Here is a 144,179-nt window from a genome sequence, read left to right on the forward strand (position 1 = left end):
AATGGCCCGCTCCCTCTTACATCATGCGACGCTACCTTCCTCCTTTTGGGGTGAGGCTATAGCTACTTCAGTTTACCTTCTCAAATCGCTCTCTTACGAAAGCAGTAGATGGCATGACTCTAGAGGAGGCTTTCACAGGCCACAAGCCTACTGTTTCTCATTTTCATGTCTTTGGTTGTGTTGCTCATGTGCTTGTGCCTCTTGATGCTAAGTCCAAACCTATGATATTCATAGGATACGGTTCTCGCTCCAAAGGGTTCCATTTTTGGGATCCTTCTCGTGAGGATATTGTTCTTTCACGTGATGCCATCTTTGATGAGCATGTTTTTGGTCTTGATGAGTTACCACCTTCTACATCTCTCTCAGATCCATTTCCATCTCTTGAGCTTGAGCCTCTCTCATTTCCTACAGTCTCATCCTCATCTACACCATCAGTTCCTACTTTATCCCCTCCATCCATTTCGATTGCGACACCTACTACTTCATTGGATTCTACACAGACTTCTGGTTCTCCAAAATGGGTTCGCTCTCTACTTCAGGATTCAGGTATATCACTTTCAGATGCTCAACAATCTACTACACGTGTCTTACGTACACGTCCTTCAGTAAATATTGCCTTGATGTCTCATATTGGTGATGTGTTTGAGCCTGAAACGGTGGTTAGGGAGGCTCAACAATCTACTACACGTGTCTTACGTACACGTCCTTCAGTAAATATTGCCTTGATGTCTCATATTGGTGATGTGTTTGAGCCTGAAACGGTGGTTAGGGAGGCTCTTTCCTTACCACATTGGTGTGAAGCAATGCAAGCAGAGATTTCTTCTATTGAATCTAATAACACATGGCAGTTGGTTCTATGACCTTCACATAAAAAGGTCATTGGTGTTAAGTGGATTTTCAAAGTCAAGTTTCATTTTGATGGTACTCTTGATTCTTGATAAGTACAAGGCACGACTTGTTGCTAAAGGTTATGCTCAAAAAGAAGGTGAAGACTTTGATGAAACTTTTGCTCCTACTGCCAGATATTCTACTATTCGTGTTGTTTTTGCTCTTGCTTCACACTATGCCCGGCCTATATATATCAAATGGATGTTAAATCTGCCTTCTTGAATGGAGATTTAGAGAAGGAAGTTTATGTGGCACAACCTGAAGGTTTTATTGCACAGGGTCATGAACATGATGTGTATTTATTACAAAAAGCTCTTTATGGTCTTAAGCAAGCTCCTCGAGCTTGGTATCAGAAGATTGACAGTTTTCTCCTTTCTCTACATTTTGAGAGGACTCATGCAGATCCTAATCTTGTGCTTATTGTGGATGATGATATATGCATTCTTGTGCTTTATATGGATGATTTGACACTCACTGGCTCTAATTTGGACCTACTCAAATGGGTTCAAACTCAACTCACAACATCATTTGCCATGACTGATCTTGGACTACTCCACTATTTTCTTGGTTTAGAAGTGTGGCAATTTGCTTCAGGCATCTTTCTTTATAAAAAAAAGTATACTTTAAGGTTGCTTGAGAAATATGGCATGCATGATTGTGCATCACTCACTTGTCCCATGGATCCTAATTCAAAATTATCCAAAGATGATGATTCCCCTAAGGTTGATTCTACAGAGTATCGCCAGGCTATTGTTTTATTCTTGTAAAGGACTTGTTTCTTGGAAATGTCAAAAACAGCGAATTACTTCTTCTTCATTGACAGAAGCAGAGTACAAGTCATATCTTGATGCCACTTCTGAAGCACTTTGGCTTCAGCAAATTCTGAAACACCTTGGATGTTCATCTACTCCGACACTCATCTACTTAGATTCACAGAGTGCTATTGCTTTAGCCAAAAATCCAGTTATTTGAGGACGATCCAAACACATTGATGTTCATTTTCATTTTGTTCGTGATTGGATTTCTGAAGGTCGCATTCAGCTTGAGTATTGTCCTACCAAAGATAATGTTGTTGATTTGTTTACTAAGCCTCTTCCTCGACCTACCTTGGATTATCTTCTTCAGCGCGTTGGCGTTGGCGTTGGTCTCCCATTTGGACGTGAAGAGGAGGTGTTGGATAGGTGTCATCTCCAGATGGTGTCACGCTAGTGGCACACTCTTTAGCCTCTAGGCATTTTTGGGATTTATAGCATTCATTTCCATTTTTTCCTATTTACACATTTTTGGGTGAGGAAAGGGTGGAGGAACTTTTCTAGAGATCCGTTCATCTTGTGCCTATATATATGAGGCATTGTAGTTCATTTCTAATCAAGTTGGCTAGTGGTTCATTGATGAGTTCTTGAGTACATTGTCTCTTCTCTCATCTCTTCTTTCTCACATTTTTGGGTGGACGAAAGGGTGGAGGAACTTTTCTAGAGATCCGTTCATCTTGTGCCTATATATATGAGGCATTGTAGTTCATTTCTAATCAAGTTGGCTAGTGGTTTATTGATGAGTTCTTGAGTACATTGTCTCTTCTCTCATCTCTTCTTTCTCACAGTTGCATATTTGTAAGATTGAAGTCCCTTGAGGCATACCTCCATATATTCCCTACTAAATCCTCGCAGACAAAGTACCTAGGCTATTTCACGGTTGAAGAATTAGAAGACCTCTCCAATGATAAAATGCGATGCAATGAAATGAAGAACCTCACATCAACGTACCCATCTTTCTCAGCTTTCGAGGACATAAGCAAGTCTAGGTAGGGGGTTAACTCTTTTCTGTACACACAAAATCCTCGCCTCTAGCCTTAGTTATATTCACATTATGTATAGGCTATGGGCCATTGATGTATTAAAGCCAGCCACCACAGCCAAAACCTTGTAGCTTGCTTGGTTACTTAAGTGAGAGTGATTGAGCATGATTGTAGAAGAGGGTGGTTCAAGCTTCCTAGCTTAACCATTACCTTTGGAAGAATTGTTTAGTTGATTAGAGAGTAGAGCAAAGGCTTACACAAGAAGGATTGACACACCTCTTGGCTTCTTTAGATCGTTAGAAAGTTACGATTCTTGCCCATAGAAAGGGAATCTGTGCTGACATGTTTGTAAATAAGCGTGGTTGCCTTTGCAGTGGTGGCAATGGAAGATCTGAAGGTCCTCGATCGAGAAAGTACATTTGTGGGTCACGTCAACGGACGGCTACTATAGAGTCCTCCATGAGGAATGGGCCAGGCACACGAGACCAGTGAAGCGACTCGCGAGAGAGTTGCACGGGGGTCGTGACGCGAAGTGAAAGGGAAGGGGAGCCATATCTACATAAACATTATTATATGTAAGTAAATATATATACATGCTTACATATAATTTAATTATATTAAATATATTTATATATACCCTATATAAACCCATCTATACACAAACATTATTATATGTACATGATTACACATCATTTAATAAATATTATATTATCTATATACACCCATATGTATATAAAAATTATATATGTAAGTAAATATATATAGATGCACACATATAATATTATATATACTATCTATAAAATTACATATATATTATATAGTTATATATATATATATATGTATATATATACATGCATACATATAATATTAATATATATGAAGTTTAAAAATGATAATATATTCCTTTTAATTAGTTTTCGTAAAGGCTTATATATTATTTTATTTGCTATACTCAAAGATTTTTATATTATTTGATTTTTCTTTACTCAAAGGCTTTTATATGAATGAACATAAATATTAAAAATGCCAATAAATGTGTAAAGGCTTACCACTAAGACATATTGACTGTATGTGTGTGTGTGTGTGAAAGCTATATTTTTAAATTTTCAATATATGTGAAAGCTAAAAATTCATTATTAATCAGTGACTATATATTAGCCGATTCTCAAGATTTTGAATCCTTGAGACTGATTTGCCATTCCATATTGATTCTGTAGAGCCATCCATGTCTCTATTATGGCATGTTGAATCAGAGCCATAAACGGTGATGTTTGGTGATGATGGTACACATAGTATTTCCATTCCCCCTCCTTCATGCTAAAACAAGTTGGATTTGGCAAAATTACTCGTGGGATTTATTGGATCTAGAGCTGCACTTTACCTCACATCAAACCCAGTGTGACAACAACTCATAAGAGTCTAAAATAAACCTTAACTTAAACTTTTAGAGTGTATTCTTGGTTCCATCTAGCTTACCATTGCCAAATAGTGGTGGTCAAGCCCGTGCGGCTATAGGTTAAGCTATTTCTCCAAATCTACTACCAAAGAGTCACTTGCCAAAACGCTTTATCTAGAGCCCGCGTTCTAATTCCATGTACGAAAATAGAACTTGTGCGAAATATTCACAAGACATACAAGAGAGATGAAGAATAACACTAAATTACTGTCTGTAAATCAAATTATAAATTGATGGCTTTCATATAATCTAGCAACAACAAGGAGATTTGATGATGATCTAGGTAGACTCTGGAAGGGTGCACAATATAATAAAGATAGATCTAATTATAATGATCTTAGTATGACTAAGGAGGCTACCGAACCTGTCTATATATAGTACTCAAGGTTGGTTTTACTAATAGGTCACCCCATGTTGGCCACCTACAAGTGGTCCAGATGGACCAAACTAACCACATCACTTGATTAGGATCTTATTAGACTAAACTCGAGACCTACAGTCTTGGAGTAGCTTTCTAGACCCATTTGAGGTCGTTTGGGCACCCGTTCTCAAGCCCCACAACCCAAGGACTAGGTACCTTGGGAAGATCTGCTTCTATCCAAGAGTACGGTCAATTGACATGCACTTACATGCATCCTACTTGGCATAGTGCTAAGTCTACATAAACCGATCTCCAAACAATCTGGTCACATATAGCCCGTCTAAACTAAGAATTATGGAGCGCCTAGGTGCTCCACACAACAACTACTCCTCATATAGGGGGCCTTACAAAATGAAGCAGCTTGTCACACCTACACAATGACAATAACGAGGTGGAGCATTTATTTCCAACCTCTTCATAGTAACACTAAGAATGGATCGTCAACCCTATGAATATGGGTTGATTAACAAAAACTTGTGTGAGTTTTAAAGATAATATAAGTAATTTTATTGATAATGCAAGATAGGTCATGTGATTTCATCTCGCTAATCAAGGAAAATACTCTCTCTCTCTCTCTCTCACACACACACACACACACACCCCCCCCCACACACACAATTTCTTTCTATAGCACAATGTAAAAATGTGAACATGCTACGTAAGCATAAAACGCAACCCTAAGAATAAATGAGGACATTTAAGGTGTGAAGAAGACATCGGGGAGAATGAGCAGCGTCGGACTTTTCATGTGAGGTCACTTGGAGTTCGTCTTCCCCAAATCTTACCATGCAGACGCTCTTCAAACCAGCCGGGTCCCACTATGCCGTGTCATCGCCATCGCTATGCGGGCTTCGCAACAAGGGAGGTTCATCTTCCTTCCAGCCTTCTTGCGCATTACCTTCTTGCCTTCCCCCGTCCTCTCTCCACACTCTCAATCCACAGCTTGGCCTTTTCAGGCTGAAGTTTGGGGTCGCCCATGAAGGGATCAGGCGCCCGGACAAGACCGTCGCTGCTGCCTACAACGGTTCAGAAGACCCTGCGGAGTTCGCCAAGCGCGAAAAGGTAGCTTTACAACATCGCTGATAATGGTTACCACTCTCTGTTTTTTGTGACACATAGCACGTCCAAAATGTGGCGAAAAGTATCACTGAGGGGGCATTTTGGGAGAGGAATCCTCGTGGAAACTCAGGATTCCTCGGAAGTAGGATTCCGGGGAGCTATCTTGCTCAGTGCGAGGCAACACGTGTCGGTTTCGCATGCATATGTGATTTAAAAATCTCAATTCTCTGCTGTGTCGATTTGTTAAATCTCTGTAGGTAGATAGGTCACAGCCTTTGACTGGGACATCTTTGTCCATGACTTGAAGACCAGATTTCTCCCGCCCCAGTACATGATCGGTTTGAAAGATGAGTTCTATGGACTCAGACAGAACGGATCTCCAGTGCTTCAGTTTTCCGGTAAGGTTATTACTTTAGCACATCAGTAGGGTTATCTGAGCAGGGCTAAGATGGAGCAATTCATTCGTGGATTGGACTCTAACATTCGGTTCACAGCTCGTAACTTTGAACCAAGTACATATGATTGGGCTCTGACTCTCGCTCAGAATGAAGAAATGAAGATGAACGGAGGCAAGCCCAAGCAGTCATCTCAGTCCAGTACCAAACCCCAACAGGGGAAGGGTAATTCGTCTTCTAAAGACACTAAGACAGACAACAGTCCTAGCTCTAGTTCAGGAGGTAAGGAATCCAAGCCTAAGAAGACCCCTGAGGAAAAGGCTCAAGCAGGCATCACTGGAGGCTATCTTTCTCTAGAGGAGCAAAGACAGTATCAGTCAGAAAACAGATGTTTTTTCTGTCATACTATTGGGCATGGTAAGAAGGATTGTCCAAAAAGACACGCGGAGCAAGCCTCCAAAGAGCCTTCTGCCACAGTTGCCGTCGTATCCCCCGCTCCTCCAGACTTGCCTGCTAGCACCAATGTGTCATGTGCATCACAGATGCCATGGACATTTCCAGGGCTAGATCCAGAAGAGGCAAGCAGAAAAAGACTATGAACCAGTAGAGCCAGAAAATAGGAGCTTCAGGTGTAGCATCTGAGGTGAGCATGGAGCAGGACAAGTGGGGTCATGGAGGGAAGCAGTCGGCTGAAGCACATGAACCCAGACTAGGGCTGTCGGCTGCAAGGAAAGGAGGATGTTGGCTGTCGGCTGACGTCAGCAGGAATGGTGGGCAGCATGCGCATCAAAGACAAGGACCAGCAGCAGTCGGACAGGGCAAAAAGGGATTATTTGGACATGGAACTGGCCGACCAGCACAGTCGGCCAGCATAAAAATGTCAAAAATCCCATATAAAAAGGGCTCCTTGCTCCATGTTTGAGTCATTCCACCCACTAGGGGTGAGAGTCATTAGGATCCTAGTCTAGGGCAAGTTTTGGGTGTGTTATCACCTTTTTAAGAGGGCAGCCAAGGGCTGCAAAGACATGTACCCTTTTTGTACAATAGATATATTGAAATTCCAGCACTTCTCACTCTCTCTCTCTACTCTCTCTCTACTTGCGTTTTTGCATCAGATGGTGCGTTTTTGCATCAGAAGGTTTCCAAGAGTGTTTAGGGCTGAAAGAAGGCTACTCAGAGCTTCCGCGCGTTACATTGGTATCAGAGCATCAGGCTCAGCAAAGCTAAACACTGATTCAGTCCCAGATGATGGTATACAGGTCCAAGGTACAGGAAAGTACACGGATTCGAAGCCCAAGGCGGGAACACAGATCGGGAAGAACTCCCAGGAGGTTTGTTGGTGGTGTTCCACAGTGCCAGTTGGGGATGGCAGTTCCGTGAGCCAGATGGGTTCTAAGGGAACGGTCCCAAGGGAGATTGATCCTCCAAGGGTGATGTGAGAATGCCAGACTCAGTTCCAGGAACGAAGACCAAGACGGTGTTCAGAGTCAGGGCAGGAAAGGATTGTGGACTAGAGGAAGACCAGATGCATAGATCTTCATCAAAGACAGAGTGGTTTGGAGAACAGATCGGATTTTCAGAGAAAAAAAGGGTTTGCCAGGGATGGATGATGACAGAGGGACTTCGGAACAGGATTGGGATGATGACAGTCATCCAAGAGCAGGTTGGATTCCCGTCATCAAGTTTAGCAGAGGGGGATGTCATGTGCATCACAGATGCCGTGGACATTTCCAGGGCTAGATCCAGAAGAGGCAAGCAGAAAAAGACTATGAACCAGTAGAGCCAGAAAATAGGAGCTTCAGGTGTAGCATCTGCGGTGAGCATGGAGCAGGACAAGTGGGGTCATGGAGGGAAGCAGTCGGCTGAAGCACATGAACCCAGACTAGGGCTGTCGGCTGCAAGGAAAGGAGGATGTTGGCTGTTGACTGACGTCAGCAGGAATGGTGGGCAGCATGCGTATCAAAGACAAGGACCAGCAGCAGTCGGACAGGGCAAAAAGGGATTATTTGGACATGGAACTGGCCGACCAGCAGTCGGCCAGCATAAAAATGTCAAAAATCCCATATAAAAAGGGCTCCTTGCTCCATGTTTGAGTCATTCCACCCACTAGGGGTGAGAGTCATTAGGATCCTAGTCTAGGGCAAGTTTTGGGTGTGTTATCACCTTTTTAAGAGGGCAGCCAAGGGCTGCAAAGACATGTACCCTTTTTGTACAACAGATATACTGAAATTCCAGCACTTCTCACTCTCTCTCTCTACTCTCTCTCTACTCTCTCTCTACCTGCGTTTTTGCATCAGATGGTGCGTTTTTGCATCAGAAGGTTTCCAAGAGTGTTTAGGGCTGAAAGAAGGCTACCCAGAGCTTCCGCGCGTTACACAATGTGGTTCATATCTTACCTTCTATGCATTCCATGCCATCCGTGGTACTTGATGCTAAGCAAGAGGGTGAGGCAACAACCACACAGAAAAGCTTGATCCGAGCTTATGGCTCTGCCAAGGACCGACAATTCATAATCCTTTTTGACATGGGCAGTTCTGAGGACGCCATCTCTCCCCAGTTGGCTACCAACATGAGCTGTACCTTAGTGCCCTATCATTTGGAGGTAGACGGGTTTACACCTGGTCTCCGCACCCACATCTCTCAGAAGGCACAACAGTTTTCTTTTCAAGTTCAAAAGGCCTCATTCCAGCGAGATTTCATTATCTCTCCTCTTTTGGGATGTGACATGATCTTAGGAATCCAGTGGTTTTGTCAGAATGAACCTATTCCCAATTGGGGGCAGGACACCTTTATCATCTCTAAAGGTTTTCGTGAGCCTGTCATGATTCGGGGGGATAGCAGCATTCTTGGCGTTCCTATGATTTCTTATCTCCAGGCTCGACGAGCTATGTGAAAGGGAGCAGAAGGAGCATTAATTTATGCTCAGACAGCTTCTATCTCATCAATAACCGCTGTCTTATCATCTTCTGTCCCTTAGTTAGCAGATCTCCTTTCTCATTCAGACATTTTTAAGGATGATCTTCAGCATAACCTCCTAGCAAGTTTCCCTCTTGTCTTTCCAAGACTTTCAAGGGCAAGCTAGAACAGCAGTCGGTTCTCAAACATTTGAAGCATGTTCCTTATGGACACATTTTCAGTCACCACAGACCACCAAGCACTTAAGTGGCTCTCGACGATGCCAAGTGCCGAGTGGAGTGCTCAGCACACTAGACAGGGTCAGCTCTTTCAACATTTTGGAGGAATGATTAAGTACATCCCTGGTCAGCATAACCTAGTAGCAGATGTTCTTAGTAGAAAGACCAGCATCCCGACCAGTTAGGAGTCTACCATTCTCAACATCTCTGGAAAAGACTTAGAAGATCAGTATGTCGATTCCGCAGAGTTTGGTACTCAACCCAGTTTGGCCCTCAATTTTGAGCTTGGCCATCATTCAGTTCACAGACAGGCATGTAAGTTTAGACGAGATATCCACTTCAAGGAAGGGGATTGGGTCTCTCAGTGCATCATGAAACAAAGATTGAAACAAGTGGGCAAACATTGTCCCAAGCTTTCATTCCGTAGTTTTGGCCCTTTTCCAATAGTTAAGAAGTTAAGTGATGTCTCCATGAAGTTAAAATTGCCTACCAGTTGAACAATGCATGATGTTTTCCAAGTTTCTTGGCTAAAACCATATGTTGGTCCAGAAGTGTTTGATGTTTCAGATGAAGAGCAGCTAGACGTGGTAGACGAAGCAAAAGTTATTGAGCCTGAGCAGATCCTTCTTCATCGATGTAAGCATGGTTCCGGTCGACGGATACGTCAGTTCTATACAAAATTCCGAGATCCAGGCACCCATGAAGCCGTATGGCTAGACGAGGAGTTCTTCCAGGAGTACCCCCAGTTGTTGGCGGACTACTTGGAAGCCATGAACCTGCCGCCGCCAAGCTAAGGAGGAGGGAATGTCACATGCACTCTGCACTCAGTGCATGGTGACAAGATGGCTCATCATCAGCAGTGCAACAGTTGTACAGTATTAGAACCCAGTAGGATGATATTTGTCATACGCCGTGAACCCATTGTACATCCTCAGTCCAGGATAAGTCAGGCACGAGCTACGTAGGTCATTCCTCAGCCTTAGTGGGTCAGTCAGTCAGTCAAGTCCCTTAACCCACTTGGAGAGAATCATTCATGCATGTAGAGTCAGTAGAAGCCTTAGGGTTTACATCAGAAAGCACTCTGCATTCTGCATAATATGCATTCATATGCCTACGCATCATTTAGAACATCCCAGAAGCCTTAGGGAATTTACTAGGATTTATTTGGTATTTTTTTCATATTTTATTGTATTTATTTAGCATTTATTGTCATTTATAAATATAAACTTTATTAAATGACCAGCCAACTTGACCAACCTCCAGTTAGTATAAATAGCCTTGCATAGGGCTTAGTTTATCATTCAGTCTTCAGTGTGCTAAGAGCTTTTCTTCTCAGTCCTAGGAGTTCCTTTGTCTTCATCACTAGACTAGTCTCATCTAGCCCTTGGAGTGCTTGAGGTTGCTTCAGCCAGTCCTGGTCCTCCAACGCCTGCAGTTCAGTAGTCCCTACAGCCATAGGCGCCTGCATTCCGCATCAGATCAACCCTTGATTCAGCATACAGTCCTGCGTTTTCTGCATGTGAACCAGCCGCCTACAGTCAGCCTGCGTTTACGGATCTGCAGCACCTCCAGTTCTGCGTTTTCTGTCCAGCATCAGAATTCAGCAAGCGTTTCAGTCCAGCCTCAGTTCCACGCCAGAAATCAGCTATTCAGTCCTGCGTTTGCAGATTTCCAGCAGCCCCTTTCATGCGTTTTCAATCCTACAGCAGTTCTACAGCAGTTCCTCCACCTATATGCATCATCCATACATGCTACAGTCATCTGGTGAAGGTAACACATCATTCATAAGCATTTGCAGCATTCTAACATAGCTTAGAGTTGCCAATGCCCAAGAGAACTCCTGAGGAGAGACAGGCTTTGATGGATACTGGGAAATGTTTTTACTGTACAGAGGAGGGACATATGTCTTTTAATTGTTCCAAGAGAAAGTCTCAAAAGGACTCTGACAATAAAGGAGAGCCCAAGTCAAAGAAACCAAAACCTTCTGCAGGGTTAGTTCTTGATCTTGTTGGGGAACAGCCAGGTGGTGAAGAGACTGAGTTGTGCAGGACATAGGGCAAAGTGAGAGATCAAAATGCCTTGATATTCTTTGACACAAGTGCTAGAGCCAATTTTATTTCACTGGATTTGGCTGGCCGATTGGGGATTCGTGCAGAGGAGATGGGGCCTTTATATGAGGCTAACATGGCTTGTCCTGGGTATGCAGAACCCGTCACTCCTATTATTGGGAAGCTTAGGCTTCATTTGCAGGGTTATGTGGACAGCGAAGAGTTTTTCATCATGCCACTTGATGGATGTGATGTTTTGTTGGGAATGCCATGGTGCCACAGAGTACATGTGGTGGTGGATACATACAATAGGAAGATCACTTTGACTCATAGAGGGAAAGAACATGTTTTGGATGTAAAACTTAAAGGGGAATCTGTTCCTATTGTATCAGCTTCGGCAATTTCATCAGTAATGAAAAAGCATCTTTCCGCGTACTTGATTTATGTAAAGGATGCAAAAGATGATGAGTCTAAGTCTAATTTGTCTATGTTAGATAAGGACAGAACTGATTTCTTATGTGGGTTCCAAGATTGTTTTTCCGAGTCATTGCCAGGGGAACTTCCTCCGGAGAGGCCAGAAGATCATGCTATTGATCTAATTCCTGGTAGTACTCCACCAAATAGACCGCCGTACCGTGTTAGTGCAGCCCAACAAGAAGAAATTATGAGTCAGGTACAGGAGCTATTGAATAAAGGGTTGATACAGCCTAGCTCATCACCCTTTTGCTCACCTGTACTCTTAGTGCAAAAGAAGGATGGTTCTTGGCGCATGTGTATTGATTACAGGGCGCTGAACAAGAATACCATCAAGAATTGATTCCCTAATCCGAGGATCGATGACATTTTGGACCGCTTACAGGGCTCCACAGTCTTTAGTCGGATTGACTTGAAAAGCGGGTATCATCAGATACGTATTAGACTCGAGGATGTGCATAAGACAGCATTTCGAACCACGTTTGGGTTATATGAGTTCTTGGTTATGCCCTTTGGTTTGACAAATGCACCTGCCACATTTAACAGAATGATGGACAGGATTTTCCGGCCTCAGAGAGCGTTTGTGGGCACATTCTTTGATGATATGATTGTGCATTCACAAACTGAGGAGGAGCATTGTGATATGCAGCGGAAGTCTTTGTATTGGTTGATCCTGTCACACAATATGCTCACACCGTCTTCTGTATCCTGAGTTTCGTGAGTTTAGCAATCCATTTCATTTACTTCAAACTTTAAAGAGATGAGAGAGAGATAGATGAGAGCTGTACACCAGATTGGGTCCCGAATTACCCACTAAAGGGCCCCCTATCCCGATAACAAGATAGTATTTGCTTTATTACTTTAGAGAGAATGACTTTGGACTGTAGATAAGCCAAACGCAAGATCTCGGAGGATCGGAGAGCGGCTGATCTGTACACTGCTGTAGAAACACCTCAATGACTTGATCTCGAGCCTATGCACTCCTCCCAAGGGCATGAGGAAGGGCTGCACACGTGAGGCTCAAAGAAGAAGAAGGTGGACTGTTCTACACACTGTTAGAATGCTGAAAACACATATGAATGCTGTGTTACCTTCACCAGATGACTGCTGAATGTGTTGATGATGCATAGAAGGCTGGACACTGATTCAAACAACAGTTTCAGGGCTGGAAACTGCTGTAGACTGCTGATTCAGGGCTGGATACTGCTGTGGACAGAAACGCAGGCCTGTAGGAGTGCTGATGGACTGAAACGCAGCAGTTTTGGGGCTGCTGGACAGAAGCTGCAGGGTACTGAGGCTGCTGGACAGAAAACGCAGAGGTCTTCTGCTGTTGGACAGAAAAACGCAACTGTCTGGAGGCTGCAAACTGGCGTTGATCTATGCTGATCTGTGGGCTGAACTGTGGGCCTGAACTGATGCTGAATTCAGGGCTGAAAGAGGCTGAAGGCAAGCACCTAGGGCTGGGCTGAAGCTATGGATCTCAAGGGGCTGGAGAAGAAAGCTTATGGGCACTAGGGCTGGATTAGTCTTGGGCTGAAAGCAAGAGAGGAGAGCTCTTAGCACAATGAAGACTGAATGAGCAAAAGACGCTCTAGGCAAGCCTATTTATACTAACTGGAGGTTGGTCATTTAATAAAGTTAATATTTATAAATGCCCAATAATGCAAATAATGATAAATAAATACTAATAAACATGGGAAAAATACCAGATAAATCCCAGTAAATTCCCTAAGGCTTTGGGGATGTTCTAAATGATGCACAGACATATGTATGCATATTATGCAAGATGCACAGTGCTTTCTGATGCAAACCCTAAGGCTTCTACTGACTCTACATGCATGAATGATTCTCTCCAAGTGGGTTAAGGGACTTGACTGGCTGACTGACCCACTAAGGCTGAGGAATGATCTACGTAGCTCGTGCCTGACTTATCCTGGACTGAGGATGTACAATGGAGTCACGGCGTACGACAAATATCATCCTATTGGGTTCTAAAACTGTACAATTGCTGCACTTCTGATGATGAGCCATCTTGTCACCATGCACTGAGTGTAGAGTGCATGTGACATTCCCTCCTGATTAGCTTGGCGGCAGGTTCATGGCTTCCAAGTAGTCCGCCAATAACTGGGGGTACTCCTGGAAGAACTCCTCGTCGAGCCATACGGCTTCGTGGGTGCCTCGATCTCGGAACTTCGTATAGAACTGACGAATCCGTCGACCGGAACCATGCTTCCATCGATGAAGAAGGATCTGCTCAGGCTCAATAACTTCTGCCTCGTCTACCACGTCTGGCTGCTATTCATCTGAAACATCAAACACTTCTGGACCAACATATGGTTTTAGCCAAGAAACATGGAAAACATCATGCATTGTCCAACTGGCAGGCAACTTTAACTTCATTGAGACATCACTTATCTTCTTAACTATTGGAAAAGGGCCAAAACTACGGAATGAAAGCTTGGGACAACGTTTGCCCACTTGTTTCAATCTTTGCTTCATGATACGCAAATAGACCCAATCCCCTTCCTTGAAGTGGACATCTCGTCTAGATTTATTTGCCTGTCTGCTATATGCTTCCTGAGCTTTGGTCAAGCGGTCTTTGACTGACTCAATGATCTCGGAAAATGCTTCCGTGGTTTTATTAGCCTCTAAAGATGGAGACACCATTCTCGTCAAAAGAGAAGAAAAACGGCGACCAAAGGCTGCTTCATATGGAGTCCGTCCGACACTGGATGAATGCGTGTCGTTCAAGATAGCTTGGACCAATGGAAGATAGTGCTCCCATTTGGACTGCTGGTCATGACAGTATGACTTGAGGTCATCAAAGGCCAACTGATTATAAATTTCTGTCTGGCCATCTGTCTGGGGATGGAATGCACTAGACAACTGCAACTTAGTTCCAATATTTTCAAATAATGCCCTCCAGAAATGCGAGGTAAACTTGGAATCTCTGTCTGATGTTATGGTGCTAGGCAAACCACAAATTGGATACCAATGCTTGAGAAACAGACGGGCTACGTCCTCGGCTGTGGCCGTATGCTTGCATGGGATGAGCATGCAGAATTTACTAAAGCGATCCACAATGGTAAAACACTGAGTGTTACGGGATCCAGTGGATGCTGGTAGAGGCCCTACAAAGTCCATAGATATGTCGATAAAAGGTCCGTCGGGGATAGGCAAAGGTTGAAGTAAACCTGCCTTCTTTGTATGGGGAACCTTGACTTTTTGACAAATCTTACAGGCTTGTACATGTGCACAGACATCACGCCTCATCTTTGGCCAATAAAAGGACCGTTCTAATTTCTCGAGGGTACTGTTGATACCCCTATGGCCTCCAACTAAGGAGTCATGGGCATTATGGAGAAGAGCGGAACGCTTTTCCTGAGTAACACAGAGACGGTTCTTGTAGAACAACCAACCGTTCTGTACTGAATAGTGGCCAGGCTCAGAAGTGAGGGCCAAACTATACTGAGTACCAAACTCAGGGGAGTCGACATATTGGTCTTTCATACTATCCAAGTCCTTCCCCGTGATTTCGAGAATGGTAGCTTCTTGGACTGCCTGGATGCTGGACTTTCGACTGAGAGCATCTGCTCTACTGGGTTATGCTTACCAGGGATGTATTCAATCATACCTCCAAACTGTTGGAAGATTTGACTCCACCTGGCCTGTCGATCACTCCACTGGGCACCTGGCATAGTCTGAAGCCACTTAAGTGCTTGGTGGTCTGTTTTCACTGTGAAAGCCTGTCCATAAAGAAAAGGCTTCCAATGTTTGAGCGCTGTGATCACACCCAAAAGCTCTTTGTCATATACCGAATAATTCTTTTCGGCGACATCCAACTTTCTGCTATAGTATGCCACAGGTCTATTGTCCTGCTGGAGGACTGCACCTATGGCTACATTGCTGGCATCGGTGATGACCTCGAAAGGTTCATCCCATGATGCTAACTTTAATACAGGTGCTTCTGAGGCAGCTTTCTGGAGTGCACGGAATGCATCAAGTTTCTTACCTGTAACTGAGACTTTCTGCTTGCGAGCCTTTACCCCCTTGAGCAAGTCGGTAAGAGGTGCTGCAAGGTTGGAAAACTGATGGACATGTGTGCTATAGGCCTGACAAAGACCTACGAATGAACGGATTTCTTGGGCGGTCTTAGGAATATCCCAATCTAAGATCCCCTGAACCTTTGATGGGTCCAGTCTAATCCCATCGGAACCAATGATGTAGCCCAAATACTGAACTTCCTTAACACCAAAGATAGACTTTTTGGCGTTTATGTAGAGCTGATTATCTCGCAAAAGTTGCAAGACTTTCTCCACATCTTTCTCATGTTGCTCCGCAGTGGCTGAGAAGACTAGTATGTCATCAAGGAATATGAAGATACACTTCCCAATGTGGACTGCGAAAATCCTAGACATCATCTTATTGAACGTTGCGGGTGCATTTGTAAGCCCAAAAGGCATGACTACGAACTCGTAGTGACCACGCTCTGTCCTGAAAGCTGTTTTTGGAATGTCAGCTTCAAAAATGCGGACTTGATGGTAACCACTCTTGAGGTCGATCTTAGTGAAAAACTTAGCACCGTCTAAACGTTCCAAAATGTACTCTATCCTGGGCATAGGAAACTTATTCTTGATAGTGAGTTTGTTTAATGCCCTGTAGTCTACACAAAGGCGTGCAGACTTGTCCTTCTTTTGGACAAATAGGATAGGTGCAGCAAATGGGGAGGAAGAAGGCCGAATGAATCCGGCTCGGAGAAGCGCAGATAACTGCTTTTCCAACTCGCCCTCTAAAGTCTTGGAAAGACGATAGGGAAACCTGCTAGGAGGATCTGATCCAGGGACCAAATCAATGTGATGGTCCTCAAGGCGAGAGGGCGGGAGACTGGGCGGGAGATCGTCCCTAAGCATAATGTCCTGGTGTCTGGATAGGAGGTCTGCTAACTGAGGGGCTGAAGATGTAATGGATGCTACTAATGAGGGAGGGGCTGTTTGAGCACGAACATAAAGGAGTGCTCCTTCTGCTCCCTTGCGGATAGCTCGTCTGGCCTGGAGATGTGAAATCAATGGGATGCCAAGAATGCTTCTATCCCCACGAATCATGACAGGCTCAGGAAAACCTTTACAAATAGTAAAAGTGTCCTGCCCCCAATTGGAAATAGGCTCATACTGACGGAACCAGTGAATTCCTAAGATCATGTCACACCCTAACAGAGGGGAGACGATGAAATCTCGTTGGAATGAGGCCTTCTGAACTTCAAAGGCAAACTGCTGTGCCTTCTGGGAAATGTGGGTGCGAAGACCAGGTGTAAACCCGTCCACATCCAGATGATATGGGACTAAAGTGCAGTTCAATTTATTAGCCAACTGGGGAGAGATGGCGTCTTCAGAACTGCCCATATCGAAAAGGACTACAAACTGTCGGCCTTGGGCAGAGCCATAGGCTTGGATGAGGCTCTTCTGAGCAGCATCGCTCTCACCCTCCTGCTTAGCATCAAATACCACGGATGGTATAGGATGCATGGAAGGTAAAAGTTGAACTGCATTTGAGGTAGTAGGTGGGGCTGGAGGAGCTGGGGAGGCTGTGGCAACTGTGGCAGAAGGAGCTTTGGCAGCTTGTGCCGCTTGCCATTTGTGGCAATCCTTCTTACCATGCCCTATAATATGACAGAAAAAACATCTATTTTTTGATTGGTACTTCCTTTCCTCCTCTGGAGGAAGATAACCTCCAGTAATGCCTGCTTTAGCCTTTTCATCAAGGGTTTTCTTAGGTTCTTTATCCTTCTTACCCCCTGAACTGGAGCTATTACTGCTGTCCTTCTTAGCATCTTTAGAAGATGCGTTACCTTTCCCTGTCTGTGCAGCTGATTGCTGCGCTGGGGTTTGGTACTGGACTGAGATGTCTGCTTGGGCTTGCCCCCGTTGAGCTTCATTTCTTCATTCTGAGCGAGAGTCAGAGCCCGGTCATATGTACTTGGTTCAAAGTTACGAACTGTGAACCGAATGTTGGAGTCCAATCCACGAATGAATTGCTCCATCTTGGCTTGCTCAGATAACCCTAACTGCTGTGCTAAAGTAATAACCTTACCGGAAAACTGAAGCACTGGGGAACCGTTCTGTCTGAGTCCATAGAACTCGTCTTTCAGACCGGTCATGTACTGGGGCGGGAGAAATCTGGTCTTCAGGTCATAAACAAAGATGTCCCAATCAAAGGCTGTGACACCTGTGGCCTGGTCAGTATGAATACTAGACCAATGCTGCCACCAAGTGACTGCCTCACCAGTGAGACGGGGAGCCGCTAAGTGGACTTTGTCTTGAGGGTCTGTGATCCTAGCTAATGGAAAATGAGCATTAAATTGATGAACAAATTGATTAACTGAAGAATGATCACACTTACCATCATACTTGCTGAAATTCGGTTGACTGCGAATGATGGTGGTTGAAGCTGCTGCGGGATGCTGGCTGGTGACACCTATGACTGGGGAGACTGAGGAGAGCTGCTGATACCTCAAGTGTATGGCCTCCTTTTCCCGTTGGTGTTCGAGTAACATACGTTCTCGATCAAGCTCACGTTGGTGTTCCCGAGCGGCGAGTTCAGCCTGACGCCGGTCTTCGTCGATCGTGCGTTGGGCTTCCTCATAGTCCCGTCTTTCTTCTTTTTCTCTTCTCCTTCGGGCCTCGTCCTCTCTCCTTTGTTGTTCCATCTGAAAGAAGAGGGAGATGTAGTCGGGTGATGCTGGAGGTGTAGAAGGACGTGCTGCTGCTGCCTCCAAGAGTTGGAGACGCTCCATGAGTAGCTGGTTCTGAGCTCTAAGAAGAGCTATGATGTCTGCTGTAGGCGGAAGGACAAGGTCTCCTTCGGGGGAGACGTCTTCCGGCTGATGAGTACTCTCCTGTAGACATGATGCTGAAGTCGGTGGTCGTGCCGGAACGCAATCTAACCATCCGAGGATGCCCCCACGCTAGGATACGGTGTGTGTGGACTATCTGAATCTGATACCAATGTGATATGCAGTGGAAGTCTTTGTATTGGTTGATCCTGTCACACAATATGCTCACACCGTCTTCTGTATCCTGAGTTTCGTGAGTTTAGCAATCCATTTCATTTACTTCAAACTTTAAAGAGATGAGAGAGAGATAGATGAGAGCTGTACACCAGATTGGGTCCCGAATTACCCACTGAAGGGCCCCCTATCCCGATAACGAGATAGTATTTGCTTTATTACTTTAGAGAGAATGACTTTGGACTGTAGATAAGCCAAACGCAAGATCTCGGAGGATCGGAGAGCGGCTGATCTGTACACTGCTGTAGAAACACCTCAATGACTTGATCTCGAGCCTATGCACTCCTCCCAAGGGCATGAGGAAGGGCTGCACACGTGAGGCTCAAAGAAGAAGGTGGACTGTTCTACACACTGTTAGAATGCTGAAAACACATATGAATGCTGTGTTACCTTCACCAGATGACTGCTGAATGTGTTGATGATGCATAGAAGGCTGGACACTGATTCAAACAACAGTTTCAGGGCTGGAAACTGCTGTAGACTGCTGATTCAGGGCTGGATACTGCTGTGGACAGAAACGCAGGCCTGTAGGAGTGCTGATGGACTGAAACGCAGCAGTTTTGGGGCTGCTGGACAGAAGCTGCAGGGTATTGAGGCTGCTGGACAGAAAATGCAGAGGTCTTCTGCTGGGGACAGAAAAACGCAGGTGTCTGGAGGCTGCAAACTGGCGTTGATCTATGCTGATCTGTGGGCCTGAACTGATGCTGAATTCAGGGCTGAAAGAGGCTGAAGGCACCTAGGGCTGGGCTGAAGCTATGGATCTCAAGGGGCTGGAGAAGAAAGCTTATGGGCACTAGGGCTGGATTAGTCTTGGGCTGAAAGCAAGAGAGAGGAGAGCTCTTAGCACAATGAAGACTGAATGAGCAAAAGAGGCTCTAGGCAAGCCTATTTATACTAACTGGAGGTTGGTCATTTAATAAAGTTAATATTTATAAATGCCCAATAATGCAAATAATGATAAATAAATACTAATAAATATGGGAAAAATACCAGATAAATCCCAGTAAATTCCCTAAGGCTTTGGGGATGTTCTAAATGATGCACAGACATATGTATGCATATTATGCAAGATGCAGAGTGCTTTCTGATGCAAACCCTAAGGCTTCTACTGACTCTACATGCATGAATGATTCTCTCCAAGTGGGTTAAGGGACTTGACTGACTGATTGACCCACTAAGGCTGAGGAATGACCTACGTAGCTCGTGCCTGACTTATCCTGGACTGAGGATGTACAATGGGGTCACGGCGTACGACAAATATCATCCTATTGGGTTCTAAAACTGTACAACTGCTGCACTTCTGATGATGAGCCATCTTGTCACCATGCACCAAGTGCAGAGTGCATGTGACAAGCATAGAAGGCATTTGGCCATTGTGTTTGCAGAACTCCGGAACCATAGGCTGGTTATTAATGGCAAGAAGAGTGAGTTCTTCTTGCAAGAGATACACTTCTTGGGGCATATTGTGTCTCAGCATGGAGTCCGTATGGATCCATTGAAGGTGGAAGCAATTCTTAATTGGCTAGATTTAAGGACCGTGCATGATGTACGCAGCTTTTTGGGTTGTGTTCCTATTACAGGCGGTACATACGGTATTTTGCTGAAATTGCTTCGCCCCTTCATGCCTTAACAAAGAAGGCAACTCTGTTTAGATTGGCTGATTAGGAAATTACAGCCTTTAAAAAGCTAAAAGAAAAGCTTACTTCGGATCCAGTATTGGTATTACCGGACCTCCAAAAGGCTTTTGTTGTCCAATGTGATGCATGTCGAAACAACATTGGGGCAGTTCTCATGCAGGAAGGACATGTGATAGCCTATGAGAGTAGAATATTGCAAGATGCCGAGAAGCATTTACAGGTTTCTGAGAAAGAGATGTTGGCTGTAATTCATGCTCTTTCTACATGGAAACACTATTTGCTTGGGGCTGATTTCACTGTGCAGACAGATCATTAGACCTTGCGTTATTTCCTCACGCAAACTAAGCTTTTAGAGAAGCATATGCGATGGGCAAACTTTTTGTCTATGTTTCACTTCCAGATTGTGCATGTAGAAGGCAAAAAGAATGTTGTGGCAGATGCTTTGTCACGCAAGCCACAGGTCTCAGCAGTTTCACTTGCTTATCATCATGAGCTTGATGAAATGAATGAGCAGTATGCCCATGATGAGGACTTTGAAAGGTTGTACGATCAGATATCTGAGGGTCAGTGGCATGATCACTATACTCTCAGAGATGGGTTTTTGTTGATGCATGGTAGACTATGTGTTACCAGGCAATTGCGCCTCAAGGTTATGATTGAAAGTCATGCTCCACCGTATGCAGGTCATAGAGGTATTGACGCCACGGTAAAAGCAGTTGAGACTTTCTTTTATTGGCCAATCTTGAGAAGAGATGTTGATGCTTTTGTTAGGCAATGCATTGTTTGTCAGAAGGTAAAGTTTGACCGTCAAAAGACACCAGGGTTATTACAGCCTTTACCTATTCCAGATAGACCTTGGGAGAGCATTGCCATGGATTTTATATTTCATCTTCCACGGACACAAACGGGCAATGATGGCATTTGGACTATTATATGCAGGTTCAGTAAGCAGGCTCATTTCATTCCCGTGCGTAAGACGATCAAAGTTGATCATATGGCGAAGTTGTTCATGGCGAACATCTTCAAGTATCATGGCTTGCCTACGTCTATCATTAGTGACCGTGATCCACGGATGACGAGTTTATTCTGGAGAGGGTTATTTGACAACATGGGTACAACTCTCAAGTTTTCATCTTCATTTCATCCGCAAACAGATGGTTAATCAGAAGAGGCTAACTCTACAGTGTTAGATCTTCTTAAGTGTTATGTGTCAGAGCACAAGCAATAATGGGAAAAGTATCTTCCTTTAGTGGAGTTTGCATATAACACTGTCCATACCTCGACGGGCAAGGCGCCTTTTGAGATTGTGGAAGGAGGGAAGAAGGTACCACCCATTTTACACACAAAGGATAAAATCTTTGAGGCTGATCAGTATGTGGAGAATATGGATGAAGCTTATTGGAGAGTTAAGTTGGCACTCCAGAAAACTCAGCAGAAGCAAAAGAAAGCAGCAGACCGTCACAGATGTGCATTAGAGTTTGCATTGGGTGATTGGGTTCTTTTGCGATTTGAAAAGGCTAGGCTCAAGAAGATGAAGGGTAAAGAGCGCTTATTCCCTAAGTTGAGCATGCACTATTATGGGCCTTTTCAGGTATTGGAAAAGATTGGTGAGGTGGCCTATCGCTTGAAGCTACCAGATCACTGGAGGATTCACAATGCATTTCACGTGAGTCTCCTTAGACCTTTCCATGGGGATGTGCCTGAGGATGTATCAGATGAGGCTCAGCCGGATGTTGAGGAACTTGATGAGGTTCTTATTCTAGAGCAGATACTGGCACATAAGGAAAGAAAGGTACGAGGTAAAGTTTCCCGTCGCTATCTTGTGAAGTTCAAGAACTATTCACCGATGGATGCGAAGTGGATGGAGGAAGGTGACTTAACAGATTCACCTCAGGTTTTGCAGCTTTATCTCGATGCCTTTGAGTTGGAGCCGACTCTTGTTACGGCTCATTCAGGCTCAGCAGAGCATGGGTCTGGAGCATTGTCTGATGCTCAAGAGGGGGGGTAGCACCTCCACTCCCTTGATACAGACAGGCTCAGATGACATCTAGAGGTCACTTGGTGCAATTTTTGTCTCGCCCGAAGGTACTGATGGCTGACAGTACATCTGTTTATGGGACTTCTATGATATATGTGTACTAGTCACATTGAATGTTGTGGTTGTGTATGGTTCACAGTGGTATACAACTTGGACTACTACTACGCCATTGGTTTGCAATGAATGTTGTTACATATGCATGGCTTAGAGAGATTGGGACGTTGATCTTGCCATATTGTATATTTCACTTTGGATATTTTGCTGTATCACCAGAATGCAATCGAGGACACTTGTCATTTTTCAAGAGGGGGGTATGTCATGACCCTGTGAAAATGGAACAGCACAAGTGTGGGCATGGTGGTTGAGCAAAATAAATATTAAATGATTTGTATTTGGGGTGCCCGGACAAAGAGAATGATGTGTGGACATCTCCAGGTGTGAAGGGGGACCAAGAACATTAATATTTTTAATGTTCTAACCATGGGTGGCCCCTAGGCCTAAGTGGCCTCTTAGGAAACTTTAATAAACATTAAAGTTTGGGCCCTAGGATATTTTTGGAGAGAGGAAACTCCACTTTTGGGTACACGTTTCTCTCTCATCTCTCTCTCTCTCTTGCTTTTGGGGAAGTGTGCAAGTTTCATGCGTGGAGGAGAAGGGAAGCGTAAGTCGTTTGGCTGCTGTGTGTTTGGCTGCGTACAGAATTTTCCATACAGAACAGGACAGGCCGTACAGTTGCAGGTACAGTCCACGTGGCTGCTGTACGACTACAGGTACAGGTTGCCGCGTACGGATTAGTACAGGTGGCGCTGGTTCAGGCGGCTGCTACTCTATTGCTGGCTGGTGCAGGTGAAGTAGACAGGGTACCGTACAGCAAGTACAGGCGGTTGTACGTCAGCTGACACAGGCGATTGATTGCAGGCGTAGAATTGTACCAGTTGGTACAGTCAAGTACAGCAAGCGAACACCTGTACGGGCAGAGTCAGGCGACTGCAGTACAGTCTTGTACGGACAGGTACAGTCAGGTATTGCTGACTTGTACGGACAAGTACACGCAGGTTCTAACGTGTCAGTTCTGAACAGTAAGGCGGCGCATCTCCAGCTGCATGTGGGATTTTATCGGAGCATAGTTGGTGCATCAGTCAAGGGGTTGCAGGGAGGAAAGTACAGACAGTTTCTTGCAAGTACAAACTGGTACGATCGGCCTCACGAGTGCAGAACCACGCACTGAATTGGTAAGCTCTGAACGTGTCCATCTTTCTTTCTTTCCATTGGCTTATGTCTGCTGCAGAGTTGTGTTATCTGGCCCCTTGTGAGAGGAGCGGTATGGCAGATTGAAAGGGTGGAAACAGAGAATTGGACAGTGGATGTATATGTGAACTGAGTTGTGGAACCATGTACATGAGATATGCCAGACGTGTGCTCAAGGCTGCCCTGCTGAATTGTCTTGGTTGATCAGAGGGAAGCAGAGTGTTGCTTTTGTGGGACACAGATCTGTGTCCCACAAAAGCAACACTCTGCTTCCCTCTGATCAACCAAGAGAGAGGCGGGTGGACTGTCACAATAGCAGGAAAGAGAGAGAGAAGAGTGGTATTTCTCCCCTTGGGGCCCAAAGAGGGCTGCCTTGCTGCCTTGGGGGCCTGAGCAAGGAAGGGTGGGTGGGAAAATGCAAGCGGAGGGAGCCAGCAGCGCACCTGTGAAAATATCCCATAAAGCAAGCTGACAGCTACTACTGAAGTGGCCGACCAGCAGCAATATCCCATATAAATACCATTGCTTGGTATTCATCATCAATCATCAAGCATAAAATCAGAATTCAGTCCATCAAATCAGTATCACCCTTCATCCTCTTGGCAACATTGAAGCCCCTCTTCAGCATTCAGCCAGCATATGTGCAGTCCTACAGCTATCTTGCACTTGCATCAGTAGCCTAGAAGAGTCTTCTATAGTGCCTTTGGATTGGTGGAGTCTCAGTCTGTGACATGCGGAAGCTTTGGGGTAGATCGGTAACTTCAATGCTCAGAAATCAGCAATCGTTCACGACGAGAATAATGCACAAAAACTGAAAATAGATGTGCAGAAAAGAGAGAGAGAGAGAGAGAGAGAGAGAGAGAGAGAGAGAGAGAAAGAAAGTTATATTAATGTCCACGGGAGGCCGAATCCGACCTATGGAACAGATCAGGTGCATCCATTTACATTCCACTCTGGGTATCGATGCCAAAGAGGCATAAAACTGAAAACAAATAACTCAAAATGAACTCTTAAGACTCTTAAGAGTTTAAATTACAATGGGTTCTATTGCATCTAGTTAGCGTGGGGGAAAGTGGGCATCCTTGCTTCACACTAATGGTGCTAGCAATAGTCTCGGACATACCTCTTGGACATCTGACTCGCCCAAAAACGTGCTCATATACTGCATAGATGCCCCATGTCATATCTGCTGGTATGCCAAGAGACTGCAGGCGCTGAAAGAGCCTCTCTCGTGGTACTGTGTCAAATGCCTTGCGGAAATCCACAAAGCAGCAATAGATCTTTCTCTTCCTCACTCTGGCCTGATCAATCATACATCTCAAAGTGAATACATGGTCAGTGGTAGAGAAAGCTCTCCTGAAGCCTGCCTGCCTGCCTACCCTGATGAGCGTAAACCTGCTCGCTCAGCATATAAGCTAAGCTCTTGCTCCAACACTGCACCATAGAGTTTGGCCAGCATGTGGCCAACCATAACCGTCCTGTAGTTGCTCGGATCGAGCATATCCCCTGTTTTGTAAATCGGCACAATGGTGTGCATCGTCCACTCCGCAGGCAAACCCTCTGCTAGTGCCTTGTTAAACAGGTGTGCAAGAAAAGGAGCCAAAGAATCTACTGCATATATGAGATGCTCACCCTGCAGGCCCATATGGTCGGCGGCCCATCCATGCTGTAGGTGGCGGATAGCTTCCTGTACCATCGAGTGGGTAAAGAAGCTAGCTGTGTGGTAGGTCGAGGCTCCTGTGGCTGAGGTATAGGTGGCTGCTGTGGGGCGTGGTATAGGCCCTCTGCATATGTGTGCCGTGTATTTGGGTCTGCAATAGTCGGTGTCCGGGGCTCTTTGAAGTGCCGCCATGAGATAGGGCTCTCTCTACTCATGAAGAAATGAAAGATCTCTAGCTCCTGTATCTCTGCGAAGGCTCGCCTTTTGCGGCGAGCCCCCAAGGCTCTCTGTATGCGGAGCCGTGAGTATAGGGCTCTGCACTCGTCATCATACCATCTGTTCTGGGGCATAGTCCTAGATCTCGCAAGCTCTCCTGAGTGGACACGATGTGGGAAGCTCTGTAATGCAGCCGTGTGTAGGAGTGATGCCAGCTGGGCTGTAATGGTATCCATAGGTGCCAGGGAATCCATGAGTAGGAGCCCATCCTCTACTCTGCCAGTGTATATGTCTGCCATGTCATGTGTGAAGTAGATGGTAGTGTGTGGCGTCGGTATGTGGGGGGCTGGTGATACTGGTGATCCGGCTAGTGAAAATGCCAAGTATGTATGATCTGCCCCAATAGGATGAGGTGGAATGGAGAATGAGGTGACAAGCTGTGATGCCTCCAAAGACCCCATAATGTAGTCTACCACCGTGCCTTCGGTCCGTGTACGACCCCCATGTGGGAAGCATGTCAGCCCTCCTGATCCCGGCCACTGTATCCCGTTATAAATAACGAGACGATGCCTGGCTCCCAACTCTAGTAAGTGGTCCCGATAATGTCCTCTGTCTGGTCCAGTGTCCTCTGATGCCCGACTAGCCCCTATCTCCTCTGGATACACAAGGTGGAGGATCTCCATGTCATCATAGTCATACACCTCACACTGTCTGCTCTGTGTGGGCATTGAAGTCGCTCGTAAGAAATACTTCCCCTAGTGTAGAATAATGCATAATCTCCTCTGACACAAGTGTATGGCGAGGCTCCTGTCTCCTCCTCCTGTGGCATGTCCTTTGTAATGACATAGGAGGATCGTGATGGAGGAAAGTAACATAGAGCTATGTATATAACCCTGTCTTGTGAGAGCTGTAAGCTGATCCACATGTATCTGGCCTCTGGATCCTGTGCTACCACTCTCAGTCTCCCCTGTGGCTCCTGTCTGAATAGAACTGCTACCCCCCCCGACCCTCTCAAGGTACCCTGGCGTGTGGTCCTCCTGTATGTTGACTCCCACTGGAATCCCTCTACTCGAGGTAGCCCTCTCTCTGGGCTCTGATGTGTCTCTGTCAGAAGTATGATGTCTCTATTGAGAGAGAGAAAGAAAGAAAGAAAGAAAGAAAGCTGTATTAACGTCTACTAGAGGCCAAACTCGACCTATGAGACAAATCAATGTACAATTGTCAATGTCATCTGGATGTCCAAAAAAAAAAAGGACAAAATATTTGACACAATAGGAATAGAGAGAGAAGAAAGAAAGTTGTATTAACGTCTACTAGAGGCGGAACTCGACCTATGAGACAAATCAATGTACAACTGTCAATGTCTTCTGGATCTCCAGAAAAAAAAAAGGACAATATGAACATGAAATAAACTATGAAAGTACTGAGCTAGTGGGGGGGTGTGATGGATGGAGCACTACTGCTAGAGGCTTAGTATGCAACCTATATGCGCAGGGTATACAAGAATGCAATGCAGATTTGTCTAGCTCCAACCAGTACCATAATGGGGGTGTAATATGTGATACATAGGCGATGGCGAGGCAAAAATACCTCGGAGCATGATCTCTGGGTGTGAGTGTAAGTGAGCTAGCCGCTCTTGGATATGGTGCTGAGAGAGAGAGAGAGAGAGAGAGAGAGAGAGAGAGAGAGAGAGAATAGGACACAATATTTGGTCCCGAATACCCTCTGTAGGGCCTCCACCATGAATGGTGTATTTGCTTTTATTAGAATGATGCAAAATCTGAAAATAAAAGACTGACTTGACTTGTTTTGGTTGAGATGAATCTCTGCCCTTGACCTTCAACCTTCACCCTTGTGTTAGCTTCTCCCTTGGCTGTCTGGGCCCTTGAGTAGCTGCAGCACTTTGTGAAATATGAGATGACTGAACTGAATTATGGCTGGGCTTTATATACCCCTTCATGTATCCAGTCAGCTGTCTACTAAAGGATTCGGCCAGCAGCAAACTCCACGACTAGATAAAGTAGCCACTTATGCTAATAAAACTCAACGTTCTGACACCTACTATGCTGGCCAATTAATGCGCATGACATGGACAATGCCCAGGCTGCTGGGCAGCCCCTGTGCATGGATGTGGGACTGCCTCCCACACCTGGCCGACCTGCTGGGTAGGGCTTATAGCCCTGTCAGCTGTATGGCCAGGCCCCTGGGGCTGGCCGACAACCTGCCCAGCCCACAGTAGGGCTGGTGGGCAAGGCCTGGGCCAGAAACTGCCCAGCCCACAGTAGGGCTGGTGGGCAAGGCCTGGGGCTTTTTGGCCCCTTGGGGTGGCTCATAGCCTTCCCCATGCCCACACTAAAAGCAAACCTAAGCTCTACACAAAAGTCTGGCATCTGGTCGCAGACCGAACACACAGAGCAACTGACATCATTCCAGAGGGAGACTCACAGTGTGGACTGGCACCGCTTCATGTGCAGGACAATGCACACCTGACATCGGACGCATGGAGTAGACCGAACACACAGAGCAACTGACATCATTCCAGAGGGAGACTCACAAAAGTCTGGCATCTGGTCGCAGACCGAACACACAGAGCAATTGACATCATTCCAGAGGGAGACTCACAGTGTGGACTGGCACCGCTTCATGTGCAGGACAATGCACACCTGACATCGGACGCATGGAGTAGAACCCTGGCTGACTCGTCTCGGGCTGGGCTAACATGGGACCAGCTTTCCACTCCACGTCTTGCACCTTCTTGTTCAGATATGTCCATGTGGCATCCAAGTGCGGGATGCATGTGACATCCCCTTCTGCTGAACTTGAAGGAACCTGCATAGCCTCCAAATAGTCGGTCAATAAAGCCGGATAGTCGTCGAAGAACTCTTTGTCAAGCCATACCACTTCGTGGGTTCCTTAGTCCTGAAACTTTGTGAGGAACTGTCTTTGTCCTCGGCCTGAGCCATGCTTGAAGCGGTGCAAAAGGATCTGTTCTGGAACCATCACTTCAGTAGCCAGCTTCATCAATGATGTCTTGTTCCGCTTTGTCTTTCACTTGTGAAGGGATCGGACCTGAATATGGTTTTAACCAATTGACATGGAACACATCGTGCATAGTCCAGCTCGGAGGTAGCTTCAACTTCATTGAAACCTCGTTAATCTTTCTCTGGATAAGGAAAAGGTCCGAAGCTCCTGAATGACAACTTTGGGCATCGCTTGCCCACGTGATTCAGCCTTTGCTTCATGATCGGAAGATAAACCCAATCACCTTCCGAAAACTTTATATTCCTTTGGTCTTTGTTGGCCTCTCGAGTGTAGGTCTCCTGTGCTTTAGCCACCCTGTCTTTTACTGACTCCAAAATCTCCTGGTAAGACTCCGTCAATCTGTTCGCTTCAGGTACCAAAGACGAGGTTCTGGTCAATAGCGACTGGAATGATCTTCCAACTGCTGCTTCACATATAGTCCTGCCAATAGCTGAAGAAAAGGAATCATCCAAAACAGCTTGAACTAAAGGCAAATATGATTCCCACTTACCTTGTTGATCGTGGACATAACACTTCAGTACATCAAAGGCCAATTGGTTGTAGATTTTTGTTTGGTCATTAGTTTGTGGGTGAAATGCACTGGAAAAATTCAATTTAGTACCAAAGTTATCAAACAATGCCCTCCAAAAACGACTGGTAAACTTGGCATCTCGGTCTGGCACTATGGTCCTAGGGATCCTGCCAATCGGGTACTAATGCCGAATGAACAAATGGGCAACATATTCGACGGTCACATTAGCCCTGCATGGAATAAGTATAACAAATTTGCCAAATCTATCAACTATAGTCAAGCATTGAGTATTACGCTTACCTAGACTGGGAGGCAGATTCATGACAAAATCCATCGATATATCTTGGAAAGGTCCCTCAGGAATTGGTAAGGGCCGTAACAACCCTATCTTCTTTCCACGAGGAGCTTTCACCTTTTGACAAATATCACATTATTGCACATGTGCAAACACATCTCGCCTCATCTTTGGCCAATAATATAGCCGTTCTAACTTCTCCAAAGTCCAATTCATGCCCTGCTGACCACCAGTAATGGCGTCATGGAGGAGAGCTGCCCTGAACGACTTCATAACACACAGTCGGCCTTTGTAGAAAAGCCAACCATCGCGTATCAAAAAGTGGCATGGTCCTGTGGCATCCAATGCCTGTTCCCACTGTGTACCGAATTTCTCGGAATCCGTGTACGTGTGCTTCATGTTGTCTAGTCCCGTACCAACAAGGTCGAGTCTAGTGGTTTAAATCAAAGTCACCTGTCCCTTCCGGCTCAAATCATCGGCCACTGGATTGGCCTTTCTTGGAAGGTACTCAATCATATCACCAAATTGCTGGAATATCTGGCTCCAGCAGTGGTGTCGGTTACTTGGCATTGTTTGAATCCAACGTAATGCCTGATGGTCAGTGCGAACCTCAAAGTCACGGCCATAAAGGAAATGTTTCCAATGTTTCAAGGTCTGAATAACTGTGAGGAGTTCCTGATCGTAGACCGAGTAATTCTTTTCTGCGGGCATTAACTTACGAGACATGTAAGCTACTGGATGGCCATTCTGTTGTTTTACACCTCCAAATTGCGATGTTACTCGCATCAGTGATCACTTGGAACGGCTCGTCCCACGAGGCAAGCGCTAGACAAGGCGCTTATGACAAAGCCACCTTGAGGTTCTTGAATGCCTCCAACGCTCATGGAGTCATTCAAATCCGCTGCCTTTTAGTCTCCACACCCTTTAGCAGATCGGTGAGATTCGCCGAGGGGTCAGAAAACTTGTCTATGTGGGTGGAGTATGCGTGGCATATACCACCGAAGGATCTGATGTCGTAAGCAGTTTGTGGTACTTCCCAATTGACAATCTCGGCCACCTTGGTCGGATCAAGTCGAATGCCTTCTGCACTAATTATATATCCAAGGTAATGAACCTTGAACAAATAAAATTCTGACTTCTTCTCATTGGTGTAGAGCTCGTTGCTTTCCAACAAGTTCAGGACTTTCTCCACAGGCTTGACTGGCCCTTGATTAGCTTGAGCACTTGGTGAAAACTGAGATGCCTTCATTGTTTCTTGGCTGGAGTATTTATACTCCCCTTAGCATCTAGTCGGCCAGCTTTATAAAAGCCTCACGACTAGGTCTTTAGCAATAATATGCTTTCACACTATGCAACCTGCTGGCCACTCTGCGCATGCCTGCTGGGACAGTGCCAGGCTGCTGGGCAGCCCTGTGCATGGGTGTGGGACTGCCCCCCACACCTGGCCGACCTGCTGGGTAGGGCTTTTAGCCCTGTCGGCTGCCTGTCCAGAAGCCCTAGGGCTGGCCGACAGCCCTTCCAGCCCATGCCATGGCTGGTGGGCACAGCCTGGGCCCTCCTGGCCCCTTGGGGGTGGTTCTACATCTCCCCCATGCCCACACTAAGAGTGCAAATCTTCGCACTGGGGTAGCCCTATGGGCTGGCCCCATCTCTACATGGTTAACAACGACTGGAAAGGCCTTCCAAACGCTGCCTCATATGGAGTCCTACCAATAGCTGAAGAAAAAGAGTCATTCAAAACAGCTTGAACTAAAGGCAAAAACGATTCCCACTTACCTTGCTGATCGTGGACATAACACTTCAGCACATCAAAGGCCAACTGGTTGTATATCTCTGTGTGGCCATCTGTCTGTGGGTGGAATGCACTGGAAAAATTCAACTTAGTACCAAAATTATCAAACAATGCCCTCCAAAAATGACTGGTAAACTTGGCATCTCGGTCTGACACTATGGTCCTAGGAATCCCGCCAATCGGGTACCAATGCCGAATGAATAGCTGGGCAACATCCTCGGCGGTCACATTGGCCCTGCAAGGAATAAGCATAACAAATTTGTTGAACCTATCAACAATAGTTAAACACTGCGTATTACGCTTACTCGGACTGAGAGGCAGATTTTTGACAAAGTCCATCGAAATGTCCTGGAAAGGACCCTCAGGAATTGGCAAAGGCTGTAACAACCCTATCTTCTTTCCACGAGGAGCTTTCACCTTTTGACAAATGTCACAGCGTTGTACATATGGAAACACATCACGCCTCATCTTTGGCCAATAGTATTGCCGTTCTAATTTCTCCAGAGTCGAATTCATGCCCCTATGACCACCTGTAATGGCGTCATGGGCATCATGGAGAAGAGCTGCCCGGAATGATTTCATGACACATAGTCGGCCTTTGTAGAAAAGCCAACCATCGCGTATCAGAAAATGGCATGGTCCTGTGGCATCCAATGCCTGTTCCCACTGAGTACCGAATTTCTCGGAATCCGCGTACTTGTGCTTCATGTCTTCTAGTCCTGTACCAACAAGGTCAAGTCTAGTGGTCTGAATTGCAAATACTTGTCCCTGCCTGCTCAAAGCATCGGCCACTGGATTGGCCTTTCCTGGAAGGTACTCAATCATACCACCGAACTGCTGGAATATCTGACTCCAGCGGTGTTGTCGATCACTCCACTGTGCACTTGGCATCGTCTGAATCCAGCGCAATGCCTGATGGTCAGTGCGAACCTCGAAGTCACGACCATACAGGAAATGTTTCCAATGTTTCAAGGCCTGTATAACTGCTAGGAGTTCACGATCATAGACCGAGTAGTTCTTTTCGGCGGGCAGTAACTTACGAGACATGTAAGCTACCGGATGACCATTTTGTTGCAATACACCTCCAATTGCGATGTTACTCGCATCGGTGATCACTTGAAATGGTTCGTCCCACGAGGCAAGGGCTAAACAAGGCGCTTCTGATAAAGCCACCTTGAGGTTCTAGAATGCCTCCAACGCTCGTGGAGTCATTCGAATCTTTTGCCTTCTTGTTTTCACTCCCTTTAGCAGATCGGTGAGGTCTGCCGAGAGATCAGAAAACTTGTCAATGTGGGTGGAATATGCCTGGCATATATCCACAAAGGATCTAATGTCATAAGCGGTCTGAGGTACTTCCCAGTTAACAATCTCGGCCACTTTAGCCGGATCAAGTCGAATGCCTTCAGCACTAATTATATATCCCAAGTAATGTACCTGGAACAGATAAAATTCTGACTTCTTTTCATTGACATAGAGCTCGTTGCTTTCCAGCAACTTAAGGACTTTCTCCACATCAATGTCATGCTGCTCAACTGTAGCTGAAAATATGAGTATGTCGTCCAGAAATATGAACACACACTCTCCAATCAACTCTCGGAAAATACGCATCATCATGCGGGGCGTTCGTCAATCCAAATGGCATAACCACAAATTCATAGTGGGCCCGTTCTGTACGGAAGGCTGTCTTGGGGATGTCCCCCTCTACAATCCATACCTGGTGGTACCCACTCTTTAAATCCAGTTTGGAGAACACCTTAGCTCCATTCAGCCTCTCGAGAATATAGTCAATTCGAGGCATCGGGAATCTGCTCTTGATAGTCAGCTTGTTGAGTGCACGATAATCGACACTCAACCGAGAAGACCCATCTTTCTTCTTGACAAACAAGATCGGTGCTGCAAATGGCGACACGCTGGGGCGGATGAAGCCAGCTTGCAACAATTCTTGGAGTTGGCGGTTCAACTCCGATTCCATTGCCTTAGAAAGGCGATACGGAAACTTGCTCGGGGGTTCCGAGCTTGGGAGGAGGTCAATCTTGTGATCCTCCGGTCTGGACGGGGGGAGCTAGGGAGGGAGACTGTCCCGAAGAAAAATCTTCTGGAACTTTTCATGGAGAACCGAGTACTTCTCGGAAGCACTGGCCACCGTCTGGGCTGTCTGGATGTAAATCATCACACAATGTGCGCCTTTCCTGACTGCTCGCTTAGCCTGCAAGTGGCTTATGAGCGGAAAGTTTGGAATACCTGGCTCACACTTAATGGTCACCGGGGTGTTTGACACATTCCGATCGATCTGGAACGTGTGCTTGTCCCACTTGACATCAGGAAGAAACTTGTGAAACCACTGGATACCCAAAATTATGTCTGCTCCTACAAGAGGGGCAACCATAAAGTCACGCACAAACTCTATGCCCTGAATCACTAACTTAGCACCTAGAGCTTCATACTCGACGCTCGTTGTCATACCTGTGCTAAAACCCTCAACTTGTTTGTCCACCGGAGTCAGCTCGAAACGGGCACGCCTAGCGGCCTGTTCCGTTATCACATCCTCCGTGCTGCCGCTGTCAAACAAGACAATGACTCTCTGGCCACCTATGTAGCCAAAGGACTTGAGCAATTCGTTGCGCTCATACTCCTGGTCATGGGCGCCCTTCTGCTTATCTTCGAGCTCCCGGCTAATAATTGCTCCAACTGAAGCACCGGGGGTTGAAGAACTAGGGGTAGCCGCTGGGGTCTGTGTGGGAGCTGTGCTCACCACGGAAGCTGTGGAGGTGGCGGCGGCCTTTGGAGGCTTCTTCGGACAATCCCGAGAAGTATGTCCTTTTGTGTGACAAAAGAAACATCTACCCTCCTTCTTGTACTGAGAAAGCTCCTCCGCACTCAACTTGCCACCCGTCTTGCCTGCCTCCGCTTTCTGGTCTGGAGTAAGCTTAGACGCATTGTTCGAGTTCTTGGAGCCAGAGGCTCCCGGGCTCTGTCCTGGGGAAGACCCCGTCTGGTTCTGGCTTTTGCTCCCCGAGGCGTTAGCCTTGGGAGAAGCCGGCTGGGAAGTCTTGGGCTTGCCACCATTGTGTTTCATTTCTGCACTCTGCGCAAGCGAGAGTGCATCCTCAAAGGTGGCTGGTCTAAACATACGCACCTCCCATTGGATTTGCGTGTCCAGGCCATACAAAAACTGCCCTTTCTTGTCCCTATCAGATAAGCCTAATTGCAGACACAAGGTCGAAATTTTATTGGCAAACTGAAGGATTGGTTGCACGTTCTGACGCGCTCCCCTGAACTCGTCTTCGAGTCGCTCAAGGTAGTGGGGCGGTAGAAACCGTTGCTTAAGGTCGCGGACGAACTCGTCCCACACATAAGCTGCCATACTTGCTCTGGTGTGGGCATGAGCCCACTGAGTCCACCAAGGAATGGCCTCACCTTCCAAGTACCAACTAGCTAAGATCACTTTGTCAGTATCTGTTTTCCTAACTGCGGCAAAGTAAGCTTCAAATTGATGTAACCATGAATAAAGAGTAGTGGGATCGAGTTTACCATTATACTTACTGAAATTCATTTTCTCGGGAAAATGATTCGAGGGCGCCGCCGGTGTCAATCTGGCGTCCAAAGCTCTGAGGTAACGCTCGTGTTCCACTCATCGCATGGCGTCGTCTTCTCGTTGTCGAATCTCCAATGCACGCATCTGCATCTCAAGCAAGGAGCTTGGCTGCGGCTGTGACCCCGCGAGAGGGTCCCTGTGACGAGTGGGATACGGAAGGAGAGGGAGGAGGAGATGGAAAACGCGACACTGGAGAGCGAGAACGCTCCTCCAGAGCCAAAATCCGCGCCTTCTGCTCATCCAACTTGGTTGTCTGGTCTGCGATTGCTCGCATCATCTGCTGGAACATGTCTGTGACACTCAAGCCGGGTGCCCTAGCTGGGCTGCCTGGTGCACTCTGGTCCCATGGTTCTGGTTCTCTCTCGTCGCCGAAACTCGCCATAGCGGGAAAATGCAATTCCTTTCTGGAACGCAATCTGACCATCCACTATCTATGTGGGAGACTTCCGGAGGCTAAAAACCAACCGTCCTTCGAGGGACAGGAGTCACGCCGAAAGGGGTAGTCCACCGGCGTCTAAAAACCAACCACACGAGCGAAAAAATTTTCTGGTTTTCTTTGCTGAATCTTTGTCCTTGAAGTAGGCTCTGATACCACTGTAATATGCGGAAGCTTCGGAGAAGGATCGGTACTTCAAAACTCAGAAATCAGCACTCTTTTCGCGACGGAATTAACGCACAAACTGAAAGGAGATGTGTAGAAAAATAGAGAGAGAAGGGGGAGATGGAGAGGACATAGTATTGGGTCCCAATTACCCTCTATAGGGCCCCCACCACGGATGGTGTATTTGCTTTATTAGAATGATGTAAATCTGAAAACAAATACAGAAAACTTGACCTTTTCTTGGCTGGAAAATCCTGCCCTTGACCTTCAGAAGTCCACCCCTTTGCTTGGCAATCTCCTTGGCTTGACTGGCCCTTGATTAGCTTGAGCACTTGGTGAAAACTGAGATGCCTTCATTGTTTCTTGGCTGGAGTATTTATACTCCCCTTAGCATCCAGTCGGCCAGCTTTATAAAAGCCTCACGACTAGGTCTTTAGCAATAATATGCTTTCACACTATGCAACCTGCTGACCACTCTGCGCATGCCTGCTGGGACAGTGCCAGGCTGCTAGGCAGCCCTGTGCATGGGTGTGGGACTGCCCCCCACACCTGGCCGACCTGCTGGGTAGGGCTTTTAGCCCTGTCGGCTGCCTGTCCAGAAGCCCTAGGGCTGGCCGACAGCCCTTCCAGCCCATGCCATGGCTGGTGGGCACAGCCTGGGCCCTCCTGGCCCCTTGGGGGTGGTTCTACATCTCCCCCATGCCCACACTAAGAGTGCAAATCTTCGCACTGGGGTAGCCCTATGGGCTAGCCCCATCTCTACATGCAAACCTACATGCCCACAGAGGTCTGGCATCCGGTTGCAAACTAGATACACACAACATCTGACATCATTCCAGAGGGAGACTCACAGCGCGGACTGGCACTGTTTCATGTGCAGGACAATGCACACCTGACCTTGGACTCATGTGCAGGACAATGCACACCTGACCTCGGATGAGTGAGATGGATCCCTGGCTGACTCGTCCCGGACTGGGCTCACATGGGACCAGTTCACCATCCCAGGTCCTGCACCTTCTGTACAGAAATGTCTACGTGGCATCCAAGTGCGGGGTGCACGTGACACTCACACTCATAGTTGTTTCTCGTACCGGTACGAACTGGTTCGTACGGTACGAGTCGTACGGTACGATACCGTACGATATTGTACGGTACGATTAGCTGTTTATAGCCATTGCGTTGCCCGTTTCGTAGCCGTTTTATGACCGTTTTAAGGGCCGTTTTCTGGCCGTTTTTGGCTTGCTTTGTGGCCCATGTGACATGTCACATGTCACATGTGTTTAGGCCTTTGCTTGGCCCATTGCCATGGGTCATGGGCCATGGGCCATTGTCACCAATTGGCCGACCATTTGGTCCATTCCTAGTTTTTGCGTCTCGTTCACTTGAGGCCAGGCCAGTGTCTCGTGTGAAGAGGCCAGTATTTTGCTGACATGGACGGGAGCCAGACTGGTGCCACCCGTGTGTTAGCAGGATGGTGTCGTATGGACGGGAGCCAGATCAGTGCCACCCGTGTATGACCTGGACTGTGTTCGATCCATGGGACTGTCACGCCATGGAAGAGCCAGTATTCGTGCCGTGTTTTACCTATGGGACTGTCACACCTAGGGAAACTCGTGCCTGGAACTGTGTCTTACCTATGGGACTGTCACTCCATAGGAAGACCAGGATTTTATGTTTTTATGTCGTGCCAGTTTTGTGCCGACAGATATTTTGTACATGTTCCATGAACGGGAGATATGTCCATGTTACTATTTGCACATGCACACATATTTTGCATGTTTGAAACTGTTTTCGCATGACATGTATTCGTGTGTTTGCCTGCCTGACGTGTTACTTACTGAGCGGGGACGCCTGCCAGTGAGTCGTGAAGTCTGCCCTGTATTCTGACGAGTTTCAGTGCATGTGAACAGGTGGTAAGTATATGGTACATGTTGTTTTAATGTTTTAAATTCTAACCCTTTGATTTATAAGGTTAGGGGTTCACACTTATTTAAAAGTGGGCACCCCCTTTGGGCACCCACTTTGGGGCCAAGGTGGGGAGCCTCACTTTTAAGTGAGTGTGGGGGTGGGCATGGTCACCTACCCCCACTAATTCCCCACATGCAATCGTGGACAACACTAAGGTTATCTCCACATTAAATTTTATTAAAAAGGTTTTCTCCTTCAAGCGTGGAATCAATCGTTTTTCTCTTTGGCGTTGATTTCCACCAACCGGCAACTCTCCCCGTGGTACTCTGGCGCATGTTTTCCCCAAGGCGGCTGCTGAATTTGCTGTGCTTAGGCGGCTACTGGTTGCAGCCGGCTGCCACCACCTGAAGGTTACCTGCCACTGTGCTCCAACAGGCTGCGCTGTTTCCTCTACGCCATCACCTACAGGCTGCTGGCTGCGCCTCCTCTTCTACAGGCGGCTAGCACTCATTGCAGGCGGCTGGCTGCTATACCATTGCATCCGCCCTACAGGCTGCTGCTCATACAGGCGACTATACCCTGCTGGCGGCTACTCCTCCTTCCCTGCACAGTGGCGGCACTTCCTCCATACAGGTGGCTGCGCCAGTTTTCTGCAGGCTGTACCCACTTGCTGCAGGCTGTGTACTTTCTGTACCCTTTGCTACGACTGTATTCCCTGGTGGCTGCGCCTACACCACCTTCACTCCTACAGGCGGGCTACGCAGTCTACACCCAAGCGTTACTGGCTGCAGCCAAGACCCTCTTACATGCTCTTACAGACGGCAGTAAATTGGCAAATAGGTGCTGCTTGTTTTCTCTTACAAAGGTGGTACATCCTATCTCCATTGGTGTTCTACAAGGAGACTCCGCATCACCTGGAAGACTTCATCACACTACAAGTATTGGTTTCATATCAACCATCTACAAGTAAGTGATTTTCAGATTTGAATAAAGTATTATATGTTTAAATCTGGTAAAAGATTCGTCCTGCTCGGCCTACACCCGTTCGGTGCCGGGTTGTCCAAGCTATATGGGCGAACCTCGGTCCAAAGGTGCTGAGATCGGGAGAGCCAGGCGTTAGTACGAGAGCGCCTGTCTGTGCGTGGTCTCGGAACACCAGTGTGGTGCTCTCCGCGGAGTCCAGTGAAAGCACAGGACCGTAGCGATTGGACCACATCAGTGGTCGATCTGCTTCGAGCTTCTACATCGAAATTCGAGTCTATTTGTTTGGTACTGTTTTCATATGTACATGGACATTATCTGGTTCTCAGAACCCATGGAGCATTGTATTCATTAAATACTCCCAATAAATATATCATATATTGAGGGGGGGGTCGGCCCGTTCCGGCCCCAGTGCTGGTGTCCATTTTCCATTTCATTTCATTTAAATTTCAAGTTGTTTTAAGTTGTCCATTTCATATTTGTGGTTTTAAAGTTGTGCTATTAAGCGTGTGGATGTCCAACGGAGTCTTTCCCACTTGACGGGATCGGTTTCATTGGTATCAGAGCACGGTTGTTTCCCTCTTCCTAGTGGGGAAACAAACCTGTGTACTGGACATCCCGCTTTTAGCAAACTTTGAACACAATGGACAGCCAAGGCAACCCTTTGGAAGTACCAAATTCGAGGGGTCCCTCTAGTGCCTCTCGTGGGTCTGATGCCCTGCGTGGTAGGCACAAGCCCCTTGAAAGGGTTATGGATAGTGAATCCAAGGGTCAACTGTCTCCAGGAAAGACAGTTATGCTTGAACAAGACCCTGATGCTATGAGGGCTGAAATGGAACATATGAGAAAACTTTTGCAGGCTCAAGAGCAAGAATTGAAGTTTTTGCATGAAGATCCTCATCTGCAAAGTGCTATTGAAGCCAGGAAGGCTGATGCTATGGTTGATGTAACCTTTGAGTCAATGGCTCGTGAAGTGGGCAAGAAACCAAGGGAGTTGGCACTTGCCTATCTCCTTCGCAAAGGAGATATCAAAGAGGGGGATGACGGAGAGCTAAAATTCAGAAATCCACCTCGTTTGAAGCATGGAGATCCCGCATCCCAGAGGCTGAAATCTTATATGCAAAAGGAAGAGGTGACTGTCACCTCTCGACATGCATCCTCTCCCCAAGGCACTAAGCCTGACAGATTTATGTATGCCAGTGCTCATGGAGGGCACGAAAGTCGCATGCATGCAAGATATGTATCTCATGGTGACAGGTCTGCTTCCAGAAAAATTTTGCCTTCTGAGTTGTCTCATGGAGAGACCATGCCATATGCAGGTAAGTCACATGCATCTGAGCTTCGAGTTCGTGGAGCACATGCCACCGTGCCCCATGAAGCTTCTTTGACGGCCCATGGAGCCCATGCAGACAGGGCTACCCCGTTGGATAAGGGGAAAAGAAAAAGAGAGGACCATGAGCCTCATGCCAGGAAGCTCAAGGAGTTCAAAGCAGGTGATAAATCTGTCAAATTTGATGTCTTTCATGGTGAACACGATGCTTCTAAGGTGTTAGCGTTTGTGGCACAGTTCGACATTGCTTTTAGCGATGAGGACTTTACAGAAAAGTCAAAGGTGCGCCATGCTAGCATGTTTCTGAAAGGCACTGCTGCCCATTGGTGGATCACCGAAAAGATCACCAAGGATCCCATCTCTACTTGGAAGGAATTCAAAGATAGATTTTATGCTCAGTTCTTGCCACCCAATGCAGAGCAAACTCTCACTCAAAAGTGGGATAGGCTGGAACAAAAAGATAACGAGAGTGTGCAACAGTATGTTAACAAATTTTGGAAAGTGTTGCTGGAAGTGACTCCCTTCATGCTAATCTCTGAGGAGGAAAGAAAGAGGAAGTTTCGTTCTGGATTGCAACCTGCATATAGATCGGGTATTGAATTGCACCCAAAACATACGTTGCAGCAACTCACAGCTTCTGCCCTTGCTACGGAGCAATTGGTGCTCAAGATCAAGCAGGATCAAGGAGGTTCCAAGGCGAAAGACAAGGCTGCCCCAAATCAGCAAAAGGGCGGACAGCCATCTAAAAAGAACTTCCGGGAGCCATACAAGGGTGGTAAAGCTGAAAATAACACATCCAAAGAACAGGGCCCAAGGAAGAACAAATTTGGCTTAACCCCGGAGCAAAGAGAGCAATATGCTAAGGATGGAAAATGCTTTTCTTGTGGTAGCAAAGACCACATGTTTCGGCAATGCCCAGATCGCAAACCAAAGCACGAGGACAAGCACACCAAAGCAAATGTTCATGCAGTTCCTGATGTGCAAGGTAATACAGGTCATGATGCTAAAGAGAGAATGGTTTGCAAGGCTTGGGGGCAAATCAAGGATCAGCCCGCATTATTTATGTTTGATGACTGTGCAACTGACAATTTCATCTCTATGCAAATGGCAGCTGCATTGGGAATTGAGGTTGAAAATATGGGACCTCAGATTGAAGCTGAAGCTGCATTTATTGGCAAAGAGGTGCAGGTTACCCCTTTGATTGGGAAGTTGCGTATTCATATTCAGGGCTATCTTGATAATGAGCATTTCCTAGTTGCTCCTCTGAATGGATGTGATGTATTGTTGGGCAAGCCGTGGCATCATAGGCTTGAGCCCCGCAAAGACTACAAGTCTAATATGATTTCCTTTATGCATAAAGGCCGCATGCATTTTATTGATGCTGGCAAAGAAGGGGATTCCATCCCAGTTGTATCACACATCCAAATTAATAAAGCAATGAAAAAGAGTCTTTCAGCGTACTTGGTTTTTGTGCGTGATAGTCTTGTGCCAAATCATCAAAATGTGGATGCTATGTCTAATGATAGGCTGAATTTTCTTAATGCATTCAAAGACTGTTTTGCTGACTCATTGCCAGGTGAATTACCTCCCCAAAGGCCCGAAGATCACCGCATAGATCTTGTGCCAGGTAGTTCTCCACCTAACAAACCCGCATACCGAGTGAGTGCTGCACAACAAGAAGAAATTATGAAGCAGGTAAACGAGCTTTTAGAGAAAGGTTTGGTTCAGCCCAGTTCCTCACCTTACTGCTCTCCTGTGCTTCTTGTTCAAAAGAAGGACAAATCATTCCGTATGTGTGTAGACTATAGAGCTTTGAACAAGCTTACCATCAAGAACAGATTTCCTATTCCACGTATTGATGATATCTTGGATAAGCTTGATGGTTCAGCTTGCTTTAGCAGACTTGATTTGAAGAGTGGTTATCACCAGATTCGCGTGGTGCCACAAGATGTCCATAAGACTGCATTCAGGACAGCTTTCGGATTATATGAATTCTTGGTAATGCCTTTTGGTCTCACCAATGCTCCTGCTACTTTTAACCGTATGATGGATAGGATATTCCGACCCCATCGCAAGTTTACAGGAGTCTTCTTTGATGATATCTTGGTTTTCTCCAAGAATGAGCAGGAACACAGAACTCATTTGGTCACAGTGTTCGAAGAGTTGCGGAAGCACAAACTTTTCGTCAATGCCAAGAAAAGTGAGTTTTTCCTTTCAGAGATTCATTATCTGGGTCATATTGTATCCAAGGATGGAGTTACAATGGATCCTGCAAAGATAGAGACTATTCGGAATTGGCCCGAATTGCAAAACGTACATCAAGTACGTAGTTTTCTGGGATTATGTTCGTACTACAGGCGTTTCATAAGGCATTTTGCTATGATTGCCACTCCTCTACATGATCTCACGAAGAAGAAAACTGCTTTCAAATGGACTTCAAAGGAACAGGATGCTTTCTTGCAGCTCAAGCATGCGATCATATGTGGTCCAGTATTGATTGTTCCTGACTTGCACAAGTCATTCGTGGTTGAATGTGATGCTTGTGGTGATTGCATAGGAGCTGTCCTAAATCAAGAAGGGCATGCAGTTGCATACGAGAGCCGTCGTTTGCATGATGCTGAGCTTCATATGGATATCTATGAGAAAGAGCTCTTGGCTGTAATTCACGCCTTAAAGATTTGGAAACACTACCTTCTTGGGGCTGAATTTGTGGTCAAGACAGATCATCAAAGCTTGAGATACTTTCTATCTCAAACTAAGCTTTCAGAGAAACAGATGAGAATGGCAAATTTTCTTTCCATGTTTCATTTTCAGATTGTGCATACTCCAGGAAAGAAAAATGTCGTCGCCGATGCACTATCTAGGAGGCCTTATGTTGCTGCAGTCTCAGTGGCCTCTCATGGAGATCTATCTGCTATGAGAGATTTGTATCATTTGGATGCTGATTTTTGCCATATATGGACTGATTTGATGGCTGGTCATTCACATGCCTCTTATGTTATCAATGAGGGTTATCTCATGAAGGATAATTGTCTATGTGTGGTGAAGGATTTGCGTCCAAAGGTTATGGACGAATGTCACGCTCCACCATATGCTGGTCATAGAGGTATTATGCCTACTACTCGCATGATTCAGAGGTATTTCTTTTGGCCAAGCATGCGTAAAGACATTGAGGCTTATGTGCGTGCATGTATTACTTGCCAAAAGGTGAAATTTGACAGGCAAAAGTCTCCAGGTTTGCTTCAGCCATTGCCTATTCCCTCGCAACCTTGGGAAAGTATCACGATGGATTTTATTATGGATTTGCCTAGATCCCAGCATGGGAATGATGCTATTTGGACTATTGTGGACAGGTTTAGCAAGCAAGCTCACTTCTTGCCCGTCAAGGAAACCATCAAAGCTGATCATATGGTAAAGCTTTTTCTTGCTAATATTTTCAAGCATCATGGTATGCCTAAATCCATTGTTGGGGATAGAGATCCCAGGACTACAAGTCTATTTTGGAGGGCTTTGTTTGATAATATGGTACTAAGCTTGAGTTTTCATCAGCTTATCATCCCCAAACGGATGGCCAAAGTGAAGCTGCAAATTCAGCTGTGTTGGATTTATTGAAGTGTTATGTGGCAGATCAAAAGAGTGCATGGGAGAAGTATCTTCCACTTGTTGAGTTTGCCTACAACAATACAATCCATGCTTCTACAGGAAAGGCTCCGTTTGAGATTATTTATGGCAGAGTGGTCTTGCCACCCATCCTTCGTACAAAGGATGAGATTTTTGCAGCTGATGAATATGTTCGTGACTTGGATGTTGCCTTTGGTCAGGTGCGGACAGCCATTGCAAGATCTCAGGATAAGCATAAAAAGGCTGCTGACAAGCATAGAAGGAACATGGAAGTCAAAGAAGGTGATTGGGTATTGCTGAAATTTGAGAAGGCTAGGCTTCGGAGGAGGCCAGGACGAGAAGGATCATATCCTAAGCTTTCTCCTCGCTATTATGGACCCTTCAAGGTGATTCACAAAATCAATGAAGTGTCCTACAGGCTTGCTCTACCTAGTCATTGGAAGATTCACAATGCTTTTCATGTGAGTCTATTTCGGAAATATGTGGGGCCAGATCCTGATGAGCCTGTCATCACAGAAGATCCGCCAGAGATTGAAGAGCTTGAGGAGATCCTCCAGCCAGAACAGATTGTTTTTCACAAGGAGAGAAAGCTACCTGCAGGAAAGCTTTCCAGGAGATACCTTGTGAAGTTTAAAAATTATTTGCCTATTGATGCCAAATGGGTAAATGAGGATTATTTTGCAGATTATCCGCAATTGTTGCAGGCATATCTTGAGGCTTTTAAGTTGAGGTCAACTCTTTAGAAGCCCGGGGGGATGTCACCAATTGGCCGACCATTTGGTCCATTCCTAGTTTTTGCATCTCGTTCACTTGAGGCCAGGCCAGTGTCTCGTGTGAAGAGGCCAGTATTTTGCTGACATGGACGGGAGCCAGACTGGTGCCACCCGTGTGTTAGCAGGATGGTGTCGTATGGACGGGAGCCAGATCAGTGCCACCCGTGTATGACCTGGACTGTGTTCGATCCATGGGACTGTCACGCCATGGAAGAGCCAGTATTCGTGCCGTGTTTTACCTATGGGACTGTCACACCTAGGGAAACTCGTGCCTGGAACTGTGTCTTACCTATGGGACTGTCACTCCATAGGAAGACCAGGATTTTATGTTTTTATGTCGTGCCAGTTTTGTGCCGACAGATATTTTGTACATGTTCCATGAACGGGAGATATGTCCATGTTACTATTTGCACATGCACACATATTTTGCATGTTTGAAACTGTTTTCGCATGACATGTATTCGTGTGTTTGCCTGCCTGACGTGTTACTTACTGAGCGGGGACGCCTGCCAGTGAGTCGTGAAGTCTGCCCTGTATTCTGACGAGTTTCAGTGCATGTGAACAGGTGGTAAGTATATGGTACATGTTGTTTTAATGTTTTAAATTCTAACCCTTTGATTTATAAGGTTAGGGGTTCACACTTATTTAAAAGTGGGCACCCCCTTTGGGCACCCACTTTGGGGCCAAGGTGGGGAGCCTCACTTTTAAGTGAGTGTGGGGGTGGGCATGGTCACCTACCCCCACTAATTCCCCACATGCAATCGTGGACAACACTAAGGTTATCTCCACATTAAATTTTATTAAAAAGGTTTTCTCCTTCAAGCGTGGAATCAATCGTTTTTCTCTTTGGCGTTGATTTCCACCAACCGGCAACTCTCCCCGTGGTACTCTGGCGCATGTTTTCCCCAAGGCGGCTGCTGAATTTGCTGTGCTTAGGCGGCTACTGGTTGCAGCCGGCTGCCACCACCTGAAGGTTACCTGCCACTGTGCTCCAACAGGCTGCGCTGTTTCCTCTACGCCATCACCTACAGGCTGCTGGCTGCGCCTCCTCTTCTACAGGCGGCTAGCACTCATTGCAGGCGGCTGGCTGCTATACCATTGCATCCGCCCTACAGGCTGCTGCTCATACAGGCGACTATACCCTGCTGGCGGCTACTCCTCCTTCCCTGCACAGTGGCGGCACTTCCTCCATACAGGTGGCTGCGCCAGTTTTCTGCAGGCTGTACCCACTTGCTGCAGGCTGTGTACTTTCTGTACCCTTTGCTACGACTGTATTCCCTGGTGGCTGCGCCTACACCACCTTCACTCCTACAGGCGGGCTACGCAGTCTACACCCAAGCGTTACTGGCTGCAGCCAAGACCCTCTTACATGCTCTTACAGACGGCAGTAAATTGGCAAATAGGTGCTGCTTGTTTTCTCTTACAAAGGTGGTACATCCTATCTCCATTGGTGTTCTACAAGGAGACTCCGCATCACCTGGAAGACTTCATCACACTACAAGTATTGGTTTCATATCAACCATCTACAAGTAAGTGATTTTCAGATTTGAATAAAGTATTATATGTTTAAATCTGGTAAAAGATTCGTCCTGCTCGGCCTACACCCGTTCGGTGCCGGGTTGTCCAAGCTATATGGGCGAACCTCGGTCCAAAGGTGCTGAGATCGGGAGAGCCAGGCGTTAGTACGAGAGCGCCTGTCTGTGCGTGGTCTCGGAACACCAGTGTGGTGCTCTCCGCGGAGTCCAGTGAAAGCACAGGACCGTAGCGATTGGACCACATCAGTGGTCGATCTGCTTCGAGCTTCTACATCGAAATTCGAGTCTATTTGTTTGGTACTGTTTTCATATGTACATGGACATTATCTGGTTCTCAGAACCCATGGAGCATTGTATTCATTAAATACTCCCAATAAATATATCATATATTGAGGGGGGGGTCGGCCCGTTCCGGCCCCAGTGCTGGTGTCCATTTTCCATTTCATTTCATTTAAATTTCAAGTTGTTTTAAGTTGTCCATTTCATATTTGTGGTTTTAAAGTTGTGCTATTAAGCGTGTGGATGTCCAACGGAGTCTTTCCCACTTGACGGGATCGGTTTCAGCAATGGCCCATTGAACATTCCTATAAAATGCCCACCCCCTAAGCTTCTCTCAAGGCTCTCATTACTCAAGAGTCAAGACTAAAGTGACCATCAAGCCCCTCCCCTCTCTCTCTCTCTCAACTCTTAACTTTCAAGCCACTCTCTCCCCCATAGGCCATCTCTCAAGCCTCTCTCTCCCTCTCTCAAGAGTTCCTTTGGAGTATGCTCTAAGCTCTCTCTCTCTCTCTCTCTTTCTTTGTGTCACACAGCTTCCAGGATCCAATATGCCGAAGCCATGCAACCCCTACTGGCAGGAGCACACCAATGTTATCCGTGTTATTAATACGCCGACCCAAGCTGGTTCTGGCACGCGTAGATGGCAGTGCAAGTATTGCAACTTCGAGCTCACGAGCACAATTTCTTGTGTCGTGATACACTTGACAGGTATTGGCACCACCGGCAATTGTGGTGGGTGCAAGCAGGTGTTGCAGGATATCAGAGACAAGCTCATTGCTGAGAATTCATCAACAACAAAGGGTTCAAAGAAGGTAAGGGGCAGCCAGCACACTCAAGATGCACTTCATGATGCGCTTGTGGGGGAGATGGGTGATTCTTCCACACAGGATAGCTAGCCTACAGGGGGCAGAAAGAGGGCCCGTGTCATGCAGGAGGGTGATGAGGATGATGATGCACATGTGCTGAGACAGAGTACTTTACCTTCACATGTGTCATCTCTTTCGTGGGTGAAAGAGAGACAAAAAGTGGCTGAGATGGAGATTGCTTGCACACTTGTGGAGTGCAACATCTCCTTCAATGTACTGAGGACTGATCAATGGAAGAGAATGGTGAGGGCCATAGCAGAGGTTGGCCACACAGACTCGTGGTCCGGAGTGGAGTATAACAAAATGCGTACCACGATGCTTGAAGAGCAGAAAGCCTTGATAGACAAGGCATTGGTACCTGTCAAGGCAGGATGGCAATCTTTTGGGTGCACCATCATATCTGATGGCTGGAGTGATATGCGTAGACGACACATTATCAATATTTTGGTGTCCTCATGTCTTGGCACATACTTCTTGCGGGCTGTGGATGCAAGAAAGGCAGGAGAATCCATCAGTGCTGAGTTTATTTATCACCACATCAGATAGGCAATTTTGGATGTTGGGCCAGAGAATGTGGTCCAAGTGGAGACAGACAATGCTTCAAATTGCAAGCGTATGGGTGAATTGGTCGATGCAAAGTTTCCTCGCATTGCTTGGACTCCTTGTGTTGCACATTGCTTGGACCTGCTGATGGAGAGGATATTGGAAAGTTGCCATGGGTGCAACCTGATGTTGCAAATGCCACAAAGATTACTACATTTTTTCGAAAAAAACATCAGGCTTTGGCCATCTTCAGGAGCCATAGTGCACTTGATATGGTGCGACCCTTGAAGACCAGGTTTTCTTATATGTTCCTGGTCTTGCAGAGGCTTTTTAGATTGCGGGACCCACTACTACAGACTGTGGTGGACCCGAAATGGAGGTTTATGCACCATACGCAGACAGAGGCCACTAGATACATTCAGCGGAAAGTGCTTGACGAGGCCTTTTGGACAGAGGTACAGAGCTTGACGGTGGCATTGCAGCCTATCCATGTCCTCCTCCGACTCACAGATATGGAGGGCTCTACTCTTGGACTGGTCTCTCATCTCTTCATGGAGATGAAGCGCCATATTGCCGCCCGTACGACATTCACAGAGTCTCGATGAGTGTACACTTGGATATTGTTCTTGGCTGATTATATTAATATTAAATAATATGCACATTGCAACAATATGTTTAAAGTTATATTATATAATGACTGTTGGAATGTTGGCTTGTCAATTTGTAGCCGGGGTGACATCTTGGCTATTGTAGAGCGGCGATGGACATTTATGAGCCGTCCCATTCATGGGATGGCTGCATTGCTTCATCCCTTCTACAAGAAGCCAGAGCTGTTTAGTGAGAGCACTCTGCTCACGCAGAAAGACCAGTACATCAACATAATGTACAACGAGGATGAGCAACTTGAGATTGATGCAGAGATGGTGAGTTTTATGAACAATCTAGGACCATCCTTTGCTAGAGCGGTGGTTTTGAGAGAGGAGGCGACGAAATTTCCTCTCACGTGGTGGCAGAGCTATGGAAGACAAGGTCTTCCAAAGCTGACTCATCTTGCTCTCCGAATCCTCTCGCAGGTACTCTTGACTCTTTCACAATTGCATCCATCTTTAAAGTTTAATTCATTAAGGGTTTTGACTCCAAAATCGTATCGTGATTCGTGATCGTAGGATTGTTTTACTGGTGCTTGTGAGCGCAATTGGAGCGCCTACTCCTTGGTTCACACGAAGATCCGCAATCGACTTAGTACCGCTTAGCTGGAGCGATTAGTGTATTGCGGAGCTAACATGAAGCTCGTGCGAGATTATCATGCTTTGGGGACACCCAAGCAGGTATATTTAACTGTCGTACGTCTTTTGACACATTTCAATATAATTAAGTCATTTCTTGTGGTTCTGACTTGTCGGATTTTGCTTTTCCACAGGCAGATCCGACCCGTGCGAAGATGGTGCCAACCTCTACTTAGGATGACATGGAGCAGCGTGTCAATGACGAGCAAGCAGATATTATACGACTCCTTCATAGAGAGTTGGAGAGCATCGATCGCCGTGTCACAAGGTCACGCGCACGGGCTTTGGCGATACCTTTGTGTGAGGAGGCTGCAGATTCAGAGAGCGCTAGACGGAGGAGCATTCGTCGGGGGAAGCTGCCTGTTCGTACGCAGCGGACTTGGGCGAATGAGGCTGTCACTCTCATTCATACTCAAAGTGAGCCAGGAGATGATGATGTAGCACATGGATCTCATGATACATCTTTCACATCATCACATGTGCCCGTGATGGCAGAGCCTGACTATGACGACGAGGGCAATGTCCTGACAAATGGGGACTTGCTCTCTTTAGGTGCATCGTCATCATCATCATCTGATGAGGAGTTTTGACTCTTAGATCACGTTTCATTGTGGAGTCTAGACTCTGGACTAGCCCTTATGGGCCTTTTGAGGACATTTCTATGATGTAGTGTTGCAGCTATTGTATTCAGTTTGTTTTGATGCATTTGCAGCCTTTTAACATGGATGAGAGTCGAGACTTTTGTTGTGTAAACACTGATTCATCAGTTTATATAGAGCTAAGAGTGGTGATTGGTGATTGAAGATTGATCTCTGATTGAAAACTGGTTTTGGTATCTGATGTTTGATTTCTGAAGTAACAAGTTTTACAACGTGCGGCAACGGTTTTGTGATTACTAATCAAATGCGTATTAGCAAAGACCTTATTAGATTGTCTTGTAGGTCTCTCTCACAATTTAAAATGTATTTGGATCTTTTTATGTTTATTTTAATATGAAATGCCATATAGATTGATATTTTTTATAATGGTACGTATTTTTACGTTCACAAAAATTTTATATGTACGGAACAACGTACGAATACGTACACATCAACCCAGGCATGTTCTTCAGGGAGCTGTGGACACCCCCTTCATTGATGTATACCATTTTATACCCCCAGTATGGTACAGGATGGAGCTAGCTAGGTTGCATATCATGACTGTATACTCCATGCATATAGCTTTGCATTCTCCTAGTAGTAGAGCTCCATCCCCTCCCCCACTCATTGTACTTATTGCACACCCAGATTCAGCTTTTTAGTTCAGTACTTTTTCATTTTGTTGGGATGACAGAGGATACCCCATATAGGTACACCGATTTGTCTCATAGGCCAAGTTCGGTCTTTTGGAAGATGTTAATAAATCTTTCTTTCTTTCTTTCTTTCTCTCTCTCTCTCTCTCTCCTTGGAAGGCTGGCGGGTTGGGGTGCAGGAAACGCAAGGCTGTCCACGCCTTTGGGGAGGAGGTCGGGCTGCAGCACCTGTACTTTCCCTCCTGACTACTGGCGGGCTGGCTGCAGGAGGTGCAGCACGACAGGTTTTACTCTTTGTGGCTACTGGCGGGCTGGAGTGCAGGCGCATAGAGCTGAAAGCTACGTAGACATAGAGAGGGTCTCTTGAGAGGGAGGGGATCAGAGAGGGAGAGACACCTACAAAGGCAGATTACAAACTTCTTTCGACCAGAGATTGAGTAGTCAAGCCAGCAGGCATTGCAGCTAGCCCCAGAGTATAGCCGCACGAGAGGTACACTGATTGATCGGGCTATAGAGCTGGGGCGGTCCAGGCACCTCAAGATGAGAGGCCCATCTCGACATCGGCGGAGACTACAACAGAGGATCAGGACCATACTAGCACGACATGGGAGACGCCAGTCAGAGCACTCACCATGGAGGACATTGAGGATATCTGCCATCGACCGATGAGAGACATCTTTGGATAGTGATGTATATGATGCTTACCTTTGTTGCTGGAGTTTTCCTTCCCAGATGCTATCCATTAGGAGCTTCTAGTACCTTACTTTTCCTCATAGTTGTTGTTTCAGTTTCAGTTAGTTGTTTAGTTGTTTTAGCTTTTCTTACACAGACATTGTATCAGATCCACCAATTGTTGTAACCTTTTTGGTCTCATAGGTCATTTTGGCCTTTTGAGGACGTTAATATATCATTTCATTTCATTTCTCTCTCTTGTTTGCAAGAGGAGCAAGCAGAATTGCAGGAGGACCAGAGGAGTGCTTTAAGACTGTTTATGGACTCTTTTGGTTGGCTGTAAGTACAGGGTCGTTTGGATGTGCTTCCTGGCATGGAAGTGACACAAGCTCGCATGGGTGCATGTTCATAGCGCAGATTGCTTTCTTCCTGCTTGAAAGGAACAGAGGGACCTATAGTTGTGGGCATATTTATGTTTCCAGATGTTTCATGAGGGAACAGGTAACTTGCCGTTGTTGGCACTGTTTTGGAATGGTGCTGTGAATGGTTCTGTATGGAAATAGGACAAAGGTTTCAAGAGAAAAATAGACCTAAAGGTTTCATGTGGAAACAGGTCGTAGGTTTCTCGAGGAAACATGTTTTTGGTTTGGCCAGGAGATAGGTCACATGCGGGTAGTGGGAACAGGAATGGACACATGGAGATAGGTTACATGCAGGTAGTGGGAACATGAATGGATAAATGTTTGGTGCAGCCTTGCTGCTGATTGGACAGGGGTTCGGGATGATGGGAGAATTAGGGTTTAGAGTTCATTCATGGGAGACATACACAGAGAAGAACAAGGGAGAGAGAGAGAGAGAGAGTTGTGGGGATAAGTCAACTCATGAGGCATGAGTGTGTGACTCCCCTATCACACATGTATATTGCACTAGTACACATAGTGCACTTAGTACATTAAAAGTACTAAGTGTACTATGTACTATAACTTATGGGCTTGTACACACTATAAGGGTGGGCATAGTGCCTTTACCCCAACAACCTCCCACTTAAAGGCAAAGTGCCCTTAAGTAAAGGAAAAGAAAAAATCAGCATGTACATGATAATATACAAGGCCATATCAATGCTGAAAATGGCCTCATCCAATGCCCATCAAGTGTCTGCAATGAGCAAACCGCTCCGGAGGCAAACTCTTTGTCAACAGATCAGCCGGGTTGTCATCCGTGTGAATCTTAACAAGCTGAATTTGCTTGTTCTCTATCACCTCTCTGATGAAGTGATACTTCACATCCACATGCTTCGTCTTTGCATGAAAGACAGGGTTCTTTGCCAACTGGATGGCACTCTGACTGTCACAATGCAACAATGGAATATCCCCTGTATAACCCAAATCAACCACTAACCGAGATAGCCATAATGCCTCCTTGCAAGCCTCTGTGGCTGCAATATACTCGGCCTCTGTAGTAGATAAGGCAATGCACTTCTGCATCCTGGATATCCATGACACAGCACCTCCTGTGAATGTAAACACATAACCGGTAGTAGACTTCCGGTTATCTGGATGACCGGCATAATCCGAATCCGTGTAACCATGCACTAATGCATCCTGTTTGCCAAAGCAAATGCACAAATCCTGTGTGCCCTTCAGGTATCTCATGACACCTTTCACTGCTTCCCAATGCTTCTTGCCAGGGTTGGCCATGTATCTAGAAACCACTCCCACTGCAAATGCAAGTGTGGTGCTGCTTCCCAATAGTGGAGTCAAGATCGAAGAAATCAATGTGTCACATGCAGGTGGCAGTGAGGATGAGGTCCTATTTACTTCTTCACTTGTGATGCAAATCACATCTTGGGTATGCGGATACTTCGGGACAGAAATCAGCATGTGTTGTATTTGTCTCAGAAGGAATACATTGGCAAAGTCTTGCAGAGGTTCAATATGGACGGAGGGAAGAAAGCTAGTACTCCTTTGCCTCCATATGTGAAACTCAATGCAATGTCCGGCCTAGTAGCAACCATGGCATACATGAGACTGCCACAAGCTGAAGCATACGGAATCTTGGCCATATCAGCCCTGTCTCTATCTGACTGTGGGCTGTCCATAGCACTGAGTTTCACATATGGAGGCAAAGGAGTACTAGCTTTCTTCCCTCCGTCCATATTGAACCTCTGCAAGACTTTGCCAATGTATTCCTTCTGAGACAAATACAACACATGCTGATTTCTGTCCCGAAGTATCCGCATACCCAAGATGTGATTTGCATCACCCAAATCCTTCATATCAAAGGTTTCATGCAGCCTCTGCTTCAAAGCATCCATCTCTTTACGAGATTTCCCGGCAATCAACATATCATCAACATACAAGATGAGGATCAATAGACTGCCATCCAAAGCTTTCTTGGTGTACAAGCAGTGATCTATGTCACTTCTCCTGAATTTCTGAGATTTCATGAATGTATCAAATTTATGATACCATTCTCTTGGTGCCTGTTTGAGTCCATAAAGACTCTTTTTCAGCTTACATACAAGCTTTTCCTTTCCACTCACTGCATAACCCTCTGGCTGCTGCATATATATCTCCTCATGGAGATCACCGTGAAGAAAAGCAGTCTTCACATCCATCTGAATCAAGTCCAGATCATCATGCGCAACCAAAGCCAACACAGCTCTAAGTGTGGTCATTTTGACCACTGGAGAGAAGATCTCATCAAAGTCCACACCATATTCCTGCTTAAAGCCCTTAGCCACTAACCTGGCTTTGTATCTTGGCTTTGCATCTGGTGCAACTTTGAGCCTGTATACCCACTTGCATGGCAAAACCTTCTTGCTTGCAGGCAAATGCACCAACTTCCAAGTTCCATTTTTATGCAGAGAATCCATCTCTGACTTCATGGCACGCTCCCATAGAGCTTTGTCTGCCCTCTGTAAAGCCTCTTTATAACATGAGGGCTCCCCACAGTCAGTGAGCATCAAGTAGTCAACCCCTGGAACAAACCTGTCAGGGGCTCTGGAGGGTCTAGTGGACCTCCGTACCCAATGACCATCATTTGCAAGTTGCTGTCCAGCCTGCATATCACCCATTGGTGGCTCCTGTTCCATGCCATAAGGCTGAAATATCATGCCCGGTATCTCCTCCAACTGTGGTATATCCATAGGGATATCTTCTGCCATATCTGGCTGTCCATTTGGACCATTTTCAGCACCATTTAAGGGATGGTTTTCCTGCTTTAATGGCTTATTTACAGCCCTTTGTTGTTGTCCATGATGTCCATCATCATCAAAGATGACTCTGCCAGGCTCCTGTTGCCTTGCAGGCTCCTTATACATGCATGTTTCATCAAAAATGACATCATTGCTGCGTATGATCTTTCTATTCATGGGATCCCAAAGTCTATACCCCATTTCACCTCTGTCACCATATCCTAGGAATATGCATTTGTGAGACTTAGGATCAAGTTTGGTGCGCATTTCCCTGCGTATGTGCACGTACGCAACGCAACCAAACACTCTCAAGTGCTTGTATGACGGAGGCTTCCCTGTCCATACTTCTTCTGGCACTTTCCCACCAAGCCTCGTGTTAGGTGACCTGTTTATAAGGTGAACGGCTGTCATAACAGCTTCAGCCCAAAACCATGAGGTAATGCAGCATGTGACAACATAGAACGGACCTTCTCCTGAATGGTCCTGTTCATCCTCTCTGCTGTCCCGTTTTGTGGAGGATCATAAGGAGTAGAGAGCTCCCTCTTGATGCCTTTAGCATCACAAAAGTCCTAAAACTGTTTGGACATATACTCTCCACCATTGTCGGAACGCAAAGCCTTCAGTGTTTTGCCAGTTTGATTCTCAACAAGAGCAACAAACTTCTCAAACACTGAGAATGTATCACTCTTCAAACGAAGAGGATAAACCTACACCTTGCGTGTGGCATCATCAATAAAAGACACAAAGTATTTTGCCCCTCCCAAAGAAAGCTGAGGCATCTCACATACATCTGTATGCACAAGCTCTAACTGAGCATCTTTCTGTCCAAGAGCTTTCTTGTGGGGGCACTGTAGTTGCCTACCATATATACAATGCTCACAAAACTGAAAACTTGAAAACTTTAGAGAAGGCAAGTAACCCAAACGAGACAATTGCTCCATTCCTTTGACACTCATGTGTCCCAACCGGCTATGCCACATAGAAATTTCCGGCAGCTCGGTTGCATTTACATTAGCATGGTGACAAACACCTGCATGCATGAAGTAAAGAGTGTCCACCTTAGAGCCTCTGGCAACAACCAGTGAGCCCTTACTAATTTTCCACTTTCCACTACCAAATGTGGTAACATAATCAGCATCATCAAGCTGTCCAGTAGAAAGCAAATTCTTCTTGATCTCAGGCACATGCCTGACATCATGGAGCATAAGCTGTGAGCCATCTGAAAATACAAGCCTCACATCACCTCTGCCAAGAATCTTGCATGCATGGTTATCACCCAAATAAACCACTCCTTCATTGCCAGCAGTGTACCTGACAAACAAGTCTCTGCAACCTGTGACATGAAAGGAGGCACCTGAATCAATGATCCATGAGTGCATACCATGACCACCTGTAAGAAGTGAATGGGCATCAAGTGAAGAAGTAAATAGGACCTCATCCTCACTGCCACCTGCATGTGACACATTGATTTCTTCGATCTTGACTCCACTTTTGCCCTTTGGCTTTACATCTTTGGCTTCATCTTTCTCTTTGTCTTTGCCTTTTCCCTTTTCTTTTTGATCATTTTTCCATTTGTAGCATTGCTTTTTAATGTGTCCCTTCTTGCCACAATAATGGCATTCCAAATCCTTTTTGGAGCGAGACTTGCTCCTTCCCCTTTCTTGGCTTTTCCCCCTTTGCTGGGATCTCCCACGTGCATTCATTGCATTGGACTTTCCAACAGAGTTGTTTTTCCTGTTCATCTCTTCTTGAAGAAGAGCACCCTCAACATCTGCATAAGACAGCATAGCATTCGAATTGCTAGTGGTTGTCCTAAATGTGTCCCAACTCTCTGGCAAAGTGCATAACAGAAAAGTGGCTTTGAACTCATCGTCCATTGCCAACTTTTGATTAATGACCTGGCTGACAATACCATTAAACTCATTTAGATGGGCTGTCATAGACGCCCCTTCCTTCATCTGAAGGCCTATGAGTTTCTTCAACCAATACACTTTGCTTGAGGCACTTTGTTGGGCATACAAGTCCTGCAATCTCTGCCACATTCCCCAAGCTATCTTCTCTTCACGAATGCTGAAAAGTAATGAGTCTGACACAGACAACATGACAGTAGATCTTGCCAGCTCATCCATATCTTCCCACTCTTCAGCTGTAAGAGAAGCGGGCATCACACCCCTTTCTTTGATAGGCTTGTGCTGCTTTTTCTGGAGCAACACATTGTAGCACTGGGTTTGCCAAATATCATAATTATGCGAGCCTTCAAGCTTCTTGATGTGAAGCAATGAAGAGCTCTCACCTGTGATTGCCATAGCAATATGCAACCTGTCAATGCCTGACTCCCTGCAAAATGTGCAAACACTGCACCAAAAGATGTGCAAACACTGCACCCAAAGCACACAAAGTGCTCACAAATGTTCTCCCAAGCTTTATCTCCCACTGCGGAAGCACAAATGCAACTTTTCTCCCACTTTATGTGATGAAAACACCAAAATCTGGTTGCTGCAGATTTTGGACAGCACCTTAAATGTGCTCTTTTGCCCTTCCAAAGTACTGTACAGCAGTACCAAGTGCTCACCAATGGTGTACCAAACCTGTCTCGGCAAGTACAGCAGCTGAAATTGAACCTTTTGGTCACTCAAAATAGTGTACAGCCATGCCAAAACATGCACAAAGCTGTGCCAAATCTGTACCAGCAGGTACAATAGCAATAAATGCTCTCCTGGCTGTCCAAATGAGTGAAAATCAGACTTTTACAGTCCCGAACACTGTATACAACAGTCCCGAACAGAAATTGGGCAAAAGCCCCTTGACTGCAAGCTGATTTCTGAGGATTCAAGGCATAAATGTCTTGCCTGCTGCTTTGCCAAGCTCAACAAGCATACAAACTTGAAAAGCCCCTTGATTTAAGATCAATTTCTGATCATACATGGTACATTGACGCACATGAAGGCATCCAGAGTGTTCACGATGCTTCCCCCTGGCCACATATACATCCAATACATGAAAGCCCCTTGATTTACAGGCACATTGAGTGCTTGTAAGGCATCAGCACATTATCCACAGCATCAAATGCGATTGCCTGCATGCAAATCAACCAAATCGGCACAAAAGCCCCTTGATTTGCACTGCAATTTGCTGCAATTTTGCCCAAATGTGCGATTTTTCACATCATACAGCATGTATGAGTGCTTAATTGCACAATTACATCAAAAGCCCCAAATTTCGACATCCAATTTCCTGCAAATTGATCCTGATTTGACCAATTTCCTACAAATTTTTCCTGATTGTGACCAATGTCACCCAATTTTGCCAATTTTGCTCAAAAAATTGAGCAATTGGGCACCTGTACCTGCTCAATTGATTTAATTGATAAGAAATTCGCAAAAATTAGAGGCAAATACCTATGAAATTCTGAATTTCTCTGAGATTTGCAGATTGATTTCTGTTGCAGGAGGGGGGCGTGGTATTTGGACTGCCTGCAATACAGATTCTGCTGCTGCTGCTGTGCTGTACGGCGGCGCCTGGCTGTTGCTGCACGTTGCTTTGCAGGCGCTGGCTGCGCCTAGTGCTGCTGCTGCTACTGCTGTGGGCGCTGCTGCTCTGGCTGTGCTGGCTGCATGGCAGCCCAGTTGGGCAGCAGCCAGGGTAACGCTGGCTGCCTGGGCAGCACTACAGGCTGGTTAGCGCTGCAGTTTGGGCAGCGATCAGCATTGAATGGGCTGCAATCGCAAAACGGGACAGGTTCATGCTCAAGATGACCAGCAATGAGATCAACAGTAGAGGGAGCAGGCGACCAGCAAAAAGGCGACTCACAGAATGAGCAAACGACCAGCAAAAGGGCAAACAATTCTTGATGAGAGGGAGGGGAACCTGGTGACCAAAGCTCTGATACCAGTTGATGGGAGAATTAGGGTTTAGAGTTCATTCATGGGAGACAGACACAGAGAAGAACAAGGGAGAGAGAGAGAGAGAGAGTTGTGGGGATAAGTCAACTCATGAGGCATGAGTGTGTGACTCCCCTATCACACATGTATATTGCACTAGTACACATAGTGCACTTAGTACATTAAAAGTACTAAGTGTACTATGTACTATAACTTATGGGCTTGTACACACTATAAGGGTGGGCATAGTGCCTTTACCCCAACACGGGAATCCATGACTGAGATGGATAGTACCCTTGGAAGGCAGAGAGGGTTGGAATAGGTGTGTCGACTCTATAGTATGTTGTGCTGTGATGCGAGTTCTCTTCTGGGAAACAGTTTGAAGTCTTTGTTGTGAACAGGAGCACTGGATGTGTCAGGGTGTGATGCTGTTCATAGGGTGAGAGGCTATGGATGGTTGTGGCAGCCTTGATCATGGGAGAAAGCTTCTGTATACAGGACTCATGTGAAAGAGTCTTTTGATGTGAACAATGGCTGGACTTGTTTGTGGATGCCGAGTGGACAAGAAGCCATGATGCAGGGTCTTTGCAGGCTTCAGGAGTTCTACTGTGACAGCTTAGTTTCCAGCCTTATTGTAATCAAAGCTCTTATAATCAATTAAAGAAATACCGCAAGGGGCGCCACAACATTTTGGGGCCAATCGGTGTTTGTGTATTGTTTGCAGGAGCATTCTACCTCCCCATGTTTGTTTTCCTTTTCTTGGTCTTCAAAGGTGTTGAAGTGTTTTGTGTGTGCAAGTTTGTTTTCGCACCGCCCTTTGGTTTCATCTGAAGACCAAGGCCGGTTTTCACATGCTTAAGACAGAGGAGAGAAAAGAAGAGAGATTGGTGTCAGGGTTTTGTGTATTTAATATGATACAAAAAGGTTGCTTTAATGCTTATATATGACTGAGCCCTTGGTCAGTCCCAAAAGGGCTTAACCTCTAGCCTTACATATCTTGTACTAATTGATGAGAATGATAATATGATGAATGAATTGGTTGCGATGACGGAATTATGACTTCATGTATTTATATATTCCTGGAGTGCTGGTTGGCCAACAGTAGGTTCTGTCGGCTAGGTTTGGACATGCACTTTTCTGATTGCCCACTTTGGTTGGCCTTCACACTGGGTGTTGCCCTGCGTACAGCTAGGGTTTCTGCTGGCTACCAACAGCCTGTCTGCTGTCAACCAACAGAGGTCCCATGCCTCCATGGTGATGATGATTATGATGTTGATGCTGCTGATAATGATGATGATGATGTTGATGCTATTGATAATGATGATGGTACTGTTGATGATGATGTTGATGCTACTGATGATGATGATGATGATGATGATGATGGTACTGTTGATGTTGATGCTACTGATGCTATTGATGGTAATGATGATGATAATACTGCTACTAATGCTACTGCTGATAATGCCCTAAATGCTGACTAAATCAGGGATTCCATTGTTCATGCCGAGGATTAGCCATGGGACGAGTGTGCACGTGAGAGTGGCAGCATTGGTCTCACCTTCACATAGAGTCCTTAACAGGCCAATATCAATTTGATTGGGCTACTTTTGTGGCTGACCTCAAGGCATGTTTGCTTCCACTGCAGTATATGACCAATCTTGAGAACAAGTTCCCTTGTTTTGACCTATTCCAACAAGGTCATTACCATGGCCCAACAGTTAGGTATGAAGAAGACAAGTTGAAACAGCTCATTAGAGATTTAGACAAAAACATTAGGTACCTAGTCAGAAACTTTGAACCTCAGAGTTATGCACGGGCACTGATCCTCACTCAGAATCAGGAACTGATGCTGAACGGAGGTAAGCCCAAGCAGGTACAGTCTAGTCGTAAGCCCCAATAGCAGTCATCTACCCAGCAGTAATCCAATCAGTGTAAGGGGGCTTAGAACAACAAAGACTAGAAGAACCAAAAGAAAATTCTCAAGGTCAATCGGGCAATAAGAAAGATTCCACGCCCAAGAAAACACCTGAGGAAAAATCTAAGGATGGCATCATTGGAGGTTATTCCTAACCAGATTAACAGATACGAGAAGAAGGGTTGCTCTAAGTGGCAAGCTGAAAAGTTTGGTTCTCCTTCGATATGGGTAGCTTTGAGGATGCCATCTCTTGCAGTTGGCAAACAAAATGAGTTGTACCTTGGTTCCTTATCATTTAGATGTGGACGGGTTTACACCTAGTCTACGTACACATATCACTCAGAAAGCTCCACAGTTTGAGTTCCAAGTTCAAGATCCTTGGCATCCAGTGGTTTAGACAGAATGCACCCATTTGTAATTGGAGGCAAGACACTTTCACTATTGTTGAAAGTTGTCTTGAGCCCATCATGATTCGCGGGGATAGGAGCATTCCTAGAAGACCACTAATTTCCCACATTTAGACCCAACGAGCCATAAGAAAAGGAGAGAGTATGCGTTGATTTATGTCCGCTCTCAGTCTAATGCTGTTCAGACAGCACCCGCATTGGAGCGGAGGAGGCTGGTCTCTTGTCTCAATACAACAACATTAGGTTGCGAGATGACCTGCCACCTAGTAGACTTGAGGACCATCGCATAGAGTTGATTTTTGATTCAGAGCCTCCCAGGCTTCCTCCTCTCCATTTGCTGCTTCCATCATCTTTGTCCAAAAGAAGGATAAGACCGCAAGCTTATGTGTGGATTACACGGTGCTAAACAAGCTAACAATTAAGAATAGATTCCCCATGCCTAGAATAGACTACATCCGAGAGCGCCTCAATGGTGCTAAATTTTTCTTTAATATAGATACCATTAGGTTCGGATCTTTGAGGCCGACATTCCAAAAACTATCAACAGGACCGAGCAAGGCCACTATGAGTTTGTGTTGATGCCTTTTGAACTCACCAATGTACCAACGACGTTCAACAAGATGAGGTCTCAGGTTTTTCGGGATATCATTGGCAAATGCGTCTTCATCTTAGATGATATCCTTATCTTCTTAGGGACTCCAAAGCAGCATGAGCGCGATGTGGCAAAAGTTTTACAACTCTTTCAGGTCAATGAGTTGTTTATCAATGCCAAGAAGAGTGAGTTTGGAGTACTAGAAATACATTACCTAGGATACATCAATAGCTCATCAGGTATTAGCCTCAACCTTGAAAAGGTATATGCCATACTCAGTTGGAATATTCCCAAGACAGCCCAGGAAATCCGCTCATTTGTGGGTCTTTGTTAGGCCTACAGTACACATATGGACAAGTTTTTTGACTTTACAACCTCTCTCCCAAACTTTCTCAAGGGCGTGAAGACTCATTGCCAGAAGGTGTCCGTAGCATGTATGGAACCTATTTAAAGGCACTCTTCTCAATGATAATTATGAAAGCATTTGAATCATTTTGCTACCCTCATTTTGAGTCGTGTTTTATTTCTGTTTGTGTGTGTGCGCGCGCGTGTGCATTCTATGATACACCATAGCCTCCACTTCATTGTTTTCTACAAGCAAGGGCATGATTGATGAGGGAGAGATAATAATGTTGACTAGCGAGATAATCAGCACATTAAACACAGGATCAATTGGGGATTAAAGGGGAGTACACATTAAACAAAGGGATTAATTGGGGATTTAAGAGGAGTGCACAAGAGTTGTTTAAAGTATAGTTGTATTATGATATTTGGTTCTTTTCATAGGAGAGGCCTCCCTTTTTAAGGTGTGCATACGTTCCGACCATGCATGCCACATGTGAAGGCCAGTGCGCACGCGTCACCATCTCCTCCGAAGTACCTTGCCGGGTGAGGGTAAGTCCTATGAAGAGGCACCAAGACCCCTTGGCATTCGCTTGTGGCCGTGTAGCCCGCCGTGGTGCACGCGTCACCTTCTCCTCCGACTTCTCGCCTGGGTGAGGGTAAGTCCGCGCGACGGCGCCAAGAGCCTTGGGCATCCCGCCGAGGTCCAAAGAAGATCCAACGTGCCGAGGGCACACCACGGCCCGAGCTGGAGCAATCCGGGGAGGGCCAAGCTGAAGGAAGAGAAGCCCAGGGCTCTTGGTGCCTCTTCTTAGGACTTACCCTCACCCAAGCAGAACATCGGAGACGAGGAGAAGGAGAAAACCTAGGGCTCTTGGTGCCTCTTCATAGGACTTACCCTCACCCCAGGCTATGAAGAGCCATACACCGAACCTTCGCGTTCCGCCTGGGGTGAGGGTAAGTCCTATGAAGAGGCACCAAGAGCCCTGGGTTTTCTCCTTCTCCTCGTCTCCAACGTTTTGCCTGGGTGAGGGTAAGTCCTAAGAAGAGGCACCAAGAGCCCTGGGCTTCTGATGTCAAGTGTTCATAAGAGGTGTCACTTTTACACATCATGGTTCCAGAACAGATCCTTTTGCATGGCTTCAACCATGGATCTGGTTGCAAAGCATCCCTTTCTCATGAAGTTTTGGGATCGAGGGACACATGAAGCATAGGACACCACATTGGGACCGAAACGGCCGCCCCCCTTCGATGGAATTCTCTATTCTTCAGGAGAAGATGTACAACAAAGGATGCTAGTGCTCTAGCACCGGAATTTTCCGAGTACATAAGATAAATAATTATGTCCATGCACACTACTTTCCACAAAAAGCAACTTTCAGCTTCGTGCCCAAGCTCTGTTGGCACCTCTAGGCTCACTCCATGGACACCCTTGGTCTTCTCATGAACCCTACTAGCTGCCCGCACTATTTATATGCTGAAAACAGTCCTAAAAACAGCAAAAACTGTCTTCCAGATGTGTGAAGAATCTGTCCGTTTGTGTACATGCATTGCATGCAATTAGGGTTTTCTGTCCACACAGCCCAAGGGCTGAAAATCAGTCCCAAAACATAAAATGCAGCCCTCAACAGGCTTCCAAGCACCGTTGTCCTTCCATGTGTTTGGGTATCTGTGTAGCAACCCTACCAGCCTCGGGATGGTCGACCAGCCCTAGAGAACTCAAAACAGCAATCGACCAGCTGCAGAGAGAGAGAAGAACAAGTCACCATAGGCCCTCCCTCATGAGACTAAATTTTAGTTTAGTCAGCTATGTATGGAAACTTTCCCCATCGAACTTGTCAATGAACATGTAGGTAGCCATGATATGCTATGAATCTGGAAAGGTCATAGCGAAGGAGAGTTACCAATGCCAGTGTCTAATCCCTTTAAAAAAAATATCCCTGAAAAATTAGGATTTCTAGAATTAGGGATTTTTGTAATTAGAATTTTCAAAAATTAGGGTTCCCAAAAAAGGGGTTTTGAGAAATGATGCTCTAGCATGCTATAGTCAATTTTGAAAAATGGAGTAATTAGGGTTAAGTGCTTTGATTCAACAAGATTTTGCAAAAAATTAAAAAGCCCCAAATTACTTTCCTGTGTCATAGTAGCTTTTCTGATTTGTTGTTGAAGTAGCTCTTGAAGATGTGCTGTGAACCCGCCTGTTAGGCTTGGAGAGAAGTCTACGCCTGCTTGCGTATGCGAAGGCGATGTTGAATAATCTATGCTTGTGAGAGTTGGTGTGCGAGCTGAGTAGTGCGCACAACAAAGAGGAGGCTCACTGTCGGGGCAGCATGGTTTGGTGAAGTTCTTCTTGGCTTCTACAACTTGGTGTCGACTCTACAGCTTGTGGCGGTGGCTGCAATGTGTGTACAGTGGAGGAAGCAGCAGTAGAATGTGGGCGGAGATAGATGCTCTGATACCAATGCTGCATTATGGCCTAGGGTTAGTTGCGTGCACACAAGCTATGGTAGCTTATACTGAAACATGGCTATGGCATTGGAGCAAAGAGAGAGAGAGAGAGAGAGAGAGAGAGAGAGAGAGAGAATGCACAAATTAAGAGAGATTTGCACGACTTAAATGATGTGACATGTTGTAATATAGGCTTAGAGCCCCTTCTGTATGACGCCACTACTTAGGTCAATACAGGCATAATATCTAGATATTTAGGTGCACCGTTGTAAGAGTGGATTTACACACACATACTTAGGAAGCCTCTCTAGAGGCTGCTCACACACACTTATCATTTGTTACTCGGATAAGGCTCTTTCTCCAACAATATTTATCAAAGTATAATCCTCGTCTGTAAGCTTCCCCATGTTACAGCCAGAGTGCTAGTTTACACCACCACCTAGCACTTGTTTATTCCCACATTAATCATTATTAATATTTAACTGTTTCGTCACATAGAAACCCCCTCCTTCTTGACGATTTGTGCTGCTCGGTTGAGGAGTACCGCCCCTGCAAGTAGGCAACTCGATTTCTGGTGTTGGCCCACATTATTTTCATCAGCAGCACAAGCTGGAAAACACTATGCTCTTGCTGGTTATTCGATGCTTGTGTTTATGCTTCTCTTGCTTGCTTGGGGCTGAAGCACATGTGTAACTATTTGGCCCTCGTAGCTCTTTTTCACATGATGGAACTCATGCTTGGACATATGGACATATGGATGAAAGCATTGGAATAGGGATCTTGAAGTCGGCTCATGAAAAAGCACCAGTTTTGGTCAAAAAGCAGGGAAAAGTAGAAAGTCAAACTTGGTTGACCGCGAGCCAAGGTCACCGTTGGAAAGAGGGGACTGAGCTGAACAAAAAAGCTAAAAGCCACCACCGTTGAGTATTGACACCACCTGAAAGATAATTGCTAGTATCATAGCATGGCATATCTGGAAGACTAGATGCTCAGAGGCCTTCGAGGGTATTCATGTTTATGACACCCAGTGTATCTGTAGTATATGGAGTGACATCGTTCATATTCTTTTGGCCACCTGGGCCCCTATACAGGGATCTCCTAGAGCTGCACAAACAAAACGAAGAAGATTTATGAGAGAGTGGAACCATGGGCTTTTATGACAGCATAGCCCTCCTGATTGGATGAGATCTCTCTTTGTATGATTTTATATTACCTAATAGAAGTCTTTGTTCTGAAAAGGACCATTTTTTTTGCTGACCTCACTGTTTTTTTGGGGTATTACAATTGAAGGGGGTCTTTTCCCAAAAAAGAGCGAGGATCAAGCTGAAGCAATTTTTGTAGTGTGTTAAGATTAGGTGGCTCAGCTGTTAATGGTTTTCTTGGCCAGGTGTCAAAGCGTCTGGAGTCTACAGCCAGGTATTTTCGGAGGCTTGGAACACTCGGATTTTGGGGCCAACTTGTGTGCACCGTAGTATCTGCTGTCATACTAGCATTCTCTGTTGCAATAAGTGGAACACCTACTTCCCAAGCTACCTTTTACTCAACTGCTGGAGGGATTACAGCTGCATTTCTGTCTGTGTTCTGGTCGTTTGGCTACATTCGACTATCTGAACGGTTACGAAATACTGTACATGATCTTAAGAAGGTATGGCAATCATTACTTCGATCGCTCATATTTTGAGTGGCATTGTTAAAGTAAACACAGCCATGTAGGTGCAGCTATCATCTGTGGGCTCATCTCTGGTAGTGTTTGTGCTTGATCTTGACAGGCTCCTCCACGAGCTGAAGTAGTGAAGAATCTTCAGAATGGGATCATCATAAACCTTTTGGGAATGGGCTTAACGTTGCTAGGTATGCAGGCTACAGTTGGTACCCTTGTGGCAAAATCTCTTACATCCACAGCAGGGCCTTACTTGCAAGGAACCCCTGCGGGGTATAGCCCGGTTTTGGCTCTTGATGTTTTTCTAGTGCAGGTATGTTTCTCTCATCCCATGGTTTTTTCTATTCTGATCCATGTTTGTATTCAATTCAGTTCATTAGCATATTACTTTTAACTGATGGAAAAAAGAGAGCAATGCAGAGTCCAAAAGTGATTGATACTGATCTCGTCACATTGGCTGCAGTGTTTTAACTTTTGCAAAATCATCAACTCACTCATTCAGGAGATGGGATTACAAAGATTGAGTACTTGCTCTTAATAATGATTTTGGTGTTGCACAGATTCTAATTGACATCATCCTTTGATGTGGGATTCACAATGTGCCTTGATTGTGTCTATGATAGGTTGTACCTTGTGATCTGCATGGCATGTGACGTGTCTGTGTCTCTTTGATTACATAAGAGGCATGTACATGTCCAGCCACTAAATCAGTCTATATATGCCCAAAATCAGCATCTGTATGGTACAATTCACGCATAGCAGATAAGTCCCCATGTGATGCAACTGACACTGCAGCTACATGGTTTTCTGGACAATCCATTTGCCACCACATTCTTCTTTCTTGGAGTGTGCACAATCTGAAAATGAAACATAGACGAAGTTTGCCATCCTCATATGCTTCTCCGAAAGCTTTGTTTGCGTGAGAAAGTACCTCAAGATTTGATGATCTGTCTTGACCATAAAATCAGCCCCAAGAAGCTAGTGTTTCCAAATAGTCAAGGCATGAATTACAGCCAACAAATCCTTATCATAGATATATATATATATATATATATATATATATACCTAGATGACCAAAGAAAACTCGGCATCATGCAAATGACGGATTTCATAAGCTACATCATGTCCCTCCTAATTTAGGACATTTAGAAAACGTGTTGGTCTCATAGGTCATTTTGGCCTTGTGAAGACGTTAATACAACTTTCTTTCTTTCGTTCTCTCTCTCTCTCTCTCTCTCTCTCTCTCTCTCTCTACCTGCACGAATCTCCTCCTCCTTCCAACAGGCCTAGCTAGCAATCACCACAAACAAGGGATACCTTACTTGCCCAACCAACAGTACTCTAATCTCCGTAGTAGGTCTTAGGCCCTGCCAATCCTGCCAGAAGGCCGGCTCCAGTACACACTGGACAAACACATGATAACCACTGGTCTGGCCAGCCATACTGTGTGATCAAACTGACAGCTTTTGGCTGTCCACACAAGCCCCAAATCACTCCAAACATAATTAGCAACTCTGTCCACATGATCGGGACAATGTGTGACATGCACCATAGGACAGGTGGAAGGGGAGGCACACTACATGCATAGCTGCCCGCCCAAGTGTGAGATACAGGGAGATTGCCCTGCCTCTTCAGCGAGGGGTTTGGTCCTATCGCATAAGTGAGGCAGTTTGATGATCAGAGATGCATGGGCATGTACTTATTGGAGCTTAGACGTCATAGGGATGCATTACCGAGTCAGTATACCGAGAATCAGACCCGACATTATTAATTCCCCGAGGGCCATTAGAGATTTCTTGAGCTGTCTTGAATCTACATCAGAGCCCATCAAACACACTAGCGGTCTGGTCCTTCGACCTTGAGGGCTCCTTAGTAACAGAGATCGATCTATTTTGTGGGCCAAATGCCTCGAACAAGAGCATCACGACCCTCCACCGGACAGATGGAGATCTAGGAGATTCTTGGATGCCTTGATATGCTTCCATCACAAAGGCAACCCACTCTCTCGGCGATGAAATCTGGATTGGCTGAAGAGGGCATCATTATTAGTTGATCGTGGATAGTTTGTCCCGTACAAGGTCACATGTTGACATCACATTATACACTAGTGATAGTCATTTTTCCTTTTGTTTCGGTTATTTTTTTCATGGCTCAGTATGTCCATGGTGTCATTGTATCACTTATGATCTGATAGACCCTTCGGGTCTTTTGTAGATGTTAATATTACTTCCTTTCTTCTTTCTTTCTCTCTCTCTCTCTCATCGTCGGAAGTTGCCATAGTGGGAGCTGTTGAGGATCTTCTTGACCGCAAATAGGCATCCACTATGGGTGTGGGCTGCTCTTACAGGTTGCTGTGGAGCACTAGTAAACCATCCACCTTAGAAGAAAATTTTGCGGCTTTTGTTAGGTTCAGATCCTGGGTATACTTGAGCACCATAGAGCGGCACCACCCTAGGTAGTGGACATTGCCTCCATGTATAATGTAGTAGAGTAGGATGACACATGACGAGCCCCACTAGTTTCACTAGCCTCACTACTCAGTGTACCTGTAGGGCCCAGTTAGTACACGGGCCTATCTACTTTTCAAATTTTTTTGTCTCCACGTTTGTGATCTTCAGTTACATATGACAATTCTTGGTCTCATAGGTCCATTGGGTCTTTAATAGACGTGAAAAAAATCTTTCTTTCTTTCTCTTTTCATCAAAGTTATAATTGTACCAAAGTACCAATTTAAGCATGCCTTAATTAGCACGCTTCCGCAACGCATGTAACACCAATGGACAATGAAGGCATGATATGTCAAAGGGTGGTAGGGTTGCAGGTTGGTAGAAGCCTGGAGAGGGACATGATGGGGATCCAAATTTATGAATGGCCATAAGATTGAAAGCGGTCCTGTCCCCATAGAGTGTGGGCTGGCGTCATGTAGAGGGTGGGTGTTTGATGTGTTGTGTGTGTGGTCGCTTGAGGGCATCTAGCAGTAGTCATGTGTTTGGACGTCAAGATCGAAGCTCCATGTGGTTTCACTGTCTCCATGTGTGCTTTGATCTAATGCATTTACATCTCCTTATCATTTGTCTCTTTGGCTCTATGCTTTGGAAGAAGGATGTAAGAAGTGTCTGATATTTACTCTATTCTTCTTGTCTCTGACCCTTCATGAGTTGGACTCTGTTTCTTTTTTATCTCATGCAGAAAAAGTGCCACACCTTTTTGCCTTAAACCCTGTGACTTGACAAAGAGGAGAAAAATCCTCTTTGAACAGGCTGTGTAAGCAGTCCATTGTATGCGAAGCATTGAAGGATGGCATGCTTCTCGGTCTCAACCTTATGCACATCACATACCGTGCATGTTTTCAGGGTTCTCATGTGTGGATGCCACCTCTCTCCGTGCCTCAAGGTGGAGGCTATGTGGGCCATGGGGTTCCTTAGTGCATGTTGCATATGAATCTTTAGGACATCTGGATATAAACTTGTTTGTCGTCACTGTTATAAACTGGTCCCGGTATAGGCTCATCCTCGACGGGAGTGTCTCTGGCTGTATCCATGTTTTATGGTTGTAAAGCTGCAAATGTCAGCTCTGATAACTCCATTGAGTTCTTGCCTTAATGATGTCCAAGATATTGAAATGGTGGCAAAGCATCTATGGCTATGGAGAGGTCTTGTGCTGTCATCCACTTTGTTGCTGTGACCTACAAAATATTCTCAGCCCTTTGTAATGTAAGATGCATGGATGCGTAGAGGGCTAGCCATTGGAGTTGTAACCTTTGGTGGTCCCAAACTCTCATACCCTTTGTATGTAAGTAGCCAGCTGAAATGAAGCATCTATGTGGAGAGGCGGATTGCAAACTCTGCTTGAATGATGTGATGCAGAATAGAGGGTTCGCTCCATACGAGTCATGCTGGTCTAAGTCGTGAAATTAAAGAGAAGGGGCCTTCTGGCACTGTGCTTGGACGCATTACCTCTGCAAGCATGCTTAACCAAACTCCCTATGCTGCTGGTTTTGTGAGGAATTTTGGGTCTGAGAATACAACTCCTGGGTGTGTAAGTTGTGTTTTGTGTTAGGGATTGTTAAACAAGAATCATGGAATGGAGTGCACTAACAAGAGTTGGTGTTCACATCGTTATGAAGCACTCAACATGTACTCAAAACAAAGGACTCAAATTTTTTTAATTATTTAGTGCATGTGAATATAATGTCCAATTATTTTCTTGTATGTGCAGGCATCTGCAAACACTGTACTTTCTCACTTTTTGGGCTTGGTCTTCTCTATGGAACTGCTTCGCTCAGTGACATTATCTCAACCACCACCTGATAGTGTGATCCCCAAGCCAACTTGATGGAAATTCGCACCATTTTTGGTCTTTTATATCTTTGTTCTTAAACAACTCTTAAAGAGTATAAAGAAAAGCTTTTCAAGCTGAGTTGATTTTTGGATCAAACAGTAAACATCTCTTTCTTTATGAAAAACAAATGGCAACAGATTATGTTGTTTGAGATTGTTAAATTTATTGGGTATATGGGATAGGCTGCGCATATTGCATGTGGCATGGATGAGATTGTGTGTGTCTGAGAGAGAGAGAGAGAGAGAGAGATTACCGTCTACAAAAGACCCCAAGGGTCTATGTGACCATAAGTGACAATGATACCATGGATATACTGAGCCATGGAAAAAGTAATTGAGGGAAAAGGAAAACAACTATCACTAGTATATACAAATGTGATATCATCATGTGTTGCATGGGAGAAACTAGCCATGATCAACTAATAATGATGCCCCCCTCAGTCAATACGGATTTGATGCCCGAGAGAATATCTGGCCTTTGTGGTGGAAGCATGTGAAGGCATTGAAGAACCGCTTGGATCTGCATCAGTTTGGTGGAGGGTCATGATGTTCTAGGTCGAGCCCTATCACTGAGGATCTCTCTAGGGTGGAGGATTGGACCACTAGTGTGGGCGGTGGGCTTTGATGTGGATGCATGAAGACTCAAGAAATCTTTATTGACCCTCTTAAAAAATCATGTCAAGTCTGTCGCTTGGTATATTGTCTCAGTAATGCATCCCCAATGACGTCTGAGCTCCAATAAGTACATGCCCTGGCATCTTTGATCATCAAAATGCATCACGTGTGCGAGTGGGCCAAACTCTTCACGGAAGAGGCAATGTGATCTCCACTGTGTCTCATAGTAGGCCGAACAACTAAGTTTGTAGTGCATCTTATCTTCCACGTGTCCTGTGGTGCATACTCTGTATATCTGATCCTTGTGTTGCATGTCTGACCTTTGTAAAGTTGCAACAGATCCAACTGGATGATTCGATTGATCTTTTGCCATGAGGTCCACAAATGGAGAGTGAGGCTCTTGGAAGTGGGCCTAGAAACATTGCCTCTCTAAATGGGCTAGGCAAACGTGGCCTCTAGGTCAATCAGTGGTGGCCATGGTCATGCAAAGTGAGGAGTCACTCTGAGGTATACAAACCTCTTGACAATCTCCATGGAGGCATCCTGCACGGGAAGGATAGCCACGATGAAACATCATTGGTTATGTTGAAACAACCATCGCTTTGGTCTTGCCACGGTTGACAGTAAGGTCTCTCTCCGCGCAAAACCTCCCTGGCATATACAAGTGTCTCCTTAAACCCTTGGTTAAACGTGAGACCAAGATAAGGTCTTTTGCTTACAATAATATGGGCACCAATACATGAGCAAGCATTGAGCCTCTACCTCCAAAGCTGTCCACAAAGGCCTCAATCTCATTGATGTATAGACCAAAGAGTGTAGGAGAGAGTGGAAAACCCTGTTTGGCTCCAACAGTACAAGTTCCTTCGACAAGAAAGTTGTGGCCATCGAGAAATGGAATTCAATAGTGTTTCTTCATATTTCAACTGGGGAATAGGGAGAGAATCATACCGAGTTTCTCCAAAAGTTTGTACGTAATGTGCCCTCACAAAACACTCTATGCTAAGTGAGTGGCATATGCTTTTCTCTTTGACTCTTGGCTTAATAAATTTTTTTAAATTAAAACGATTTTTTGGTCAAAGCTCCACTTCACGTATATGCATTTTTAACCACAAGGATTCTATGTAGTTAATTTGACACTCTCAAGTGAATTGGAGGGAGCCCCTAGAACCAAAACGGCTTTATACAATCTAAGAACTTTTGGAACATGAGTATAATCAGATTTTGATAGGAAATCTACATGTCCCTAGAGAGTCTGACCAATAACTACCTCATATAGGCCCTACCTTGACACCCCAATTCATGTCATGTAGGAGTTGTAGCTCGTGCAAACGTCCTAATAGGTGGTATCGCCAGACGTGTGAAAATCTACACAGCAATAGTGTACACGTTGCTTCTGTGACCTAGCCTCCTCCATGATAGCTTGTAAACGGAAAATATGGTCCATGGTGGGGAAATTCCTCTCAACCATAAAGCTAATCTTGGTTCTTCATAGTTCTCCATAGATCTTGGCCAGTGTGCCAATCATGATAGTCATGTAGTTATTCGGATCCATGGGGTCTTTTGCTTTGTGGATGGGCACAATGGTGATTGTGGTCCATGATAGTGGGAAGCCTTCACAAAGAGCTCTATTGAAGAAATTTGCATGGATGGGAGCAAGCACATGTTCCTATGGGCGAAGTGTTCTGCTTGCAAAGCTTTATAATCTTTTCCTCCCATTATGTTTTTTAGTGCTTGAGTGGCATAGGTGGCATTGAAGAGGAAAGATGATGTGAGTCGTAGAATGTGTGTCATGTGGGATATTAGCCGATCTGGCACATCATAAAGTTGTCATGCATAGGCCTTCTAAAGGCTAGGATTTGTGATGGGTGTGGGGGTTCTTTTTTGCTCGAGAATTGTGCCATACATTTGAGTTATCCAACTCAAGCAGAGGTGGTCTTACTCTTGTTCTCATCTAGCAAGAAACACACACTTCTTGTGAGCGAGTTTTTTTTGCATCTCACGTGCTGAGATTCAATCCATGTTCTCTCTTGCGTAGGTGGAGCCTTGTGGCTTTACCACCCATTTTGAGGCTAAGTGACCGTTAGTAAATTGGCTGAGGATAGAGGAAGTTGGCGTGGGCAGAGTCATAAATGATGGATGAAAGTTGGAATGAGATTGTGATTATTGGGAAGCAGAGGTCAAGTGTTGAAATATGACAGGAGAGGTGATCCCCATAAATGTGGTCTAGATCATGGTGGTGAAAATGGATATTAGTGAAAGCAGAAATTCGGGGGATTGGTGGGGGAGGTAAAGGAATGCATTAGACTGTGGATGACGGGTAAGTGTGATTGATTCTCGTAGGTTTATTTTTTTGTGAATGTTGGACAGGAGATGGTGAAATTTGGGATATGTGATATGAGAGAAAGAGACCCCATGAGGTAATCCGCTATACTAGAATCTCCCCTGTTTGGGAAGACATAAGCCAACGGGACATCCCATTGTATATAATCAGCTCATGCATGGCTTCCATCTCTTGAAAGGGTCTCCCATATGCCATAATAGGAGGTGTTGTATCTTGAGAGGCCTGTTGCAAACCCATCTCATCAAGATCAATCTCAGACAATATGATGGCATCATCCTAGAAATTATACATTGGAATATGTTCCCTCACTGTTCGTGCATTACAATCACCCAACAAGAGAACATCTCCTTGTGTCATGTGCATGACATGTACGTGTTGGTCCTTGAGCTAATCCCTAAAGGGCGGTAGAATAAATAGAAGTTTAGGGCATAAGCTAGGTTCAAGAGTGTGTAGGAGAACCCCGGAAAAACTAGAGGACTATTGGCTTGTAGCTATTGTTGTTGGCTAACACAGATTTGGACAGCAGGTCAGGTGGGGTTGCTGTTGGCCAACAACGAACAGCAGGTCGGCCAGGTCTCTTCCATGTGGAGAGCCTATAAATAGGCTAAGCCAAGATCTAGTCACTCATTCAGTCCCCTTTTGGGATTGAGTCATAGACTAGGAATAGATTAGGTGATACTACCTTTATGGGGCTACCTATGGCTTGCCACACTTGTACTACCTTGATGTCATGTTAATCTCGATGCTCATAGACATGTATATTCTCATTAGCAAATATATGGGCAGATTTAGAGCGGATTTTGTAGCCGTAAAGGCTCTCGGAAGTGCCCAAGGCATAGTCCAATGGTTGGGACACCTTTTGGGCATAGTTTGGACACAAGTATGTCTTTTTGGACAAGGTTTTGTAGGCAAAACCGACTTGATTATGAATTCATACCTTTTTCCTATAAGTAGAATCATTAGGCATTCATTAGGATCATCATTCAAAGATCAGGAGGATCCATTTGTCAGAGTCTACAGGGTAGCAAGGACATAGTGGTGGATCAGTAGGAGCTTCTCTTGTTTGATTGCAAGTAGAGGGTTGTAGGGATCTTTAGTATGCATCCTGAAGCTATGAATAAACGAGATCATTTCCACAAAGCTGTGAATCAACAAGATCATTGTATATATAGCATGTTTTAGCAATATATAGTAGATTAGGTCTATCTCTCCTTCTCTTCTGTTTCTTTGCTAAACATAGGATTAGTGTTAATCTTCTTTTCTTAGCGTCAATCAAGAACATGTTTCATTGGTATCAGAGCTTAGGTCATCCTAGGACAACCCTTGGCTTACATTTTATGCACGCTGAATTAGGGTTTGCATTTTAGGGTTTGCTAGCCAAAATTAGGGTTTTCATATTTTGTATGAGTTCAGTCCTAGCTACAGCGTTTTGAGTTCTAGATTCAATGTGGAAAGTGAAAAAACCAAATTTATGGTTTTGTTTTCAGGGTTTCATCCCTTTTTTGCATCACCTCGATGGAGAGCAATGATGCTTGGAAAGAAGAGTTAGGATGTGAGTATGAGACTATGCAGAGTCCTCAGAGACAAGAAGATGAACAATACAAAAGGGAACAAGAACACCAAGCCCAGTATGAACAAATGATGGCCGAGTATGTACACACCCCTCCATGTGATACGAGCGTGATGTCCCACCCAAACCCGCTATTTTTTGCATAGGGGACCCAGGATACTATGTAAAAAATAGCAGGAGTGGCGACACACCATCCCGTCCATCCAACATCCGATGGTGGTGAAACTTTGCGAGTGGAGGGGTATCAACCCCATGGACTCACTTACAAAGTTTCACCCCCATTAGACACCATACGAGCATGATGTCTTCACCAAACCCGTTATTTTTTGCATAGGGAACTTCGTTGATCTTGCTTCTTAGGCGAGGTTTTAATTGGAGCTTGGTTACTCACCCTACGGTCAAGTGTAGGATATGCCTCTTTTTAAGTGGTATGGCTGGTGTGCGAGGTGTTTTTGGATGTGCGGTGGGTTGGAGCACGCACTTGATGCGGGATCTAATTTTTATTGTTGAAGTTTAACAAGAACTGGGCTCCTCATTTGTCATTAGGATAGTTACCTATTCAGTGACTAGTTGCAAGGTAGCAGTTCGCGAGTTGTAGTCTATTTGGCATCAATTATGCCCCATCCATCGAAATCTGAGAAATACTTCTTCATGACACGCGCATAACATAGAACTTCCCTTCCAAGGGATTCTTCCCAATGTAAAACATAGCAGCAATGAATGATCCTATGCATGAGGTTTTGAATGTGTCTACTCCTTCAACTCGTGCATTTATGGGTGCCAACAATGGTTGCCAGCACACACCAAGTTGCATGGGACGTTAGGTTATGTCTAGCACCCATGTCGAGATGAGTGTGATCTTGTGTTCTATGCCAGTCCTTGTGGTCATGCCCAGCCAGAGTCTAGTAGGCTTCACTACCTAGTCCTCTTCTTCTAAGTCAATGACGGGCCATGTTAAACCGAAATGTGATAGTTGTGCAACTTTTCTTGTTTATAGCCTTAGCTTCTCGTTGGGCCTCTCGTTTTAGTGCATCTTTCTTCATTTTATCCTCTCTTTTTTTTATGAATGACTTTCAAGGCATTCACAGTTAAAAGAGCTATAGTAGTGTCTCAGTTTGCTACCATTAAAGAATCCTGGCATTTCCACACCGTAAGTGTTTCAATCCATGCAGATCCTTGCAGGGTGAGTTCGCACACAAGGAACGGTCCCATCCATTCATACTTTAGATTACGCTTTTGGTTTTTTGTGCTGTACATGAGAACCATGTTCTCAACTTTGATATCTTTGTCTTTGAGCCTTTCATCGAACCATTTCTTGCACCTCAATATTTCGACTATCCAGTCTAGCTTCTTCCAAGCATTGAAGTTTAAACAATCAATTGGTTGGTACATTCCTTGTTAACCTTTCGTTAATGAAAATTCTTAAGCTTGGTACTAATCATTCTATGTGGGCATGACAACGTTTGTTTCGTATGTCAAGTTAAAAGGTATCGTGTGGATGGCTACCTTGTAGGCCGTTTTGTAAGCCTAAAGAGTGGCTGGTAACTTCTATTCCTAGTCATTGCATGAGGCTTCCATTGTCTTGGCCAGGATAGCATAGATAATCTTATTGGTTCTCTTAGCCTGACCATTGACTTGGGGATAGTAGGGTGATGATTTGTGATGCACTACCATGAATTCACTCACCAGCAGTAATTTGATTACATCATCGATGATGTGGGTTTCTGTGTCACTAGTTTGAGTGACCCCCAAATCTAGTAATTATATTTTCGTAAAGAAATTTAGTTATTGCCCAAGCATTAGCATTTATGGTAGCATGGGCCTGTATCCATTTGGTACAGTAGTCTATGTAGCAACAGAGTGATGATAAATCGTGCTTGAGTTCCTCGAGCTAGTGAACTAATTGGTCCAACAAAGTTCATGCCCCATTTCTCAAATGGTTATAGAGACATTACAAGGTGCAGGGGAATTTTATCACGGTTATGAACACCAACGGATCGCTATTCATTGTAGCCTTTTACAAATTCAGTTGCATCTCCAAATAAAGTGGGCCACCACCACAAGCTTGCTAATATAACTTTTTTGGTGGTGGTGTTTGCTATAGAGAAATTTCCTCCATCTATGGAGTGGGCTTGCTCAAGGACATCGACATATTCAAATTCCTGAGAACAACACCTCATGATCCCATCTTAGCCTAACTTGTAAAGGGGTTGTCTTTTTTATGAGGCATCATGCTCTGTCTCGATTAAGGGGTCTCTCCTCGCAAAAACCATTAGCCAAATAATGGTTCCATTCCGAGGACCATTCCGAAACAATGCCACAAAGTTTGAAGAGATGCTATCTCTTTGGACCATTCCGGAACAATGCCACAAAGTTTGAAGAGAGCAGAACATAAGGTAGTTCATCCTCCACTTCAACCGGTGGTTCCCATTGGGGATGCACGGCAAGTGATTAGCATGAACATGCTGTGAGCCTTTCCGCATGGTCACCGTACAATCAAACTCTAGTAGGATCAGGAGCCATCGGGTTATCCTTCCCGGAGTGCAAGGCTTATTGACCACGTAGAGAAGCACCTGATGGTCTACAAAAAATATGAATTTGTTCACCAGCCAATAATGATGGTCCTTCTTTACAGCATAGACCATTGAAAGTCCTTCCCTTTCTATGGAAACGTAGTTTTGTTCGGCACCATTTAATTAGTGGCTAGCAAAGCTAATGGAAAGTTATGCTCCCTTGGTTGTACCAAAATGCAGCCAATTACAAAAGCCAAGGCATCTATGTGCACATGGAAGATAATATCATAGTTGGGAGATCTTAGGATTTGTGTGCTTTTGCCAAGGCTTTCTTGAGAGTGTCATTAGATTTTTGACACTTTTTTATCTTCTCAAAGATGACAAGAAGCTTGTATGAGAGTCTTGCTATGTCGGTGTGTAGGATTATAAATTTTCTATAGTATCTGACATGTCCCATGAAACGTTGGACACCCTTGAAGTTAATGGGTGGTGGAAGCTCACGAACTACCTTCACCTTGTCTATCATTAGTAGAGATGCCATGTTTTCAAACAATGTGGCCAAGTATTACTTCCGTGCCTCAGCCAAAATTGGCATTTGAGTGGGTTAAGGGATATTCTATACAATCCACATCTTTTTAGTACCTTTCTAAGGCACCAGAGATGTGCTTTCCATTTGGAATTTACGCAAAGGTCATCCATAAAAACCTTAAGGAACTCCCTAAGGTATAGTCGTGGTGACAAGAGATGAAGTTGATGTTGAGGGCCAATCGGAGGGCCAATCGGGGGGGTTTGATGTCGAGGTGGCTTGTTGATGTGTCTTGCCTTTGGCAGAAGGATATGGAGCTTGTGTAGCGGATGAGGGGCCTAATGGGGATGGGCGGCTTGGGGGAGCCTCACTTGAGGCACCAGTAGCCTATTGATCCTGCTCGGTGGTCTTCCTCTAATATGTCCTTTACTGCGAGATGCATCGTCTTTGTCCGTGTCCTTGCAGTGTCAGTCGTGCCTACTTCCTCTTCCTTTATATCGAGCATTGGCTTCATGTATCAATAAAATTCATGGGGCTCCCTATATTCATCATCCGTCTTGGGGGTAGGCCACATGCATGATGTCAAACAAGTTGTGTTTGCTAGGGCTCATGAATTGGAGTTGCTTCTAAACCCTGGGATACAAGACGGGGATGCCGATGGGTTTGTAGATAGTGTTGGTCTCCACGGTGAGATGGTTGTAGGTGTCACCGGCACTGCATGCTAGCAATGTGTATGCATCCATTGGATGGTTCTGCTCTGATGATTTTTGTAGAGGCTGGTTATAGGCATAGCTCATCGGGAACAAAAAGATCAATGTAGTCCTCCTCATTGAAGTAGCCAAAGAAGGTAAGGACTATGCACCAAGAAAAAGGTTGAGGTACATGACATGGTGAGGGAAATGAAAGTTGGTGGAGGACTCTATGAAGGTTGAGGTAGAGGAATGGTGAGGGAAACAAAAGATGGTAGAGGGCTCTATGAGGGAGAAGAAGAGCATGTCAAGGGTGGTGCGGGAAGCGAAAGGCACTTTGGAGAGGATTGTGTAAAGGGTGGATGTGCTGATCTCGTCACATCGATAACGATGCTATATTGGAGGAGGTTGAGCTGGAGGCTTCAGTGTTGTAGCTTGAGGAAGCCAAAGGGTGGTTGGGGAAGGATGGCAAGGTTTGAAAAGTGGGTAGTCACATCCATCTAGATGTTGACCTTCTTCTCCATTTTAGGGGCAACTGCACTTGTTGTGGCCTGGTTGTCATTTTTGTGATTTGTTGTTCCAGTTGAATAACGGTTTGATCCTTCACTTTGATGGTCCTCAGAAAATCCTTATGCTACTCGAACATCTTCACGAGGAGCTATTGCTATTATGTACCATTGTTTCAGCCCTATATAATGCAGATAGCCTGGGTGAGTTTCTCTTGTGTTCATATCCTCGCTGCTCTGGCTCCCTCAACTTTTGTTTGCATCTTATGTATCATGCTTAAAATGATGCAAGGATTTCCTATCTCATAAAAGGCAACTTGACAAAAAAAAAAAAGCAAGAAAAGGGGTTCATAAATGAACATTTAACAAAGTTATAGGAGTTGAGAGAGAAACATGTAACAAAGGGGTCCATGAATGAACATTTAACAAAGTGACAGAACTTGAGAGAGAAACTTCTCAATATTGATGAATGAACATTTAATAAAGGGGTACATGAATGAAGATTTAACAAAGTTATAGAACTTGAGAGAGAAACTTCTCAATATTGATGACGTTATTCTTGAAAAGGACATGATTAACATCACTCTTAATTTTTTGCCTGGATCTTATCTAGCTTTTAATACTTCCCTCTGTCTTTCATTGAGAGGTAATGCATCCCCTCTTATCAAGAGCTTGTAAGGTTACTAAGGTCCAAAAATTTCAGCGAAAGACCAATTCTAACAAAACTTATGAGGCTAAGGGTGATTCCAAAAAGCCAAAGAGGGTAACTTGTTGGTATTGTAAAAGCTTGACCATGCAATTGAAAATCGCTTTATTCAAAAGAAAGAAAAGAAGAAGAAGGAAGGGTTCCAACAATTCTACCTCTAACGATAAGAGTTCTAAGACAGAGAACTCAGCTAATGTCATTGTCCATCAAGACTTCTCAGTTATGGCGATAATTTGTAGTTATAATTCTAAATACGATACGTGTCAGTACAACTATGGCTGTGACAGTTGGTTTCTTGACAATGGTGCTTCTAAGCACATAACTCCTCAAAGAAGTTTGGTTAAACATGTGGAGAATGCACAAAGTGGTCACACTGTTACGTATGCCAACAATGCTTCTTACCCTATTAAAGGTATTGGTCAGATTTCTCTCACTACTATTATAGTGGTGAGGATCTTTGTCTTAAAAGTGTACTTTTTATTCAAGGTATTCACTAATAAATACTTTCTGTGTCCACTTCATTAAATGTTTAATTTGCAGATGATATTTTGCAGATGATAAAATGCATTGTCAATGACAAAGAATATGATCAACTAATTGTGCTTATTGGATCTTTGACCATTGGAAATATATGATAAGTGTGATGTTGTTTATTTAGTACACTTTTAATGCAATGGAAGATGCCTAATTATGGCATGCTAGGTTTGGCCATACTTCTATTTAGTGGTTTGATGCTTTTTGCAGTAACATGGAATATTAGAGAATCTTCCTCACCTTGATCCACCACGAATATATTTTTGTGAAGGATGCATCCTTGGAAAACTTGATCACCAATCTTTTCCAAAGAATGCAATATACAATGTTGTTCACAAATTGCAACTCATACACAGTGATGTGTGCGGTCCAATGTGCAGACTACTTCTTTGCGAGAAAATTTATATTTGGTAATGTTCATTGATGATTATAGCAAATTTGGTTGGTCTTACCCTATGAAAGCTAAATCAAAGATATTTTCTCATTTTCAATATTTTGTTGCTATGGTTGATAATGAAACTAGCTTAAAGATTCAAACTCTCCATTCCGATAGGGGGGACTATATGTCTAATACATTCAAAAACTTTCTCACAAAAAGGTATTAAGCATTAGTGTATAACTTCTTATACACCACAGCAAAATGGTTAAAAATGAAACTACCTTAAAGATTCAAACTCTCCATTCTAATACATTCAAAAACTTTTTGACACAAAAAGATATTAAGCATTAGTGTATAACTTCTTATACGTCACAGCAAAATGGTTGAAAATGAAACTAGATTAAAGATTCAAACTTTCCATTCCGATAGAGGGAGGGAATATATGTCTAATACATTCAAAATCTTTTTGGCACAAAAAGATATTAAGCATTAGTTGGATTTGTCCAAACTAGTCAAGAACAGAAGGTTTGCAAGCTTAATAAAGCTTTATAAGGTACAAAAATGCTCATGCCGATTTGACTAAATATGGATTTCAAAATAGTCCTACGAAAAGCACTTTATATACGAAAAAGAATAAGCAAGATTTTCTTATTACCATTCTCTATGTAGATGATATGGTACTGTGGCAGGCACCAATGAAGACCATATTAGGGAGTTTGGGAAAATCCCAATTCCCATTTTGTAAGATTAAAAAAAGGGATTCACAATAGCTATCCTATCTTGAAATGACACTTCGATCCCTTTCCGTTTTTTTAGTTTGCCATAGAATCTTTCAATAGCTCAATTGGTCAAGTCTTTGTTATTTACTCCCACCCCAAAGGACACCCCCAAATGTCTAATAATCTATCCTTTTTTAATGACATCACAACCCCATCCTTCCATATCAAAACTATCCTCCTCAGCCAAACTTATAATCCTCGATTTATGAATATTGCACTTGGATCCAAAGGCCTTAGCAAACAATTGCACTATCTATAAGGCATTTCTCACATTCTCATTATCAGCTTTTAAAAATAGCAAGGGATGAGAGGCTACAACAAACAACAAAGGAGCTAGAGGGCAGCCCTGTACTACAGACCTTTTGATCTCAAAAACCTCCCCTAGTCTCCCATTTAAAAGCAACTTAGAATATGCTCCAACTGTGAGAGTGTAGATACATGTGGCAATTCTGTTACCAAAATCTAGCTTCTCCATTACTCTTGTAGAGCAAAGAACCAGTGTAGTCTGTCATAGGCTCTCTAGATCTAATTGGAAGATGACACATTCTGGGCCAGTCCATTGAGCTACTTCTTCACCTATCATTGCTGAGAAAGTCCATGTCATCCCAATATTTCCTTTCATGTCTTCTATGTGTGCCCTCAAGTTACCCACCCTTCTAATAATACCTTGCATTTCATTGGCAAATTTCCTCCAAGATCCCTCCCTCCCCCCCTTGTTGTTTAGTCTACTAATAGCCTCTTGTGTAAGAAAAACGAATAATTCATCCTTGAGCAGCATGTTATTCACCCTAAGTTTCCTTACAAGAAAATTTATGAGCTCATCCTCCCCTCAATCAGCTACCTACCACCCCACATCAAAGGCATATGGTCAGAGAGCACATAAGAGGTTTCCACTTTAGCTAGTAATGTGTGTGACACCCAAGAGGCTTGATGTGGCTGAAGAAAACCCTATCCAGTCTAGAGGATGAACCAAGATATTGTACGCTAATGTAAGTATGCCCCAAATCAGAGTCCCAAGGTCCCAGCTCCCAACCATCAATCAACCCCAACTTTCCTCTTAGATTCTCCCATTTCTTCTTCTCTTGCCCCATTATGACTGTACTTCCTTCACATCTATCCAATTGCTTCTCAGCCATTTTAAAGTCCCCCATCATAATACAAGTCTAAAGCTTTCCTTCCTCCCCCCTTTCAAGCCAAAAAGGTTATGTTCTTGAATAGCTATTATAGGGACAGATCCCAATCTTTTACCACCCTCCAAAAAGCTGCATTTTTCTTCTTATCCTTCAACCCCTTAACATTCCAAGTACACCCTTGAATCTGACTACCCGTGATCATTCTACAGCATTGGTAGGGACCATTTCTACTTCCAACTCTTCTTTCCCCCTACCTCTACTCTTTGTTCCCCAAGACCTACTTGTAACTCCCTCCATGTAGTGTCCACTTGCCAATTAAACTTTCCCATAGAAAAAGTTTCACTATCATCACCCAAAGCACTCAAGGGATTACAGTAGAAAGGAGGACTCAACTCTTCCAAGAATGTGCCCTCCCCCACCCCCTTCACTCCCATCTTGGATTGAGTTTTCCTAGCTTCTCCTTTAATTTGTCTAAGATCATTTCTCCCCTTACATTTGTCTCTCACCCTAACCCACCCTTGTTCTTTAGTTTCCTTTCCCTCCATACCCATCTTCCCCTTTCCCTTGTCTTCCTTGTCAAACTATTTGTTAATGGAATCAACTTTGCTCCCCCCTACTGAGCCCTCTTCCTTCTTGCCTTCTCCATCCATTTCCTCTTTGTTGTCCAATCCACAATTCCTAGCTATATGTCCAAAGTTTCCACATCTGAAGCATGCTCCCATGAAGCTTCCACATTTCAACTTCATGTTCATTTTTCCCGATTCCCCTATGTCCATTTCAAGTGTTTTCGATATTTCAACCAGTGTGTTCTTCGATATACAAACCTTGTTTGCATGGTGTCCATTATGGTCATCCCTTGGCACAAATAGTACTTGGCCTAAAGCACTCGCCAAGTCCTTCATTGCAGACCTCAACCAAGGCGGGAGACCTATTATATCACCCTAGCCCAAACATGTCTCCCTAAGTCTCCTATTCACGTCAAGTGAGGGGTCGAAAGGCATTGCATGCACCAACTTTGTACCCATAAACAAATGAGCTTTCGCAAACATGTCACCCACCATCTGCCTCTGATGAATAGTACATTGAAGAACCCTTTTCCTAGATAGAAGATTTGAGAGACTACTTTCTCATGAAACACCTCCTCTTGTACCCATTTTCCCAGCTCAGCCTTGCTAGGTGGTTTCCCTGAGCAAAACACAATGGCACTACACATGGAAAATAAACTGATCTGTCTTCTGACCAGCTCCGACAAGATATTAACACATACCTTACCATTGCATAGATTCTTCTGACGTTGAGCCTGCACTCAAGAAATGACGTCGCTTCTTCACAACACCATCACCTTATTGCTTCTGCCTTAGCCTCTTCATGCCATCCTCTAATCCCCAACCGCCCCATCCACCATCCCCCGATTCATCGCGTTGGTCCCAATCACCTACCATCCTATTGCTTCATGCATGCAAGAGGCAAGTGCTCGATCCCGTCTGTAGTATTGGTGCATGCGCTACCATGTGTGAAGTAAATAGCCAACATACCCTCCAATTGCAACCCTGTTTTCTAAGAAGCCTTCTTTAGAAAGTTTGAATGGTTTCATGCCTTCTCAAGGCTTCCCTTGGAGGCTTCAAATTTCAGCAATCGCGCAAGTGCCAACGCCTTGTTCAAGGCAAATGTACACATGCCGGAGTATAAGCCCACCCCCTATGCTCTTAGAAAGACTAGAATTCTATTTAATTCTAAACCGAAGTGCACCTTACACCAACTGCTCTAGCTTCTCATTTTTCATCAATCCAAACCAGAATCCTACCACGATGGATGCATACCATTCATTGCATCTCTTGTCCACTTTTTCAATAACTTATTTCCTCAGATTCTTGTAAATGTTATAGCTTGTAGCTTTCTGGATCAAATTCAAGATTTGACTTTTTAATTTGAGCAATCAAATGACCAAATAAATGTTTTAGCAACCTTGACCATTGAACCCAAGATAGTGTAAAAATCAAGGACTGATTCCCATGCAGCTAAACGCTTGTGGAAACAATATATTTGTCCAAACACGTTTGATTTTGTGTTATTGGGAAAGGAGACCAAATATGCAACAAGCGCACGCCCACAGAGAGAGAGAGAGAGAGAGAGAGAGAGAGAGAGAGAGAGGGACGAAGAATGAGTAAAAATTTATGTTGCCATCTACATACCCAAAAGAATAAAAAAATTTACATACCCAAAAGAAAAAAAAATTATATTGCCATCTACATAAGCCCAAAATTACCTATCACACAATACATAATATGAAGATCATGCCAGCCCTGGGCTAAATCTGTGGTGGAGGGGGGGGAGAGAGAGAGAGAGAGAGAGAGAGAGAGAGGCACATCTGCGTCCTGCACAAACCCTGTGGTGACACTGCACTTGTGCCACTTTCCTGGCCTTCTGCCTCTTGTGAGACATTTTGCCAGCTTTCTCGTCATCTGCCTAAATTATAAATTTTTCTTACAAGCCCACTTGACAAGCAGCCAATGTACAATTTCTCCAATATGAATCAGCCCACTGAGGAGGCAGCAAAGCTTGTATTTAATTTTAGACTTGGGTGGGTTTCCCATGTGCATGACCCCAAATCACACCTCTCAACATTTCTCTAGCTTCTAGATTTGTTTGTTGGTCGATTACTAATAGCATACAAAGTAAATGGCACTGGCAATAAAGATCAAACTGATGAGGACGGCTTTTCCTTCAAGCCTTCGTTCTGATGGATGCATACCATTTTTTGCATTTCTTGCCCACTTTTTGAAGGCCCTATTCCCCTCATTGTGCATTGGTGATCTTTAACCTGAAAGTCATACTTAAGGTTCTTGTGAATTTTCAACTCGTGGCTTCTAACATCCAAACTCAATACATAACTCATCAATTTGTCAAATGACCAAATGAACCTTTTTTAGCAACCGTGAACATCGAACTTGAGACCGTGCAAAAGTTAAGAACTGATTGCCAAGCAGCTTGACAAGGCTTGACTTGAATATTTGCCTGAACACACTTGATCCTGCATCCTTGAGAATAGAGTAGATCAAGAGAAAAAACCTTGGTAGAAGACGCCCACGGGGGGGTGGGCTGGGCTTGGCCACCTTTCCTGCATTCTGCCTGAAGACCACATTCCCGCTAGGGTAGATGCCCTACTGCTACTTTTGATAGCTTCTTACTAAAAACTTTGGACGGTTCACATAATCCACACATATACTACTTGAGATGACTACTTACTGTACAAAAGAGTGAACCACCTGTCTTTTCTGTAACTACAAGTAGAACCACAGAAAAAAGAAAAGCACAGAAAAATGTTGCTACCCAAAAAGGAGCCCTCCCATAAACAGTCCCACTCTATATGACCCTGTGAGAGCTACTTCAATTTCTGTCACACAATGAGGATTGTTGAGAGCAACCAATGGTCACATCTAGGCCTAGTTCCTGCAGCTGATTCTCCTAACCTTAAACTCTCTGGCCTCTTCCCTCCTGTATCACCCTTGGTTAAGGCCTGCAGCCCTAGTCATGTCATCAGATTCCATGGTATATAATGGATGCATGATGCTATACCAGCCAAATCCTGCTGCTTGCTAAAATGCAACTATTTTCTCAAGAAATACGAAGTATATCAGCAAGTTGTGCCTTTCGAAGACTTTAACAATATACTCCCCCAAAGTCAAAATAATATGAAGCAAAAATATTATTAATCACTTCTTTTTTGAGAGAAGAACTCACCCAAGGTAATCTTGATCAAAGAAACTGGGTGACACAAGTCCCAGACCATCCCGTCCTGATGTTAAGAAAAGCCCTCTCAATGGTTCAAGTTCAAGCCCTTACTCCAAATGCCCGAAAGCATATATACCTCTGGTTGCTCTACTGGTCAAAGAAGAGGCAGCATGTACTTAAAGCCTTCCAAGGGACCAAAGCTTAAAATTGTGCAGCATCAATCAATCGTGAGGTTGTATTTCAGGACGCCGCTGATGGGACTTCTACAAGTCGGGCATATATTGCGCATCGTTTGATAGTGATGAAGGCAGGCATGACAGTAGTCAAAGTGCACTGTTGAAAGTCAATCAATCAGTCATTAAGCCAATAACAAGCTTTCAACCACTGCAAGCCCATGCAGCAGAAAATGATAATGCAAGTACTTACTGCAGGGAAGAGGCAAGACATCTCGTGGCTGCACATACCAAACGACTATGAGAAACTATAAAAGCTCAATAATCCATACCACAAACTTGTGGTGGTCTGGAGCTCACCTTTGTGAAGCAGATTCTGCATGTTGTACGATCCTTCTCCCGTTCCTGTGCCATTGAAGCCAGTGATCAAGGGTGCCAGTTAAAAACAACACCCCTTCATATTTTCATGACCAACTCATGCACACACTTTGTTAGAAAACACTAACTGCTTTCTTACAAGTTTCTCATTTAAGTCTCTGTAATCCCTTTTCAGTTTAGAGATCTCCGCCTTCAATTGTACACGATCTTGCACTGCAGCAGCTTCAACTTCCCTTTGCAAATGCATCGCCTTGTTACATTGATTAAGTGCTTTGCGACTGCATAGCCAGATTCAAACCACTAAATAGTTAAGTTGCTGATCTGTTATGTTGCCTACGACATGCTTTTAACATCATAAATGTTACCGCTCTTCCTCCATCTTTGTGTGCATGGTTTGATCAACAAGTTCAAGAAGTGTCTTGGCTGCTTGCCAAACTGAAACCAGGACTTGATAGTCTGCCTTCTCAGCATAGTTTTCATCGATAAGGTACTGTGCCCTGGGGCCATTCAGGATCAAAATAAGTACGACCTTGGGACTCTCCCTACAGACATACTTAGATAAGAAGCACAGAAAACATGATAGTCTCTGAGAACGCATTACAAAAAGCTTAAGATTGTCAAAAAACCATGCTTCCATAACAGATGAAAATCAAATTGGAGCACATGATGGGAGCCAGAGCACAAAGGGCAGAATCGCCCCAATCTAGCCCACAACGCAGACCTCCAGCCACACCCTTTCGGAAGCAAAGTGATCTTAGCATTAGCAGTAAAATCAGGTGCAGAAGGGGAATTTCTAAACTCTAGAGATGACCTACCCATGGATTAGGGATTTCATCATGAGATAGCGGTGAACGTCTTCTGAGTTTGCAAGCTCCGCAAGCTCCTGTTCCTTTTGTTCCTCTAATCTACAAATGAACTCAGCTTCTTCAATGGCGGAAACCTGCCACAACTACTTCTGGTATTGCAGAAATCGCTAGAGAAAAAAAAACCATAAATGCGCAGGGACAACGAGAAAGGAAACCCTAAAAGCATCAGGAAACCCTAGAAGAATCTAAAAACCTGCTGCTACCTGTTCTTCTGCTTGCTTCCAGTGCGCTACCTCGTCGTGTATGTCGAAAACCTGGTTTTGGAATGGTTAATTTGACAGCACGCTAAGGTTTGATAAGAAAAAAACTAGATTTCTGTGCGTGCGCGAGTGAGGGAGAGGCAAACAGAGGAAAAGCGTGGGGGGATAGGGGTTACCTCTGCTTCCTCGATTCGTGAAAGCGGAGGCCCTCTTGCCATTGCTTCTTCGCAGCTGCGCAGGATCTGCTCCTCCCATTGCAACCAAGCCTCCTCTTCCTCTGTTGCAGGCCTCGCCGCTTTAACATCTTCAGCGTGCTGGTGACTGCGCTCACAGCGTTCGTCCATGGCCTTCCTCAGCGCCCTCTCAGAGCTTGGCGTCATCTCTACGCAAAGTTTGCAAAGGGTCCGACCTTCTTGTATTCTTGTATTTTGAGTGTTCATAGATATTTGAGCAGTTAGTTATTGATTAGTTGCTTGTCATGAGGTCTTTAGAAAGAAGGCAAGAAAGGTGTCAAAGTGTTACCATATGGCTTCTCGGGTGAATCAATACCGCGAGCCAACACTCCTAGGCCACTTTGATTGGGCTCACCCAAGTGTACTTGAAGGAGCACGCTCGTGACTCGTTTGGAGGTGGTGGGCCAAACTCTCGGCAATAGAAGGAGGCGGCTACTTCTAGTACAATACAGTTTAAACCCTTTAAATCCAAGTGCATATGCTCTCATCATGAGAAGAATGTGGGGGAGTGGGTGAGAGCTTTACAAACAAGCTCCTTCACACAAAAGAATAGACAAGTACACACAAGAGAGATGGATGGTTGAATTTCTTCTATCTTGTTATTTTTCTATAATAATAATATAAAGATAAGAGTGCGTACTATAAGGGAAAGAACTCTACTACTAAGCTCCATAGCGTGAACCTGAGTATATGAGCTGGTCCTATAATTATGTCATAACTCTAGTAAAACAAAGTGGCTGTCATACAACCTGGTGGCATATCAACCCTAATCTTATCAACCATGCCAGTGGCATAAGTGCAGAGGTGTCATCTATATCTGCACTAGTTGAGCTCGATATCTCAATGCTCTCCCTTGAGTTCAACTCCATATCTTGCATGCTAAGTAAGCTTCTAAACCTACGAAGCTTCTCTATACCTAATGCCTTCATAAAGATGTCAACCACCAGATCTGATATAAACGAAATCCTTATCACATGCTAGAAACTTCTTCCTTATAAAATGATAATGCATCTTAATGTGCTGCTTTATCCTAGCATGATATACTATGTTATTGGCCATGTTGCTCATGTTGTCTCATAATAAATGATAACTTCTCTATCAATGGGGTCACCCATATCTGTAAGTAGCTTTTGTTGAGATATCGAGCTCATCTAGTGAGGCGGTGGACACACTAATGACCCGCCTGGGGGATAGGCCCCACATTTACACCACTGGCATGGTTGGTGAGATCATGGGTGATATGCGGCCAATGGGATGACAGGCTGTCTAGAGACTGGCATAGTTATAGCGCCAGCTCATTTAGTTGGGTTCACACTATAGAGAACCTTAGTATGTATTTGGTTGAGTACCTTTCATATGTGTGTACTCTTATCTTTGTATATGGTGTGTTGAGTGTTGTGTGAAGAAGAAGAAGATTTTCAGCCTCTCACCTTGTGTGTTCTCTTTTAGAGTTTTGTGAGTGTGTGTGTGCTTGCAAGAGCTCAAGCTCTCTTCTCCCCTGCATCTTTTCATGGTATCAGAGCCTGGTTCATGCTAAGGGCTGAGCCGCAAGCAAGAGAAGCACAGGAAGCGGTACGAGGGTAAGAGCTTCATCTACTCTTCCCTATTTGTGTTGGCGACTACTGTGCGCTTTTGCCGCACAGGTCGTAGCTGGGGATTGCCGAACACCGTATGCGAGCCACGACTGGCTACAAGCATACAACCAGGAAAGCAAGCTCAAACAGAATGCAAGGGTGTGTCACTCACCGCTCTAACTGCCGTCGTGAAGGATTCCCGCGTCGCAGCCGTGAAGGAGGAGCTACCGTCGCCGCTCTACCGCCTCGCCGCCGCTGTGCCGCTACACAGTGCTCGATCGTTCTCTCTCTCTCTCTCTCTCTCTCTCTCTCTCTCTCTCTCTCACGCAGGAGAAGGAAACCAAGGAGATAAGGCAAGAGCACTCTTGTATTCAACACATGAGAATGAGGATTTTAGGGTTACATTTGACTCTTATAGGTGACTTGGCCGTTCACACTTGGGCGCCATACTCTGTGAAAGAAAATTCCTTATCCTACTGATATTCAAGGTGCGCCTCGCATCGGCGATCACCCAATCTCTTCATTTACCAATTTTTTCCTAACCCTTATCCTACTGATATTCAAGGTGCGCCTCTCATCGGCGATACCCAATCCCTTCATCCTTAACATATGGTGCCGACAAGCCTGGCCCATGACTCAGAATATTTGAATTAATGACGTAAAATATAGTACGTCTCAATGTCCGTCATAGGTTAACATGCCCCCCTTCCTGATGTAGATTCCGTCCTCGAAAGCTATGGTATGGTAAGCTCGATAGGGTTGTTGTGGTAGACCGTCTGCAAAACAGGGAAGTAGAGTGAAAGTATGCTGGAATTCAAAAGATATAAAGTGTACAAATTCAAGCATGTTAGACCACAATGGATGTTGCTATGAGACTTAGTTTAAGGGGTCACTGAAAAGATGCAGGGGGGAAGAGAGCTTGAGCTCTTGCAAGCACACACACATACTCACAAAACCCTAATAGAGAACACACAAGGTGAGAGGCTGAAAATCTTCTTCTTCTCTACTCAACACTCAACACACAATATACAAGAATAAGAGTACACACAATATGAAAGGTACTCAACCAAATACATACACGGGTTCTCTATAGTGTGAACCCGACTAAATGAGCTAGCGCTATAACTATGCCAGTCTCTAGAATGGCTGTCACACAGCCTGTCATCCCACTGGCCGCGTATCACCCAAGATCTCACCAACCATGCCAGTGGTGTAAGTGTGGGGCCTATCCCCCAGGCGGGTCATCAGTGGCCACCGCCTCACTAGACGAGCTCGATATCTCAACACTCCCCCTCGAGCTCAACTCCATCTCATGTACACCAAGCGAAGCCCTGAATCTGCGGAGCTTCTCTGTACCCAATGCTTTGGTGAAGATGTCAGCTACCTGATCCTCTGTGCTAACATAAACAAGGTCAAGGTCTCCTGCCAAGACCTTCTCTCTGACGAAGTGGTAGTGGACCTCTATATGCTTCGTACGAGCATGAAATACTGGGTTCCTGGCCAACTGTATACTGCTAAGGTTGTCACAGAAAATGACACTTGTCTATCCACAGATAGACCCAAATCTGCAAGTAGCTTTCTCAACCAAGCTACCTCACATGCTGCCATAGCAGCTCCTCTGTACTCGGCCTCTGTACTCGATAGAGCAACCGTAGGCTGCTTCTTGCTACTCCAAGTCACAGCAGCACTCCCCAAAGAAAACATGAATCCACTAGTAGATCTTCTGTCTGAGATACTACCAGCCCAATCAGCATCTGTGTACCCATGTACACATATCTCTGTCCCAGTCTCATAGAATAGTCCACAATGCAAAGTAGACTTCACATACCTCAGTATGCGTCTCACTGCATCCAAATGCGATTTCCGTGGAACCTGCATAAACTGACTCACCAACCCAACAGCATAGCTCAAATCTGGTCTGGTGATCGTCATATAGATCAAGCTTCCTACTATGTGCCTATACATAGTAGGATCCTCCAAGATCTCTCCTGAATCTGCACTCAACTTGCCATTCTGATCCAATGGCACAGAAATAGGCTTACAGCCTATCATACCATACGTGGACAACATGTCCAAGCCATACTGTCTCTGCAGTAATCCAATACCATGTGGTGACCTAATCACCTCAATGCCCAAGAAATATCTGAGCTCCCCCAGATCCTTCATCTCGAACTTCTGTCTAAGCAAGATCTTTATATCAAAGACCTCTGCATCATGGTCCCCCGTAATGATCAAGTCATCTACATAGATGACAACAAGCACAACTCCTCTATCACCATGTCTCACATACAGCGAGAAATCTGCATTGGCTACATGAAAGCCAATAGTGACAAGATATTCAGAAATCTTGTCAGACCATGCTCTTGGTGCTTGCTTTAAGCCATACAAGGCTTTCTTCAACCTGCAAACATGCTCGGGGTGACCCACATCCTCATAACCAGGTGGCTGCAACATATACACCTCTTCTTGCAAATCCCCATGCAAGAATGCATTGTTTACATCCATCTGATGTAAAGACCATTGCTTTGACACAGCCACTGCTATCACAACTCTCACCGTTGCCATCTTGGCAACTGGGCTGAAAGTTTCCTCATAATCAATGCCATATGTCTGCGCATATCCTTTGGCTACCAATCTAGCCTTGTACCTGTTTATGCTTCCATCACTGTTATGTTTAACTTTGTACACCCACTTGCATCAAATGGCTTTCTTGCCTTCAGGCAATTGCACTAAATCCCAAGTTTCATTTCCATATAGTGCATCCATCTCCTCATCCATAGCTTTCTCCCAACACACATTTCCAACAGTCTCATTAATGCATGTGGGCTCTACAACCTGCACAACCTTTGCCATATATGCATAGTGATGTGCCACATAACCATCATATGTAAATCTCTGCACAGGGTTCTTCACTCTCCCAAATCTTCGCAACTTTTCATTCATGGCTTCCATAGCTTTCTTTACACCAGGTGTTCTCATAGCTGGGATCCCAAGCTCCTCATCAAGGCTCATATCTGAGCCACTAGACTCTCCATCAACATGAGAATGCCCTGCAGAAATGTCAGGCATACAAAGGGGCTCAACCACTTTCTCTTTTCCTTTACGTGATGTAGTAATCACATTTGCAGGGCTGGTATTATGACGCAGCCTACCACTCCATGGTCTATCAATAGACCCACTAGATGAGGACTCTCCTGGTCCACTCAAAGACTGTGATTGCTGACCTGCATTCTGTGCAACCACACTCCCACTCACATCAGCCCCAATTGCTTCTTTTTCAGCAGCATACCAGCTGCTCATCTCATCAAAGACAACATCCCTGCTTACCCTCAACTCACGTGTAGCAGGGTTATAACACCTGTATCCCTTTTGCTCAAGGGAGTATCCAATAAACACACATTTTTCAGCTTTTGGATCCAGCTTAGTTCTCAGCTCATCTGGCACATGCACATATGCAATGCATCCAGATGAGACAAATCTAGTTTTCTGTCAGTAAACTTTTCCTCTGGAGTTAAATCGTGTATGGCTGCAGTTGGAGTCCTGTTCATGATGTATATAGCTATAGAAACAGCCTCAGCCTAATAGCAATGCGGCATATTCTTCTCTTCCATCAATGCTCGCGCAATCTCAGCAATGTGCCTGTTTTTCCGCTCAGCAACTCCATTTTGCTGCGGATTGTATCTACATGTAAACTGTCTCCAAATACCATTCTTCTTCAAAAATTCAGAGAACTCATTGGAGAAGTACTCTCCCCCTCCATCTGACCTTAGGCACTTTACATATTTCCCTGTTTGCTTTTCAACCAAAACTCTGAAATTCTGAAAGTGAGTGAACACCTCACTCTTCTCCTTCATGAAATATACCCACACTTTCCTTGTGTGGTCATCAATGAAAGTCACATAATACCTGCAGCCTCCCATAGATATGGTCTTCGTAGGACCCCATACATCTGAATGCACATCTAGTGCATTTCTGCTCACATATCTGTTACGTGGAAACACATGCTTTGTTTGCTTCCCAAATTGGCATGCTTCACATATTTTCTGCATACCTTCCACTTTAAATTTTGGCAGCCCTGTCACAATTCCTTTTGTCTACATAGACTTCAATCTCTGCACATTTACATGTCCAATCCTTTTATGCCAAATGTCTGTGTCTGCAACAATTCTTGAACCATTTGCAAACATCGCAGCACTCATCTCACGCATGTCTACATCCAACGTAAACATTCTGCCCACTCTCTTGCCTTTTGCAACCAACCTGCACTTGTCTTTAAAGTCTTCAACATAACAACCACCAGGGTTAAACCGAACCTGCAAACCCTGCTCAATCATCTGGCCAACTGAAACCAGATTCTTTGTTATGTTCGGTACATGAAGTACATCTACAAGGTACTTCACTTTGCCATCCTGCATAGACAATAGCACATCTCCAACATGGGCAATTGGATGAGCAGTGTCATTCCCTGTTTCCACAAAACCTGGTCTTTCCGAGTTTTTCATCTCCTTGAACCACTCCCCATGACTTGTCATGTGGTTCGAAGCACCTGAATCCACATACCATACATTATCTTTTTGTGCTGCATCAACATTTTCAGACATGGCATTCACGACATGCTGCATAGCAAACAACCTTTCATTATCCTCATTATTTCTGCTTGAGGATGCATAGTTGTTTTCCTGCACTTTCCCATTTTGCATGTCAGCCTGCTTCTTATAACATTCTGCCTGCACATGTCCAGGCTTACCACAATAATAGCATTCACGTGCATCATTATATTGCCTTTGCCAATTTCCACGGCCTCTTTGACTCCCCCTGCCTCTGAATTTGCCTCTTCCACCTGTGTGTTGTTGTTGTTGTTGATTCTGGGACTGTTGTTGTTGTTGCTGCTGCTGGCCATAATTCTGATTACCTATTCGGCCACCTCCTTGACCGCGTCCACGGCCTCCTCTACCTCGTCCTCTTCCTGAACTCGTGTAGAAGGCCTGTTGCTCTGAACTGTTTTTGCTTTGTGAAGACTGTTGGTCTTCACCCAAGTTCTTCTCTTCACCAAATCTGTAAAGTTGGGAATGTTTTTCCGAGTCTGAATAGACGTCTTAAACGCCTTGTATTGTGGCTCGAGACCACGTAGACAGACTTCCACCTTGTCATCATCATCTACTGACACACCAATAGATGCAAGGGATTCCACAATGCCCTTTATCTTCAACGCATAGTCATTCACAGACATGCTCTTTTTCTCCACAGTATGAAGTTCATTCTTCAACTGTATCTTAAGTGCCTTGGTATTTGTTTCATAAAGCTTTACCAAGGTGTCCCACGCCTCCTTGGGGGACTTGGCATCCTAAATGTGCCCAATCATGGTGTCCTGTATACTAATGGAAAGCCAATACATTACTTTCCTGGCTCCTTGGTTCCAGTCTTTAAACTCTTTCACATCTGCAGCAGTCGGATTTATATCCGGTATCTCCGGTGCCTCTTCATGCTCACCTTCTATGTAGTCCCAATAGCCTTTTCCCATCAGGAAATTTGTCAACCTAAACCTCCAAGCATGGAAGTTATTCTTATCCAGCTTCTCAGCCCCACAATCTGTGTTATGCCATCATTAGACATCTTGCCAAACACACAATTTTACCAGAAACTGCACTCTGGTTTTTCCTGCACAACTGCTGTATTTTCTGCACAGCGGTACCGCAGTCCACTCAAATGTCACAACCAGTGACCTCAATGTGCATACATACACCCAATGGCAAATGTAGACCTCTTTGCAGCACCCACAGTGTCTGCATAGTCAATCTCTCTTTCTGCAGTTCTTAAAACAGAGTTCTGCAGAGAATCAATGACTTACCCGCAGTGCTCGAAATCGCCTGCTTTTGAAAAACGGAGGTCCAGATGTGCCTGAAACGCGTTTTCGGCCCAGAATATGTCGTCTGATAGGACAGTATAGTTGCCCTATAGCTTTACTCCCGCGAAGAAAGCTCCTCAATCAGAGATCGTTGCCAGTGCCTCCCGTAGAGCTCCCGACAAGGGTGTAGTCACCAACACAAATAGGGAAGAGTAGTTGAAGCTCTTACCCTCGTACCACTTCCTGTGGTTCTCTTGCTTGTTGCAGCTCAGCCCTTAGCACGAACCAGGCTCTGATACCATGAAAAGATGCAGGGGGGAAGAGAGCTTGAGCTCTTGCAAGCACACACACACACTCACAAAACCCTAATAGAGAACACACAAGGTGAGAGGCTGAAAATCTTCTTCTTCTCTACTCAACACTCAACACACCATATACAAGAATAAGAGTACACACAATATGAAAGGTACTCAACCAAATACATACACGGGTTCTCTATAGTGTGAACCCGACTAAATGAGCTGGCGCTATAACTATGCCAGTCTCTAGAATGGCTGTCACACAGCCTGTCATCCCACTGGCCGCGTATCACCCAAGATCTCACCAACCATGCCAGTGGTGTAAGTGTGGGGCCTATCCCCCAGGCGGGTCATCAGTGGGTGGCCACCGCCTCACTAGACGAGCTCGATATCTCAACAGTCACATGAATGAGCTAGTGTAGCAAATTAACATGAGTTTAATAATTATTGAAAGTAAATCAAGAGTTAGCAAGGTGTCAAAGGTTAATCAAGGTTTATAACTGGCCTAAGTCAAGGAAAATAACCAAGCTTAATAAATAAACAAATGACCACACTGTGTCTACTCTAAGAACAAGTTAATACCACGAGTCTAGGGACACAAGAAACATTAGAGTTACAGGAGCCTTTTGCCTTTTTTTTTTTAAATGCACGTGACAATTTTTACACACAATGGCAACCTTCCTAAGGCAAAACTAACATCGATCCTGGTACCATGTTTAACACAAGGCATTATCCAGGAATCTATTAGTTCACCTTAGGCAAGGCTACCCCCTACCAGCCAAGGCATCGGTCTGGAGTAGAATACTCCTCGCCTACCAAGTATCAATAAGGCGATAGGCCAACATTAAGGCACATCATAGACTTGTATTGCCATTTATTGTAGGCTTTTTTTTTTAATCTATTTCTTTTGATCTTCGCTCCTGAACTATAATTTGTCTTGCATCCTTTCGACAAAGGGGTAATAGCTATGTCCTAGAGGTCAACACACACATGGCCAGGTGTCAAACATTAAGATGGTTTGACCCTACACCTAAGACAATCATATTCCAAGGTTAACTAAAGACGTCATGCTGCCTAGGAATATTTTCAATAAAGTTAAGCTCATTAATGATTTACACTAGCATGCAAGCAACTTCAAAAACTAAGTAGTACATTGATAATTTCCATGTGGTCATGCATTATAGTTTATGCAATTAATTGAACAGTAAAAACGAAAGAGAGTGGGTATGGAAGAATTACACCTGTATTTTGGAGATCTCCTTGATTCGATGAGAGAAATGCCCGCAGTTTGATTAGATATTTATGTATGAGCGTTGCGGCTATTTTAGGACTTGAAAGCGAACCCACCTCAAACTTTTCAACCTGTACAATCAACTAACAAGCACTATACCTCGAGAGGAACATCAGTGTGAAAAATTAAAGACTCGTTTAAGGAATCCAAACTAGAAAAAACTTGAAAACACTAACCTACCTACCAGTCACCACACTACTACTGAGGATACGGTAAGAGGATGTTGTAGAGTCCTAGCTCTAGCCCTAAGGCTAAGCCTCTATCCGCATCATCCAAATAAATAAAGTCAACCTCAGTAGTGCCATGAGTTTCATCCGTCCATTCATCATTGTCAGATATTTCCTTTTCATTTTCCCATCCACATAAACTCATCAAGAATGTAACCATGCGAGGATAGTCATCTTATGGAAAAGGAAAGCATTGGGCTATCGGGGATATGTCCTCTACGGAGTAGGGGTCAGTCATGGTCAATAGGCAAATTAGCCATTCTAATTCCTCAACATTTTCCTCTCTGACTAGTACATCTATATGATCCCATTCAGTTTCAATCATAGGATAGCACATGTGGAATATCTGAGAAAGGTACAGATGATACCTCTCACCAAAGGTAGGAGTGGATGAAGTGTATGATGATCGTGCATCTGCCATATCTGCAAACACAGATATAGCATCAGTAGGTTTATGACAGGTCAATCTAGTTCTTGATTGTATATACGGATATTTCTATTCTTAACGTGCTCTTGCTCTTTTTACTATTTTTTGCTTTTCTTTTCTTTTCTCTTCTGTGTATGAAGCTATATATATACATCCCCTTGAATTTGGCAATTACATGGTCAGGGGAGAAGGTTAGGGAGGAAGCAATAGAATGTCGAGCGTGAGTACATGCTCCCCCTTTCCTTGGGTAGATCATATTTTCTGCAATGATGTTGCAGCCTCTTGGAACCAATTTGTCCAGCAGGTCATAGGTTGTGATGTGGGCAGATAGCTTTTTATGACCCTTGTGGCCACATCCAATTGCAGAGATGTTAGTGTACGCTCCCATTGACGAATGGAGGAAATGGTTTCCGACGATACTATTACAAGGGGAGACGTAGACTCATCGGTCTTTTGTTGGGTGTTGACAAGAGTAGGTGTAGAGCATGTAGAAACTTCTATATCAGCGTGTGCCCGGCATGAGGAGCTAGAAGCTTCATGTGGCTCTCTCCTTCCTGAGCTAGGTGGTAATGATCGATATCGTTTGGGAATCCAAACTAACTCTGGAAGAAGTGGTACGGAGCACTCTGTTACCTTTCCCTTACCACGGTCTTGAATTGTTGTTGGCGTGGCAACATTTGGTTTGCAAGGTTTTACAGGTGATGTAGAGGGATTCATCTTATGTTTAGGGACCCAAATCTGGTCATTCCCCTTGTAGTACCCTTGGGCTACTAATAATTTTTTAGGGATCCATCGTGATGTTACATTGCCCTTTCTCGGGTGGGTAGCTGTTTTCTTCCTACGAGGCTTCTTGTCTAAACGAGATTGAGCAGGGGAAGTAGCTGTCAACGATGCTTTTGGGACCCATTTGTATGTACTCTTTGGCATAGAAAGCGGAACCTTGGAGACCACCCTGTTTGTTTCCACTCTTGGCGCTGAAGCGTTAGATGGGTGGCGAACAATCCAAGATGGTTTTGCTATTGGACTTTGTGATTTTTCGTTATCCCAGCATTTTGTCCAGAGTCGATGGCTTAGGAGCGAGATTTTGAGCGGTCAGACCTAGTGTTGGTTCTTGCGTTGTGACTCGTCTGGTTGCCCAATCGATATTGCACTTGGTGGCCATCATCCATTTACGCCCTAAGTTTACAGTCCCTTCCATGGTACCCGCAGGCATAACCAAAAAACTTTGAATTACGGTCCCCTTGTCATAGGCAACCGGAGTGTGCAGAATTCCTGAGACAGGGGTTTTCTTCTTGTTGATTCCTTGAACTTGGATAGCACTCTTGGATAAAGGTGGTTTCCAAGTTGACACCACATGTCATATGATAGCAAATTGTGTTGAGCTCCTGTATCCAATAATGCATTATACAGCACCTCCCCGTAAATAAGGACTCTGTAAGTCAATTGGGTATCTTAGAGGTGGGTCAGATTCGAGTGAATCTTCCTCTGCCTCCTCGAAAAATACTTGCGCAATTCCCAAGTTGGCTTCTCGTTGGCGCCTAGCACGCTGTTGACGTTCTTTGGCTTCAACTCTCGCTTGTATTTTCTTAAGCTCAACTTGTTCTTTAGCTGCCTTCTTTTGATGGATTGCATATAACTCCTCTTGGCTTAGGGGGTCATAGTATCTTTTGAATTTACTCCCATTAAGGAATCCAATGGTTTCAACTCCATCGAGAGTTTCCACTCTGATGGTACCTTGCGGGGTAATTTCACATACTCTATACGGTCCCTTACTAGCATATTTGAGCTTCTTCTTTTCGTTACGCACTCCATACATCAGGACTTTATCCCCAACCTTGATGTCCTTGTCCTTCAGGTGACGATCAAACCATTTTTTCCTTCTATCCTTCTCCACAAGGGCATTGTATACAGCCAATTGTCTTTCTTCGTTTAGCCGCTTAAGAATATACAGACGCTCTACTAAGGGATTACCATCCCAACCCTCTCTTGAGTAGCAACACGAAGACTAGGAATGACAAATTCCCACGGCATGACTGCTTCTTGGCCATATACCATTTTGAATGGTGTGAGCCACTTTGTACACAGTACGATAGGCCCATAAAGCTGTCGTAAGCTTTAGATCCCAATCCGTGCGATGAGCTTCAATTGTCTTTGTCAAAACAGAGATTAAGGTCTTGTTGGTACTCTCGGCTTGGCCATTCGCTTGCGGATAGTAAGGAGTAGATTTATGATGGGATATCATGAAATTTGTTGTGAGCTCCTTAATCACTTCATTTATAAAATGCGTACCATTGTTGCTCACAAGTTCAAAAGGACAACCGAAGTGTGTGATTATATTTTCAAAGAGGAACTTGGCTATTGTCCTTGCATCTGCCTTACGTGTTGCTTTCGCTTCAGCCCATTTGGTCATATAGTCAGTGGCCACAATAATATAGCGAGATTGTGTGTTTCGGGCCGCTGGGCTAATTGGACCTACAAAGTCTAAACCCCACTTTTCAAATGGTTGGTTTACTTTGATTGGATGTAGGGGCATCTGATCTTTCCGTTGGGGTTTCTTGTATCGTTGGCATTCATCGCAACCCTTCACAAAGAGTGATGCATCTTGGAACATAGTGAGCCACGAATACCCTGATTGTAAGATCTTTCGCGCAGTTAAGTCTCCTGAGAAGTGACCACGGCTATGCCCATATGTGCCTCTTGCAAAATGTATAGATACTCATCCTCTCGAGCACAACGCCTAAGAACGTCATCCTTTGCTCTTTTATAAAGAGTCCCGGCTATCAGGCAATAAGGTTCGCATTCCTTGATCAACCTTCGAGCTAGATCTTTACGAAGCTCCTTGGGTGGAAAGCCATTAACCAAAAAGTTAACAATCTTCTCACTCCATTCAGGCATTGTCTCCACCATGAACAGGGAAGTGTCAGGTAAGTCATCATCAACCCGTGTGTAGGAGCCTCACCATTAGGTATGCGAGACAAATGATCAGCCATAACATGTTTTTTGCCAGGTCTCACAACAGCAGTGAAATCAAACTCAAGAAGAATCAATAACCATCGTGTGATTCTTCTTGTGGAGCATGGTTTATTTACCAGATACAACAATGCTTGATGATCCACATAGAAAACAAACTTGGTGGCAAGGAGGTAATAACGAAATTTCCTTACTGCATATATCATTGCCAACCCTTCTCGCTCCGTAGTGGTGTAGTTCATCTCTGCATCGTTCAACTGGCGACGACTGGCAAAGTTAATGGGGTAGTCTAGCTTGTGTTCTCCAGGTTGAGTTAACACACACCCAATAGCAAAGTTTGATGCATCAATATGCACATGGAAGATTAAATCCCAGTTAGGCATTCGCAAGATTGGAGCACTCGCTAAGGCCTTCTTTAATAGCTCATAGGCACGGTCACATTCTTCGGTCCAAATAAACTCGATGAGAAGCTTATATAATGGTCGAGCTATCTCGGCGAAGAATAGAATAAACCTTCGATAATAACCAACGTGGCCCATAAATAGTTGGACTCCCTTATAGTTGGTGGGTGGGGGCAATTCCAAAATGACCTTGATTTTACTCTCGTCAGTGGAAATCCCATTTTTGGACACTATATGCCCTAAGATAACTCCGTGTTTAACCCAGAATTGGCATTTGAAAGGATTCAATGAGATGCGATATAATCTACACCTTTCAAATATTTTTCGTAAACACATTAGGTGCTCGTCCCAAGAGGAATGAACACAAAGATCATCTAAGAAAGCTTCACAGAAGTCCCTTAGATATTCCTTAAAGGCCGTGTTTATCAATCGTTGGAATGTTGCAGGTGCATTGGTCAAGCCAAAAGCCATGACGCGAAAGGCAAACACTCCAAACTCCGTGATAAATGCTATTTTAGCTTGGTCCTCGACTGCAATTGTGATCTAATTGTAACCCGAGTACCCATCTAAAAATCTATATGCCTCCTTGCCTGCCACTCTTTCAAGCACATGTTCAGAATATGGCAAGGGGTAATGATCCCTTCTGGTGGCTGCATTAACCTTTTTGAGATTAATGCACACTCTGAGTTTCCCATTCTTCTTTGGTACGATGACTATCGGAGAAACCCATTCTGAGTGCTCAATAGGATATATGAATCCACATTTTACAAGCTTTTCAATTTCCTCTTGTACAATCTTTGCGTACTTAGGATTCATTGGGTAGGGACATTGTTGGACTGGTTAAGCAGTGCTAATCATTGGAATCGTGTGTTGCACCACCGAGGGTGGAACACCCTTCATATCATGATATGTCCAGGCAAATATGTCCTTGAATTCCTTAAGAATCTTCATAAGTGCAGCTTCTTCCGCCTTGGTGAACTGGTTTAGACTCCTCACCCGGATCTGCTAAGTCTATCTCCTTAACTACCGCAGGGCCATCGTAGACACCACTACTCCCATTGGTAGGCGTTCGTTGAGCTTTTGTGTAGACCACTTTACGTTCCCCTGTGGTAAACGATTTGAAATGCTCGGGTGCGGGGTGTAAGTCTACTGGTTCTTGTTGTACTAGGCTTTTTTCTTTCAATTCCACCTCCTTTTGTTGCTGAGCTAACTCTTGGTTTTGCCGCCTTCTTGCAGTACGACTTAGTTTCGGCTTCTCTTCGATTTCTAATTGGGCGACGTCATGAGGTTGCGGAATACACCACATGACACTTTGGAGGTATTGTCCCCAATTATCCGCTAACTTTCGATGAGCGTCAATAGCTCCTACATAACTAAGCCATTCTGCGGGTGGATCTCTCCTTGTTTGTTGCAGTGCGTACATTAGCTCAATAGCGTTGGCACTTATGTCTCATTTTTTTCTTACCAAGTTTTTGATTTTTGTTTCTGTCAGATTCGAACTCACTTGGTCGATTTTCACTTGTGTCCCCCTCACTTTCGGATGAACTGCAGGAGGTCACCGTCCTAGGCCTTGAGCACATTGCTTCCACATTTGGGTGAATATTTGATTCATTCCCCCCATCAGGCTCACGGTCGGTTTGTTCTTGAGATTCATACTCAGAGTTACATTGGTCAGAGTCTTCGCTACTATCAGTTGAGTTTGCCACTTTCTTGCCATCAGGAGTCAAGTACATAACACCTATCATGTTTATTGGCACTAGCGATGGCATATCTTGCCCCTCAGGTGTTACCCAACTTGTGCCTCTATTTTCCCATGTGTCTATGGTTGCCACTAGGTGTACCCAATCCACGTTATCCGACTTAGTCATACCCGGTAGGACGTCCATATAAGGAGAATCTTTCCCATCATCAGTCTCTTTTTTGCATGTATAGCAATACCTTAATGGGGCGGAGTGAACAGTGGTATCCGTCGATTATCGATGATAGCCTTGCTTCCTAAAGGATGCGCACGACCATTCTCAAGATCAACTCGAATGACAGAGTCCTGGAATTGTAGGTAGACATGGTTTTTCGACCAGTCATGCACCATTTGTGCTTCCCTCATGAAAGGACGTCCTAAGATCATTTGATATGACATAGGATGCTTGGAGAAATCCATTACAATGAAGGTATCTCTTACCTTGTACCCCAGAACCTTGATCTTAAGGTCCCTTAACATTCCAATAGGTTTAGCAATAGTTCCGTTTGCCATCTTAACCACTATGTTTGTGACTTCGAGGTGAGGTCTCCCCATAGATTCCCAACAGTTTTTAGTCACAATGCTCACGCCAGCACCACCATCAAGGATTCCCTTTAGAGTTAATCCCTTGGTAGTAATGGGGAGGGTTGCATTAGATTCGTCCCCTTCAAAGTACTGTCCCAACTTGTTAACAGGTATTTCCACGACCGAGTTTTCATCTAGGTTGGGTTGTAGATCCCAATGTTCCTCCTCATCTTGAAGCGTGTCGGGTCTATCCATATTTGCAAATTGTGGTAGCCCCGCCTTTAGTTCTCCATTGAGAAATGCCCAAAGAGCTAAGAATAGCTCAGGATCTCCGTATAATTTGGATATGATCGTGGTTCTGATTTCAGAGGACATGAAATCCATTAGCTTAGACACATTCAACGGTACTCTTCGAGACATCGCCCCTTGACTAGGGACTGGTGAAGATGGAATCACTTCCTCTTCGATGGGGTCAGGCATTCCCTCACTAAACATTCTTTCAAGCAAAAAGGGCGTTTGCCCACTTCCTGATGTCCTATCCTCACTTTCTTCCCGAATGATACTAGGTATAGCTAACGGTTTATGGTTCTTGTGAGGCTGAACTTGCGTAGGAAACATTGTGTCTGGAATTTTGATTTTTCTCGGGTTTGGCTCCAGTTCTCTTTATGTTTCTTCCACCAAACCCCTTAAGTGTTGCACTTGTTCAATCTTCTCAACTGGGTTTGGGTAAGTTCCAATCTTTTTATTGAGGGTTTTCGGCCCACGTGGCTTGTCTTGGGGAGTCTCAGTCAGTTTGGGTAGTCGAGAGGGCATTAACTGACTTGGTTGTGGGGCTGAGGAAGTTTCCTTCTGTTTCCCCTGATTTATGTACTCGCTTGATTCTCCTTCATTGAGCTCCCAAATGGGTTCCTCCCTTTAGGTAGTGGCTTTGGTCCCCATGGTTTCTATTGAATCAGAATCATCTTCAGGATCATTCATATACACGGGGTCGTCTCCTATCCCTATGTTGGTCTTTGAACTGGGCTTGGAGCTCGTGGCATTAAGCGATCTCTTCCACCGTATTTTCTGTTTCTTTGCCTGAGCGATTGATGCAGTATCCCTCTCTTCAAGAATGTAGTTTTGATTTTGAAGCATTGACCGTGTAACTACATTCGCGGGTACAACAGGTGTGGTTCCTCGTGCTTGGTTGGTGACCTCAACCAAATTCAATGGCGTAATCTTGGGTGCATTAGGATTATGTGGACATTGAGCAATCAAATGATCTAGGCCACAACGATTACATGTAAGTACCGGCATTCTCAATGTGCTCCCTTGATTTGGTTGCATCTGAGTAGCGATCTTCTATAGCCTATTAGGGCACTCCACTACACGATGCGGTCCACCACAATCGTAGCATTGAAGAGGTGGTCTCCTTGCCAAGGTATTAAGGTTTTGGCCTCTTGTGAGGTTGGTGGCGAGAGCAGCCGCTTGATATACAGGCTTGACTTTCCCGAAATGATCCTCCATGTAGTACTGGGGAATCATTTCAAACGTATCAATCCCATATGAAACAGTGGGGTCTATCTCCTCTTCATAATCCCCACACGCACTTTGTGACTCACAACCCATCTGGTTTACAAGGGTAATCCTTGGATGTGGAGGTTGTGGTCCTAGCACTGGCGGTGGTAATGGCACAGACTCGACTACATTCGGATTCCTTGGAACTATGTGCTGTGACGGTTGCTCGACAGGTTGTGCATGCATTAGCGCGGGTACTTGAGGTGTGTTTGACCAGGCTAGTGGTGTGCCTGATTTTCCAACATTCGCTTAAGTACTAGGCAATCCTTAGATTGATGGCCGTACTTACCACCCACATGCATTGCAATTCCCATTGAATTTGACTTTGAATGTGGGACATTCACTCGTGCTATGTGGTCCTAAGCACACCGAACACCATTGTTGCTCTCTCCTTGGGTACATATGGCTATTCTAGGAGCTCGATTACCCCTAAAGTATTCTTGGAGAGCCTTAGTAAGGTTGGTCACTGACATTTCAGATATCTTGGGCTCCTTGGCAATAGGTTTCACTGTCATTGGCTCGTGCCCAGATACTTGCGAACTAACGGATTTTGTCTCCAAAGACACCTTTTTACCTGCAATCATCAAGTTGTCTTCTAACTGGATTGCATTGGCAGTGACTGCTTCCCACGTTGTAAGACCTCTAATGACTAGGCCATTGTATATGTCCTCGTGGCGCAATCCTCGGATGAATCTATCGAGCAGTTGGTTATTATTGAAGCGCTCATCGGGAGTGCAGCGAGAATTTAGATGCTTCAATCGACTTATAAAGTCTCTCACTGACTCCCCTTCCTCACGTTCAGCTTTTTGGAGTTGAGATGCTACTCCCCAAAGCACACCCTCACGTATGTATTCTTTCAAGAACAATCTCTTGAGAGTGGGGTAGTGAGTGCGCTCTTCAACCCTTAAGGTCCGATACCAATCTCCGGCCTTCCCACTCAAGGTTAAGCCTAAGGCTTTACACTTATGCAGCTCATTGTGCTCTTCCAAGGAATCACACACGTGTTCGAAGACTTCAATGTGCTTCCTAACATCCTCGTTACCACTGAAGTTCTGAGTGAGCTTTGCCACTTGTACTGCCTTGCTTCTAGGTTCTCTCTCAGGCATGCCCTGCATGTTTTCTGCAATAGATCGTCCGATCGTCTGAGCAAACGCTGCGAGATCACCTAGGTGAGCAGGCATAGCTGGTGGAGGCACTTCTGGGATAGCCTGGCTGATAGGAGTTGGCGTTGGTCTAGGTATGTTGGCAAATGACGTAGGATATGATATGTGACTAGGCCTAGCTCCTCTTGGATAAGGGTTGTGATAAGGCGGTCGTGGAGCATACGCCATTGGCATACTAAGAGGCGTAGGAGCTACATGAGCATGAGTAGCGATAGGTACATATGGTTGATAGGCACTGGCACGCACTGTTGTATGTACTGTTCCACTAGGTAGCGGCGTCGTACTAACTACAGCGGTAACAGGTGCACTTTCCGTTATGCTCATCATTGGGGTAGGCATTGTGGATTCCTTAATGGAAAGTTGAGCCAAGGTTGGGAAGCTAAAGTTACTGCTCGTGGGCTCAACCTGCATTGAGACTCCAGGCGAAACAACATATGAAGGGTCTATGGGACTCACCGCGAGGGAGTCTCCAATTGTGATAGGGTTGGTTGTTTGGCCTTGCCTATATCCAAAAATCTCATAGGGCCAGTGGAACCTAAGTTCACTCCCCTATTTTGCCTCTCAATTTGGATAATTCTATGAATAACCCCACATATCATTTGTTGTTGCTCCTCTAGATTAGTGGCGCTAGATGTAGATCGTAGGACTTCTAACCAACCTACATGGTATGTGTAGCCCGTGTATAGGTCAGTTAGAGTCTCTGTGTGTAGATCATATTCCCAATTTTCATTGAGAAATATCCCATCCAGACTTGGTGTGCCAAACGGTTCTCTTGAAGTGGACACAATGTCACTTCTTATGGATTGACTTCTAGGGACCTCTACTTTAGGAGGCGCGTCGGAAGGTGGTAGCTCAGTAGGGCCCTCATTAAACGAAGTGGGTAGAATATCCACATGGACACTCTTTGGGAGGGTAGGGTCCACATGAGATGTGAATGGCAAATCCACTACCCCTCCTCCTTCATTTACTTCGCTTGTCGCATGTTCCAAGAGTGTAGCTCTACTAAAGGTCTCTATTAGACGACTAAACATGCTAGATCCAGGTTGTGGGGCCCAAACTGGCATGTTTTGGCTTGTTTCCTCAGGGTTCTTGGTAGGGTGCCCTTCCATGGCTTCTGAGTCAGAGGACGAGTCACTATCCACTATTCGTGGATCTTGGGTTGCACTTCCTTGGGTCCCAGCGGAAGGCCAAGATGCTAACGTGGAGGGATGGTGTGAGCCTGCGTAAACCGAAACACTTTCTAGTGGTTTAGGCTCTAGTACCCGACCAGAGCGTAGATGCATGTGACGTGGGTACCCTACGTGCATTGGTAACTACCCTTGAAGCCCACACAAGTGGTTTCTTGGGTATTTTGCACCCTGTTTTTACTTGTTTTTAGATTGTTTTTAACCCGTTTTTGACCCCCTTACTTATGGTCGAACCTGGACTAGGGTGTGTGATAGCTCGAAACGAGCGTATCGTTCAAAGGGTCCTAGTATGCTTTACAGCACCGTGTTCACCTATCCAGAGCTCCTGTAGTCCTCAAAACAGTCTGTTTCCTTGTGGGGGAAGGGACGAAAGCCTATTTACTTGTGGAGGAAAGGGTGAGGGCTTTATCCCACATGCTCACTTTACTCCTTGGGGGGTGGGCTACATATAGGGCACAACTTCCCATAAGCTCTCACTTGAAAGAAAGCTATGGAGGCTCACTCTCCTATCTATATATATATATCAAAAGATTGAGACCGGGGTCGGGGTCAATTGGGGGTTTTTCTTTTCAAAATTTTTTTCTCCAATTAAAAAATCTTTCCTCTCCACACGTTTGGTTTTTTCTTTGAAATTAAAATAATTTTTTTATTTTTTATTTTTATTTTTTTTTCACAATTAGTTTTTTTTAGATAAGTTTTCTAGGGTTTCTTTGTAGGGTTCAGCCTTGGCCGCGGCGCAGTTCGCACACAGCACAGGTCTGCTGGGGATTCAGAAATTCCCCCTCGCACGCAAAAAACCAGATAACAGAACGCACGCCCACACGCGGAGCGAAAAAATAACAAAAGAAACAGAAATACAGAAGACAAATTACAGAAACAGCTTGCAAAACACGAAAACACCTCAACAATAAACACACAGTCGCTTTCCTACAGTGTAAATTAAACTTCACGCAGCAGCCCGAGCTGCAAACTAGAGCTTGGTGCAAGGCAACTCCCCGGCAGCGGCGCCAAAAATGTGCGCTTTTGTCGCACAGGTCGTAGCTGGGGACTTGCCGAACACCGTATGCGAGCCACGACTGGCTACAAGCATACAACTAGGAAAGCAAGCTCAAACAGAATGCAAGGGTGTGTCACTCACCGCTCTAACCGCCACCGTGAAGGATTCCCACTTCGCAGCTGTGAAGGAGGAGCCGTCGTCACACCGCTCTACCACCTCGCCGTCGTCGTGCCACTACACAGTGCTCGATCGCTCTCTCACTCTCTCTCTCTCACACGCAGGAGAAGGAAACCAAGGAGATAAGGCAAGAGCACTCTTGTATTCAACACATGAGAATGAGGATTTTAGGGTTACATTTGACTCTTATAGGTGACTTGGCCGTTCACACTTGGGCGCCCATACATGGTCGGCCGATCCTAACCCTTATCCTACTTATATTCAAGGTGCGCCTCTCATCGGCGATCACCCAATCCCTTTATCCTTAACATATGGTGCCGACAAGCCCGGCCCATGACTCAGAATATTTGAATTAATGACGTAAAACATAGTACGTCTCAATGTCCGTTTCATAGGTTAACAACTACACCCTTGTCGGGAGCTGTACGGGAGGCACTGGCAAACGATCTCTGATTGAGGAGCTTTCTTCACGGGAGTAAAGCTATAGGGCAACTATAATTGTCTTATCGAATGCTATTTTTCAGGCCGAAAATGCATTTCAGGTGCGTTACGACCTCTGTTTTTCATAAAGCAGGCGATTTCGAGCACTGCGAGACGGGCAAGTCATCGATTGTCTGCAGAACTCTGTTTTAAGAACTGCCAACTGTGTGTGCTGCAAGGAGGTCAACAGTTTGCCATTGGGTGTATGTATGCACATTGAGGTCACTGGCTGTAACATTTGAGTGTAATACAGTACCGCTGTGGAAAATACAGCAGTTTGTGCAGGACAAACCACCAGAGTGCTGTTTTTGGTAAATTTGTGTGTCTGGCAAGATGCTAAATGATGGCATAAACCAGATTGTTGCTGAGAAGCTTGATAAGAACAACTTCCATGCTTAGAGGTTCAGGTTGACGAATTTCCAGATGGGAAAGGGTTATTGTTGGGACTATATAGAAGGTGAGCATGAAGAGGCATCGGAGATACCGGAGATCAATCCGACTGCTGCTGCTCTGCAGATGTGAAAGAGTTCAAGGATTGGAACCAAGGAGCCAGAAAAGTTATGTATTGGCTCTCTATCAGTATACAGGACACCATGATTGGGCACATGCAGGATGCCAAGTCCCCCAAGGAGGCATGGGACACCTTGGTATGAAACAAATACCAAGGCACGAAAGATACAGTTGAAGAATGAACTTCATACTATGGAGAAAAAGAGTACGTCTGTGAATGACTATGCATTGAAGATCAAGGGTATTGTGGAATCCCTTGCATCTATTGGCATTTCAGTAGATGATGATGACAAGGTGGAAGTCTGTCTACGTGGTCTCGGGCCACAATACAAGGCATTCAAGACGTCTATTTAGATCGGGAAAACATTTCCGATTTCACAGATTTGGTGTCTATGTTGATTATAGAAGAGAAGAGCTTGGGTGAAGACCAACAGCCTTCACAAAATAAAAACAGTTCATAACAACAACAGGCCTTCTACACAAGTTCAAGAAGAGGACGAGGTAGAGGAGGCTGTGGACGCGGCCAAGGAGGTGGCTGAGCAGGTAATCAGAATTATGGCCAACAGCAGCAATAACAATAGTCCCAGAATTCACAACAACAACAACACGCAAGTGGAAGAGGCCAATTCAGAGGCAGAGGGAGTCAAAGAGGTCGTGGAAATTGGCAAAGGCAGTATAATGATACACGTGAATGCTTTTATTGTGGTAAGCCTGGACATTGCAGGCAGATTGTTATAAGAAGCAGGTTGACATGCAAAATGGGAAATTGCAGCAAAACAAATTAGTACATCACATAAAGGCAAAGAGAAAGTGATTGAGCCCCTTAGTATGCCTGACATTTCTGCAGGGCATTCTCATGTTGATGGAGAGTCTAGTGGCTCTCAGAGAGGAGCCTTGATGATGAGGAGCTTGGGATACCAGCTATGAGAACACCTGGTGTGTAAAGAAGGCTATGGAAGCCATGAATGCAAAACTGCGAAGATCTGGGAGACTGAAGAATCCTGTGCAGAGGTTTACCTATGATGGTTATGTGGCACATCACTATGCATACATGGCAAAAGTTATGCAGGTTGTAGAGCCCACATGCATTGATGAGGCTATTGGAAATGTGTGTTGGGAGAAAGCTATGGATGAGGAGATGGATGCACTATATGGAAATGAAACTTGGGATTGAAGGCAAGAAAGCCATTGGATGCAAGTGGGTGTACAAAGTAAAACATAACAGTGATGGAAGCATAAGCAGGTACAAGGCTAGATTAGTAGCCAAAGGATATGCGCAGACATATGGCATTGATTATGAGGAAACTTTCAGCCCAGTTGCCAAGATGGCAACAGTGAGAGTTGTGATAGCAGTGGCTACGTCAAAGCAATGGTCATTACATCAGATGGATGTAAAGAATGCATTCTTGCATGGGGATTTGCAGGAAGAGGTGTATATGTTGTAGCCACCTAGTTATGAGGATGTGAGTCACCCCGAGCATGTTTGCAAGTTGAAGAAAGCCTTGTATGGCTTAAAACAAGTACCAAGAGCATGGTCTGACAAGATTTCTGAATATCTTGTCACTATTGGCTTTCATGTAGCCAATGCAGATTTCTCGCTACATGTGAGACACGGTGATAGAGGGGTTGTGCTTGTTGTCATCTATGTAGATGACTTGATCATTACGGGGGACAATGATGCAGAGATCTTTGATGTGAAGATCTTACTTAGATAAAAGTTTGAGATGAAGGATCTGGGGGAGCTCATATATTTCTTGGGCATTGAGGTGATTAGGTCACCACATGGTATTGGATTACTATAGAGACAGTATGGCTTGGACATGTTGTCCAAGTATGGTATGACAGGGCTGTAAGCCTATCTCAGTGCCATTGGATCAGAATGGCAAGTTGAGTACAGATTCAGGAGAGATTTTGGAGGATCCTACTATGTATAGATGCATAGTAGAAGCTTGATCTACATGACGATCACCAGGCCAGATTTTAGGAAGATAAAATACCTCAGCAAATTTTGTGTGGGCACCTTGTGAGTCTTTGTCAGACTTTGTGCCACATCGATTTGTTCAACGTGAACGTGGGATTTGGTCTTGGTGTTTGGTTACATGTGGAAAAGGCAATGGAGGATTAGGAGGCATAGGTGGGGCAAGGTCTTCATTTTTCAACGTCATGTTGGCGAACGGATCTTCCTTAGACTCGGGCATAAGCTAGGGCTCTTACTTGTGACCTAGTGTGGAAGTTCAGGTTCTTTTCTCGGATATCGAGTAAATATGGGGGATTGCACGTACTTAGGTATTGGTTCAAAGGTCAAAAAAATAGGCGGTTCTTTGAGTTGAGCCTAGTTGTGCTCTACCAGTGCTTGGGCCTCCTAAAGACATTCTTCTTGAGGATGGGATTGGGATATGCGGCCAGCCACTTTTGTCATTTGGTTAGTTTTTGTGGGGTTGCTTGGGGGAGTGGCATTTTGGCACGATCATCACTCCTGGAGGAGGAGGAGGAGGATGTGGTCTTAGTTGAGAAAATACGGTAGATGGTAACCCAATCTTCACCTTGGCCAATGTGCTTAGAGCGTTGTTTCTTTTTGGATGGGGCACATTCAGTAGAGCTAAGGTTCTAGACTACTTTGGTTTATTGGCCTCCTTGAGTTTGGCATGTAACCGTGTGACCACATTCAATGGGACAGTGGATATCTTCCCATGTTGAATGCTTATCACAGCAACACATTGCGGGATTGCATGCCTTTGACTGTGGAGTGGGAAACTGATTGTGAAGGCCAATCCTTGAAGTAATGGCCCATTCCACAGCCATGACATTGTGGTGTCATTGGCAGGCTTTTCTTCTGAGGGCGTTCAGCCACTCGATGGGATCCATGGCAGAGAAAACATTGAAGAAATGGTTTCCATGTGGGTGCACCTATGATGTGCACAATGGGTTTAGGGTCCATGTGAGGCACATGCAAAGGAATATGATGTGTTATGGGTGCCTCAAGGGTGTCGAAGTACAGAGGCTCCATGGGCTTAGCAATGGACCATGTTTGGATCTTTCCTTAATCACAATGGGGTTTGCCTTGAGAGGTAATGGTTGGAATGGAAAGATGGGCACTATAGAAGGCCATGGTGGTGCTATGTGTGAGCGGTTAGTTGGGGGTGGTGCCACTAGTAATGCATGGTGCGCCCAGGAGGAGATGAGGGTAATGTTACAAATGAGCTTTAGGTTATCATTGGCTCGGTGGCCAATTGTGTGGAATGGTTTTCTCACATGTTGTCATCGAGAAAGATTGCCCATTTGCATGCTTGATCAAAGGTGGAGGGCTCCTTCACCAACATGTGGTCGTGAAGCCTTGAATTGTGCTAGCCCAAGAGGAAACAATCCATTAAGTGCTCTTCACTCAATTTTTCCCTTTCTCCTCAACGACGCGAATTGAGGTTCTTAATGTCTGCGATATAGTCATGTACTTAATGTATGCGATGTAGTCGCATAAGGTCTCCTAAGGTTTTTGTTCCAATTGGAACAAGTGGATTATGAGGCTCCATTTGGGCTTGTAGGGTGCAAATACAAGAGTGAAGGCCTCTCTCACTGCTTTGAAAGTGCCTTTGTGCCGAGGTTCCAACAAGGATTGGAACCATTGCACCGCCTTGCCTTCAAGGCTGAGTCCAAAGAGATGGACTTTGTTGCATCATCAAAATTTTCAAATGCATGATAGATATGGTTAAAGACCTCGAAGTGGATATGAGGTCTCCAACTCCATGGAATTTTGGCATAAGTTTAAAATTTTCATCCACATTGGCTGTGTATGTGATATCTGTGAGATGAGTGTAATTGTTGTGCCACTTTCCCTCCCTATACCTTATGCTAAGCTTGCAATGTCAATTGGGGGATCAAGGGGAGGTGGTACGTGGGTGGGGGTGGGAATAGGCATGTGGTTTTAGAAGGAGGTACGTGTATGTGCTTGGGGTGTCTATTCACATCGGGGTGTATGTATGGAGGTGCACCACTAGATGAGGGCGCTTCATAAATTGTTTCGCCCTCATGGCCAAACGTATTTGGCATGGTAGCCACATGTAAATGTATAATGGCCGGGGTGCCAACCAATGTAATGGAGGCATACGGGGCATGCAACCATGACCAAAAGGTGTCCATGGTGTGCATTGAGGCTTAGAAAAACTTCAATAGTGCGTGCACAAACCCAAAAAAGAAGTTTTGGCTCTCTTTTTCCTTGATCGTAGGTTGTTTTAGGTGTTTCGTGTGTGTAAAAACCACCCTAGTGAGTCAGGGAGGTTGACCTTAATAAGCACCTCTAAAGACTTAGAAATTTTGAAAATTAAAAAAAAATTCGGGAGCGTACACCCGTACACTTTAGGAGTGAATGGCCGCAGAGGCTTAGAAGTGAATGGCCATGGCTTTAAGAGTGAACGGTCATCGCTTTAGGAGTGAACGATCGTGGCTTAGTGAGCGACAGCCATGGTTTTGGGACTGAACGACCATGGCTTAGTGAGTGAACGGCTGTGGCTTTGTGAGTGAATGACTGTGCCATAACTTTGTGAGTAAACAAACATGCCGTGGCTTTGTGAGTGAATAGTCATGGCTTAGGGAGTGAACGGCCATGGCTTTGGGAGTCAATGGTCGTGGCTTTGTGAGTGAACGATGGTGGTTTCTACCGAGCTCGAGCTATGCTCAAGAGCTCCATCGTAGCCGCTATCCTCCCGTAATCATTGTTGTCACATCGAGGCGGTTGCTAATCTAACGGGTGGTGCAACCTCTCTCACAAAAATCATGTGGGATATTCACGGAAGATGATTGCGGTGATAACCTAATCACTCGAGAAAGAGGGAGAGAAGAAGCAGGAGTAAGTAAGAGAGAACAAGTGATTAGCACTACTCCCAAACCCTAACCCTAAGCACACCACACATGCTAGACTAGAGTTGAAAGAGAGAGGGAGAGAGAACACTCCACTTCTATTGCACAAATGGGAGAATGAGTTACAAACGAGAGAGAACACTCCACTTCTATTGCACAAATGGGAGAATGAGTTACAAACAAGAGAAATTGGCTTTTATGAAAAGATGCAGGGGAGAAGAGAGCTTGAGCTCTTGCAAAGCACACACACACACAACCTTAGAAGAGAACACACAAGATGAGAGGCTGTAAATTCTTCTTATTCTTCACACAAAAAAAGAGGTCTACGAAGAAGATAAAGTGACTAGCACACATAATAGAGTATATATAAGCAGTCCATAATGTGAACACGCTAAGTGGAGTGGGTAGGTGTGGACTAGTCAGTGTAGTCTAGCTGTAGAATCTCTAGCAAAGATATGTCGATGGCGAGCTACCAAACCTGCCAGTGATGTAAATATCGAATGGTCATGCAGGCACCTCGTAAGTGTCAGCTCATGTTGAGCTTGACATCTCAACACTCCTCCTCAAGCTCAACTCAGCTCGTGAACTCCAAGCATATCTCAAAATCTATGGAGCTTCTCATCTCCCAAGGCCTTCGTGAAGATGTCAGCGATCTGATCCTATGTGCTGACATAGGCCAAGTCGATGTCACGTGCCAAGACTCTCTCCCTAATGAGGTGGTAATGTACTTCAATGTGTTTCATTCGGCATGGAAAACTGGGTTTCTGACAACCTGTATACTACTAAGATTGTCAGCAAAAATTAGCTTGCATAGCCAGGCTACCTCACACACTCCCACCGCAGCTCCTTTGTACTCTGCCTCTGTACTCGACAAGGTAACTGTGGGTTGCTTCTTGCTTCTCCATGTCACAACATCACTCTCCAATGAAAACATAAATCCATTGGTAGATCTCCTGTCTGAGATGCTACCTTCCCAATCTGCATATGTGTACCCATATAGCTCCAATGGTGCATCTGCTGCATAAAACAATGCATAATCAACAATGACCCTCAAAAATTGAAGTGTGCATCGCACACTATCAAGATGTGGTTTGCATGGAACCTGCCTAAATTGGCTCTCTAAGCCAACAGTGTAACTCAAATCAGGCATGTTGATCATGACGTAGATCAAACTCTCCATAATCTTCCTGTACATAGTGGGATCCTCCAACACATAACTTTTATCCGCACTAAGCTTGCCATTTTGATCTAATGGAACCGAGATTGATTTACAATCAGCCATCCCATACATTGACAAAATGTCCAATACATACTGTCTCTGTGATAGTCAAATACCATCATGTGTACGAATGACCTCAATTCCCAAAAAGTAGTGCACATCTCCCAAATCCTTCATCTCAAACTTCCTTTTGAGAAGACTTTTCACATGCTCAATCTCATCCAAGTTGTCATCCCCAGCAATAAGATCATCTACATAGATGGTGATGATCACATGCTCAATCTCATCCAAGTTGTCACCCCTAGCAACAATAAGATCATCTACATAGATGGTGATGATCACAATACCCTTATCACTCTTGCGCACATACAAAGAGTGATCTGCATCTGCCATGTCCATACTCCGAGTGACCTGTATCCTCAAAACCAGGTGGCTGATCCATATACACTTCTTCTTGCAAGTCACCATGAAAGAACACATTTTTTACATCCATCTGATATAAAAATCAGCCTTTAGCTGTGCAGCCACCTTGCAACCCCGGGGCAAATGTCTCCTCATAATCAATCCCATGTTTCTGCGCATATCCTTTTGCTACCAATCTAGCCTTGTACCTGCTTATGCTACCATCACTGTTATGTTTCACCTTATACACCCACTTACAACCAATAGCTTTCTTGTCTTTAGGCAATGGCACCAAATCCCAAGCCTCATTTCCATACAATTCATCCATCTCCTCATCCATAGCTTTCTCCCAACACACATTTCTAATAGCCTCATCAAAACATGTGGGTTCTACAACCTGCATAACTTTTTCCATCACATAACCATCATAAGTCAACCTTTGCACAAGGTTTTTGGCTCTTCTAAATCTTCATATCTTTGCATTCATGGCTTCCATAGCCTTCTTCACACCAGGTGTCCTCATTGTGCTAGAATCCCAAGCTCCTCATCAAGGCTCATCTCCGAGCCACTAGACTCTCCATCAACAAAAGAATGCCCTACAGAAATATCAGGCATACCAAGAGGCTTAACCACTTTCTCTTTGCCTTTATGTGATGTACCAACTACACTTTCTCTTATGACATAGTCTGCCACTCCATGTCTCAGCCCAATAGCTATGTGGCATATTCTTCTCTGCAATCAATGCTCATGCTATCTCTGCAATGTGCTTGTTTTTCCACTCAGCAACTCCATTTTGCTACGGAGTGTATCTACATGTAAATTGTCTCTGAATGCCATTCTTTCACAAGAATTCAGAACTCATTTTAGAGAAGTATTCTCCCCCTCCATTTGACCTTAGGCACTTCACATGCTTTCCTGTCTGTTTTTCAACCATCACTTTGAAATTCTGAAAATGAGTGAACACTTCACTCTTCTCCTTCATTAAATACACCCACACTTTCCTCGTGTGGTTATCAATGAATGTTACACATAGTACTTCTAGCTACCCATAGACATAGTCTTTGCAGGACCCCATACATCTGAATGCACAACATCTAGTACAATCCTGCTCACATTTCTGTCATGTGGAAATACATGCTTTGCTTACTTTACAAATTGACATGCTTCACATACTTTCTACATACCTTTAACCTTAAACTTCGGCAACCCTGTCACAATTTCTTTAGTCTGCATAGCCTTCATTCTTTGTACATTTACATGCCCAATTCTCTTATGCCAAATGTTTGTATCTGTAACAACTCCTGAACTATTTGCAAACATTGCAGCACTCACTTCAGGCATATTTACGTTCAATGTAAACATTCTATCCACTCTGTTGCCTTTTGCAAGCAACCTGCACTTATCTTTAAAGTCTTCTACATAACAGCCATTAGGGTTAAACCGGACCTGCAAACCCTGCTCAATCATCTGGCCAACTAAAACCAGATTCCTTATAATGTTCGAAACATGAAGTACATCTGCAAGGTACTTCACCTTACCATCCTGCAAGGTACTTCACCTTACCATCCTGCATAGACAATGGCACATCTCCAAAATGGGCAATCGGATGAGCAGTATCATCCCCCTTTTTTCAACAAACCTAGTCTTTCAAGACTCTTCATTTCCTTGAACCACTCACCATGACTTGTCATGTGGTTCAAAGCACCTGAATCAACATACCATACATCCTGCTACATCATTTCTAGACATAGCATTAACTACATGTTGCATGATAAACAACCTCTCATTATCCTCATTATTTTTACTAGAGGACGCATAGTTATTTTGCTGCACTTTTCTATTTCGCATGTCACTCTATTTCTTATAGCAATCTTCTTTTGCACATGTCCAGGCTTACTATGGTAAAACAGCCTTATGTATCATTATGTTGCCTTTGCCAATTACCATGACCTTGTTGACTCCCCTTGCCTCTAAACTGGCCTCTTTCACCTGTGTGTTGTTGTTGTGCGAATCTTGGGACTGTTGTTGCTGCTAACCATAATTAAGATTACCTGTTCGGCCACCACCTTGGCCATGTCCACAACCTCTACCTCATCCTCTACCTACACTTGTGTAGAAGGCTTACTTCCCTCAATTGTTTTTGTTTTGTGAAGACTGTTGACCTTCACCCAAATTCTTCTCTTCGATGATCAGCATTGACACCAAATCTATGAAGTTGGGTGTTCTCCCGAGCTTGAATAGACATCTTGAATGCCTTGTATTGTGGCCCGAGAGACCACGTAGACACACTTCCACCTTATCATCATCATCAAGAAAAACACCAATTGATGCAAGGGATTCCACAATGCCCTTGATCTTCAAGGCATAATCATTCACATACATATTTTTCTTCTCCACAGTATGACGCTCATTCTTCAACTAAATCTTTCGTGCCTTGGTGTTGGTTTCATACAACTTCACCAAGGTGTCCCATGCCTCCTTAGGTGACTTACATGTTATATATGCCTAATCATGGTGTCCTATATACTAATAGAAAAAGCCAATACATGACTTTCCTTGCTCCTTTGTCACACCGAGGCGGTTGGTCTAATCCAACGGGTGATGCAAGCTCTTTCACGAAGATCGTGTGGAATCTCCACGTGGAAGAGGATTGCATTGGTTAGCCTAACACTCAAGAGAACACACACACACACACACACACACACACACACACACAGAGAGAGAGGAAGCAAGAGGGAACAAGTGATTAGCACATCACTCCCAAACCCTAACCCTAAGCGTACCACACATTCTAGATTAGAGTTGTAAGAGAGAGGAGGGAGAGAACACTCCACTTCTATTGCACAAATGGGAGAATGAGTTAGAAGCAAGAGAAATTATCTTTTATAGTTCCAAGCCTTTTTCCACTAGGCCGCACGGGAGTAAGTGAATCGGGACACCCAAAACATAGTTACAAGGCTTTTCTCTATGGTTTGGCCAACTAACCAAGATCCTCTTATCTGTCCTTTGAAGTTCAATACTTGGGAGTATCTTTAGGGATTTTCCCTCATTAAATGATAGGATTTACAATATAGCACGGGCGCCCATTATATAAGTGTGTGGACATAGTTGCCATAGGAATGTGTTAACCAATATGTGGTTAACAGTGGCACTTCTTTGAGCGTATTGGGCAGTTCTTCTCTAATCTAATACCACAGTTGGGGATCTTTTCAAGACAACAGTTGAGCCTTCTTTTCATGACTTTATCTGTTGGGGAAAAATTAGATGGATGGATGAACATATCACCATCGGATGATATGCCACAATATTGCTAGAAACAATCTCTTCATAATGCTCCTCTCGGTCACCAAGAAAAATCCTAGAAGTCTTGATGATTTTCTCAAAAGGAAATTCTACATTGAACATTAATGACAATTCAGGACGATGGTGGGGATGTGCATTGTATAGGAACATAGCTACTCTGTGCAAGACTCTTCCACCTCGTCATCCGATTCCAAGAGAATGTCCAACTCATTCACCGACATGCCTAAAGAAACATTTCAGTCAATTAGGACAAGCATGCTTAATATATAAGGGGTCAGTACCAAGCAATAAGGGGCTTAGGTGATGCATGAGCCCCTTGTTGCTTGGTATTGACCCCAAAAACAAGAAAACAAAAGGGGGTTAGTATCAAGCGATTAGGGGCTTACACGATGCCTGCGAGTTTTGTACCGCTTGGTACTAACCCCTTGTGTATAAAAGCAGAGAAAAGGGGAAAAGGGGGTCAATACCAAGCGATAAGGGGCTTACGTGATGCCTGTGAGCCCCTTGTCACTTGGTATTGACCCTGAAAACAAAAAAAAGTCAAAAGAGGGTCAGTATCAAGCGAATGGGGGCTTACGCGATGCCTGCGAGTTCCCTACCACTTGGTACTGACCCCTTGTGTATAAAAGCAGAGAAAAGGGGGGTCAGTACCAAGCGATAAGGGGCTTACGTAATGCCTGCAAAGCACCTTGTCTCTTGGTAGTGAAAACAAAAGAAAACAAAAGGGTGTTAGTATCAAGCGATTAGGAGCTTACCGCAAGTTCCCTACCGCTTGGTACTGATCCCTTGTGTATAAAAGGAGAGAATAGGGGGTCAATACAAGGCCATATGGATCATGGGGTCAGTATCAAGTGATAGAGGGCTTACATGATGTCCACGAGCCCCTTACCACTTAGTGCTGATCCCGATAACAAAATGAAAGAAAAGGGGGTTAGTAACAACAAGCTATAAGCCACTATAAGAATACCTGCTTTGGCGGTGGCGATGACGATGGTGGCAGGGGAGCTTGACACGAAGGCAATGGCAAGGCAGAGGTCAGACGATGGCCACGCAAAGTGACAATGGTGATGGTGATGTAGAGGGATGATGTGAAGGGCAAAGAGCTCGACACCAAGGGTTTAGGAAAGGCAGAGAACTCGATTGGCGAATGAATATCCCCAAGGCGATTCATGCTGTTTATAGACCCATGTGGTGGTCTTAGCACCACGCGTGTGGTGTGTCTTGATCATAAGTGGCATTATAAGGTCTTACACATTTTAAGCCATTTTACCCTTCATATAAGGCCACCCAAAAAAAAAAGGAGTAAACTTTTCAAAATCCCCTTGTTACACATAGAGAAAAAAGGGCATAATAGAATTAACCCTTTGGGGCCACCCTTCAAAAATGAGCCATGTATCTTGTGTATGCATCATAGTTTACAAGGCTACGGTTCATTAAACCATCATATAATTTTTTCTTTCTGTAAGGTTGTTGGAGACAGAGCATAATTTTTTCCTTTCTATAAGGTTGTAAGGTTGTGTGTGTGTGTGTGTGTGTGTGTGTGTTCATAATGAATTTTGTGAGTGTTTTTGTGTGTGCATTAGAGAGAGAGAGATAGAGAGAAAAGCATGCCTACATATTTGATTAAAAGCTTCAGTTTGCTTGTGGAGATAGAAGAAGAACAAGGGGCAATGGTGATGCAAAGGGACGACGTGAGTTTTTGTGTGTGCATTAGAGAGAGAGAGAGAGAGAGAGAGAGAGAGAGAGAGAGAGAGAAAGAGAGAAAAGCATGCCTGTAGATTTGATTAAAAGATTCAATTTTCTTGTGGAGATAGAAGAAGAAGAAGGGGCGATGGGCGCGAATGAATGAAGATCTCGAGGGTGATAGGGGTTGTTATAGACCAATGTGGTCCCCTACCACGTGGTCTTAGCACCACTCGTGTGGTGTGTACTAATCTAATAATAAGTAGCATTTATAAGGTCTAACGCATGAATGACACGTCAATATGGTAGGTACTCACTCCTCTCATCTCATGCATGTGTTTGATTTATTTTACCTCTCACAAACTAGTATGAAATGTTATCGTGGTGCCCTATTGCTGCTGCCTCACAATTGCATTTGCCTCTTCATCGACCCCCCCAAACTCAGCCAACGCCATTGCCTCTACATCCTGTCAAAATTATGGTGGGGAGTATACACAATGAAAGCAATAGTTGATGGCAAGATAAAGCAACATATGTGAGAGAGAGCAAGAACACAAGATGTATAGAAAGCTTCTATATTACCTTCTATTTCAGCCACTCCAAGATGTATAGAAAGCTTCTATATTACCTTCTATATTACCTTCTATTTCAGCCACTCCAAAGTTGGTTTAACCTTCACCATCATATGTTGGTTGTGTTGTGTTGTGTTACAAAAAGTGAGGCCTCTTGTCCTTTATATAGGGTTCACCAAGGGCTAGGGTTGGGCCAACCCTAGATCCCTTTTCCACCCACATGGCCACTTTATTTGGGGTGTGTTCACATCTACATGACTTCTTTCTCTCACCCTTTATCACTACCCTTTATCACTTGTACATCATATATTTCAACACCCCCTCTCAATGCCACCATGGGACAGTGCTAAATATGGAGCAAGGTGAGCATTGGACATACAAGAACAAAATGACCCCCTCTCAACCATAGGATAGATGACAAGGAAGGTAGCCTTTATAAATTAGGCTTTTACAAAAGTGATGAGTTATAGAGAAATATGGTTCACTCCCAGTTCTAGTAAGCATGCTTCACTCCTCAACTAGTTGCCTGGAACATTTGAGGAATTTACAAAACTCCCCTCAACCTTAGTAACATCTTTGGTACCATCTCTTCCATAGTGGCTTTGTGCACCACCCTTGTTGCTCCTTCGCTTTGATGAAACCATCTTCTTGCAAGAGATACATTTCAAGTTGGATTTGGACGTACCATGTTTCATCACAAAGGCTTGAGTTTTTGATGTAGTTGTAGATCCACGCTTTGATTTGACCTTTAGCATATATCTTACTTGAACTTTCCAAGTATGGAAACCCTCGCCACAAACTTCTCAATCGAGTCTCCAATCTCCTTCGATATGATTGATAGGGGTAGGAGAGGTCTTACCACTTGCAAAAAACAAGGGCAGTGTTTAACTCCATTTACAAGGCAAAAAATAATTCAAGTTTGAAAGGTGTACTTGAATGGGTTCAAAAGTTACAAAATTGCCTTGTACTTTGATGTGCAAGGGTGAGTGGAAAGCACTTTGGCAACCTTTGAGAGAAAGGGCTGAGAACTTTTAAAGAAAAAAGGTTTGAGAGGTTTAGGAAAAACCTTAGAGAAAGGTTTTTTTTTTAACTTGGAGGAAAAAAAACCTTTGAAGATTTTGATGATTTCTTTTTTTTTTTTCAAGAAAAACTCGAGCTATGTTACTCCTTTTTGTGCTACTATAGATTTGTTACTGTTTGTTGCCAGACTATTGCTGGACTCTGCTAAACATGAAGTTTGGCTATGTTTGTTGTGCACAAGGCGAGGATGCTGCAGTATTGTTGCAGTTGAAGCAACCGGATGGCTCAGCCAATCGACCGACAATAATGTGGTTGTCGAATATACAAGGATGCAGTCGTGCTATTGCTGGACGGCGACGTTGCGCATGTCGGCCTAGCAAAAAGGTGTTGCCATTTTGCCTCTTTTGATATTGGGATAAGAGCACAACACCAACAGCACAAAAAAAAGACTCCTCGACATCTTCTCCATGACTCCAAGCTTTAAAGATGATTAATCAACGAAAAATGCAAATTGAACTTTTCGACAAAAAAACGCACGGAACTGCGTTTCTAGATGACGTGTAGGTATTTTGAGAGTTTTTGACCTAGGAATGAGGGTTTTGTTTAGGGGTCAGTACCGTGCAATAAGGGGCTCACAGGCACTCCACGAGCTCTTTATCGCCTAGTAAAAGAACTTATCTCAACTTATTGCAGTCTATTAGTGTAATGCTACTAACAAGGTCTGCACCAAGCGATAAGGGGCTCATTGGCACCTTGCTAGCCCCATATCTCTTGGTAATGAGTCCCCTTAGGGTCATGTTGCTCTCATCACACGGATCAATACCAAGTCATAAGAGGGTTGTTGGAATTGTGTAGTCCCAATATCACTTGGTACTGACCCCCCTTAGGGGCATGTTGCTCACGGGGTCAATACCAAGTGACACGAGGCGCGTTGGCATTTTGCTAGCATCATGTTGCTTGGTATCGACCCCCTTGCGGTCATTTTTGCTCGCGGCTCAGTACCAAGTGATAGGAGGCTTGTGGGCATCTAGCAGGCCCCTAATCGCTTGTTGTGGTACTGACTCCCCTTAGGGTCATGATGCTCATGAGGTTAGTACCAAGTAACACAAGTCTCATTGGCATCCCGCAAGCCCCATATCTCTTGGTACTGACCCCCTTTTGCGGTCATTTTGCTCACAGGGTCAGTACCAATCGATAGAAGGGTTGTTGGCATCTGTAGGCCCCATTTCACTTGGTACTGACCCCTTGTGGTCATTTTGCTCACAGGGTCAGTGCCAAGCAATAGGAGGCTCGTGGGCATCCTGCAAGCCCACGAGCCTCCTATTGCTAACTCCCCTTAGGGTCATGTTACTCACGGGAGTCAGTACCAAGAGACATGAGTCTTGTTGGCATTTATCACTTGGTACTGACCCCCTTTTGTGGTCATTTTGCTCATGGGGTCAAAAGCGATAGAAGGCTCATTGGCATCCTACAAGCCCTATTTTGTTTGGTACTAACCCCTTGCGGTCATTTTGGTCATGGGCTCAGTACCAAGCGATAGGAGGCTTGTTGGCATCCTGCTGGCCCCATATCGCTTGGTTTTAGGGTCATGTTGCTCACAAACTATACAATAAGATCTTGTTAGCGGGGGTCACTACCAAGTGATTAGTTGCTTATGGGCATCCCGCTAGTCTGTTATTGCTTGGTACTGACTCCGTGCATTTTTTTCGTTGTCATCTTATTGAGTTTATTTATTAGATGGTGCGTACCAAAGTAAACTGCTCAAAGGCTAGGAACAAGTGAAAGGCCTGTGGAATCACTGCACGTGCAAGGTAGGAGGAGAAGATATCAAGACCACACAGAAATTCTACAAGAGCTTCGATAGATTGAGAAACATATGCAACCTACAATAGCTAGGCTACCATTTCAGAGGCTTGTGCCTAATATTTATGAACGTTGGAGTATTGGCATGCGATGGCAAGCATCTACAGTTTTGTGTCTCTAGGAAATTACTGAAGAATAGCTGATTGAGTTTTTTGAAGATGCATACTACCTCATTGCCCATGCCCATAGGCTTACAATAATGCCTAGGGATTTTGATACACTCCATAGATTGAGGTATAGATATGATCGTTTATTAGATTGTGTTTCTGTTTTAGCGATCATCACATGCGAGAGATCCTGACGATCCTACCCCCCCATCCTCGTGCAAGGCCAGTTGAGAACACCCATGCTGCTCACACAGCAAGGACACTCGCTCTCAAACAAGGAGAAGAGCAGAAGCACAAGACCAGCTGTAGTAAGATGTCGCACAACCAAAACCTCACACACAACCAGAACCTCACACACAACCAGAACCGGAGGCACAACCACAATCGAAGGCTACCTGCTCTGCAGAACCACAACCCTTTAGAGATGCTAGTGAAAGTGATAATTTTGCTGAAGATCTAGCAGATGTTGATGCGGGCCAAGAAGCCAACATGATACGCAGAGAAATTAATGTCATTGAAGAAGAGAATATTAGAGAATTAAGGGATTTGGAGAGTATTGTGCCCGTCAATGTGGCATTTACAATTCGCGGCACAAGGCTTGTTTACCAACTTCGACGCAACTGATTTACGTGTTTTGCGGTGTTGCGGGATAATGGAAGTTATATACAGAGTAATCAATGTGGCACTATGGTATGAGGCATGATTGAGTTGTATTCTATTTTCTAATTCTAATTCTATTTTTCACAAATCCTAATTCTATTTTCTATTCATTGTTGCCTTTAGGTATTGTTTATCACTTCTACCAGAAGAGGTATAGAATTGTACATATGTTGTTGATTCCCTCATATCAAACCAATTGCAAAATGACCAGACATCATTTTTGGACCTATGGTCCAAAAATGTATGTTTATGTGTATGTTTTTTGTCACGGCTTTTATTTGTATGTGTTTTTTTTATAAAACCTATGTCCTATTTGTTTTTTAAGCCAACATTGGAGTTTGCTTCTATATGACATTACCCAATATATATGTTTCTTATTCTCTGCCACGTTGTTACTACCACCTTCAATTCACCACACATCATCATTTATTTATTATTTATTCCCACACTCCATGTTTGTTTTGAGCCTTGGGCACCTCTCACATATTTCCCCAACCCTGTTGTGAAACACTGTGTTTCACATTTTGCTCTCTCGTTTCACATAACTCTGATGTGATATGGCCTTAGTCTCAGGCCATTCAGCCTGCTTGCATGCATCTGACCACTCAAGTTGTGCAATTGATAAGATCCATTAGAAAAAACTTTCAGGGTCGCTCCTACACCAATGGTGGATATCTCTATTCATGCTTGGCCACATAACTTTTGATGTCAATACCGTCCTCTTTGTAATGTCAATCCCATAGTGGCCACCACAACCCTCCTCATGACAAGCTTTCAAACAATCTAGAATCTCCTCTTGAAACAAAACTCTTCTCAGAACATCATCATTCCCCTTACGGTATAGTGTGTCTCCAATCAATACATACTTTAAGGCTCTTTTGATAACTACTCTTCTCTTGGAAGCATCTAGCTCTCTCCTTGTAAAACCTGTCAACAAAACCTACTCTTCCTCATAGAGGGTCTCTCTACCCTGATATAGTGATTCTTGGACTGTCACAGCATGCAATTCCTTGGAAAAACTCTGCTCAACCAGCTCATGGGCTCTCGTGTTACTCTCCCTGAATACATGCCATATTTGGAAGGCTTGGAAACAGGACTTCATTTCATCTTTGTTTACTTTAAAGTTCCTTGTATCTGTCTTATAATGAGTAGAGAGTTCCCTTTTATAACCAGTTTACTTTAAAGTTCCTTGTACCTGTCTTATAATGAGTAGAGAGTTCCCTTTTATAACCAGTTTTCTAACCTTCCTCTATTTGCACTCTTTTAGACCCAAATTGAGGCTTGCATACTCAGCCTCATTGTTGCTTCTGACTTGGAGCTCTTGGCTGCTAGTCCATAGCTCTTTGCCTCCTTGAATACTTACAAAGACAAACCCAGCACCCCTTTTACCCAGACTTCTCTTAAAAGCCCCATCAAAATAGAGTCCCATCTACATCCTGCAGCTCCTCATGTAATCTATGGTCTGGAACCACCTGCTTTTCAATGTCCTTCACTGGTTTGGGTTTCACTTGCACCTCTTTGTAAGTTAACATGTCAGCCATATGGGTTCTCACACAATCTTCATATCATATTCTTGCAATGCCATGATCCACTGCTTAACTTTTGGGTTATCCCCAGGATACTTCATTACATGTGGAATAAGGTTACAAGAGGTAAGCACAATAAAAGGTCTATAGATCAGATAAGACTTCAACCTCTTGGTAGCATATACCAGTGTCCAGACTGGCAATTCAACTTCATGCCAAGATTTCTCAACCTCACTCTTTGCCCTACTAATGTAAAAGAATGGCCTCATATATGACTGCATGGACCCTTTCTACATCAACATGTCCCCTACTACTGCATGCCTTACAACACTAAGTCTTAGATAAAATGGCTGGTAGTCTGGGGGCATTATGATTGGTAGGGTAGACAGCTTGTCCTTAAGGCTCTCAAAGGTATCCTTTTAAACCTGGCTCCAACTGAAAAAGGATCTTGCTGACTTGCCTTCTACAAAGGGTAGACAAACTCAACCAACATGCAGAAAGGCCTAGACAGATATCTAAGTTTTGTACAAAGCTCATCAATTCTTTATTTGTCTTGGGGCTCTCCATCTACAGCAGACTTTCCACTTTTGATGTAACCTACTGAGCTCCTTCCAACTATTAAGAGAACGAGGCTACTACGAAGGTAACACTCACCTCTGGCTACCCAAGAACGCCTCCTGTGCTCATCCCCACAACAACTCTCCAAGGAGTTGCACAACAAAAGGCCCAACCAACGACCAAAGGTTAGGCAACCCCAAGCATGACGAAGCCCATAACTATGGGTTCCTACCAACGTGCTCATGGCTTAAGGCTTCTATGAAGACAACATACACATGTGGCTTCCAAAGCCACAATCAAAATCATGTCCTCAGCGTTGACAACTTACACGTAGCTCAACACCTCATCGACAAAAAATCAAGTAGCCTTGTCAACCACCACGGGCCCTTATCACTTGACAATGATGGGTTCCTAAACATCTCTTAGAAGCCCAAGGCTTCAATGAGGGAAAATCCATCATTTGGATCCCATGCAATACCCTCAATGGTTGACCCCAACCACACCAACCAAGCCAGTGTCTGTCCAATCAACAAACACAAATGGTTTGGTGACCAACAACAAGCAAGCAAGTCCCCTCTTCATCAACTAAATCCCATGGACTTTCCTAACCACCAATCATGAGCACTCAAAAGCTCAATTTGCCTAGTCCTTTCACGGACAAGAGCCTCGTCCATGAAGCTCCACCCCACCCCTCAACTTCATCAACAATAAACCAAGGGTGTAAGATTCCTCCCTCCAGTTTTTGAGGTGTAAAGGTGTAAGAACCTCCCCTTCTATTCTTGAAATTATTCCCCTCTTTGAAATAGAAGAAAGATCTTGTTTTACCTTGTTTTGGCCTAGAGAGAGAAAATGTCTAGAGAGAGGTAATCCAAAATTGAGATATCTTTGGATATAAAAATCCCCCTGGTGTCTAAAATGGTTTCCCTTGAAATAGAAGTTCAAACTAAACTTTCTAATGTGCATTAGGAACCAATTAAAAATGATATAAGAGACCTTAGCCTAAGGGTCTAGATTTTCAAAAAATTCTGGATTATGATCCAATTAAGGTTCCTATGGACCAATGGGATTAATCTAAGTGTTAGGATGAGATAAATCCAAAGAATAACATAAAATACCAAAAAAATGAGTAAATTCTCACATAAGATGAAGAGTTGACTGAGTACAAGGTTTATTAGCTAAAAATTAAGAGATATTACTAAAAAAATGAGATATTTTGGAGAAATGATAAATTTTTGACACCTTGGTAAGGAGGGGGAGACCTTTTAGGTAGGTGCCTATTTCACACATGTGGATGAGTTTTTACTTCAAAAAAATTGTGATATTTTTATCTCTCCTTTCTCTTGGATCAAACTAGATCAAAATGGGAGCTAAATTGGTCCAAATCTTGTCCAAATTCAGCCAAAACTAAAGCTAGAAAATTCTAGAACTTAGCTTCAGCCAAACTGAAGCTAGAAAATTCTAGAACTTAGTTGGACTTGGTTAGTGGCCTCCCTCACCTATAAATAGATCCTTAGTCTTTTGTAAAAAAATCTGTGAACTACACCACGTCAGTATTACATTAAAATAATGATATTTTTTATTATCTCTTAAAAATCCTCTACTTTTGGAGAGATTGGAGTTTCTCTCTCTCTTCAACAATCCTTGGAGCTTTCTCAACATACTAAACCAATTGATTGGTTGGGAGCTTCCTTCTAAGATAAAGAAGCAAGCCAAACCTAAGGGTAAGAAAAAATTCATGGTTTTTTTAATTATATTCTCAATGATTTCACTTCTCAACCCCTCTCAAGCTTGAGAAGTTTCTATTTAGTTGTTTTTAATGCAAATCGAGCTTTCTCTAAGAGTTTTAATAATTAACAAAAAAGTTAATATTTATACTTAATTAGAATGCTTTTTATGTATATCTCTCTCTCCCAAAAGAATAGTCATTCCTATGACTAATTCTTAAGCAAATGAATGCTTCTCATTGATAAATTCTTAATTCAAAATCAATCTCTAAGCTTGTTAAGCTAGAGGTTAAGAAATGGCTTTTTATGCTTTTATGCTAATAAAATTATGGTAAACTTATGATTTAATTCCATAAATTGGATTTAAGACTAAGGATAGTTATTCTATCATAATTGTATTACAAAGTCTTATTCTTTCTAGAAATATTAAAAATTATCAGTAATAGCACGAAGCTATGTTAAAATTTTTAGAAATTAATACATAACTCATTTGTATGCATAATGCTAAAAGAGGACTTCCTACCATATTCTAGGATTGGACATCCTATGCTAAAAGAATGATTTTCATCAAATTCATGGGAAACTAATTTTTAGTGTTTATGCATAAATAATTAATTAAAGAAAAGAGAAATTTTTTTTGATAATTTTATTTTTATGCAAAAATAGGAATTTCCATGATAATGGAGATCCATGTAATTAAATGGAAAAAGAGAAATTTTGGTATATTAAAATAATGAATATTTAATTTAAAGAGAAATTCTAGATAAATTTATTTTATGCATGAAAAAATTTAAATGATAAAAGAGAAATTCCCATGACAATTGGAATTCAATCATTTAAATGGTAAAAGTAGAATTCTTGGCATATTTGAAATAATGAATATTTTTATTAAAGAAAAGAGGAATTATAGATAAATTCATTTTATGATAAAAGAGGAATTCCCATGACATTTGGAATTCAATCATTAAAATGCAAAAAGAGGAATTCCCATGATATTTGAGATCCAAGAGATTAAATGGAAAAAGAGGAATTTTTAGCATAATTTAAATTATGAGTATTTAACCCTAACCCTTACTTATCTTGCTAGATCACTCACTTAGCGTGTTCACATTCTGGATCGCATGTACATAGTACTTTCGTACTGATGTTGTATTTCTATTATCTTTTGGTAGAACCCTTTTATTAAGAAGAAGAAAAAGAAAAAGAAGAAGAAGAAGAAGAAGAAGAAGAAGAAGAATTTTCAACCTCTCATCTTGTGTTCTCTTCTACGGATTGTGTGAGTATATGTGTGCTTGCAAGTTCTCAAGCTCTCTTCCTCCCTTCATCTTTTCATTTTATAGTCTTTAATCTATGCTGGTGGATATATACAAGGGTTGGCCTATTTATGATCTTCCACACCACAACTTGATTTAATGCATTTAAATAGGTACATTTTTGTTATTGTTGACTAGCCACCTTTTCCTACTTGTTGAGAGATGTAATTGCGGTGTTGTGTGTATGTGGGAAAGCACCCTAGAGGTGAAAGATATTGTGGCAAGATAACATTGCCACATGCAATATGGAATGGTGTGTGAGTGTTGACCAAAAGAGTAGAAAAAGGAGTTGCCACACACGGATGATGATGTGTAAAGTGGGATAAGGCTAGAAAGCCTATATTATTGTATGGTTCACTTGAGATATGCAATAGAATTGAGTGTTGAGTGTGCATTCTCTCTCTCTCTCTCTCTCTTATGGAGTTCTTAGTGTGGTTTAATCCACCCTAATTATGTTACTTAATCTATGTCTATCACCATGATCAATCCCATTTTAGGATTGTTTAACATGGTATCAGAGCTTAGGTGGGCTCTTGGTCATGGGTGAATATTTATGTATAGTTTTTCCTAGTTACAAGTTCTTTGTTTATGCATTATTTTCAGTTATTATGAAAAAAAAAATATGCACACTCATATTATCATTTGGATTTGCATTCGTGAGGATTTGAGAGAGATTTGGAGCTGCCATTCTCAAGTTTAAGAGAAGATTTGCAACAAGGAGGTTGCATAGAAGCTACCCAAGAGAGTTGCAAATGGGAGTTTTGCAACATAGAGAGCTTGCTTATCATCATCAAAGAAGCTGAAAATGGAGATTTCAGCAAGTATGAAGGCTATGGAGTCTTCAGTGTCATCAAGGAAGCTTCCAAGGAGATTTGTGAAGGTATTTTTTGGTGATTTTACCTCTAATTTGGTATTTGAGCATGGAAGATTGCTCATCCTGATTCACATGACATCTCATCACATCTATTCACATCACATCCATCCATCTATTCACATCACATCCATTCACATGACATCCTGATTCACATGACATCTCATCACATCTATTCACATCACATCCATCCATCCATTCATTCACATTTATCTGATTCACATCACATCTATCCATCCATTCATTCACATTTATCTGATTCACATCACACCTATCCATCCATTCATTCTTTTATAAAAATCGACTTCTGAGGGAATAACACTTTTATAAAAATCCTTTTATACATCTATTTATGCATAAATTCAATTTTAAGGAAAATAACACTTTCAAAATAAAAATAAATTCCTTTATGCATCTTTCTATGCATAAAATCAAAATAATGAGAATAACTCTTTTGAATTAAAAATAAATTCCTTTATGCATCTTTCTATGCATAAAATCAAAATCAATGAGAATAACTCTTTTGAAATAAAAATCAATTCTTTATGCATCTTTCTATGCATAGAAATTAATGCTAATAAAAATCACACTTTTATAATAAAAAAATATCCAATATGCATCTTTCTATGCATAAAAATTAATTCTAATGGAAATAACACTTTTATAATAAAAATATTTCTAATATGCATTTTTCTATGCCTAGAATGAAAATAGCACTTTTAGAATACACAAACGGTGGGGATTACTCTTTTTGAATAATAAAAGATAAAACTTATTTCACAAAATTTAAGAAAATTTTGCCATAACCTCCTTTGTATGGCTGACCATTTTTTAATTTTTTTTCATTCTCAAGTTACTTAGAAATTATCCCAAATGGTTTAAAGCATTCTAAACTAATCAAATTCCACTTTTTAAAGAGAAACAATATGAAAATTTTAATTCTAACAATTTTATTATATATCTAGTATAAAGAAAGGTTGAATTCAAGAATGAAGAGAGGGGAAAAGCCTTTCCAACAAGGCATAACATCATTTTTCATTTTTAAAGAAAATAAAAATTAGAAAACCATTAAATGGAATAAAGAAAAAGTAGGATTTCTAGCTTACATGAATTTTTGTGAGCTTTCCTTTGGCTTGATGGTTTGAGGGATCTACTCTCTTTTTTTTTGGGGAAAAACGATCCTTCTATTAGTTAATGAGAAAACGCCATAAGGCTACAAAGCTCACCTCACAAGGAGGGATAAAAAACACACAGTGAACACCTGAGCTCCACCCCCGTTGGCTGGCTGCTCTTTGGGGGGGGCTACCTAGTAGTACATGTGGGAGGTGAGAAGAGCCAAACTGGAGGCCTATAGTGCCAAGTGACATCGTCGCCCCTCGCGATGAGGAAAGGGCCAGGTTGCCAAGTGCGGAGGAAAGCCTTGCGGCGACCTCTCATGCGATCCGAGTCGCCCTGAAGTTTCCCCCACAGTGTCCTCTCAAGGTGTGATTGATGTCCACCCAGAGGGCCTGTATGACCTCCGTCGGTGGAGTCGCCTGGCGGTCAATGGCCTCCCTGCATTGGGCTCTCCATATGTGCCAAGCCGTCATGCTACTGATCATCTCCCATCTGTGCCCGTCCCCCTCCTGGGAGACTGCCGAAGAGAAGTCTGGCGTCGAAACCACGCCATCACCCTGTCAGAGACCTGGATGGTCGCACTGCCAGGGACGTCCTCATATCCAAGGGCCGGGCCGCTGTCCGTGGCCCAAGCCACCGCACCCCACGTCACCATCATCTCACCTGGTGAGCCTGCAAAAACCATCCTGAGAGCACGCTGCCAGACCTGCTGTGCCTGTGGGCAATCCCATAAGCAGTGCCGCTACGACTCCTGTGCATGGCCGCACCGAGGGAAGGACGCTGGGTGTCTGCCACAAAAGCTAGCCAGGCCCCCACAGCCAGTCCTCTATGCGCTGTAAGCCAGAGAAAAAGCGTCACCTTCCGGGGCCGGAAGCTGGCCCAAAGGCGCTGCCAGAAGTCCCTAAGGAAGGCAAGGGAGAGCCCCTATCACCGCCAATGCTCAGCCGCCGCCAGGGTGCCCGCTATCCTGTACCTCTGAATCCGTCGCCCAAGCCTCGCTGTGTACTGAAAAAAGGGGATGCCTGGGCTGGTAGGGGCCGAGTAGGGATCTCGCCAAAACCACTCGCCTAGATCCAACTGAGAAGGCGAATAAGAGGCCTGCTATCCCAAGCCCATAATCTCCAAGAAAAGTCCTCCCCTATCGAGGCCGGTGAGGGGTCTACATGCCACTGTCTCTGATGAAAGCCGACCACCCGCACCCTCTGAAAAATACAACCCTGGAGCTCATCCAAATCTAGTCATGTCCTCTGAAGCTGGCCACCTCCTCCCACCTCGAAAGTGAGTGGGGCGACTCTCTCTGCTGAGCCGCAGACCGCTAGAAGGATCTCATGCCGAGTAAAGACGCCCATCCACTGTGGAGGTGGAGGGTCCTATACTGGGGTCCGCCACTCCCGGGGGATGGCCGCCTCAATGTCCTGCCTCATCAACTCTCTGCCCCTCATCCCGCTGAGTCTCCTCTCCTGAGCCTCTAGAGGCAACTGAAAACATATCCAGTCATCTAGGGACTGGGTTGGGCGAGAGCTCAACGGGCCCCACGACACGTGAGACCGCGATCCAACCATATGACCACCACTGGGAAGTCGGATCAAGGGGTTCCATGTCAATGGCTGCCTCAGGCGCTCCTCATCGGTGCCCCCGGGGGAGTCTGGAAGAGTGACGGCCTCAGATGCGCCCAGGCCCTCAAAAGGCTAGTTGCAAAACGCTCCTCGAAGCCAAGGCCCACTCCTCTGGATCGCTGCTCTATAAAGATCCACCTGATGCTGGGGGTCCAGGGGCCGCTAAGAGAAGGAGTGCGGCTGAGAATCCTGGAAACAAGAAACTCCTTCCACGGCTCAGCGCCTGGTAGGAGGCCACGAACCACCAACTTGCCAAGCAAAGCTTGGCTTTGGCAAATAGGATCAACAATGCCTAGGCCGCCTCTCTCCCTCGGCTGAGTGATCACAGCCCATGCCACCTTGGCCCTGGTGGGCCGCCCGTCGCCACCAGACCAAAGAAAGTTCCTGATGAGCCTCTGCACACCTGGCCAATGCACGCCCAGGAGAAGGCCCAGCAAGAAGTGATGTACCACATGGTAGCAAGCAAAACCTGGTTGGCCACAACCACTCGACCAGCCAGAGATAAACGAGCGGTACTCCAATATAGAAGCTTCTTCCGAATGCTCAGAAGAAGGGGGGCTATCTGCTGCTCCGGAGATATGTCAATGCCCACATAGCATCCCAAATAGCGCACTGTAGTGCCGGGGGGCAGCCACTGAAAACCATCAACTGGCCTCCAAGTCGGGGGCATAGAACTGACCCACAACCCACACGACTTGTGCCAGTTGATCAAAGCGCCCAAAGCTCTGCAAAACCTATCCATGGCTGAGGCGAAGTGGCGGAGGTTCTCCTCTCCTCCCTGAAGATAGACAGCAGTGTCATCCACAAACTCCGAGTCTAGGAGCTCCTCCAAAGTGCAGATGGGGAGCTGGAGGCCCCGCAAACCTGTATCCTGTGCCGTCAAAAAAGTGCTCATGGCCTCCGCCACAAAAAGAAAAAGAAAGGGCACCAAGGGGCACCCCTGTCGCACCAAGCGCGAGAGCTGGAACCTCTCTCCTCGCACGCCCTGCATCAGCACTTGGCTATGAGCCGATGTGTAGAGTGCAGAGACCCCACGGGATCCACTAAGGGGGGAAGCCCATCCTCTCCATAGTGCCTTCCAAGAAGGCCCAGTCCACCCGATCATATGCCTTCTCGAAGTCGAGAAGGATCACTGCCAGATCCTCCTGCCGAAATCTAGCCAAAGCCGTAGCCTCCCAGAAAGAGAAGATGTTATCCAGGATGCTCCTATCCTGGATGAAGCCTGTCTGCATGGAGTGGATGATGTCCGGAAGGTGAGGCTGAAGCCGCCTGCTGATCGCCTTAGCCAGGACCTTGTAGGCCGTGCCTAGCAAGGTGATCGGTCTCCACTGTCTAATCTCCAGTCTGTCTCCTCCCTCTTTGGGGATCAAGTGAATCAACCCCTCTGCCATGCTGTCCGGCATGTCTCCTGACTCCATAATCTCCTGGAATGCCAATCTGAAACCCCTATGCAAGAGACCCCAGTACCTCTGGAAGAAAGCCACTCAGAGACCGTCCTCTCCTGGGCATTTGCCGCAAGGAAGTGCCTGAAGAGCCTCCTCCAGTTCCGTATCCAAGAAGGGGGAGAGAAGGGAGTGCTGCAAATGGGCCGGCACAACGGCCTCGTGAAGCTCCAGACTGCCTCTCGAGCCTCTCTCACCCTGTCATTTGCTGGCTTAGCAGAGAGCAGATCCCTGTAAAAATCTGTGGGGCTATCACCCAAACCCTGGGGGGATCCACCCACAGCCTGGCCATCAGCCTGCCGAAGATGCCTGAGACCCTCTCGTCTGAAGCGAGGCCCTATCGCCTCAAAGAAATCTCGAGTCACTCTGTCTCCAAAAAGAAGCCCGAGCATGGAATCGAAACTCCACCCTCCTCTCCTCGCGATGGATCTGATCTCTGTGCGAGCTGACTCCATCTGCTCTGAAATCCAAGGGCTCGTAGGATCCCTCTCCTGGAGTCTCTAAAGGGACGCTAGACTCCTCCGTAGGCTCCTCTCCTGAAGGCCTCCAGACAGTCCAGGGCAGCCTGTCTGAGCATCCTACTGATCTCCTGCAAGCCCCTGGCAAGATTGCTGGCTCTGCCGATCCTCTCCTGAACTGCAGCTCCTGCCAGACCTGCTCAACTCTGGTCGCAATCTCAGGCTCCTCTATGAGACAATCTGGAATCCGGACGCTCTGGCCTCGCTCTCCTCTCATAGGGTCCTCGATCTGGAGAAGCACTGGAAAGTGGTCTAAAAACGAGGAGCCTGCAAGTATGCCCACAGTGCCACCTCTATCACAAGCCCACTCATCAATGTAAAACCTGTCGATGCGGGAAAGGTTAACTCCTGTGGCCCGTCTATCCGAGCGCGAGAAAGATAAACTCCCCTGCAACCTGCCAAACTCCGAGAGAGTCCACGGATCCTGGCCTCTCACCTACAGCACTAGTTCCTCCCAGGCAGCGAGCTCCGGCCCATGAATGGTCTCCTGGCTGCCCCCCATCCTGTCCTCTGCATCCTCCAGCATGTTGCAATCCCTCCCTAGGCACCAACATGGGGAGGGACTGCCTAATGGTGCTCCAGAACTCGGCTCTCCCGGTCGCCCCATTAGGGGCGTAGAAGTTGAGGAAGCCAATGCAGTCTTCCCCAACCCGAAGGATGATCCACTGCGCTCGACCCTGGACCAGAATACCAGAATCCACAACCTCGGATAGAAGCTGCTCGCTGACTGAGATGCATACTCCACCTTGGTTCCCCTGGGAGCCATATGCCGATGACCAAAAAGTGTGACTCCTGCCTAGCAAGATCTTCCCGCAGGTGCGGGTACGCCCGGCAGAAAGGTGGTGTTCCTGGATGAAAAGGATATCTATGGGTCCTCCAACGAGAGCCCTCTGGATCTCCTGGCAAAGTCTGCCCCGACCAATGTAGCAGCAATGTCCACCGAGACCCTGGATGTTCCATGAGAGGATCCTCATGGATGAGCTATGGCAAGTGAAGCAGCCGCCACTGGCTCACCCCTCTCAGCCGGCCCGGATGATCTGCCCTCCACTCTTTTAGTCTTGGGCGGCACCGGCTTGGAGGGAGAATAGTCACTGTCTGTCCGGGTGCGGAGTCTCTCCAAAAAGAGGGTGACCTGTCTCTGTGTCTAGCCCCACTCCGCCTTCGCCCTGTCCAGGGCATAGGCGTGAGACCAATCCTCTGCATATATGTATCTAAAGGTAGGCTGCACCCTCGGGGCGGAATGGAGGAGAATCAGTAGCACCGCCTCAACAGAGGTGTGGACCGGATCTGCCCGCCAATCTCCTATACCAAACAAGCTCATGCGGGCTGAGTGTAATCGGGTCTGCAGTAGGTCCGTGAGCCCCAAGTCACCGAAGTGGTGAGAAAACTCCAGTATCTGATCACGCAAAACTTCCTCTACAGAGTTGCAATCCCATGCTGTGTCTGGGGCAACACTGAGAGGAAAGGAGAAGGCCACCGTGCTGCTCACCACTGAAGGAGAGCGAGAGGGATGGCACACCACGCAAACTCGCAAGGGCACGACCAGTGTCTCGAACGGGCCAGCATCCAGCTGGAGGCACCTGAAAAAACCGTAATCCACTGGGAGCCCCATCACTCGCCGGGGGAGGCTGGGGAGAGAACTCTGTGGGGCGGGCGAAGCTAGGATCGCCATCTCCACCGGCCCGGAGTGGCGGTGGAACAGCCGCTGGACTGAACTCTGGCCTACCCAGCTGCGCTGCCCCGGGGCAGTGGGTGGTCTGGCGGAGTATCCTGGAGAGGCCGAGGGAGGGATGGGGGCTCGCAGAGAGGAGGGGGGAGAGCGAGGAGAGGATGGAGAGGCATATGCCAGAGGATAGGTGTCAGGGGGGGCCGCCGCGGGGGAGGCGGGAGGGGGGGGCTGGGGGGGAGAGGGGGGGTGGAAGGAGGGGAAGAGGAGCCGGGGGTCACAGAGTGCGGCCCGAGATCCTCAGGAATCTGCTCCATGGAGGGGGCGGGGCCCCCCGCGGGGGGAGGTGGGAGCGGGGTCTCCACGTGGGGGGCTCCACCGGCGGCCTCAACGGGCACTGAGTCTGAATCCTCGTCCATCGGGGTGGGACCTGCTGGCCACCTATCCCTGACTGGAGCATAAGTGCGGGTAGGTGCCTGGACGCCAGTCGGAGTCGCCTGTCCGCCAGCCTGTGCTACCTGCTGGCGTCTGCGACGATCCCTGCGGGCCGGGCATTTCTGCCAGCGAACCTCCTGCCATCCGCCAGCCTCCTGGGTCTGCGCGGCATCCTCCGCCGGGGCCTTCTTGTCAAATGATGGCGCCTGCTGAGACGAGCCAGGGATGTCCAGTCTCTGAGGTGGATGGCCACCCCTCGGGTCTCCTGCAGAGCAGGGGGTCCAGAGGCGACAGAGCGTGAAGGATGAACCCCCTTGCGGGGACAGGTGCGTGCGAGATGGCCCATCTCCCGACAGGTGTAGCACTGGCCGGGGAGGCCCGAATACTCCACATGCTGTATCAGATGTCCTCCAGAAAGACAAGGGAGGAGGATCCTCTTCGGGAGGGACTCCGGTGATGGAACCACAACACGAATGGCCGGGAGTCTTGCTGCCCGAGCTATCACTGAAGCCGCTCCACCACCTGCCCGAACGCCTTGCCAATGGATGACAAGAGGGGCAAGTACTCCCTACGGAGTCCAGGAAAGCAGATAGTGATGGGAAAACCTGTCACGCCTGCTAGCGGGTCAGAAGTGGGGTCGAAACCGTGAGTCCATCACGCCAGGAATGCCCGGGATGAGCGGAGGGCAATGGGGCTCCGAGCCAGCACCATCTGAGCTGCCTAGGGGGACTCGAAATCCACCTGGTAGTAGCCACGTCCCAAAAAATCGACGCTGACGATCTTGGCAGGCACGCCAATGAGGCTGCCTTGCAGAAGGTCATGAAGCTCTCTCCGCATCATCGACGGCTACCCACTATCTTGCAGACCAAGGAGGAGGCCTCAAGAGCGGATATTGTGGAAACAAACAACTGATGATCTGCACAGGTGTGAACTCCAAACGGAGACCGGAATTGACAGGGGTAGTCGGAGCGGCTTCCGTGGAGTCCTCCAGAGGGAAAAGGCCAGAAACCGGGGTCACCAATGGGAGGGACACAGCCCTACGAGGAAACAGAGAGGCGGAAGGTTAGAGGATAGCGGGGGGCAGGCGGAGGGGGGGAGGGGGGAGCTGAGGCGGGGGAGCTAGCAGTGGGGGGAGGGGCGAGACGGAAGGGGAGGAGAGGGAGAAGGCGGGGGGGAAGAGCCGCGCCGCGGAGGAGAAGGCGAGGGGGGAAGAGATGGCGGGGGAGAAGGCGTGGGGGGTAGAGATGGCGGGGGAAGAGGTGGTGGGGGAAGGAAGCGAGGAAGGAGGCGGGGGGGGATAAATGACGGGGGGAGGAAACGAGGAAGGAGGCGGAGGAGGAGAAGGCGGGAGGGAGAGAAGGCAGGGGAGGATGCGAGGAAGGAGGCGGGGGAGGATGCGAGGAAGAAGGCGGGGGAGGATGCGAGGCAGAAGGCGGGGGAGAGATGGCGAGGAAGGGTGCGAGGAAGGAGGCGGGGGAGAGGACGGAGGAGAAGGCGGGGGACAGGCGGCCGGGGGAGAGGGGGGCGCGATGGCGAGAAGCAGCGAGAGGGGGAGAGGCGGAGCTCGCAGGAGCAGATCACGTCGATAGCATATTTTTGTTAACATCGTGAGGGGTCTACTCTTGTTTGCAACAAGAGTGGCCACCAATTCTTTTGAAGAGGTCAAAAACTAATGAATTATCAATAAATTCACTATTTTTGGCTCTTGGGAGGAGTAGAGTAACAGTGCATAAAACACTATTGAGATTTTATAAAGGGGCCCGAGGCTTCTATTTAAAGTAAGCCTCTAACCAAGCAAACTGATTCTAGAATTTTCCAGATCAGTTTGGTCACTTTTTTACCATTTTTAGGTCAGTTTAGCTTACTTTTTGGTTCTAGTTGAAACAAGAGAGAGAGATAAAATATCTCATTATTTGAGAGTTTAAAACTCCACCACACATGTGAAATAGGCGCCTCCTTTATGAGGAGAATTCCCCCACACTGAGGTGTCAAAAATGCATCATTTTCTCTAAATACCTCTTCTTTTTTACTACTAATAACCTTGTCCTTAGTCAACTCTTCATCTTATGTGAGTATTTACTCATTTTTGGGGGGATTTTCTTTATTTCTTCAATTTATCTCCTCCCTACATTTGGATTAATCTAATTGGCCCCTCATAACCTTAATTTAAAATTTTCAGAAAATCTGGACCCTTAGGCTAAGGCCTTTTGAACAGATTATAATTTATTTCTAATGCACCTTCTGAATTTCTTTTTGAACTTATGTTTCGAGGGAATTTATTTTAATAAGAAGAGATATTTTTTCATCCAAAAATATCTAAAAATTGAATAATCTCTCTCTAGAATATTTTCTCTCTCTAAGCCAAAATAGGTAGAAACAAGATCTATTGACAAGGGGAATGATTACAGGGGAAGAGATTGGACATCTTGAGGGGCTGGGGAGGAATCTTACAATAATAGCTACAGATGGTTTCACTAAAGTGATAGTGTGTTGAGACCAAGGTCATAACTAGAGGTATGCTTTTTGTTCCATCTTAGTTTAGATCGAATTTGGACCAACCTTAATATTACCCTTGTCTTAACTAGAAAATTTGGCGCGTCGCACAAACCTTTCCTCATTGCTTGATTAATGTTTGCATTATGCTGCTTAATGTTTCCACAAGAACACCTTACTCGTTGTACCATGTTGCCTCGCAGAGCTATCCTCGACGAATTTTCATCAACATATTCTGTGGATGGAATCTGCATCAGGAAGGGGGCATTGGACACCTCTCCAACGTTGACGCCATCCATTAACAACCTCACTTCATTTGGCCAGTGACATAAAAAATCCTAACATTGTATATTTTACATATGCAATCACCGCTTGTCTATAAAAGGTGCAATCACCGCGCTTGTCTATAAAAGGTGCACCACGGGATTAATTACGGAGATTGCATGATTAGATTAAGTGTTTACACGAGCCTAGGAGGCCCTGGATAGCCATGGACCTATATTTTGGGTATGGCCACCCAAGGTGTGAAGGTTGGGGACCAAGATAAGGGTTAATTTATATTCTCACCATTCATTCTCTTATGCAACTAATAGAGTGCTCTTCTTCTCTGCTCTCTTGCTCTCTTGTGTGTCTTGCTTGCTTGCCTAATTTAATTAGAGCTATTATATGCTCATTGTGTATGTGTGCGTGCATGTGAGAGAGGGAGATTAAGTGAGAGGAGGGTCAAGCTTCCATTGGAGTGCGGTGGCATTGGAGTGGAGCTTTACAGTGTGGCTATGCAGCAACATCGTCTCCTACGAGAATCCGAGCACAAGCATTCACGAGGTTAGTGACACACCTTGCCCATACAATTGTTTACTAGGTTATGCAAGATTAGCTTCTCAGTTTAAGCTGTTTTATGTTCCCAAGTGTGGTTGGGCAAAGACCCGTGACCTTGGTTAGTTATTGCACTCTTTCTATGGTGCAAGGGCTTCCTACCTAGCCACCTTACTACTACTACTACTACTACTACTACTACTACTACTACTACTACTACTACTACTACTACTACTACTACTACTACTACTACTACTACTACCCAAGCCCTCCAAGCATGGCCGATAGCTTGGGCCTCGTTGGCCCTAAGGGTGAACCACAAAGGTTTCCCCCAGCTTAGGCAAGGGATACAAACCCTTTTCTAGGGTTGCCCTTTTCTTCTATATGCAACTACTCAGATGCCTAGTATTTGGCTATAAACCAAACACCTCGAACATCTATCATCAGTCCAAAGGGTGACTCACAGGAATGGACTACTTCGTGTGCGGGACTCGCACACCTGACCAAGACCATGTACAAGACTTGAGCATCTAACCTTGGATGCTTAAAGTGGAACCCTGGCTAACTCCTCCTGGACTGGGGCTCATAAGGGACCAATTTCTACTCCAGATCTTGCACCTGCTTATATAGACATGTCCATGTGGCATCTAAGTGCGGGATGACGTGACAAATATATTCAAAATGCCCTCTTTCATCACTAACACATCTCTCTAACTTCATCTTGCAACACATCTAACTTCACATTGATGTGATTATCTTCATGAAAATCACGCCTGAAAATAAAAATACTTATTAATTTCATGAGTTAATAATTTTATGAGTCTAGTTTTTCGTATCCAAAAAATACTTGTTATTTCATGAGTTAACTTCATCCCCTTTTGGAAATAACAGTTTGTATTACCAACATGCATCAACATCATCAAATACATATCATTTTTTTGGCATGAATATCTCAAATACTCCCGATCACGAAAAACCAATCTTGTTTCACATTAGAGAAATTATTTAAAACTAACTTGCTTTTTGCTAATTTCATATTCACAATACTAACTAAATCATCTTGACACATTTCCATTATTAATCACTAGCATTTTCTAGGTGTGAATGTCTAAGATATTCACAACGGCAAAAAACAAACTAGGTTTTCACGTCACTAGAATTTCTCACAAATGGTTCCATTGCACTTATTCCATAGTACACATGTATCATTAAACCATTCTAACATGATTTTTCTAATAATTGCTAACCTTTTTTTTTACATGAATATCTCCAAATATTCATGGCCATGAAATACCAGACTGGTTTTTCATGCTTACCAAAAACCAATCTAGAGTAGCTCAGCTTATCCAGAAAGTACACTAGCATCTACATATAGCATTAACACACTACACCAAAAAAAAGAACAAAAAAGGACATGCAAGGCAATTAGGAGTCTCCTACAACCTAGTAAAGGCTGATATACTTGATTTCTAATGTTACAATATGCCCCACCCCCCCCCCTCACGCCGCGCAGCAAAGGAGGACAAGGATTCAGACTATGCATCATCAAAACCAAAATCTAGTGGAGGGATAAGCACTACACCAGCTAAGAGGAAGGGTAAAGAGACATCTAGTCCCTTACTTGAGGAACGTGGTAGGTACATGGAGGTGCCAACACCCAAGGGGAAAGTCTCATTCTAATATCATTCCCCAGAGTGCTTGCTATAATTGGAGACACCCGAAGTAAAAGCAAAGTTGAAGGCAATTGGCTTGGATCAATATGCACTTCAAGCTACCGAAGATAATTAATGTACCACTCTATGTAGAATTTATAAAGACTTATGATAAGAGTACCAAGATTAGGGAAGCCACTTTTCCAGACGATAGCATAAAGTGGGTGAGGATTAAGGAAGTTGACATTTGGCAAGCAATGCAGCTACCCCCAGCCACCTGCACCGACTGCCACGTGGAGAAGAAAGACTTTCTGCCTTTCAACACCATGCTCAAGGAAAGAGTGCTCAACAATGGGGTGGAGTGTACACCAATGTAAAAAAGAGGTCAGATGAGTTAACTAGAAGAGAGGTGTCCATGATTATGCAAATTAAACTAGTGTATAGGTATAACATGATTGATCTCCACAAATTACAAAAAAAAGCATATAAACTTGAAGGAGGACTGGGCATATTATTTACATAAGGAGATCTACACTTATTTACCATAACATCATAATAAATTAATCAACCCATACCTCCTCACCAAAGTGCTCAACCACACTACAAGTACACCACTCCCCAATGAAAGAGGAAGTAATTACAGAGCTGGTAAAAGTAACCTAAGAGGATGTCTTGAAAGACTTAGAGGAAGCAAATGTACTTATTACCACTTTAAAGGAAATCTAAAAGAAGGGACCAAGAATGAAGAAGACACTAGTCAAGCCTTATCCTCTCGAGAAGCCAAAACATGACAAGAGGATACATGAGATGTACAAGAGGACTTGCCTCCCTCCCCACCTATGGTTTTTGGAATTGATCCAATGATAGAGATTGAATTTGTGGCCTTCACAGAGGCTAAAGACACACCACCAGTTGGACTTGTATAGGAGCCTCCCTTATTCCACACTGTGAAATACACACATGAACTAATGGAAGTTCTAGAAAAACCCCAAGAGGAGCCGGCATAGCCTATAGGAGAGAGTGCCCTCCCCACAATAAGAGATACCAATAGAGGGGAAGGCAACATATGCTGAAGAAAAAGAAGAAGAAGACAGGAAGGTAAACTCAAGGTAGATAAGCAGGAAAAGGAGGTACTACAAGCCCACCAAGAATTACAAAAAGCCACTCCTTTTCTAGAAGTGGGCAAACATCAACCCCAACTGTAGATGAGGTTGGGCCTTCAAAGAAGTAAGACATGACTGAAGATGAACACGAGGCTGAAGGAAGACAAAGCAAGGTGCAACAAAAGAGTTCCAGTTTAAAGGACATTCCATTACAAATGCTAGCCACCACAGGATGCTTCACGGATTTACCATTGTTATCTCCACGCCGCACACAAAATCGAATCTTCTCAATTACATGTCATACTTGGGAGAGAGATACAGAAATGTGGAATCTAATAGGGATGAGAAGAGATAAAGGATGATAAAGGCAATGAGAATCTTGTGTCTAAGTGCAATATGCTCATAAGATATATCGCATTGCATGGGAGAGAGATACAGAAATGTGGAATCTTATAGGGATGAGAAGATAAAGGTAATGATAAGCTTGTGTCTAAGTGTCATATGCTCACAAGCTATATTCTCACTCACAATTCATCACTGCATAAAAGAAGGTTAGAAGCATGTGAAGATGAGTTACACGGGACAAAAGAAGAGTTGGCTAAGAAGAAGTGGCAAAGAGAAGGACATTAGAGTAGAACTCAAGTCTGACAATAGTAATATCAAGCCACATTAGAGAAAATTAATACCCACCTTGATAAGATAAGGCAAATTTTGATTTAAAAAAAGTGTTGTTCTTGGCTCATGAAGTAGAATCCCAAAGGCTACAGACACAAGTCAACTAGTATGATGACAAAAATAAGTATGAACGAAGATTGCAATAGGAAGTAGAGCAAGTAATTAAGCTCAAGGCCAAGCTGCAATAAATAGAAAAGAATTTTGAGGCAGATAAAAAGCTAGCGGAAGAGAATGCCCAGGCCACACAGCTCATCATGTAGAGAGCAAGATCTCATCCTCAAATTGCTACCTCTCCTAAAATCTCTTTAATTCCATAAACTTCTCAATAACATGCCCATCTTCAATAATAATATATGTGCATTTAATGGATGAAATTATAGTCCTTTTTATAGTGTAAAAATAAAAAATTTAATAGTTGGGCTATTTCTACTTGGAATCTTAAAATCCCAAGTCCAAATTTGAAATCTACGTGCAATTTTATCCTAATAAAGGATTTTACA

The 144,179-nt window shown here is 44.7% G+C and overlaps 3 protein-coding genes across 5 annotated transcripts; 2 read left to right on the top strand and 1 right to left on the bottom strand.

Annotated features, from left to right (window-relative positions):
* Positions 1-5,262: 5,262 nt before the first annotated feature.
* Positions 5,263-69,394, top strand: LOC147616820 (protein TIC 21, chloroplastic-like). The gene is made up of 4 exons (XM_086777876.1): positions 5,263-5,622; positions 64,622-64,879; positions 65,004-65,207; positions 69,113-69,394. Exons 1-4 carry the CDS (start codon positions 5,347-5,349, stop codon positions 69,227-69,229), a joined length of 855 nt encoding a protein of 284 aa, XP_086634002.1. The 5' UTR covers positions 5,263-5,346; the 3' UTR covers positions 69,230-69,394.
* On the top strand, positions 47,813-49,357 carry LOC147616821 (uncharacterized). Its single transcript, XM_086777147.1, has 2 exons — positions 47,813-48,532; positions 48,625-49,357. The coding sequence occupies exon 2, from the start codon at positions 48,673-48,675 to the stop codon at positions 49,078-49,080; it is 408 nt and encodes a 135-aa protein (XP_086633273.1). The 5' UTR covers positions 47,813-48,532; positions 48,625-48,672; the 3' UTR covers positions 49,081-49,357.
* A 14,346-nt stretch (positions 69,395-83,740) lies between the features above and the next one.
* On the bottom strand, positions 83,741-87,332 carry LOC147616822 (uncharacterized). 3 transcript variants are annotated; one of them, XR_015262568.1, is made up of 9 exons: positions 87,051-87,332; positions 86,878-86,928; positions 86,624-86,757; positions 86,174-86,305; positions 85,948-86,086; positions 85,791-85,835; positions 85,684-85,711; positions 84,447-85,590; positions 83,741-84,346 (listed from the first exon to the last, which is right to left on the bottom strand). XR_015262568.1 is itself a non-coding variant. In XM_086777878.1 (8 exons), the coding sequence occupies exons 1-8, from the start codon at positions 87,312-87,314 to the stop codon at positions 85,475-85,477; spliced, it is 900 nt and encodes a 299-aa protein (XP_086634004.1). In that variant the 5' UTR covers positions 87,315-87,332; the 3' UTR covers positions 83,741-85,474. The 3 variants fall into 3 exon arrangements, 2 of the variants coding, with proteins under 2 accessions (XP_086634004.1, XP_086634003.1); XM_086777878.1 differs by having other exon boundaries at positions 83,741-85,590; positions 86,624-86,748; XM_086777877.1 differs by having other exon boundaries at positions 83,741-85,590.
* Between the last annotated feature and the right edge of the window lie 56,847 nt (positions 87,333-144,179).

The sequence above is a fragment of the Cibotium barometz genome, chromosome 38, assembly GCF_041138505.1.
Source record: "Cibotium barometz isolate CiBa-2024 chromosome 38, ASM4113850v1, whole genome shotgun sequence".
Lineage (NCBI taxonomy): Eukaryota > Viridiplantae > Streptophyta > Polypodiopsida > Cyatheales > Cibotiaceae > Cibotium > Cibotium barometz.

Excerpts from the sequence above, each read along its gene's own strand:
- LOC147616821 (XM_086777147.1), top strand. The coding sequence starts at position 48,673 with ATGGAGCAGCGTGTCAATGACGAGCAAGCAGATATTATACGACTCCTT.
- LOC147616822 (XM_086777877.1), bottom strand. The coding sequence starts at position 87,314 with ATGAACACTCAAAATACAAGAATACAAGAAGGTCGGACCCTTTGCAAA. Across the intron at positions 86,306-86,623 it reads ATGAAATCCCTAATCCATGG|GGCACAGTACCTTATCGATG; the intron begins GTAGGTCATCTC and ends GAATGGCCCCAG. Across the intron at positions 85,712-85,790 it reads GCAGAATCTGCTTCACAAAG|CCACGAGATGTCTTGCCTCT; the intron begins GTGAGCTCCAGA and ends TGGTATGTGCAG.
- LOC147616820 (XM_086777876.1), top strand. The coding sequence starts at position 5,347 with ATGCAGACGCTCTTCAAACCAGCCGGGTCCCACTATGCCGTGTCATCG. Across the intron at positions 64,880-65,003 it reads CTGTACATGATCTTAAGAAG|GCTCCTCCACGAGCTGAAGT; the intron begins GTATGGCAATCA and ends TGATCTTGACAG. Across the intron at positions 65,208-69,112 it reads TTGATGTTTTTCTAGTGCAG|GCATCTGCAAACACTGTACT; the intron begins GTATGTTTCTCT and ends TTGTATGTGCAG.